Here is a 129,243-nt window from a genome sequence, read left to right as displayed (position 1 = left end):
ATTCCCAATTTGGTCATGAGGAAAATTTCTTCTGAATCCGCTGGCCACTTAAACGTAATTTGGCAAAAATATTATAGGATGATTCAGTAGCAAATTTGTTGCATGTTCTGAATTCAGCTGTGAAATTGAGGTTCATGTTGGCCCTGCTTTATAATGTTTAGTTTTTTAGTCACATTTACTTATAGTATTTATTGTCACCAGTTTGAGATATTTGGGTTTAAATATTATGTAAAGGTTTAACCTGGCTAAAGAACTGGACTAAGAATTTCATATTAGAACTGACCTTTTCTTAACTTTGAAAATGTTTTCTAGCTGTAATTTATCTCTAGATATATACCTTGGTGGTTATATAAGAAATCAATATGTAAGGACAGTTACTAACTCTCTCATATTTCTTTTGACATTTAGTGAGAAAAACAATTAGCATACAGTTATCTAGTGGTTAACTTACCAGTTACACCCATTCAATAAATTTACAAAGAAGTTTGTGAGTTTCAGCTAGGGAGGTGAGGGTGTCAATAGAATCTGTCCATACAAAATTTGTGCGAAGTATAATTGTGAAATGTATCTGAGACTGTGTTAACTTATACCATGAAACGCGAGTCCTTTGACTTTGATACTAGTCTTTGAAAGGGCATTGAAAATGTCTAAGATATATTAAAAAAGGGGGAAAAAATGAATATCACCCAGAACTCCTTGTTAAAGGTAACCAGCAATATGCTTTGTGGATAAAATTTTAAAAGTTTTTAAAAATTAGAAAAAATGAAGAAAAATTGTCTTTAAAAGTAAAAATATGCTTAAAATTTGCTGGAGATGTGTTGTATTAATCCAGTTAAACCAAAATATAGAATTGTTATTCACCATCTGATTTTGTGAACCATGGGTTTTGTATCGTTTCACACAGTAAGACTAGAGTTATGTTCCTTGGCATAATGTCAGAAATATGCATAAAAGGTGGACAGTTTGTGTTGCTTGTATGTCAAAAAAATATTTGACCTATATATAGAGTCAAGAAATGTTACAGGAACAGTATTCAGCATGTGGAGTGGGGTTTTTGTTTGGATTCCATTCAGTAAGACCTGAGTTACGGGCATTGGCTTCATTGAAATATGTTTAAAGGGCTTTTAAATTTTGTATTACGCATGTCACAATGTTTAGGAGGATGTCAACATTGTATGGCACATGTTCCTTGAAAATTCTTGATACAATAATAAAGTGTACAACAAGGCCGTAACTGCATGAAAAAAAATCAGACCCAATGTCCCAAAACTTATAACTTGCATGTCCACTTCATGTTGATGATGTATACATACCAAGTTTCACTGTAATTAAGCTTAAGGTAGTTTTGCACGTTTGATAAACTGGAAGTAACGGCGTAACATCATTTATTGTAGAAAACGTAGAATAAAGCCTCAGGATTCGGCGTACGGAAATGAAAATTATTTTATGAATTTATCGAAAGCTGTGAGTTAATTTATTACAGTGGCACAGTTGCTATATTTCTAAAGTCAAATATAATATTAAAACACATGACACTTAAAAAAATCAAAATAATGTCTTACAATTAGCGTGAAATGTCCAGTTCACTTTAATCATGCTCAGATATCGCAAAAATAAGCACATGGACCTATACATTTTATTTCACCAAATTATAGGTCATGTGTTTATTTACCACTGTGAGAAGTTTTATCAAAATCTACATTATAGAAAATTTTCTATTCGCGAAAATGTTTTAAAAGTTATGATTTTCCCATAGACTCACATTTATGAAATATTGCGAGAGGTCCAAAGTTTTCAATTCAGTCTAGCAAAAAAACAATCACACAACCCTATCTTTTATTTGCTGAATTTTCTAGGTATAGTCTGATATTTTGAAAAATCAGAGTTTAATCAAATTCTACATTGTAGAAAAAAAATCGATTCAAACGTGCAGAACTACCTTAAGAAAACTGCAAGAAGTTGAGTACAAAATGTTCTGTTGCAGTGGTTACATTTCGGAGTCCAAAAAGGGGATACACATGTAACTCCTGAAAAAAATCAAACATGAGGTCCCAAAAATATGTGCATGTCCGCATCATTTTGATTGTATTCATACTCCTGAAGGGATGTATTGTGATGCCAGTGTCCGTCTGTTTGTCCGTTAGCAACTTCTTATCTGCTGAACCCCTTTATGGATTTTGAAGAAACTTGACACAAATGTTCACCACATCAAGACCAACGTGCAGAGTGCATGTTTTGGATGGCTTGCTTCAAGGTCAAGGTCACACTTAGGGGTCAAAGGTCATATGACTTTGTTTCTTGTCCGCTCTGTAACTCATGAAGGATTTTAAAGAAACTTGGCACAAGTGTTCACCATATCCAGATGTTTCAAATGGCTCAATTCAAGGTCAAGGTCAAACTTAGGGGTCAAAGTTCATACCTTAGGATTTCAAAGAAATTTGACACAAATGTTCACCACATCGAGACAATTTGCAATGCCCATGTTCTGGATGACTTGCTTCAAGGTCAAGGTCACACTTAGGGGTCAGAGGTCATATGAATATGTTTTGTGTCTGCTCTGTAACCCTTGAAGTGCTTCAAGGATTTTAAAGAAACTTGGCACAAATGTTCACCACATCAAGACGATATACAGAGTCATGTTTCAAATGGCTCAATTCAAGGTCAAGGTCAAACTTAGGGGTCAAAGTTCAAACCTTCGGGATTATATTGCCCCGCATTGTGGTGTTCCTGTTTTATGCTATGTACATGAACAACACACATAGATACATGCATGTGTTAAATCAGGTTAAATTAGCATGTTTACAAATTGATGTGTTGTTCCATTGGCCAATATTGTAAACACATTTGAGCAATTTATTGAATCCCGAATATTAACTCTGAATTATATTACCTCTGATAATAAGGCTGCCATCCGCTTAGCTGAAAAGGGAGATCGCAGATCTATGGGTCACAGGGTTGCGAGTTCAATCGCCAGGCAGTAGAATGTTCTCTGTGACGATTTGTAAAAGACATTGTGTCTGAAATCATTTGTCCTCCACCTCTGATTCATGTGGGAAAGTTGGCAGTTACTTGCGGAGAACAAGTTTGTACTGGTACAGAATTCAGGAACACTGATTAGATTAACTGCCCGCCAGCACATAACTGAATTACTATTAATAAAATTTATCCTAAGTGCACACATTTACACAAGATACAGATAATTTATACAAATAGAAAATCTTTCTTATCATAATAAACAGATACAGAATTCAGTTTTCTTTTAGCTTTCAGAAAATTATTAATCCAGGATTTGCCCCACGTGGTTCTGGGACGATCTATGTATGAACAGAACTAGAACAACTGCCCTACCCTTGCATGTTCGTAAGAGTCGACTAATAGGGTCTTAACACTTGATTTTGCTGTAACTCTGTGATTCCAGCTTTGGTAAAATTTTGATTCCATACCTCGTGTTTTTATTTCGATGTAAATGAGATGTGAAACCAAAATTTGTATTCTTGTTTGGCGCCATATAACCTATACTGTGTTGGTGCTCCGTAAAACCCAAATAAATAAATAATCCAGGATTTATAAAATCTTTAACAGCTATGTGATATAAAACATGTACGCTAAAATATCACCAGGCTGAAATTGTTTATCAATCTTAATGATTTTAGGGGTCATTCTCTTACTGGTGGGTCATCTTTTGATGCTACATGGGTATTTATTAAGGTACATTGAGTCATCTTCAAACTCTTGGACTTTAACAACTTCCTATAAATCCCTTTACCCTTACATTGCCAAATTTCTATAATGAACTTGTTCATCTTTCAGTTTGGACAGTACCATAAACTATTAAATGGGGTGTATACCAAAATGATACTGACTGAATGGCGTACAGTGCAGATCATGATCAGACTACATGGATGTGCAGGCTGATCATGATCTGTACTGTTGGCAAAGGCAGAATCAATCGTGTCCAGCATAAGGGTTAATGAATGTCTCCAAACTAAAAATTGTCTGAAGCATTACTGAATGTATTGTTTGTAAATCTGTTCAAATGATTCCACTTGACTCACGTTATTTTGGGGAAACCAGAGCTAAAATGATATGAAATCCTTGATGGATGTTCAACAAACTTGGACAGAAGTTTATTATTATGCCCCTCTTCAACGAAGGTGTGGTGTATTGTTTTGCATATGTCGGTTTCCGGACGATAACTCAAGAATGCTTGGGCCTAGGATCATGAAAATGAATAGGGAGGTTGGCCATGACCAGCAGATGACCCCTATTGATTTTGAGGTCAGTTGCTCAAAGGTCTAGGTCACAGATACAGTAACAATTAAACGGTTTCCTGGTTATAACTCAAGAACACTTGGGCCTATGATTATGAAAGTTGATAGGGAGGTTGGCCATGACCAGCAGATGACCCCTATTGCTTTTGAGGTCAGTTGCTCAAAGGTCAAGGTGACATTGACCCGTAACAGTTAAACGGTTTCTGGATGATAACTCAAGAATGCCTGGGTCTAGGATCATGAAAGTTGATAGGGAGGTTGGTCATGACCATTAGATGACCCCTATTGATTTTAAGGTCAGTTGGTCATAGGTCAAGTGACTTGGAACAGTTGAACGGTTTCCAGATGATAACTCAAGAATGCTTGAATGTGGATAGGGAGGTTGGCCATGACCAGCAGATGAAGCCTATTGATTTTGAGGTCAGTAGGTCATAGGTCAAGGTCATTGTGTTAAACGGTTTCCAGATGATAACTGTAGAATGCTTGGACCTAGGATCATGATGTTGGTAGGGAGGATGGTCATGGCCAGCTGATTTTGAGGTCAGTCTGCCAAAGGTCAAGGACACAGTGATCCAGAACAATTACACAGTTTCTGGACTATAACTGGAGAATGCTTGGGCCTAGCATCATGAAACTTAATAAGGAGGATGGTCATGATCAACAAATGACCCCTATTGATTTTGAGGTCAGTAGGTCAAAGATCAAGATCACATTGACACAGAACAGTAGAACTTTTTTTGCCAGATAACTGGAGAATGCTTTGGTCTAAGGTCACATTTGATACAGAGTTTACTTATGACCATAGGTCAATGACCCATAATTATTGATTTTAGGTCAGTACGTCAAACATCCAGTGCAAAGTGACCAAATAATCTCTGTTCTTTTTGCAATTACTGATTGCATCAAGGGGGGCATTTCATGTTTGATGAGCTCTTGTTATTTCATCAAGTTTGTTTGAATGGTTACATGCACTTACTAAGGTTAAAATAGAAATGCATATTGAGACTTCTCATAACTTGTTTGATCAATGTTCACCAACCTTGATCAGAGGCTGTGTCAAAAAGTTAGTTGATAAACTAAGGGCATACTTAGGCTTCTTTTACTGATTTTTATCCATCCCACACTCCCCTACACTCACACACTTTAAGTAGAGGGTAATTTTATACTGTTTTTCTCAATCTCAGTTGGTCCATAATGGTAGAGAAATTAGTTATTGAGATAAACCTTTGTCTGTTTCAGTAAAGAATAGTTTTGTAACTTGTATTCAGTTTCCATTATTGTATAGATACTGATTTTGAAAAATTATCAGTCTGAGAGTGGGATGTGAATCATCAACATATTTAACAGTTAGATCAGAAAAATAGTTTTCAGTCAGAGTGAGAGAATTCTCTAATCAATACTGCCTGCTAATATTGTGTGGGAGATGGCTTTATAGAGAACTGATAATATGTTGCTAAATGTGGCAAACTTGCAACACATTAATTAACACTATTGTCATGAAGGCTTTTTAAATTGATTTGACCATTGTTGTCAGCTATTTCACCTGTCTCTTGACTGGGAGGTTTGTCTTGTTTTGAAATTGGGTAAGTAGGTAGATGTCGCACTGCCCTTGAGATTTAAACCTGTTTTTGATCAATTATTTTGAATGTGAGTCTCAAACGCTTACAAACAATAACCAAGGTTTACTTGGCTGGACTTTTTATGTGGTCAATAATTAATTTATTACTTTTGCTTATTTGTGTCATTTTTTGGCAGCAGTTACAGTCATATGTCATGGTCAGTGATCTGAAGGTTTAACATGGTTTCCTATACATAACTGTAGAAAATGTTGGTCTTATAGAATATCTGTTGTGGTCCGGAGATGGCCTCTTTTGTTTTCTCGGGTAAGTAGGCCAATTGTCAAAAAATAGTTTCATATCAATAACTTGGAACTTAAGAGTTATCCTTAGATGTTTCCTAATAACATATTAGGTGCTGTCCATCCAATGGGATTGTACCAAATTTTACTTCTGCACTCTGAATAGAACGGTTCCACTACTTGTCTTAAATGATAAATGGAATATCGTGATTAACCTTTACCCTGCTAAATTTCTATAATGAACTTGTCCATCTTTCAATTTGGACAGAACTTGAAAGGGGTGCTTACCAAAAAGATACTGACTGAACGACGAACAATGCAGGTCATTATCAGACTGCATGGATATGGACAGTATTTGACCTGTTGAAAGGGGTGCTTACCAAAAAGTTACTGACTGATGAACAGTGCAGATCTTAATCAGACTGCACAGATTTGGACAGTATTTGACCTGTTGAAAGGGGTGCTTACCAAAAAGATACTGACTGAATGACAAACAGTACAGATCATGATCAGACTGCACGGATGTGCAGGCTGATCATGATCTGCACTGGTCGCAAAGGCTGCAAAACAATTGTGTCCAGCATGATAAGGGTTAATTCTGTACATATTTTATGAATGATCCAGACAGGAATTCAAAAACACAAATGTTTGAGTTTTGCCCTTCACCTGACATGACTGGAACACCAGGCTTGATGGGTTGTACATTCAATCAGTTTCATAAATATCCTTTAAGGGGTTTAGAAGATATGGACCATAATGAAAGACCTTGACCTCAGATTGCTGATTCTGCACATTGTTTAAATCATATAAACATTCTACCCAAATTTCATAAATATCTTTCAAGGGGTTTAGAAGATACAAACTGTACACTGAATTAGATGGACTGACAAGATGAAAACTAAATCTCTCCATGTTCAGTGTGATAATTATTATGTTCACATGCACCTCACTGCTGTGCATGTCCAATATTTTCCATGTGGAAATAAACTAAAAGACTTTCTGAATGTTAGAAGTTCTTTGGCCTAGTTACTGATCTTGAGCCTGATGAAAAAGTTCCAGAAGTGAATTATTTCTGTACCAGGTAAGCAGAATGTTCTTGAATTACGAATTGACTTAAAGCCTAACAAACTGAAACAATAGGGTCTTGGCCTTGGTATCATGGAATCATCAAGATAAACGTTCTGTCACCAAGTTAAATGAAGATAGGGTCAATAATGTGGCATCGAGAGTGTTAATAAGCTTCTCCTTTGATTTTACCAGGTGACCTAGTTTTTGACCCAATATTACCCAGTTTTGAACTTGGCATAGGAATCATCAAAATAACAACAGCTCGTAGAACACGACACCCCCCCCCCCCCCCCCACACACACACCCCCTTGATGCATTCAGTGATTGCACAAGAAACAGAAATTATTAGGTCACTGTACACGAAAGTTCTACTGTACTGGGTCAGTGTGACCTTGACCTTTGACCTCAAAATCAATAGAGGTCATCTGCTGGTCATGATAAACCTCCCTAGTAAGTTTAGTGATCCTAGGCCTAAGTGTTCTCAAGTTAAAGTCTGGAAATGGTTTAACTGTTCCAGGTCACTGTGTCTTTGACCTTTGACCTTAGCTGACTGCAAAATCAATAGGGGTCATCTGCTGGTCATGACTAACCTTATCAACTTTCAGGATCCTAGGCCTAAGTGTTCTCGAGTTATCATCCGAAAACCGTTAACTGTTCCTGGTCACTGCCACCTTGACCTACTGACTTAAAAATCAATAGGGGTCATCTGCTGGTCATGGCCAAACTCCCTATTAACTTTCATGATCCTAGGCCCAAGCATTCTAGAGTTATTGTCCGGAAACCGTATCCCTGTTCCTGGTCACTGTGACCTTTGACCTATTGACCTAAAAATCAATAGGGGTCATCTGCTTGTCATGACCAATCTCCCTATCAACATTTATGATCCTTGGCCCAAGTGTTCTTGAGTTATTATCCTGAAACTGTTTAACTGTTCCAGGTATCATGAAGATAGGGTCATAAATGTGACCTCCAAGATGTTAACAAGCTTTTCCTTTGATTTGACCTGATGACCTAGTTTCTGACCCAATCAAATTTACTTAAGTTGTGTTGAAGTGTGGTCAAAATCGAATGTAAAATGTCACTTCAATCGTATTCTAAAGGTAAACAAGAGCGCCGCCAAGCGGGGCAATATACGCCCAAAGGGTTACATCACAGGATGGGAGCAAAATTTAAAGAACATGACTATTGAAGCCCAAAGGACAGGAACAACAAAAAGAAGAAATTTCAAAAAAAAAAAAAAAAATTCCACAAAATTCTTACCAGGTAAATATATGTCAAAATACATCTAAAAATTGGATGTATCATCCATGTTGTACCACAGAAAAGTGGTCTCGGTTTTTCCCTACAGCCAATAATAAAAAAGTTTTAAAATAAGCTATATACAGTAACAAACAAGAGGACCATGATGGTCCTGAATCGCTCACCTCTTCCCACATGACCCAGTTTTGAGTATGACGTTGTTTTTTCTATTATTTGACATAGTAACCTAGTTTTTGAGCTCATGTGACCCAGTTTTGAACTTGACCTAGATATTATCAAGATAAAAATTCTGACCAATTTTCATGAAGATCCATTGAAAAATATGGTCTCTAGAGAGGTCACAAGGTTTTTCTATTATTTCACCTATTGACCTAGTTTTAGAAGGTACGTGACCCTGTTTTGAACTTTACCTAGATATCATCAAGGTGAACATTCTCACTAATTTTCATGAAGATCTCATGAAAAATATGGCCTCTAGAGAGGTCACAAGGTTTTTCTATTTTTATACCTACTGGCCTAGTTTCTGACCGCATGTGACCCAGTTTCGAAAATGACCTAGATATCATCAAGGTGAACATTCAGATCAATTTTCATGAAGCTCCATTGAAAAATATGGCCTCTAGAGAGGTCAAAAGATTTAAATAATTTTAGACCTACTGACCTAGTTTTTGACCGCAGTTGACCCAGTTTCAAACTTGACCTAGATATCATCAAGATGAACATTCAGACCAACTTTCATACAGATCCCATGAAAAGTATGGCCTCTAGAGAGGTCACAAGGTTTTTTTATTATTTGACCTACTGACCTAGTTTTTTAAGGCACGTGACCCAGTTTCAAACTTGACCTAGATATCATCAAGGTGAACATTCTGACCAATTTTCATGAAGATCCATTCAAGAGTATGGCCTCTAGAGAGGTCACAACGTTTTTTCATTATTTGACCTACTGACCTACTTTTTGAAGGCATGTGACCCACTTTCCAACTTGACCTAGATATCATCAAGATGAATATTCTGACCAATATTCATACAGATCCATTCACAAGTAAGGCCTCTAGAGAGGTCACAAGGTTTTTCTATTTTTAGACCTACTGACCTAGTTTTTGACCGCACATGACCCTGTTTCGAACTTGGCCTAGATATCATCAAGATGAATATTCAGACCAACTTTCATACAGATCCCATGAAAAATATGGCCTTTAGAGAGGTCAAAAGGTTTTTCTATTATTTGACCTACTCTTTGATGGCACGTGACCCATTTTCGAATTTGACCTAGATATCATCAAGATGAACATTCAGACCAACTTTCATACAGATCCCATGAAAAATATGGCCTCTAGAGAGGTCAAAAGGTTTTTCTATTATTTGACCTACTGACCTAGTTTTTGATGGCACGTGACCTACTTTCAAACTTGACCTAGATATCATCAAGGTGAACATTCTGACCAATTTTCATGAAGATATCATGAAATATATGGCCTCTAGAGAGGTCACATGGTTTTTCTATTTTTAGACCTACTGACCTAGTTTTTGACCGGACGTGACCCAGTTTCGAACTTGACCTAGATATCATCAAGATGAACATTCAGACCAAATTTCATACAGATCCCATGAAAAATATGGCCTTTAGAGAGGTCACAAGGTTTTTCTATTATTTGACTTACTGACCTAGTTTTTAACGGCAGGTGACCCAGTTTCGAACTTGACCTAGATATCATCAAGGTGAACATTCTGACCAATTTTCATGAAGATCTTATGAAATAAATGGCCTCTAGAGAGGTCACAAGGTTTTTCTATTTTTAGACCTATTGACCTAGTTTTTGAGAGCACGTGACCCAGTTTCAAACTTGACCTAGATATCATCAAGGTGAACATTCTGACCAATTTTCATGAAGATCTTGTGAAATATATGGCCTCTAGAGAGGTCACAAGGTTTTTCTATTTTTAGACCTATTGACCTAGTTTTTGACGGCACGTGACCCAGTTTCGAACTTGACCTAGATATCATCAAAATGAACATTCTGACCAACTTTCATAAAGATCCCACAAAAAATGTGACCTCTAGAGTGGTCACAAGCAAAAGTTTACGGACGGACGGACGGACTGACGACGGACGACGGACGCTGCATGATCACAAAAGCTCACCTTGTCACTATGTGACAGGTGAGCTAAAAAGGGAAGTAATTAAAAAAAAAATATTGTAAGAGAACAAAAAGGGATCTGCCAAATGAAAACAAGAGCACTGCAGTGCATAGCAATATATACAAAGCAAAGTCATATATGACCTTTGACCCCTAAGTGTGACCTTGACCTTGAAGTTAGTCATCCAAAACAAGCGCTCTGCACGTCGTCTCAGTGTCGTGAACATTTGTGCCAAGTTTCTTTGAAATCCTTCAAGCAGTTCAAGAGTTACAGAGCGGACACTGCAAAGTCATATATGACCTTAAACTCCTACGTGTGACCTTTACCTTGAAGTTAGTCATCCGAAACAAGCGCTCTGTACATCATCTCAGTGTGGTGAACATTTGTGCCAAGTTTCTTTGAAATCCTTTAAGCAGTTCAAGAGTTACAGAGCGGACACGAAACACGCTCATATAACCTTTGACCCCTAAGTGTCACCTTGACCTTGAAATGAGACATCCAAAACATGTGCTCTGCACGTCGTTTCAGTGTGGTGAACATTTGTTCCTATTTTCTTTGAAATCCTTCAAGCAGTTCAAGGGTTACAGAACGGACACGAAACACACTCATATGACCTTTGACCCCTAAGTGTGACCTTGGCCTTGAAATGAGACATCAAAACATGCGCTCTGCATGTCGTCTCAGTGTGGTAAACATTTATGTCAAGTTTCTTTGAAATCCTTCAAGGGGTTGAAGAGCTACAGAGCGGACACGAAATTGCTAACGGACAGACGGACACCGGGACCATAACATAATACATCCTTTCGGGTGTATAAAAATAACTTATTTGGACTCTTTAAGGGGTCAGTTTGTTTGTTTGTTTGGGTTTAACGCCCTTTCTAACAGTATTTCAGTCATGTAACGGCGGGCAGTTAACCTAACAGTGGTCCGGATTCTGTACAGTTATAACTGTTCTCCGCAAGTAACTGCCAACTTCCCCACATGAATCAGAGGTGGAGGACTAATGATTTCAGACACAATGTCGTTTATCAAATAGTCACGGAGAACATACGCCCGCCGAGGATCGAACTCACGACCTGCGATCCGTAGACCAACGCTTTCCCATGAGCTAAGCGGGCGGGCCATCTTTAAGGGGTCAGTCTTGGGCTGTAACTCTGGAACCTATGATGATATGATCGGACGGATTCATCATGGAATCCCAGAGTTATTGTAGTTAAAGAGATTTTGCAAGTTTGTATCTAATCAAACCATAAATGAAGTCTCTATATGGCTGCAAAAGTCAAAATAGCAATTTTGACCCAGGGAACCATGATGGTATCTAGCCAATTTTCAAAAGAAACCAAGATATTATGCCAATACAAGTTGTGTTCAAGTTTGATTTAAAAAAACAATTGCAAAATGTGGTCTCTATTGTGTTCACAAGCCAAAATTTAATTTTGGCCTTTTAAGGGGACATAACTCTGAAATCCATGATGGTACCTTGACAAAAACAAGAGGACCATGATGGTCATGAATCGCTCACCTTCCACATGACCAGTTTGAGTATGACGTCGTTTTTTCTATTATTTGACTATGACCTTGTTTTAGAGGTCATGTGACCCAGTTTTGAACTTTGACTAGATATATCAAGATAAAATTCTGACCAATTTTCATGAAGGTCCATTGAAAAATAGGGTCTCTAGAGAGGTCACAAGGTTATTCTATTACTTGACCTATTGACCTAGTTTTCGAAGGTATGTGACCCTGTTTTGAACTTTAACTAGATATCATCAAGGTGAACATTCTCACTAATTTTCATGAAGATCTCATGAAAAAAATGGCCTCTAGAGAGGTCACAAGGTTTTTTATTTTTATACCTACTGGCCTAGTTTTTGACTGCACGTGACCCAGTTTCGAAACTGACCTAGATATCATCAAGGTGAACATTCAGATCAATTTTCATGAAGATCATTTTAAAAACATGGCCTCTAGAGAGGTCAAAAGATTTTTCTAATTTTAGACCTACTGACCTAGTTTTTGACCGCAGTTGACCCAGTTTCAAACTTGATCTAGATATCATCAAGATGAACATTCAGACCAACTTTCATACAGATCCCATAAAAAGTATGGCCTCTACAGAGGTCACAAGGTTTTTTATATTATTTGACCTACTGACCTAGTTTTTTATGGCACCTGACCCAGTTTCGAACTTGACCTAGATATCATCAAGGTGAACATTCTGACCAATCTTCATGAAGATCCATTCAAGGGTATGGCCTCTAGAGAGGTCACAAGGTTTTTCTATTTCAAGACCTACTGACCTAGTTTTTGATCGCAGTTGACCCAGTTTCAAACTTGACCTATATATCATCAAGATAAACATCCAGACCAACTTTCATACAGATCCCATGAAAAATATGGCCTCTAGAGAGGTCACAACGCTTTTTCATTATTTGACCTACTGACCTACTTTTTGATGGCACGTGACCCACTTTCGAACTTGACCTAGATATCATCAAGATGAACATTCTGACCAATTTTTATGGAGATCCATTCACAAGTATGGCCTCTAGAGAGGTCACAAGGTTTTTCTATTTTTAGACCTACTGACCTAGTTTTTGGCCGCACATGACCCTGTTTCGAACTTGACCTAGATATCATCAAGATTAACATTCAGACCAACTTTCATACAGATCTTATGAAAAATATGGCCTTTAGAGAGGTCACAAGGTTTTTCTATTATTTGACCTACTGACCTAGTTTTTGATGGCACGTGACCCACTTTCAAACTTGACCTAGATATCATCAAGATGAACATTCAGACCAATTTTCATACAGATCCCATGAAAAATATGGCCTCAAGAGAGGTCATTATGTTTTTCTATTTTTTGACCTACTGACCTAGTTTTTGAAGGCACGTGACCCAGTTTCAAACTTGACCTAGATATCATCAAGTTTAACATTCTGACCAATTTTCATGTAGATCTCATGAAATATATGGCCTCTAGAGAGGTCACAAGGTTTTTCTATTTTTAGACCTACTGACCTAGTTTTTAACCGTACATGACCCAGTTTCGAACTTGACCTAGATATCATCAAGATGAACATTCAGACCAATTTTTATGAAGATCCATTGAGAAATATGGCCTCTAGAGAGGTCACAAGGTTTTTCTATTTTTAGATCTACTGACCTAGTTTTTGACCCCACATGACCCAGTTTCGAACTTGACCTAGAAATCATCAAGGTGAACATTCTGACCAACTTTCATAAAGATCCCATGAAAAATGTGACCTCTAGAGTGGTCACAAGCAAAAGTTTACGGACGGACAGACGGACTGACGCACGGATGACGGACGCCACGCGATCACAAAAGCTCACCTTGTCACTTTGTGACAGGTGAGCTCAAAACACAAGATACTATGCCAATTCATGTGTGCAAGTTTGATTTAAATCAATTGCAAAATGTGGGCTCTATTGTGTTTACAAGAAATTGTTGACGGACGAAGTGTGATCACAAAGGCTCACCTTGTCACTGTGTGACAGGTGAGCTAAACAAGGGCCGTCAGTGCACAGTGCGCTTGACTATTCTCAGTGCTTGATAGTATAATATAAGCTATGAGTAAAACTATAACATTACAATAAGCATATTCTAAGTCGAAAAGGGGCCATAATTCAGTCAAAATGCTTGATAGAGTTGCCTCCTCCTTTTTAGCTCACCTGTCACAAAGTGACAAGTTGAGCTTTCGTGATCGCGCAGCGTCCGTCCGTAAACTTTTGCTTGTGACCACTCTAGAGGTCACATTTTTCATGGGATCTTTATGAAAGTTGGTCAGAATGTTCACCTCGATGATATCTAGGTCGAGTTCGAAACTGGGTCACGTGCGGCCAAAAACTAGGTCAGTAGGTCTAAAAATAGAAAAAACCTTCTGACCTCTCTAGAGGCCATATTTTTCAAAAAATCTTCATGAAAATTGGTCAGAATGTTCAACTTTATGATATCTAGGTCAGTTTCGAAACTGGGTCACATGCCATCAAAAACTACGTCAGTAGGTCTAAAAATAGAAAAACCTTATGACCTCTCTAGAGGCCATATTTTTCATAAAATCTTCATGGAAATTGGTCATAATGTTCACCTTGATGATATCTAGGTCAAGCTCGAAACTGGGTCACATGCCTTCAAAAACTAGGTCAGTAGGTCAAATAATAGAAAAATCTTGTGACCTCTCTAAAGGCCATATTTTTCATGGGATCTGTATGAAAATTGGTCTGAGTGTTCATCTTGATGATATCTAGGTCAAGTTCGAAACTGGGTCATGTGCGATCAAAAACTAGGTCAGTAGGTTTAACAAGAGGACCATGATGGTCCTGAATCGCTCACCTATCCCCACATGACCCAGTGTTGAACTGAGTATGACGTCATTATTTCTATTATTTGACATAGTGACCTAGTTTTTGAGCACATGTGACCTAGATATCATCAAGATAAAAAATTCTGACCAATTTTCATGAAGATCCATTGAAAAATATGGCCTCTAGAGAGGTCACAAGGTTTTTCTATTATTTGACCTAATGGCCTAGTTTTTGAAGGCACGTGACCCACTTTTAAACTTGACCTAGATATCATCAAGGTGAACATTCTCACCAATTTTCATGAAGATCTCGTGAAAAATATGGCCTCTATAGAGGTCACAAGGTTTTTCTATTTTTCGACCTACTGACCTAGTTTTTGACCGCACATGACCCAGTTACAAACCTGACCTAGATATCATCAAGCTGAACATTCTCACCAATTTTCATGAAGATCCGTTGAGAAATATGGCCTCTAGAGAGGTCACAAGGTTTTTTTCTATTTTTAAACCTACTGACCTAGTTTTTAACCCCACGTGACCCAGTTTCGAACTTGACTTAGATATCATCAAGGTGAACATTCTGACCAATAATCATGAAGATCTCATGAAAAAATATGGCCTGTAGAGAGGTCACAAGGTTTTTCTATTTTTAGATCTACTGGCCTAGTTTTTAACCCCACGTGACCCAGTTTTAAACTTGACCTAGATATCTTCAAGGTAAACACTCTGACCAATTTTCATGAAGATCCATTGAAAAATATCGCCTCTAGAGAGGTCACAAGGTTTTCCCATTTTTAGACCTACTGGCCTACTTTTTGACCGCACGTGACCAAGTTTCAAACTTGACCTAGATATCATCAAGGTGAACATTCTGACCAATTTTCATGAAGATCCATTGAGAAATATGGCCTCTAGAGAGGTCACAAGCTTTTTCTATTTTTAGGTCTACTGACCTAGTTTTTGACCCCACATGACCCAGTTTCGAACTTGACCTAGATATCATCAAGGTGAACATTCTGACCAATATTCATGAAGATCTCATGAAAAATATGGCCTCTAGAGAGGTCACAAGGTTTTTCTATTTTTAGATCTACTGACCTAGTTTTTAACCCCACGTGACCAAGTTTCGAACTTGACCTAGATATCATCAAGATGAACATTCTGACCAATTTTCATGAAGATCCATTGAGAAATATGGCCTCTAGAGAGGTCACAAGGTTTTTCTATTTTTAGACCTAATGACCTAGTTTTTGATCCTACGTGACCCAGTTTCGAACTTGACCTAGATATCATCAAGGTAAACATTCTGACCAACATTTATGAAGATTTCATGAAAAATATGGCCTCTAGAGAGGTCACAAGGTTTTTCTACTTTTAGACCTACTGACCTAGTTTTTGAACCCACGTGACCCAGTTTCGAACTTGACCTAGATATCATCAAGGTAAACATTCTGACCAATTTTCATGAAGATCTTATGAAATATATGGCCTCTAGAGAGGTCACAAGGTTTTTCTATTTTTAGACCTACTGACCTAGTTTTTGATGGCACGTGACCCAGTTTCGAACTTGACCTAGATATCATCAAAATGAACATTCTGACCAATTTTCATAAAGATCCCTTGAAAAATGTGACCTCTAGAGTGGCCACAAGCAAAAGTTTACGGACGGACGCACGGACGGACGACGGACACCACGCGATCACAAAAGCTCACCTTGTCACTTTGTGACAGGTGAGCTAAAAATAGAAAAACCTTGTGACCTCTCTTAGAGTCCATACTTGTGAATGGATCTTCATAAAAATTGGTCAGAACGTTCATCTTGATGATATCTAGGTCAAGTTCAAAAGTGGGTCACGTGTCTTCAAAAAGTAGGTCAGTAGGTCAAATAATGAAAAAACCTTGTGACCTCTCTAGAGGTCGTATTTTTTAAGGGGTTTGTATGAAAGTTAGTCTGAATGTTTATTTTGATGATATCTAGGTCAAGTTCAAAACTGGGTCAACTGCGTTCAAAAACTAGGTCAGTAGGTCTAAAAATAGAAAAACCTTGTGACCTCTCTAGAGGCCATACTTTTCATGGGATCTGTATGAAAGTTGGTCTGAATGTTCATCTTGGTGATATCTAGGTCAAGTTTGAAACTGCGTCAACTGCAGTCAAAAACTAGGTCAGTAGGTCTAAAATTTGAAAAATCTTTTGACCTCCCTAGAGGCCATATGTTTCAATGGATCTTCTCGAAAATTAGTCAAAATTTTTATCTTGATGATATCTAGGTCAAGTTCAAAACTGGGTCACATGAGTTCAAAAACTAGGTCACTTTGTCAAATAATAGAAACAAGAGGACCATGATGGTCCTGAATCGCTCACCTCTTCCCACATGATCCAGTTTTGAGTATGACGTCGTTTTTTCTATTATTTGACATAGTGACCTAGTTTTTGAGCTCATGTGACCCAGTTTTGAACTTGACCTAGATATTATAAAGATAAAAATTCTGACCAATTTTCATGAAGATCCATTGAAAAATATGGTCTCTAGAGAGGTCACAAGGTTTTTCTATTATTTGACCTACTGACCTAGTTTTTTAAGGCACGTGACCCAGTTTCAAACTTGACCTAGATATCATCAAGGTGAACATTCTGACCAATTTTCATGAAGATCCATTCAAGGGTATGGCCTCTAGAGAGGTCACAAGGTTTTTCTATTTCAAGACCTACTGACCTAGTTTTTGATTGCAGTTGACCCAGTTTCAAACTTGACCTAGATATCATCAAGATAAACATTCAGACCAACTTTCATACAGATCCCATGAAAAATATGGCCTTTAGAGAGGTCACAACATTTTTTCATTATTTGACCTACTGACCTACTTTTTGAAGGCACGTGACCCACTTTCGAACTTGACTTAGATATCATCAAGGTGAACATTCTGACCAATTTTTATGAATATCCATTCACAAGTATCGCCTCTAGAGAGGTCACAAGGTTTTTCTATTTTTAGACCTACTGACCTAGTTTTTGACCGCACATAACCCTGTTTCGAATTTGACCTAGATATCATCAAGATGAACATTCAGACCAACTTTCATGAAGATCCATTGAAAAATATGGCCTTTAGAGAGGTCACAAGGTTTTTCTATTATTTGACCTACTGACCTTGTTTTTGACGGCACATGACCCACTTTCAAATTTGACCTAGATATCATCAAGATGAACATTCAGACCAACTTTCATACAGATCCCATGGAAAATATGGCCTCTAGTTAGGTCACAAGGTTTCTCTATTATTTGACCTACTGACCTAGTTTTTGATGGCACGTGACCCACTTTCGAACTTGACTTAGATATCATCAAGGTGAACATAATGACAAATTTTCATGAAGATTTCATGAAATATATGGCCTCTAGAGAGGTCACAAGGTTTTTCTATTTTTAGACCTACTGACCTAGTTTTTGACCGCACGTGACCCAGTTTCGAACTCGACCTAGATATCATCAGGATGACCATTCAGACCAACTTTCACACAGATCCCATGAAAAATATGGCCTTAAGAGAGGTCACAAGGTTTTTCTATTATTTGACCTATTGACCTAGTTTTTGATGGCACGTGACCCAGTTTCGAACTTGACCTAGATATCATCAAGGTGAACGTTCTGACCAATTTTCATGAAGATCTTGTGAAATATATGGCCTCTAGAAAGGTCACAAGGTTTTTCTATTTTTAGACCTACTGACCTAGTTTTTGATGGCACCTGCCCCAGTTTCGAACTTGACCTAGAAATCATCAAGATGAACATTCAGACCAACTTTCATACAGATCCCATGAAAAATATGGCCTTTAGAGAGGTCACAAGGTTTTTCTATTATTTGACCTACTGACCTAGTTTTTGATGGCACGTGACCCAGTTTCGAACTTGACCTAGATATCATCAAGGTGAACGTTCTGACCAACTTTCATGAAGATCTTGTGAAATATATGGCCTCTAGAGAGGTCACAAGGTTTTTCTATTTTTAGACCTACTGACCTAGTTTTTGACCGCACGTGACCCAGTTTCGAACTTGACCTAGATATCATCAAGATGAACATTCTGACCAATTTTCATGAAGATCCATTGAAAATTATGGCCTCTAGAGAGGTCACAAGGTTTTTCTATTTTTAGACCTACTGACCTAGTTTTTGACGGCACGTGACCCAGTTTCGAACCTGACCTAGATATCATCAAGATGAACATTCTGACCAACTTTCATAAAGATCCCATGAAAAATGTGACCTCTAGAGTGGTCACAAGCAAAAGTTTACGGACGGACGGACGCACGGACGGACGGACGGACGACGGACACCGCGCGATCACAAAAGCTCACCTTGTCACTTTGTGACAGGTGAGCTAAAAACGACGTTATACTCAAAACTGGGTCATGTGGGAACAGGTGAGCGATTCAGGACCATCATGGTCCTCTTATTACAGACTGGGATCATGATGGTAAGCAGAATGCAAATTATCAAAGCAATGTCTCAATGGGCTTTGAAAATATTTGGGGTGGTACGCAAACTTTAACATTTGTGTGACGCTCACGCTCACGCCGGGGCGACTAGGATAGCTCCCCTATTCTTCGAATAGTCCAGCTAAAAATTAGACTATCTACCATCAACTACACTTGAACATAGTACAACTTGTTCACACCAATTAAGTGTAACTATTTAGTACCATTCATAAATCAACTAGGACACCTTTACTATTTAATGAAATGTTTGAAGATAGCTGTGCAAAGTTATTACCTGCAATAAAGCTTTATAGACAAAATTTCTCTACTTGAAGTCCTTTTATTCAGTTGTTTATTACAACTATGTACAGTTATATGCCGAACATTTCACAGAACATTTTTGTATATACTATTAAATGTGTAATTAAGTACGGCAGTAACGGCCTTTGGCATCCTCTTCACAATTGCAGTCAGGTTAAAGTTTTTTTAACTGGTCTTCATAATCATCAAACTTCACATAAGGATTGGGCTAGCTACATGTACCTAGCTACAAGTACTCTGTTACTAAGTTAACCAGGAAACCAATATCAGATCACACACTGTGACACGGCATAAACAAATACAGGTAACAGTTACCAATGCTCTTCACAAGTAATTTAAACAAGTCTGTAAAATATATAATATTATGCACCCAATGATGGCTTTCAAGAATTATTTTTATATCATTTTCTGTCGCAAATATGTTGCAAGCTTGGCCTTAAATCTAAATCATCCCCAAAACAGTACAAGATTTTACTGACCACAAGATATCCCTACATGAATTGAAGTCCTTGAGCTACTCTGACTTCGATTTACAGAGCCCAAAGGGTTGCCTAGGTAATCCTGTGAAATTTGATCTGTTTTTGGCCCACTCATTCTCCAGTTCCAGACTGGCAACCATTTTGTTTAGAGGTGATTCTGACCTTTGACCAAAAACAATATGTCGTCTAGTCCACATACAATCATCTATAAAGTTCGAAGACAGTTGGCCAAAGCCCCCACAAGTAATTTACAGTTTATCGTTCCTGTGACCAAAGCGAAAACCGAACAAAATCACTTTCTAAGAATGATAAGATTTATTTGACAGAAAATATTAGTTCATGCAATCATAATACACAATATTTATCAACAAAGAAAATGGCAGGATCAAAATGAGAGGGTACAATTTTAAGAACTGCCCTACACTGAAATGAAATGTTTCTTTTGTGTGGTGTCACTTTTAAATATCATCTCTCTTCAGCTAAAAACAATATTTCTTCAATGTAGATAATATTACTAAGTAGTTACATAACAGGGAGTCTATGATAAAGACTGAGTAAAATATAATGATAACACAAGAGTAATTTGTACCATTTTGCAATGTTTCTGCCAAGTTTAAAGTATAACAGGGCAGAAACTGATGAAAAACAACCATTGATAAACAATAATGATTCATTTATTACTGATACAAGGATCTGTAGCAAGTATCAGGACAATATCTGAAACTGTACTTTGTAGAAAACAGTTTCTTTGCAGAACTACCTTTATACATCATTGCCTGCTTTTAGATAGTAAAACAAAGTGTAAAATAATGAAATTTATTCAAATAGTGTGAATGTCGAGTAAATAAACAAGAAATCGTACAACTACAAAAACACTGTTTCAAAAATGCATGATTGGGTTTCTGCTGACTATACTAGCCTCGGGAGGTTGTCGGCAATGGCCCTGTCCATACAAAACATATTCTATATTTTTACATTAACAAAGCCGCTAAACTGGTAACATTAGCAGTGGTGATCAGTCCCAGTATTCTTTCTAGTAGTATTATCTTTTTTCTAATTAAAAAGGTAAAAAAAAATGTTACACTGGATCTCCAGGCTATAGTATCTTACATCCTTTAAATTTCTTCTACTTTTTTTTTATTTTTTTCGAGTAATACTGAAATAGGTCTCCATTAAATAAATTTGTTTATTCTGACTCTGGCCTACAAAATGCATGATTCATATTTAACTCAACATTTCCATTGAGGGATACAAAATTCAACATGACATTGTCATGATGCGAGCAGTTTAAAGGAGCATGTCTCAAAATTCAAGTCATTTTTTTTCAAAATTAGTAATACCTTTCAACTCAGTAAGGTGAGAGTTTCTGGGCAGTATTTATTTATAAGAACTCTTGTAAAATGTGTAGAAAAGGTTATAAGTAAATCAAACCAGAGCATTTTTTTGAAGATTTAAGCTATAATTTTGGATATGTTTCTATATGTTACAAAAATTGAAATTTTATGTACACCTGCAGGTATGCCCCTTTAAATACAATAACAAATCTAGAAGAACAACTGCTTTTTCAAAACAATAAAATACAAACAAAACTCTATGGAAAGATTTCTTTTTGAAAAAAGTAGTAAAGTATTACAAAGACATTCTTATATATTACAACAGTTTTTCATACTCTATTTCTGGCAGAAAATGATATATATTTACAACCTTTCACTCTTACTTTTTCAGGGAACGCATGACTTCATGTTTCTGGTCTTAGAATATGTTTGATTGAAAAAAAGAAGTTTTATTACGACTACAAACTGCAGACTTCATACTACTGAAGCTCACAAGACCTTAGAACATGTCTGTTTATCAATCACAAATACTTAATAACAACAAACACTTGCATTTCATTTATAGTGGAAGAAAAGAAAATGCTCAAACATGTAGCAAACAGCCTCCTAAAACATGTGGCAATAGTTCTAAATCATGCAGGAGTCAGTACGCCTTGCTGAACATGCAGCAGTCGGTACGCCTTGCTGAACATGCAGGAGTCAGCACAGCATGCTGAAACATGCAGCAGTCAGTACGCCTTGCTGAACATGCAGCAGTCGGTACGCCTTGCTGAACATGCAGGAGTCAGCACAGCATGCTGAAACATGCAGCAGTCAGTATGCCTTGCTGAACATGCAGCAGTCGGTACGCCTTGCTGAACATGCAGGAGTCAGCACAGCATGCTGAAACATGCAGCAGTCAGTACGCCTTGCTGAACACGCAACAGTCAGCATGGCATGCTGAAATACACAGCATAAACTGCAACTAGCATTCAGTGTGTAGTGAACAGAAATACAACACATAGTGGCAATAAAGATATCATTTTCTAGAAGTTACACAATTAAAATAAAATCAAAATTTTAGTGCTCTTTTTAGTATATATGTTTGAACATGTGCAAAAAACAAGTAACCTTATAATTGCTGAATATGTCCAGTCTAGAATATTGCACAAATAAATTCATCTATAGTAAAAACTGTTAACTGCTTTCACTAAACGTCAATATCCTACCACTGGCAGAAATATTGTTTATAAAATATAGGAACATCAACATACTTAAACTCTGTACAAATTTCTTCTATAATTAAGCCAACAATATTTTGTTGCATTATAAAGGATAAAGGTGACTTACACACACTCATCTGGAAAAATGCCATCCACTCAAAACTTGTTAAAAAATCAGATGTGTTTAGAAAAAGTGGCCTTTGGTAAAAGTTCCTGATGTAGGATTTTTTTTTTTCAAAATATCCCTGGGAGGGAAGTTTTGCCAGGAGACACCTTAGAAATGATATACAAAATGAACATTCAAATACAGTTTTATTGATATTTAACACTGGCTTTAACTTCTACAAGATATGCAGATGAAAATACTCAAATTGTGAAAGTGGAGCTTCCTGATTTTGAACCTCTAACTACAAAGGAATACAAGAATCTCTCACTGGTTGAAGGTGTAAAAATAATTATCTGACTTGAGGATAACTGTTTGAGGCAGTAATGAGGCCCTGCCGTGCTACCACAAAAACAGTTACCCGAAAACTGGACATTTCCATCCACACCTACAACCGGTGAGATTCTTTTTCTTCCATACCATATTCTTCAAATAACAGAAGAAAAAAATAATACAAGAGTGCCACTGTCACAAAATACGCCTGTCGGATGAAAACTGTTCGACTTAGAGAGCGGACAAGGCTAAATTTGCACGTTTTCAAGTAATTCAAGGGCAATTATCCGAGAGTGCCAGGGGCAATTTGGGTGGTTATCGAACCTGACCGAGATATTATGCCTACAAACATTGTCAGCATGTTTGGTGAAGATCGGATGAAAACTGTTCGAGACCGGACAAGGCTAAATTGGTAGTTTTTCGAGTAATTCAAAGTCCATAATCCAAGAGTGCCTGGGGCAATTTGGGTGGTTATCGAACTTGGCCAAGATGCCCATAAACATTGTCAGCATGTTTGGTGAAGATCAGATGGATACTGTTCGACTTAAGAGAGCAGACATGCTTTGGACGACCCCACCGTCCACCACGGGTGTTCACATAATACACCTCGCTCTTTATACATTCATTTATAAATTACAGCACAAGAGCCACCTTACATACCAGAGATATTCCATGACTGGAAAATATGGGAAAATCCTGTTTGGCATGCAAGAAAACCTCTTTGCATCTCTTTTGATAAGGAAATAAAAATGTGTGTCAATGTCACTGTAAGTGATTGCAGGTGTCATGTGCTTTTTACATGTTTTACAAAATCTTTGTAAAATTAATATACAAAAATCTGACATAAAGACTTCTTGAATATATAAAACATGTATGGTATCAACAAACTGACCTGAAATCTTACTTTTAACATCTGAATACAATTATGAGTAACACAGGGAGTATATGAAAATATCAGCAACTTTTGAGGGAGTAATAATTAAGGATTTTGATACATTTTGTACACACTGATTTGACTTCTGAAGATATTCTTGTCAACTGTAACTACAATTTAACTGTAAAAGTGGTCTTGATTATGACATGTCAGAATAGACATGTAAATTTATGCGTACTTATATTTTCTCAATGTTACTGAATTCATGAAACTAACAAACATTTCCATGTCACTAACTTTTCCACTTAAACAGTTACTGGTATAAATAAATTGCAGATCCTTTGGTTTACAACATGTCCACGTTAATCAATGAACAAAAAAAAATATACAAGTGACAACAATACTACATTCACCACTGAACAAACACATAACACATGCTGACTAAAGTTTATCAAAAATTAATAATGCTTAAACAAGAAAAAATTCTGTACAATGTCTTGAACATCTATGTTCAGCAGGAAATCGACAAAAACCGCTCGCTATGCAGCACAGTACATCCTGAATGTCTCTACACAGCCAAAACTGGCAAATTAGTTTTTCAAGATAGACCACAGCTACTTTACAGTTTTTCAGAACAATGATGAAACACTGAATAACTCTTCTTACTGAATTTTCTTTAAAATCTTTAGAATAAGTCGCTATTCAAAACACACACTTGCATCTAGTTCTATTTTGGTACATGTTTACAACATTCTGAACAACTTCATTACTGAGATAAAAATTCTGCATTTCATATACAATAAATGCCTCAATTGTCTGATTAACATTTCTTTCAACAAAGGAAAAACCAGCAACTAAGCTGAACAAAAAACTGTTGTAACACACTGAGTTTAAAGAACAAGTTACCACAGTTTTCCATTCAACCCTCAAAATTTACAACTGCCATCTAAAACTAATTACGCACTTTTAGCAAAACCACTCAAATCCTCTAAAAGTCAGTATTAGTATATATTTACAATTAAATCATTTTATTGACCAATAAATACATTTTATGTCAATCTGGAAAAATACTTCCTGAAAGAACAAAATTCCATAAAACGAGTCTACATGAAGATGTTTCAAGCAACACTACAACTAAACTGTTTGATCCTCCACAAGAATGTATTGAAGGCAGTGTTCAAGAGTCAAAATATAGAAATACATTTCGAAATCTGACAGAATTCTCTTTGTTTCTAATAATACACAAATTTATGCTAATTTCATGAGAAAATGAAGACAATGGAAATAAAATTTAAAACTCTGTACTAACCTTGCTGTACTATAAAGCAGGTCTGATATGTTAACCCTTATCATGCTGGACATGATTGATTCTGCCTTTGTGACCAATGTAGATCATGATCAGCCTGCACATTCATGCAGTCTGATCATGATCTGCACGGTTCGCCATTCAGTCAGTACCTTTTTGGTAATCACCCCTTTTAACAGTTAATGGGACTGTCCAAACTGAACGATGGACAAGTTCATTATAGAAATTTAGCAGGGTAAGGGTTAACAGACACTTAAGGTAGTGGATGCGAAAATGACAATTAGCAATTTTCATGCAATTACATAATCCTGTATGATAGTTCAGCATTCTTTGGACAAAACAAGTTTTTTTCTGAGAATGTCAAAATCACATACTGAGAGTACATAATTAAATCAAAAATGCTGCTAATCATTATGTGGCCTTATGTGTACAAACCAATAAACATTCTTACATATCACAATGTTTCAAATGCAAATCATAAATCTCAAAATGTCATGAAGTGGCATAAACAAGGATGGAATAGATGAAAACCAAACTATTAATTAAAATTATGATTACTTAAACAACATTTTCAAAATCTACAATTTATTTGCTCTCATTAAAAAAGTGATATTTAACATGGAACTACAGTCATGGTTGACATTTTACAAAAGTCATAGTTAGAACTTAAGCAAGAATGAGCAGTACCTTAATGTGATAAAAATACAAATATTCTCTTGCAAACAGAAAGAAATAAGTCATGTACTAAGATCAGGTAATTTTTACCATGGGTTCACCCTGCACTGCTATTCACAAAAAAATGGAGCTCACAAATCTAAAACAGAGTGACAATATAAGCCGTCATAATGGTCAAGAATACAACCAGCTATGATTCTGCAAGTTCTTAACAACATGAGTAAGGCCACTGACCATTAAATGATGCCATGATAAAACTTCATATTTTAACAAAAATATGAAAATTCAATTCCTCAGTTGACAAGAAGAAAAACATACATGTACATTCTATTTCTTACCCAAAAATTGTTTGTAGCACTGGAAGTTTTGGAATTTATATACAATTCTTAAAATTTCTATATTTAATTCTTAACAAACCTTAGCACTCAACAAATATCTATAATTATGCAACTGGATAACAATTAAAAGCAATTTGTATACTAATGATATAACTCAATAAAGTTGTATATATTATTAATGTAACAATGAATTATTTAAAATGTATCAACAGAAGGATTCCCCTCAAGTTCAATGTTGTTTTTCCTGATTTGAAAATGAGGTTATCAATTATGGGACTATGTTTGCTCCATTCATAAATCATGCAAGCTATGGCGCTATTGAACTGGGAATGATTTTGTCGTTCACATCTGCATGTTCTCATAGCTGTCACCTAATTTATCAAACCCGGAAGATTGCTATAAATAAGCTACAGAGATGTTCAACAGAAATTCAACTTAGTAATTTCACTGAGAGACTGTGGTGCAGTGGTTAGCAGGGTGGACTACAATGCTTAAGCGATGAATGCGGATGCTCGGGAGGTAAATATGAAACCTGCAATAGGCCTGGAAATAAGTAATTACATCCATTCCAGGTGGGGACTTTTGAGAATAATTCAGACACCTGAGTATTACGCACCATAAAAAGTAACTCGCAAAGAGCTGTTGACTCACGTGAGATAATTTATGCCTAATCATGTAACAGATTACTTCTAAATGCACTGTAAACTAACTGACCATAAAACAATGATTTGAGCTGCGCCATGAGAAAACCAACATAGTGGGTTTACGACCAGCATGGATCCAGACCAGCCTGCACATCTGCGCAGTCTGGTCTGGATCCATGCTGGTCGCAAACCCACTATGTTGGTTTTCTAATGGCGCGGCTCATTTATTGCCTGAAAATCAGTGAAATGCTAATAAATCTCTTTCATAATTAAAAATGCGTTCCTGCACAAAAATTAATATTCTTTATAAATTTCTACAACATTCTGCAAAGTTAAAAAGCTTTAGTTTGATGCTTTTCAACTTTAGTCACCATGCAGCAATATAAAAACTATTGAGAAAAAGAACAAAAAAAATTCTTGGGTCTAGAATATTTTAACGCAGATGGTGCACGAATTAATGTAAACACAGCTCTTTTTCAATGAAGAAAACAGGTAAAGTTAACACAATTTTGTATATTTCATCATCTCGGCGCAAAAAATGGTCAAGTGCTTCTTTATGCAATTACCCCTATTTCAGGCTGCCGTGACAACTTGCAGTATTCTGTACATGTCGTTCAGTGATAAGTGATTTAAACTACCATACTACAAGGTAATAAACCTACACATGTCTCTGTAATAAACTAACAATGGAAATGATCATGTCTGACAAAAAAGAAACACAAACAGGAAGTCTTAGACTTATTACTGAACAAAATGTTTAAGGAAGATCAAAACATAGGTTGAAAATTAAAGTATTTCATCCAATACTTTTACATAAACGCGTTCAAAACAGTACTATAGTTCGTTTAAATCTATCACACCATAAAGGCTATCAAGTTTGTTGCCAGATGATGCTTAAAATAGCACACACACACAAACACAATCTTCCATACGCTGTAAGTCTTCGAGAGAACCATGTAAGTAATACTTTGGGTCCCATAATTTTGTAAAATACGAATATATCCTACTGTGCATTTTATTAACTCACTATCTACCCTAGGTCTATACCTAGGAATGAATGGAAAAATGTCGTAACTTTTTGCATTTAGTAAACAAAGTAAGACAGTATTTTTCAATACACACGCCATATTTGTTTTTCTCCAGCAAAATGCACAATTAAGGTGATAATAAAAGAGTTACATTTTAACAAGTTTCAAGCACCAGCAAAGCAGGGAACTCTATACAACTGTAGAACAGCTAAGATTAATAACCTAGAATATAAGAAGCTCCAATTTGCGAACCCTTCTAAGAACATTGAAATATTTCTTAGTTCTATCACAGGTTCTTTATATTTTCATCTTTTCACTATCATTATCGGTTCCTTCCTTACCTGCAATAAACTTTAAAAAAAAAAAAGCAGAAATAATGGAAGTGGAAGAAATACTTGTATAAAACCTCAAATTTTGAGTATATGCAGAACAACTAAGACAAAACCTACAGTTTTACCTTTCAAGGTCTATTAGTACATTTTGTAACCATTTTTTTGAAATCTTAGTCCTAACACCTTTATCCAACAAACCCTATTTAATAGCAAAAATTGTAAGTTGAGATTTATAAAATGCAGTCATAAGACTTCTACTCAAAATGTTGTCTAGGTGTACTTAGACCCCTACTTATGACTGTTCCCTGTGCATACTACTACCGGAATCAGTAATATCCGACTACATTTCTTTCAAAGTTTGAAACTAACTTCATTCTTTTCTATACCTTCTTAAATTTATTCTCTTCACAAAGTAGGTTTTTATCAGTCTTGGGTAAAATACAAGCATTCACACCCCAAGCCAAAAAGAAAAACAACTCATTTCAATTTTTTGGAGGCTTTAAAGCTATTTTCAAGGACTACAGTCATATTCAAGGACTTTTCAAGGTCTGTGCAAACCCTGCCTGGACTGTGACAACAGCACCATCAGCTTGATATATCTTTCATACGCTTCTAACTATTTGATATGCTGTCACTCTGCCAATGATACAACCTGGGACTATCAATTATTTTTGTCATGAGAATTGGAAATTTTTCACATGAATCATATTTATTATGAACAAAATGGTATCAGGATGCAATACAGATTTAAGACTGAAGTTTCTTCATTTAATCATTATTTGGCAATCAGCACCTTCATTGTTCAGCTGAACTGTAAAATTTGTTGATTAAAGCAATGCACCTTTATTTTTTAAATGATCTTTTTATTTGGCTTTTGATATGTATTTGAAATAGTCACTGAATGAGACCATAATTGTGCAATTCGTTGAGTGGAAAAATATAATTAAAACAATATATGAAAGTTAGGCCATTCATAAAATGTTCAAAAAATTATTTATACAAGCTTTGTAACTTATGTAAGCAAACTTTGTTGTAACTACGAAAACTTCAAAGACTAGGGTGATATAATTCACTACTTTAGGATAGAATTATTTATCATAATTCTGGCAAAAACAATCGAAAAACTTTCTAGCTTACATTATTAAAAGCTAGAGTGTCTGAAAATTAAAATATCTCCAACAGTCGTATCAGTAATACAAAAGTCTAGTGAAGTATGTCAGCTTTTCACATTGCCACCAACAATGACTAATCAAGGAAGGGAATGGGTTCTAGCAAAAAAAGAAAAAAAGTCTTCATTTAATCATGAAAGTTCAACTGATGTATAAAATCCATGCGGTATTAGAAAGAGTGCATTTTTCACATTGGATGACATTATCACAAGGTTTTAGGATTTGCTATTTAGTATTACTGCTATACTGGCTTATAGAGGTCAGTCTCACTTTTCTTTCACAGAAGAGTTTCTGCTTCTGTCACAACATCCAGATGTGCTATATTTGAGCTGTCTTTGTCTACTTCCTGCTCGTCTCGTCAATTCATCGCTAGATCAACACTTATGAACTGTTTAAGACGTTCAAGATATTGCCCATAAAGTTCAACGTCATTGTGACCAGCACCCTCAACCCAAAGCGGTTCTACAGTTCGAGGGCACCTCTCATGTATAGCTAGTCCGTGAGAAAAGTCAATCACTTCATCTTCTGTTCCATGAATAACAAGCACAGGTGATGTAATCTTTTGCACTTTGTCGATGCTGAAATTAGGAAAATGATCTATAAGAATTGAAAAACTTTAGAATACTATAAAATGACATGTAGATAAATTTTTCTTAAACATAAATAATGGACAAGCGTACATGTACATGTACCACACGATAACATCCCAAAGTGTTTAATATTTTTTCAGCACTTGCCTTTCTGATTTACCTATTAAAAGTAATTTTGCTTTCCTGAAACAAATTACTTGTTTCTCAAATATACCAAAACTTTTCTTTTAATAATTTAAGTGATATAAAAATTACATGGATCTGACTTGACATCATAGTGTCCTATAACAGTAATAGATTTAGTGTGTTTAAACACAATGCTGTAATAATATATGATAATAAACTGTGAATTTGAAGTTGGAAGTTAAAATGTCACACTTTTTCAATTGCAATTGGCACAAATTTGACCATATTTTTCGCTGTCATTTTATCAGTTTAAAGTTATGGCATTTAAACTTTGCAATCAATATTTAGTCCATGGCAAAACAAGCCAAGATACTTAAGCATCCCAACAACAGGGCTTCCCCTGGGCCTTATAAAGCTGTAGCCACTTTTTGAGAGAAAGTGCCAAATTGAATCCGAATTGCTGGTATTTGGCCACATTTTATCAAAATTCTTGTAGCCACTTTCAAAAATCTGTAGCCAGTTCTTTGAATTTTGTAGCATTTAGCTACATTGGTGAATGACAGAGGAGGCCCTGCTACAAAGTTTGGTTGAAATACCACCAATAGTTTCAGAGGAGTAGTCTGGACAAACTCGACAAGACAAAATCAATATTATCTTCCCACGTACATTGTATAGGAAAACAAAATTTCTGGGCTATCTACTAGAACAAGTATGCCTTGAACAGTCAGGGGTTGCACTTGTCCAAGTAATTATTAAATAAGTTATATTTAAAACATTTTGTTGTTCAGATTACTCCCCTAACTATAAGAAATATCATTATCAAATTACTATCCAAAATTTTAGTTTTTATTGAATTACTTCATTAGAAGCAAAGTTTTTCCCTATATAACTCTATATAAATTACATAAGCCATGTGACCCCCGGGGCAGGGCCATATTTGACCCTAGTGATATAATTTGAACAATCTTGGTAGAGGACCATTAGATAATGCTACATACCAAATATCAAAGCCATATGCCCTGTGGTTTTGGACAAGAAGATTTTTTAAGTTTTTCATTTCAGTTGCCAAGGCAACCAGAGTTCTGTATGGAATACAATTCTTTGAACAATTTTTAAAGAAGACCATCCATTCAAAGGAATATCCCTGTGAAGTTTCATCACAACTGGCCTGGTGGTTTAGGAGGAGATGTTGTTTAAAGGAAAGTGTGGAGTGACGACAGAAGGTGAGTGATCACAATAGCTCACCTTGCTCAGGTGAGCTAAAAATGGGTATCCCTCGCTAGAATTTGGGGTCCTCAGGATCCCAGGACATTGTTTGGGCCTGTAAGCCAGCTAGATTCCTTCCTCACATGAAGAATCCAACACCCCAAGGGAGGTTTTGAACCCACATCAGTTATTGGAAAGCAACACAGAAGTCAGTGACCTTAACCTCTTGGCCACAGTGACAGAGGCCAAACAATCTTAAAAGTTCAATGATCAAACTTTGAATGAAAACTATATACATGTAAACTTTACAGAAAATTTCTTTCAAATAAAACAAAACAAGAGATGTCTCACGAGTCATGACAGCATGCTCTGCTATTCAAAGGCTTGTCAGTATATAGATTTTCTGTCTAAAATAGATTATGCATTGTCGCAATTCTGGTACAAGTTATGGGATGTGATGCTTTGATCTTGTTCAATCTCATCCAACATCATGATCAGTGTGAAGTTTCAACCAAGTATGTAGATACTTTTAGTAATTTCTGTGCAAAACTTTAACCTGCACTTTTCAAGTCCAACTAAATGGGTGTCCAAAGGACACGTGCTCCCACTCCTGTCACTGTAAGATGTTTGCAACACAAACTTTTAAGAACTTTATGTGCATTTTTCAGTAAGTGAAGGACTCTGGTCTAACTCTGGTCTAGCCTAGTGAAATCCCAAACATAAACCAGGTGCACAACTTCACATGCTATAAAACAACCCTCTAATATCTAATGACTCTTGTATATATTGTGATTGGGGAACAAACTTTTATTTTTTGACCAAGTCAAGGGCCATAACTCTGGTCTTGCAAAGTGAAATAAAAAAGTCTGACAGGTGCACAAATTCACATGCTGGCTAATATTCCTACATAGTTTCATGACTCTTGGTTAAATAATTTTTAGGATATGTGCAAAACAACTTCTATGCCTTTTCATGCATATTTCTGACTAAGTCAAGGGCCATAACTCTTGTCTGGCTGTGTGATATCTCTAACAAATCCCCAGTGACACAGCTTCACATGCTGAATAATATCAATTAAAATCTAATATTTCTTGTAATGTTTCATAAATTTAAGAAGTGCATATGAAATTGAAAGGCTTGTCATTGTGCTTAGTATAGTAAGAATTATAGAAAGCAGTGGCTTGATTTTTTGCCTTGCCTATGGTGCATATCACTGAGTTTTTACCTTGGGAAGGCATCAAAAAACCATGTCCTCTTTGTCTCAGGAAAGGCAACTCTCATTCCAGACATTAATGGAGAGTGCAACACAACTGCTGCTACTTCGTATCGTGATGCTAGATCTACTGTTGGCACTGTCCCTATACTTTGTCCATATAGAATGATATTTTGTGGGCTTATGCCATATCTAGTCCGTAAAGCTTGCCAAGCAGCATCTATGTCTGCATAGAGATTTTTCTCCGAAGGCTTTCCCGTACTTGTACCGTAACCTGAATAATCAAAGCTAAATATATTACAATTTATACGGCTGCCAAGTCCAATATAAAAGCTGCTCATTTGTCCGAGATCAACAGCATTCCCATGACTAAATAACATTGTGAACTTGGCATTTGGTGAACATCTAGCAAACATACACGAAATACGATTTCCCTTCGATGTTCTTGTCTGAAACACTTCTATACAGTCTAATTCTCTTTGGGTGTATTGCCATTCAGCTCTGTCTGTGAGATGAAAGCTGTACCGTGACCCTGTTTCATCCTGAACCAGAGAATATGTTGGTTCTGGTGGAAGAAATGCCAGTTTTGCTGCGATTTTCGACGGACATGGTGGGCAGCAAAATAGGCAACAAAGTTCACTAATTGAAAGCCCGTTCATTGTTATGTTGGTGGTTTTCGATTGTCAAAGATATGTAGTGGAAGATCCAACTGATTTCAATCACGAGATATCATTAGAACACTCATTATAACATGGTCATTGAACCTCTCCCAAAATCGATGAATAACTTTCCTTTCTTTTTTCCGGTGACGTCATTTTCCGGAAGTAATTTTCAGAGTATTTTAAATTCAATTTAGGCATTTATATTTTTCAAATAATATTGCTGAATATACTGAGTTTAAATTGAACACTCTCTGTAACAGTGTTGCACAATAAACATAGAAACGAATAAAAATAAAATTTCTTCGGATATTTCCGTGAAATGTTTAGATCGCGACATATAATTTTTCTGATGAACTGATTGGGTTTAAGACTACTAAATTCATCTGCTCTATTGGCTGCAGCAAAGAGCTATAAAATTAAAGTATTTTATACTTCTTAGGGCTGCAGATGACATTTAATTGCAGACGAATCATACAGAGAAATAAACGTCTGCCAAAATTGTTGATGCCTCTTCGGGGGACGGATTCATTAAGCCAGTCTGTAAAATGCCATGCTAGCAAGACATTTCGACCCCAAGACATTTCAACCCCAGAGACAATTCGACCCCAAGACATTTCAACCCCAACTCCTAAGTATCAAATTTATTCATGGTTAGCCATTGACAAAAATATGGCCGAAGATACTTTCTCCGAAGGTCTCTGTAAAAAGGACACACCAGCAGAAAATGATACTCTGTATATTATAAATTAAATATCTTTTGAAGTTCGTAAAAATACTCTGGAACTATTCATGTATATCTTCTATATGTAATATATAGCTGTTCCATACTTCTTGCTTATTATTTGTAAATGGCCAAAGGCAAATTGTTTTTGCTAATAAACTTGAAAGTATATATTTAACATATTGAGAGTAGAGTTCGTGAACTGATATAGATATCAATGGATTGGTTTTTATGTAATGTCATTACGCCATTAAATTCATATTTCGAAGAATTATGTGTTTTTATTAATACTTTGGTATGAAGGATGTTAAACATGAAATAGTATTGTAACGGGAAAAACGACTGATACTCGGTCCTGTTCCTAACGTCCGTTCGGCTACGACGGCAGACAACAATTTCCGTATACTTACTGAGGGTCGAGCGGAATTTAATAAAGGGAGAAATAAATAAGCTATATGTTTAACGAATAAATATATTTAATTACAATAGCTAAAATTTAGTAAGGTTAGTAATATTAGTTTAAATGTTAATCTGATTTAATAGATCTAATCAAATGTTCTGGTAAAGTCTGTGTGATATCCGTATTTTATCTAAACTTATATTTACATTGCTGCTGGTCGGCTCCTGTATGGTTCTCTGATCCTCCAGGGAAATGTTAATTATAATATTACGTTAGTATTGTTAACTTTATAATGATTTATTAAAGAAATTTGATGACTGTAATTTTGGGTGGTCCTGGCCGAAAATAGAAAGTGAAAAGCTGGCGTTCCGGGTGCGCATGCAGTTTTATATGTTCCGCGCCATAATACTTCGATTCCAAGGCTGAAAGCGGTAATTTAACCGTCCATCCAATCAGAATCCCGGATTCCACCGAAATGGCCATTTTCAACCAATCAGAAACTCTGCGGAATTTCTCTTTCTGTGTAACCATCCGCCACTCCAGATGAGCAAGAAATAGTCTTCCCTTGGGCTTACTATAATGTTCTTAATCTTACGCTGGGTAAAAAGGGCTGCTACCATTTATAAGTCACAATATAAACTTTAAATGATCGGCGATACAGTATGGTAGAGTTTTTACCAATAACAGGAAATATGACGACAATGTTTACAAGTGAATGTGGCGCCGACAGTCAAACAAAATGTGTCAGTTTTTCAAAGTAAATACTTGTGAGATTTCTGAATAACTGAATATTCTGCATCTTATTTAGGTAAGCAATCGATGCATTCATTCGTTTGTCATTGACATATAGTTTAGAAAGTTCAGTTATACATAAAACAGCTTTCGTTTTGGTGAAATGTCATACATTTTCACGACCCGGAAGAAGCTGCAATAATGAGGTTCTCGTATGAAACAATGAACGTCTATACGTTTTTGAATGATAAAATGTTGAATAATATACATGTATGAATGATTAGCTTATATCTTGACAAATTAGTTGTCACAAGAGTACCTCATATTACACTTCGCCCTCCTTTATTATTTAATCCTCCTGGATTAACCTCATAGGCATAAAATTGAAAATAATGCATTTATAACATATGTGAACTTGTAATAACATTTTACATGACAAATATAGATATAGCAAGACAAATATGTATTTTACTGTGAAACAGTTTAAGAAAACATTGTCTGAAGTCTTTTAATTAACGAACAAAACCGACCTAGGCACAGCTACACTTTACTACTTATATTTTCAGTTTAACACCTGAAGCATCTAATTTTTCTGTTATGTGATCAGTGTCAGCCCATCTACAGGCCCCCTCTATGCTATTTACTAAACTCCTGGACATCCTTGTGTCCTGAACTTCACCCCTGGCGACACACTTTATGTAACTATAATTATAGTATCTAATCTTTGCATCGGTCTTGTCACCAGAATCTGCCTCCTCTTGTGGTCTTCCCTCTCCTTCCAATGCCATGAAATTATACTTGTCAAGCAGTGCTCTCCTAGAGAGCAACGGAAATCCATTTCCCAGTGTCTTCTCCAGGAACATAGAAATAAATTCATGTGACATAAGTTTCTGGTCCGGGGTCATTCTATTCCAATTTTCAGGAGGCCAATTTACTTTGATCCCCATCGACTCTAAACTGAATTCTTCGACAGTTGTCCAGTCCCTCCTGGCAGGTGGGCATACAGGCATAAACCCCTTCATCAGAATGCGCTGGGCTCTAGCTTTAAGGCCATTATCAAATCCTGGCTGGGAGATAGTTGTTGAGTTGGAGCATGATGACGAGGATGATGATGTTGGCGAGGATCCTCCGCTGCTAGAAAATGATGGCACTCCAGCCTCCTCTCCTAATTCTATGTTATCGACATAGTTCTCAAACCCCTCGTCAATCTTTCTCTGTTTGCTTTTCCTTTGCTCTTCTGCATTACTTCGATCTCTTTTCTTACTATTCTCCCCCTCCTTATCGCCAGTCCTGTCCCTATTGGTATTCGTCTCTCGCTCTCTCTCCGTATGTGTATCAGTCTTTCTGTTATTATTGGTATTTTTAGCTTTGTCTTTGTCTGTATATGTATTTATCTCACTATCTCTTTCTCTACGTGTATTCTTCACTTTATCTCCATCTGTATTGGCCTCTTTGCCCGTACTGCTATCTGCCCCTTTATCTCTACTGGTATCTGTCTCTCTGCTTCTACTGCTTGCTGCTTCCTTATCTTTATGGCTTTTATTCTCTCTATCTCTTTCCTTGTGGGTATTCGTCACTCTATCTCTTTCTCTGTTGGTATTCGTCACTCTATCTTTGTCGGTGTTCATCTCCCTATCTCTGTCTCTAATTGTATCTGCATCTCTTTCTCTTTCTTTGTGGGTATCCTTCGTCAGTCTGTCTCTTTCTCTGTTGGTGTTCATCTCCCTGTGTTTTTCTTTACTGGTGTCTGTCTCTCTATCTCTCTCCGTGTTCGTCTCCCTATCTCTATCTCTACTAGTATCTGTCCCTCTGTCTCTTTCTCTATTGGTAGTCGTCACTCTGTCTCTGTTAATGTTCATCTCTCGGTCTCTATCTCTACCGGTATCTGTCCCTCGGCGCTCACTATCATTCCGCAGATCTTCATCTCTCCCCTTCTCAGTATCAAACTTCGGACTTTCATTTCTCCCATCTCTCTTTTCAGCATTATCAAAGTCTCTGCTTCTTCTATTATCATCCCTGTCATGTATCTCCACAACTCTTCGGCTATCTGCACCTGTGGATTTTTCCCTTGAAATACTCCTACTCTTACTAGGTTTAGCCTTACTGCTAGCTATTTCTACTCCAGCTTTCCATCCTGTATTCCACTTATCAGCTCTAACTTGACTATCATCAAAGCTCTCAGCCCATGTCCTAACCGCGTTTCTCGCCTCACGTGCAACATCTGAATTATAAGGCCCTATTTTGTCCACAATCCTCGCGTAATCCTTTGGATGCTTTGCAAGGTAGAATCCATTGGCCCTTGTAAATTTGTCCTTTGTGACAACTACAGATGTATGTGTGGTCCTGACATGGACCTCTAAGTCATGAATTCTTGTAAATGTCTTTTCTCTGCCTACACACCATGGGCATAAAACTGTCAACCTCCTGTGAGCAGAAGATATAAGATGCGAGTGTAGCAAAGCCTGGGTTGGAAACATTGCCTCACAAAGCTGACATTTCTCCCTGAAATATATAAATTTATGGCATACCGTAAATTAAAGGTCAGACATCAGTTATCATAGGCGTCTTAGTAAGTGTACATTGATGCCGTTATGTAAAAAAATGAATTCACGATCCGTTCTATTATCGTGTCTGCCGTTCGCGACGTTCCGGAATGAATCTAACAAAAAGTGCAATACTTGTTGAAACTTTCACTGTTTATTTATACAACTGTTTCATACACATACTTATTACGTTTATGCACATGCATGCACTTCGTGTTTTTTTCCATGAAGTTTATTTATACAACTGTTTTATACACATTTTTATTATGTATATTCACAATTCTTTTTACATAGTTTATTTATACATTATTTATTTATTTAGTCTTAAAGATACAATTGTTCTGCAATTATATAAATGTGCATGTGCTTCATAAATAAAGACAACTGCATTTTACTGCTTAGGTCTCGTTTCTTTTACCACCCAGTTGGGTATTTTATTCCCTTTATAAGGATATAGTCGATCTACATGGTAAGCCTTAGGTTTATCTCTCTGCGTCCGCTTTATCAGACAGACCAGGTCATCTATCACTTTCGTAACCAAGTATGGTCCTTTCCATTTGTTGACTAATTTTGAGCTTATACCAACTTTTCGAGATGGATCATGTAACCAGGCAAGTTGTCCGGGTTGATACAGCTTTCTTTTGCAGTTACTGTCATAATACTTTTTCTGGTAAGCAGATGCGGCATGGAGATTATCACGTGCTATCTCGTGACATTTATGCAATTTATCCTGTAAATCAATAACATAATCATCATTAGCCGAACTATGTTCATCCTCTACTGGGCGACCTATCACCGCTTGCATTGGTAGTACAACCTCACGGCCAAACACCATTTTATTTGGAGTCAGTTTAGTGCTGCTATGAATTGAAGAACGGTAGGCCATCATAACTTGCTGAAGATAGATGTCCCATTTGTCTTGGTTTGTCTTGCAGTAAGCTTTCAACATAAATATAAGTGTCCTGTTGAATCTCTCTACCAATCCATTTGCCTGCGGTCTCATCGATGTTGCATGCGTCTTTTCAATGCCCATCAGGTCGCACAGGTCTCCCATTAACTTGGATTCAAAACATCTGCCTTGGTCGGTGTATATTTGTAGAGGTGCACCAAACCTACATATAAAGTTATCTAGTAAGGCACTGGCAACCGTTTTTGCTTCCATATTTGGAATAGGGACACATTCTGTCCATTTAGTGAACCAATCTGCTATTACCAAGATGTATCTGTTGCCAGACTTTGTAACCGGAAGTGGGCCTAAAATGTCCATTGCTATCCGCTCCATTGGTTCTCCAACAATATACTGTCCTAATGGCGCCTTGTTTGACTCCCTTGATAACTTTCGGACAGTACAGTTGTCACATTCTCTAATAAACTTCTTGACGTCCTCTGCCATACCTGGCCAATAGAACGACTGTCTGATTCTGTTAAGTGTTTTATCGACCCCAAGATGACCACTAGTTGGGATATCATGATGGTATTTCAAGACCTCTGGGCGGCTTACTTTTGGCGTTACTAACTGATATTTTTGATCTCCATCATCAGTTGTAAATTTTCGGAACAGGAGACTACCTTTGATCACAAGACGATCCATTGCCTCCACAGAGTTTTCAATTCAGACGTAGCAGCTGATACCTGTACCCAATGCGGCCGCTGGTTCCCTTCCTGGAGTAACAACTTTAACATCCCTATGTTTGCATCTTTCATTTGATCTGTTGATATTTCCACTGGATCCCAGCCATTGAGAAGATACTGATTGCTGGTTAACTCTGAATCCTGATCTCTTGTACCACTTCTAGTGACAACTCGTATTTCAGTGTTGTTTTCATCCTTGCTATTTTGTCCGTCGTGATTATTATTTTCAAATTCGTCTTGGAGCTCTTGTTGACGTTTACATGCCTTGCATGGCATACGCGACAGGGCATCTGCATTCCCATGGCTTTTTCCACCCCGGTGAATAACAGTTATGTTGTATGTATTTAGTTCTTGTAGCCAGCGAGCTACTTGGCCTGTTGGTACTTTAAGTGTTCTCATCCAGCTTACTGCTGAATTATCTGTTCTAAGGACTATTTCTTGGCCATAAAGGTAACTTTGGAAGTGTTTCAGCGCTATAATTACTGCCAGTAATTCTTTTCTAGTTATACAATACGCCCGTTCATGTGAGTTCATTGATTTGCTCATGTAAGCAATTACTCTTTCAACACCATCTTGAACTTGTGAAAGCACAGCCCCAACAGCAGCGTCTGAGGCGTCCGTATCAAGAATGAATTTTGAACCAAGTTTCGGATAGGCAAGTATTGGTGCTGACGTCAAAGTTTCTTTCAGTTTTTCGAATGATTTCTGGCACTCTTCTGTCCATTTGAAACGGATGTTCTTTTCACATAGCTTATGCAATGGTCTAGCGATATCCGAAAACCCCTGCACAAACCGTCTGTAATACGAGGCTAGACCGAGGAAACTTCGCACCTGCTTACATGTAACTGGGGTTGGCCATTCACGCACAGCAAGAACTTTTGATGGGTCTGTTTCTATACCACTTTCACTAACTGTATGGCCCAAAAATTTAGCTGTCTTCTGAAAGAATGTACATTTTGACGGCTTAAGTTTTAAGTGTGCCTGTCTCAGACGCTTGAAAACATTTTCCAGACGTTCCAGACATTGGTCAACTGACTCTCCTGGTGTAATAATGTCATCCATGTATAGCAGTGATTCTATCCATTGTAAGCCTCTTAATACATCTTCCATTAGTCTTTGGAAGGTCGAAGGTGCGTTGACAAGACCGAAAGGCATAACTCGGAACTGATACAAACCATTGCTAGTTGAAAAGGCTGTTTTCTCCTTGTCCTTTTCATCGAGTTCTATTTGCCAAAATCCTGAACATAGGTCCATGCAGCTAAACCATTTCGACCCAGATAATGCATCTAGACAGTCATCAACACGCGGAATAGGGTATGCATCATGAACCGTGACGTCATTAAGACGTCGATAGTCAACGCAAAATCTTGTAGATCCATCCTTCTTTGCGACCAGTACTATAGGTGATGACCAGGGGCTGTTAGATGGCTCTATAACTCCTTTATCTAACATCCTATCAATCTCTTCTCTTTCTACATCTCTCTTCCCACAAGGCTGTCTTCTAGTTGGCTGACGGATAGGATTCGCATTCCCCGTGTTTATAGTGTGTTTAACCCTATCAGTACATCCAAGGTCTTCCGAAGAACTAGCAAAAACATCTTGGTAGTTAAGTAACAATCTTGCAAACTTTTTCTTATCTTCATCATCTAAATGAATAGTGCTCCTATCAAACATTTCCTGCAAGTGCGCTGGTAGTGTGTTGTCTGGTGTGCAAGATTTCTCAGATGTTGCTGCACACCGCTGTTCTGATTCATTACTAATCTCATATATTGCATGGCACTGACCTAATTCCTGTGTATGTTCTATTACTATTTCTTCATCTGTTAAGTTCATGACACCTAAACATGGCTGCTGCTCATGTGGATCAAAAATTCCTTTCAAAATTCTCATCTTTCCGTCGTTTTCACTGTCTGTGTTATCCACATAGGTTAGGCCCAACATTGACTCTGCGTTAAGTATCTGAACAGGTACCATTACACAACTTTTTGAAGGAATTTTTCTCGTTTCTTCAGCCAACACTCTACAAATGCTGTTTGTACTGTTGCCTGTATAACACTTTATTATATTTCCAGTCTTAGTATGTAGCTCATGACTTTCTAAATTCCATGTTCTGATGTTTCCGGCAATGAAGTCCTGGCCAAGAATCCCTTGCAATGAAATATCACAAACAATAACAGTTGTTTCTACTGTGTAATTTCCAAGAACGAGATGAACATGTAATTTTCCATAAACTTTTATTCTTGTTCCATCCACAGTCTGCATGCTTAGATCTGTATCATTTAATGGCATACTGCTGATACTTGTACATCTGTCATATGTTTCCTTTGATATAAGTGTAGAAGTAGCCCCAGTATCAAGAAGAAAGCTTATGTCGTTGTTTGCTATGTAGCCTTTTACATACAAGCCATTGTCCCATGTATTTAAACGTATGTGTTCCCCGACATGACCAATTCTTGGATCATGATTTGCAGCAGTAAGTGAAGTATTACTATGCCTAGGTCGATTTTTCTCATTGCCTGTCACCTCACGACCTAACGAGATGACAGATTGGAGTTTCCCTGATTCCGAGAAGGCTTGGTACCTTGGTTGCCCCTGTTTGGACAATTCTTGTAAAAGTGATCACTTGCTCCACATGAAAAGCATGTCCTGTCTGTGTTCCTCCTTCTGCTACTAGCACTTGACTCTATCTTGTCAAGTCTTCCCTCTATTCGTTTAATAGCACCTTTAATATCTTCAACGTCAATGTTTAGACCCTTGGAAAAATTTGATTCTTTCCCAGTTGTGCTTGATATCCCTCGAACTCTTGAGGGCCCTACAAAGTCACCTGTATTCACATGTCCTAGCACATCTTCATAGCGCTCAACTACTTCTACTGCTTCACTGATTGTCTTGCAGTCCCGGTCCATCAGTCTGCATCTCAAGTCAGCTGAAACATTCTTGCAAAAGTGTTGAAGAGCTAACATCTCCTGTGCCTCAGGATCCAAATTAGCATAAGCCTTACACGCCAGCAGGCGAAGCTCATCTCCGAATACAGCTATAGACTCATGTTTCCCCCTAGTCCTAGTTTGCATTTTCGACAACCACCTAGTCTGTTGCCGTCTGTTGCCAAACCTTTGTTCAAGCTTGGATACCAGAGCTCTGTAAGAACGCTTCTCTTGTACAGGTAAAGAGCTATAAAATAGTCTGGCTTGTTGTTTCAATGACGTAGCAAGGTACAATAATTTCTCCTTTTCGGACCACTGAGTAAGTTCTGCACAATCTTCAAAGTATGCAAAGTACTGGTCCCAATCTTCTTCTCCAGTGAAAGGGTCTGGTTTAATCTGAGGCGGGCGATTACGTCCCTGTCTGCCTTCATGTGCTCTGTAATTGTGATCACCAAGTTCCCCTCGGAAATCCTCCTCGTCTCCTGCATTGTTGTTGATGTTAAACTCAACCTCCGAGTTGGACGACTCATGGTCTTCGGCCATATTATCAACTATATAAATACAAAGATGGTAAATGAGCTTTTCTGTAAAAATGAAAGAAAAGGAGGTAAATGATGTCCGATTCTAATGGCCTGATTTCCCTGGAAATCAAATATAAAACAGGATTTTTTTTTTTTTTTTGAAATACACTATATCACTGCATTAAATTCAGTATGGTATAGTCAGCTTACTTACTTTTCTCCCAGTTCAATTACAATCAACGTAATCAATCTGCACATACACAAAAAAAAAATAACCTTTGTACGGATCCGTCCTTAAAACAACAGGAACGCTTAAAAATCATTATGTAATAACGCCCTGTATCTAGACAGAATATGTGAAAGTGACGCAGTACTCAGATGGCTTTATTTTATTCTATTGTCTTCATAAAGTTCAGCTAAAAATTTCCGTCGTGCGGATCCCAGCAATACAGCTAAACGGGCCCGTATACTACTTTTCAAATAAAAATTCCGTTGTACGGATCCGTTCCAATCGGCAGAAAAATTCGCCCTGCGGATGATTTCCGTTGTGTGTAAATCCGTACAAAATATCCGTATACGTCTGCTACGGAGTTTTACGGAACTTTCCGCACCTGCTCAACGGCCGTAATTCTATTACCCGACTACGGACAAAACTGACGTACGGATCCGTAAGTTCCGCTGCAGCCTACAATCCCGCTGTACGGTATAGCACCAAACCTTGTATCTCCAACAAAGATATTTTCCGTGCTGCGGATCCGTTGAAAGCGGCCGTAGAGCAGATATTTCCGAGTTGGTTGAAAATCCGTCTGCTGAACAGGATGGTCCGTGATGTTAAAAATATATCAACATCTGCACTTCTGACACCATTGTAACGGGAAAAACGACTGATACTCGGTCCTGTTCCTAACGTCCGTTCGGCTACGACGGCAGACGACAATTTCCGTATACTTACTGAGGGTCGAGCGGAATTTAATAAAGGGAGAAATAAATAAGCTATATGTTTAACGAATAAATATATTTAATTACAATAGCTAAAATTTAGTAAGGTTAGTAATATTAGTTTAAATGTTAATCTGATTTAATAGATCTAATCAAATGTTCTGGTAAAGTCTGTGTGATATCCGTATTTTATCTAAACTTATATTTACATTGCCGCTGGTCGGCTCCTGTATGGTTCTCTGATCCTCCAGGGAAATGTTAATTATAATATTACGTTAGTATTGTTAACTTTATAATGATTTATTAAAGAAATTTGATGACTGTAATTTTGGGTGGTCCTGGCACTAGAAAGTGAAAAGCTGACGTTCCGGGTGCGCATGCAGTTTTATATGTTCCGCGCCATAATACTTCGATTCCAAGGCTGAAAGCGGTAATTTAACCGTCCATCTAATCAGAATCCCGGATTCCACCGAAATGGCCATTTTCAACCAATCAGAAACTCTGCGGAATTTCTCTTTCTGTGTAACCATCCGCCACTCCAGATGAGCAAGAAATAGTCTTCCCTTGGGCTTACTATAATGTTCTTAATCTTACGCTGGGTAAAAAGGGCTGCTACCATTTATAAGTCACAATATAAACTATAAATGATCGGCGATACAGTATGGTAGAGTTTTTACCAATAACAGGAAATATGACGACAATGTTTACAAGTGAATGTGGCGCCGACAGTCAAACAAAATGTGTCAGTTTTTCAAAGTAAATACTTGTGAGATTTCTGAATAACTGAATATTCTGCATCTTATTTAGGTAAGCAATCGATGCATTCATTCGTTTGTCATTGACATATAGTTTAGAAAGTTCAGTTATACATAAAACAGCTTTCGTTTTGGTGAAATGTCATACATTTTCACGACCCGGAAGAAGCTGCAATAATGAGGTTCTCGTATGAAACAATGAACGTCTATACGTTTTTGAATGATAAAATGTTGAATAATATACATGTATGAATGATTAGCTTATATCTTGACAAATTAGTTGTCACAAGAGTACCTCATATTACAGTATTATTATTCATATATCTGCCTTTTCCGGACTGTCCTGTCCTAATGAAACCACTTTGATGTCGAAAGATTAAGTCTTTAACGGCCACACAATAGATAATATGAACGAGAGTTAACACGTGCCATTGATAAATTGATGAGGTGTTAAATGATTAACTATGCTATGTTTCAAACCACTTACACCTAATCCACCAGGTGTAAACATTTCTGTTGATTGTTAAATTGAATAAACCATATTTTAGATTAAATCCATAGTTACGAGTATTTAATTATGTACAAAACTAAAAAAACGACACACACAAACAAACAATATATTCTTACACCATTTTAAACATAAAAATAAATTTATCTGAGGGGTCGAAATGTCTTAGGGTTGAAATGTCTTTGGGGTCGAAATGTCCAAGGAAATTCAATTTTGGGGTCGAAGTGTCTTGGGGTTGAAATGTCTTGGGGTCGAAATGTCTAGCATCCACTAGGTTTCTGTGTGTATTTTAAGCTAATTTAAACAGTTGCTGCAATCAACCCAAGTGGGCGACTCCTTTAGAAGACTGTTAGAAATTTTAATGGAAGGATAATGCACTATACAAAAGACACTCCAATTCCAGAAGTTTGCCAAGTTTGTTCTTTAGCATGCCAAGTGTAAAGCAATCATACACGGGACTCCAAATGTTAGAAAATTTTAGTTGGAGTAGCGGGGGCTCGAACTCATGACCATTGTTTCATAGTAAAACACTATTCTCACTGGACCATTACTTGTGACTTGTTTCTATTCAGTATCTATTTTTTTTACATCTGTTTGAGCTGTGAAACTCGGGTGATCAATATATGATAAGAACATCACGAATCTCTTGTTTTGAGCCTGGTAAACTTTTCTCAACCATTAATTTTGACATCTTAGCTCGATCACTAGACATCATAACTTGTGCGCACGAATAATCTAACAATCAAGATGGTTTAGAATAAAAATGTCCAACTCATAACTTAATTATCATTTCAATTCAGTCTGATATTACGTCTCTGTGGGCGGACTGTCAAAAATGTCACTAGAGTCACAGATTGGGACTTCACACAATACTTACAAACATTTTACCAATATGCCAAATTTAAAGTCACTACATTGAATGGTGTTTAAGTTATGCTCAGGGCACGAAATATGACAGACAGACAGACAGACGCATACACCATTACACAGTACGTCTCTTTTTTTCCAAATAGCGCGCATAAAAATTAGAACATATTTTAGCGTTACAATTCAAATCGTTTTTATGGCTGTTATTGATAAGATATAAAAGCAGAACTTCCGTATTGTTGGAATTAAAATTGACTAGCCACAGTTTCGCACAATAGTTTTTTATTACTTAAATGATTCACGGTTTAAGGCACAGGCACTGGCCGCGTTTAGATATTCAATTTTAGAAATTTAGAAATGTTATTGATAAGTACTTTTTGATTTTTGTGAAAATATATTATTCCTGCTGTTACAATTAATTTAGAATACCTTGGCCAGCTTTCAAGATCTAGGCCTTTAAGGTAGTCTGAAAACCGTGCAAGATCCAGTAATACCATTTTGTTTAAGTTTATTAGGAACAACTTTATGCTAAACTTTGTCAATCGCCGTCGAAATGTCTAAACCTGCAATACATGTAGATATTTTTCATCGAATGCTTTGCAGATTTGATTGTGGACATATATTAATTGACAAAGTGTGCTATGTCCAGGTAGGAATGCAGTTTGAACTTTACATATCAAGTTATTATGAAGAATATCGGTTACTTCGTATTCATTTAACAGAAAAATTCGTTTGTCTTCATTGTAAAATTAGGAGTTTGTGCTCGAGTCATCTTCTGTCGAAACGGAAACCGAATAATTTTTCACATTTTCAGCTGTTTGGAATCCATTACATCGTATGTTTTATCTCGATTATTTAATGGGGACATTTTTTTTACTACTAAAGTGTTTTACTTAATTTCAAATATTTTTACTATCTGACAATGCAAAATATATTTGATATAGTTAAATTCAAAGATGTTACAAAAGTACATCCTTGACGTGCGTTTAAATGCTATTTGTTCTGTTTCTTAAGTGTTCACAAAGTTTAATTCAAGAGTGATACGTTTTTGCCTATCTGACGTGCACTGCGTCTACTATTTGCTTGAATTATCACTAAACGTATTGGAATACACGTATATGTTTGAACAAGATCAAACAAAATAAGTTTAAATGTTGGCATGCATCACTAACCATGTCATTATAAAGTATGAACCAGTCGAAAATTCTAGTAAGATTAGTAAGCGGATCGAAAACCATTAGGCCTATTAAAGACACTTGCACTGACCATTGTGATACTCCAGCCTTTAAGACACTACTTCTGGTTCTATTGCGGTACTCCAAAGTTTAAATTTTTAATTTTAGAAAAAGATTTATTGACAAACACTTTGATTTCTGTAAAAATTACTGACTTCAGCTGCTTGAATGGTCCGAATTTCGTGCGCCTATACTGCTAAGACAGCTTTTAAGGTAATCTAAAAAATGAAGCAACACAATTTTCGCTTAAATGGTACTACAGAATCGGTGAGAAACACGCCAAATGATCACTTATATTAGCTGGTTTCTAGAATCTGAAATTTTAATTCCTTCAGATACGGCTACTTGGTCCGTAAGACTTTTTCCAGTTACACGTGTTCGTTCGTTAATTACATAATTTATGTTGAAAAGTAATAAGTAATAACAATTCTTTAAGTTTAAATGGACAATGTAATGTTCGTTTAAATATCTCCAGCGGATGAGTTGCGTTGCAGTTTCAGTTGCCCTTTCGTTCATATAAAGTTGAGGCCTATATACCGCACATTATTAAGATTTTAATTTATCTCTGTGTACTGCGTTCCATGGATTTTGATGTATATATCTTTACAAGAGCATATTTTGTGTTTAAAAATGTTTTCCTGTGTTTGCTGTGACATGTGGCCGGGGAGTTATTTATTTACACTGGTCTTGTGATACAGGAACGAGTGAGGTATGACGCCAATAAATTTTTAATAAACTCCAAATTGGTGAGTTACCCTACTGTACATGTGTTCCTTCTTCATATGTGTTTGCGTGTATTTGTTATTTGTATGCTATTATTGCATTAGTTTGTGTTAATGTGTACATGTACATGTGCTCAGGGCTCCACCGTGTACGTGTATGCAATAACACATACCTATATTTCCTAATTGTGGAGTGCAGCTTGGGCGACAGAGTTCTTCGAATGTGGCTTTCCCTGTTGGACTTTGTCCTTTTTTCAGATCCACAATGACTAGGTGAGATTGTCTGCAAGTGTAACCACACGTTTCGAACAAAAAGGGATGATGAAACATAAATGAGAAAATACCTGGAGAGAGCCGAATTACCTTTTCGAAAAGAAAATACCGTCCACGTGTAACGCTTTAGCACGTTTTATTAATTATGTACATAAGGTGGTATTCAGTGGATAAAATAACATCAAACTTTGATATACCCTATCTTATTACGGATATATTACGATTATTCTTGTATGGACATTCTGTAGGGCAAGGATTTTCACTACATTTCCAGCTAGAAGGACCGTACTGCAGCAAGCTATTTTGTATTCAGCGTGTTCTTCTCTGACTCTGAGAATGTTTGAAGCCAGTGACTGTGATGATGCCCGATCCTTGCCAGTTAAGACGTCGTGATCCGTTCGTGGGCATGCCCAAATACGAGAAAAATGGTATTCTTTCAGATGTTAGATTTACGATACAGCTGATGTAAGGTATCCAAGCGAGGTTCGTTTCTTGATGCTATGTAAACAAAATGACATTCCACTTCCCATACCAAGCTTAAGGTACCACCCTAGGTGGCGGTCTCTTATTAGTCTAGGATATGCTGTCGCTCTATATATAATGCGTGTGCATACAAAGTCATTTGTTTGTCTACCTGGATGACTAGCGTACACATGCATTGTACCCATTGTACCAAAGGATCTGTAATTTACTTTGTGTGAGGGGTAAGGGATACTGGACCTCTGTTATTTGCTGACCTCTTTGCAGTGTGTCATTTCAATGTATATCTTGGATACACACTTGATCATTTGTGCCGGAATGACCTGTATATTTCAGATACATCTAATGAGTAACAATATCCAAGATCATATATAACACCAAGTACAAAAAGATGGACCGAAATTATGCAACGGATTCTTCTTCTTTCTTAGGTACGGAATGGTTACGTGGCGACTGCATAAAAAGCAACACAGAAATTTAATACTTTGCGTTACGACCAATATGTGTGCGCAGTCCAATGTACCTGCTTGGTTTTATAATGTATGTAGCAGGGATCAGTTGAATCTGCTATGTTTTAATGCCTTGGTTTACACATAAGCCGATACTCTCCAAGAGTATTAACATTTTAAGTATTTGTTATACATTGTTGATGAGCTGGAAATCCATATTGGCGACTCCTCTAGAAGACTGTTAGTTATTTTAGTGGAATGATAGTGCAAGATATAGAAGCTTCCCTGGTTCTTTAGTGCGTCAGCTGTAAAACAACCATACAGTGCCTCATGTCCCAGTATTAGTAATTTTCAATTGGAGGAGTGGAGCTCGAACTCACGCCCACTGGTTTTGCTGTCAGACAGTATAACCACTTGACCCCTGCGTCCAATCTTATACTAAATGCCAGTCAGTCAGTGTTTAAGTTTAACTACGGTCTATCCGCCCTTTCAGGCACATTACATTTTTCGTACACAATTATAGGTCATATGGCGAATATTTAGCATTTAGTGAAGACTCCAGGCGCCCTTCCGTGCATTATTTTATCACGGTAGAACCACCGACATTTTTCGCATGGCTTTTTCACATGAAGAATTCAACGGTCCCAGCGAGGCTCGAACCCAAACCGATGAGGAGCAAGTGATTCGAAGTCAGCGACCTTAGCAACTTGGACATGGAGGTCCATCAGGCACAGTATAGGATAAATGCTATGTAGAGTACAAACCGCCAACATGTCCATTTTCATGTTCTTGAATAATGTTTTTGCTGCCAAAAATAGACAAAGATTACCTCTATATACCAAATGCAACATGGCGATCCATATTTATAAGAAGACAGAAGTAACAAAACCTTTGTAAAAAGCTGCGAATCTATAACACTGACCATCTTTGCAAAACACTAGTTGTACTGCCTCCAGTTGTTAAGGGATCGTTTGTGTTAGACTTGAATTGCACTTTCTTTGGTGCTTCTTTAACCCTTAGCCTGCTGCAGGCGAATTTAACAGCCTTTGCAAACAGCTTGGAACCAGATCAGACGCCGATTAAATCGGCGTCTGATCAGGTTCCAAGCTGTTTGCTACTCTGACAATATTTCTTCCAATTTTGGAGCAAATTGAATGAACTTTACAATTTTAGCAGACGACATTTCCAGCAGACGACAATTTATCTAGCATGCTAAGGGTTAATAATACCGTGTCTCTAAACTGTTGATGCTTTAGGCATAGAAGATTGTATTCTTGTTTATGTCTTCTAAAATTTCATTAAAACTGTCATGTGTTGTACAAAAATCGTTTGCTGCCGAAGTGTTTAATAACATATCTAAATAAAACATGCGTCCAGTGTTGTTGTTTTGGTACCACCAAGACAGTTTCGAACCTTTACCTTGGTTTTTAAGCTACGGGATCTTTGTTTTGTCAACCCATTCTTATTTAGGTAATTTTAAAATATTTATAGAACATGTAGACGGTGTCGCCACTATTTTATCTTCGGTAGAGTTCCATGTATTGACTGCTATATGGAAAAAAAAAACAACTTTATATTTATATCTTGTACATATTATATCTCAGACAGAGACATTGCAGAATGCCACTTGTCCTTGTTTTATGCCCGTAATTGATAGAAAGAATAATATACATGTACGAGTCCTTTATTAAATGCAACGGAATGCATGACATCTTGATATGTTCTCGTTGTCCATACTATCCTAGTGACCATACGTTGTACACTTTCTATTGAAAGCTGATCTTTTTGGTCTTTTTTTTTTTTAGAAAAAAAAATACTGATACGTAGGGTTGCATGTTCGGGACATCTAACCAAATTTTTACATGATGATATACGAACTGCTCCATTATTACTCCTATTTTTTTTCCCCACTTTTTAGAGTTACAGACAAGCCCCATCTAGACGAAACAACGCTAAGGAACTAACGCAGTCCAATTTACCTAAAAAAAACAACAACAAAAAAACCCACCAACATTTATTATCGTATCACTTTTACAAAATAAGACTACTTTTAAGATTTAACAAGTTAGATATCTAACAAAACAATAATAACAAAACATGTCAATAATGTAGTTAGTTTAATTAGCTACCATACCCTATGTTGAGCATTTAGTGCCGTTCCATCCCGTTCCGTGTTGCTACATAACCTTGTTGTATTGCGGTTTCATCCCATATATTTGTTCTTTTGGAAGAGACAAGACAAGACAAACATATCCCTTAAGTCTAAGATTATATTATGACTTGTGTAAAATTTCTGGTGAAAAAAACTCACCAAACTATTTCCTTATTTTCTCAAAATATTTTTTTAAATATAGAAAGAAAACATGGATATATCATTAGATATCCCTTTCGTTTGCAGATGAACATGAACTTTTGCTACACCCCGTGCATAAAAAGTTTAAATCGATTGTCTTCAATTACATGCACGAAATACTGTGTGAACCATGACTTAGAACAAATGATATATTTTCTTTCAGTGAATGATTTGCTAGTCTAGAATAAGCGATAAATTGCGTTGAAAGTTCATGTGTAAAAATCAACACTGAACAATAAAAGGCACTGACATATTTCCCAATGACATTACATAATAGGCGTTATCAGACAGACAGGCGGAATATCATTATTTTGCAACAAAAGCTAACTAGTGAAGTGCGTCTGAATTTCTTTAAAGGTATACATGATCCAAATGTCATATTGGAAAACGTATTACTACATACTATTCATGTAAGCATAAGATTTACTTGTTTATATGTATTTACAGTACTATGCATTAGGTTTCAAATAATACACACTGAACATGTATAGCTAAACACAGTATAAATGTATACTACCACTAAAAACTGAGTTTTTTAACAAGCGTGACATTTAATTATGAGTGTAGCTCTAAATACTTTATACAATTAATCTAAGTAATTAGTAAAATTAACGCAATTGATCAGGGTTTTCTACCCTTGAAGTAAATCTCTAAAGAGAGGATATTTTACTGGAAGATGGCCATTGTAGGGATACTACACGTTTTTTTGTGTATTAACGTCTGCAGAAGCCCGCGGGATTGTTTCGGTCTCGGTCACAAACATATCCCAAGGGCTTCTGCAGGCGTTAATACACAAAACAAACATGCATTGTCGCTATTCTTGCATAAAAAAAAACATTACACGACGACTAAAAGCATTGTTTTCATATGTGATGACTTGACGATTCCGGTACATTTTTTATTTACCATTCTTGTTGTTCTTGGAAACGGTAAACATGTTTTAAATATCCATAACCGGGGCACACATAACAACAACACTACTAAAAGCGTGATTTGAAGGTTTTTGAGCATCTTATTTTTATTTTTAGTTATTACAAACGTTACATTACACATAATTTTGCATATAACTAAAAAATTTGATAAACAGGAACACAATTATTTTAAGAATAACAACCTTACATTCGAATTATTTTGAGTACGAACAAACAGAGTACGGATGAGTACGAAGCTAGTGACTAGCTTTCGAGGTTTATTATATGAATTCTGCGAACAATCAGGTAAAAACAAACCGACTGATACTAACAAAAATCATTAATATAATACCTAAAAACGGGCAATACCACAAGTTACACGCGATACTTATTTATTCACAGTTATTTACAAAAACTGAACAGACGCTTTGTAAAGGGAGTAAACTCTAAGAGAAGCTAGTGCGTACATTGATGGGGGCAGTACGTTTGGGGTTGGAAACTGATGCAGCTAAACATACTATGGATTACATTGTATCTGTAATGCTACAAGAAAAGGTTATTATGGAAGAAACAAGATGCAAATGCCAAATATCAGTCTGCGCAGAAATACATACATACGTCCCTGGCAAAGCATTTCAAAAATAAAAATCATGTATTAACAGCACGTGAATTGCCTTGTTTGCACACGATTTTTCTCCCGTTTATACATGGGCGGATCCAGTGTAAAAAGTAGTTTTTATGCAAGAATGGATATCTTTAACTTTTGGCACCACATTTCGTCACCAAAAGAAGTGCGTCTAACTTTCTGTCACTTTTGACATCACGTTTCGTCACCAAATATAGCCATCGTTGTTTTGACAAAAGTAAATTCTTCATACACAAATGAAGGTTGTAGGTCAATTGTTAGCTCTTGACTGTATAAATGTTATTCAAAATGTCATAACACAAGGCAAAACAAATGTATATCAAAAGATAAGTCTGAGATATTACTTGCGTAACTAGTGAACTGCAAATGTCATCACAGTATTAACTACGTACATACTGATGAAATGTGGATACAATGAAGTTGATTTGATGCGTTACAGCATGATGTACAACATTACAATATACTTAAATCATGTTTCTTCAAAACCAAACTATAGAAAACAGAATAAAATCATGTTCCTAATTACAGTACAGTACAACCCTCCTCACACGAACGTCGCTAGAACAACTACTAATCATAGCTTCTTCATAGGAGAGCTGAACTTTGCTCTGAGGCAGGGTTGACCGGCTCCCGGCTTATAATGGCCGTGCAGAATGAGCAGAGCTAAAACAGTTTTACTTATTGCCAGGGCCAAGACAGTTATTAGTCATCTACTCTATAAGTTGGAGTAGTTATATTAGCGAGACTGTCTACCCTACCTTAAAGTTTTGGTTTTTTTTCAGCTGAACTTTAGGAAGTGTCACACATGACGAAATAAAGTATTGCACTGTTTCGTCATTAGCCGCATACACATACAGCCATTTGTACTATGTTTAATGCGTGTATATAGTTTCATTTCCAATCATACAACAGTTGTTATATTCATGCATTATTTAAAGGCAGATTTGGACCAATCATAGTAAGCGTAACTAGGAGCAAAGTCTTTGTCCCCGCCCATATGTTCGTTGTCATCCTCATCGTCACCAACAGCAACTTTTCCAAATACACATTCTGCGTATGAAGGTGGCGCTGAAAAGAAAAGATGTAAACATAATTTATTTTGCTTTTGTTCAAGCAATTTCTTGATGATATTTCCACGAACTTTTTTATTTTCAGACCAATAAAAGTACAAGGTGATCAGTTCATACTGATAAAAAGACAAGACACTTATTGTTTCATTGTTCTTATCAAATGAAAAAAATGCACATAACAACGAATGGCAGCTCGTACCAAAGTCAAGAAAGAATTCAAACTTTATTAATTAACTGTTGTAGTCTAAAGATATTTATTAATCAACTGTTAGAGTCTAAAGATATTTATTAATCAACTGTCAGAGTCTAAAGATAATAGATAAAAGAGTGAACTTGTTAATGTATAAAGAATGGTAAAACAGCCCTTCCGTCTTGTGGTCAGTGACCGAAGTATTCGGAATATTTTTGATATCAAATGATATGACAGATTTACTGCAACACGACTGGAGAAAAAGCTCGTTGTTGTTCCACAATGTTCATTCATCTTTACGGAAAAGGAAGTAAGACAATAATTACGCATGTCGGGCGGTATGACGCCCGCCGGGGAAGGCATTCCAGGTGCCGATGGCTGTAGTGGTTGTGTAGAAGGTTGCCACTGTGGGTAGTATCTCTGAACCACTTGACGCAGCGGAATTGTTCCAATAATAACTTCAAGTGGGACCTCGAGATCAAATGCGGGTCCAGACGGATCTACCTCCAGCTGAAAACACACAAACGCATCCATTATTACTATATTTACACAGTCCAACTTTTCCCGTTGTCACAAGAAGAAAATATGCAAAACTATTTCACACGCAATGAAAGTGAAAAAAATAATTTCGGGAATGTTTGAAGGCTGTAGTGAAGACGACGGTCAAAGAAGTTTAAAAATATACAGGAAAATACAATTTCATGGTCTGTTATTATTTTTGTCAAGGCTGGTTGAATGGTTTCTAATGGATGGCAAAGAATTTTGCAAAGCTTGCACATGTAAAGTTTTACCAGTACAGACCATTTGCCAAAGTATAATGACACTGCAATTTGTTCGGCAACTTGTCCCTAGCCTCTGTTCTGACTAGAGCTATTTTATGTTTAATTTAATTCTAGGTTTAATATTGAATTATAGACGAAATGAATGGTTTTGGTTAAACATCCCCAAACAGAAGGTGTATCTTGATATCATCAGTTATGCATTCACGGTACTATAGTACACACTTTTTGGCCGGCAAGCCATTCAGTAAGTGTTTTATTACATGACATTAGAAATAAATATTTTCATATCTTTCACTCCAAGTTTTGACTTTTAGTTTTAAACTACAGACTGGACAATAGTACAAGCTATAGCCCGGCCAGTAATATAAAGAGTAATAATATAAAAAATGATAAATGCATACACTTTTTCTGAAGTTCATAACGAAAAATGTTTTACTAATCTTTGCAGTATCATACCTCATCTTTGTAATACGTCATGTTATCGTCTTGCAAGATGGTGCTCTTATAAAATTGCCGAAGAATACAGTAACAGAACTAGTGACACGAAACATTTATTACCTGTAGAATATATCTGATGTCGATAATACTACAGCCGACCAGATACGAGGGTGGAATGGCAGGAACTGTCATGGGGTCACCTGACCAAACGTCACTTCCGTGTGGCGGTATTTCGCCTCTGGAAAGCGATGCAACACAATTAAACACAGTTCTGGATTTGGTTGTAGCATGGTATGACGTCACCTGAAATTGTAAGTAACAGACATTCATTATCTGAAACAATACGCTATAGTGTCATTGTCATGCAGCGTTTCTCTTTAATTCTATGTTAGAAAAATATTCGGAGGACCCCACCGGTTAGTACGAGGGGTGTTAATAAAATACCCGGAAAAGTGCTCTAATATATTTATTTCTGGCGCTATTTTGCCAACATTTGAAAATATTATTTATAAGAACATAATTATTGAATGTGAATATTTAAACAACAGATTTCAGAACATTCACATTATTCATTTATCGTTTCTATGGCAACATCACTACTTCTAAAGCGGCCCAACGTCATTATGACGCTGTCATACATACAATTAATACCACTCATGATTACAAGTTGTTAAGTGTTTCTTGTCATTAATTGCATTTCCTACACCTTCATAGGAACACATAAATACTGCTCATATAATACTACGAGCGTATTGATGAAATGGGAAACTGAATTGTGATGCACCAATCCGTCTCAAGGAGCTCTTTAATTTTCAAAACGTGACCGAACGTTATTGTCTTATTGACGTCTGGGCCGCAAATCGTCACAGCGCAAGTCGTCAGCAACATTCTCCTGACCACTTTTAAACCTCCCGTACCACTAATAAATGTTGTTTTCTTCAGGGCATTGATTCTTATGCAACATAGCATTTGTCTTTTTTTTATTTGGTTATTCAAAACAAAAGATGTTACCTCATATCTCCGGTCAACACTAATTTTCAAGCGATGACCAACAAAATATGCCTGCCAAACATTTCAGTGATGTCACATTTATAATTTGACGTTGTAAGTGTTATGCTTACATTTAACGTTAATTTAAGAAAAGGTAGCTTGAAAAATAAATAAATAAATGGCAAGTAATGTTTTAGCAAAAGACATAAAATTGGACCAGGTAACGTCACATGACGTCGCCATGGGGACTAGCATTTTACTTATTGTCATCAGAAAATGTGTTTGTTTTAAATATCAACTAAGTATTCCCTAATCTACATATTGTAACAGTTCCATTGATGTTGTATGATTCATTAAGAAATGACAGCACTTTTCCGGGTGTTTATTGAACACCCCTAGTACGAGTAAGTTCATATCAGAGACTTATGGGCAGTTTTGAACGATTCGCCTCAATACACTAGTGGTTCATGTCATTGTAACAATATGTTCCAGTTAATGTAATGTAGTCTTGCATAAGGGAACACTTACAATGCCTAGATATACAAACTGCTGCTGTTCTAGCGATGTGGTAGGGTGTACGCATGCGCAATAGGTGTGAGGGTTCTGAGTTCGAGTCCCGATTGGCCTCATCGGACTATTCCAATGCTCATATGTTCTTTTGGTTGAAATATTATAAATATATCTAATTTTGAGAAATATAGACAGAAAAGGAGTTGCAGTATCACAGCTAGAAGTTGAGCTAAGTGCCATCGCTCACAAGTTATACTTTTACAGTCGTCGAATGCATAGTCGATTGCGTATGCAGGCTGGGCATAGGAACAATGAGACTGAGAAACATGATTTAGTAATCTACTGAGTCACCAAGAGTGTTCCTGCTTACAGACAAGGTTCAGTGTTATTTGCGAAGTTCAGCCAGGGCTTTTTTGTTATACCTTTATGGCAGTTGAAAGCTGTATATGATAACATACATGCATTAAGCATCAAAGAGAAAAGGCGAATAATATTGAGTAATCTAAAATTGCAACTTTCGTTAAAGAAGAAACTAGCCGAACATCTATGCGATAAGACTCGCAAGTTGTTGTTACAAAGACATCGTTTGACGGGAGCTTCATCTACAAGACCATTCAAGTATAATAGTTCCAGCCTATATGAGTTTAAGCTGTTAGTTTAAAACATACTAGTACTAGAAAAGTATAGTGATTTGCCCGATTCTTGAATTTATTGAGCTTACTATTTAAATCATTTAAAAGTCGTTGGGATATCAATCATTTAGGCAAGGTAGCTAGATACGAGATATATATGTCTCACCAGCTCTATGTTTTAACAAAAGACGTTCAACCTAGTTATGTGCTCGAGTTTTTTTAAGGCGAAAGAACTTCCCTGGATCATAAATTCTTATCTTGACAGACATTGATCTTGAATTCAGAACTGCAAAATTGTAATGCATTTTAAAGTGTATTTAAATAAAACCAGTATAAGGCAACTCTGTTATGAATCGAGCAAGAAAGTGCAGTATGTCATGGCCCTTTTGGCCACTCCTGACTTTGGCATTGAAAATAGGATTAAGTGCACTCTGCAATGTTGTGATAAATGCTTATACTAAGTTATCATATACTTTTGAATATATACAGTAGTTATATACGATAACAATAAATAACAACAATAAATGATAACAGTGAGCCTCCCCGTCATTGACTGTGACTCTATAGTGACAGTCCGCAAAAACGCATAAAAACTAAAATAAATAATTATGTTAATTATAATTCTCACCATTATAAGTTTCACTCTGGACGCACACATCCTCCGTGACGAGTTGTTGCTGATTTCCGCATTCAGGTATATAGTGTCACCAGGGACGTAGCCCGCTCGGTCTATGTGAAACACGGCTGATATTGGCCCTGACTTGCAACACAAACAACACAGGTTCTTTGAATTTTGGCCTTGGACCGCTGCCTACAACATAGAAATATTGAATAAATGAGTCGCGCCATGAGAAACCAACATAGTGCGTTTGCGACCAGCATGGATCCAGACCAGACTGCGCATCCGCGAAGTCTGGTCAGGATCCATGCTGTTCGCTAACGGTTTCTCTAATTGCAATAGGCTTTGAAAGCGAACAGCATGGATCCTGACCAGACTGCGCGGATGCGCAGGCTGGTCTTGATCCATGCTGGTCGCAAACGCACTATGTTGGTTTTCTCACGGTGCGGCTCAAATTCCTTTGGCAATTACCTAATAGTATAAAAATTACACACTTTTATGCCATTAAAAATATTAGAAGAAAAAAATATGCTTGGCAAAATGATTTTGAATTATTGAGAAATGTCGTTATTGTGGCATCGACTAGTGTCTGGAAAGCTTCTATATTCAAGTAAGTGCTTTTTCTGCACGATCTGTTTAACGGGCTTGCAAAATATGTCAATGATTAACGAGAAACATGTTAATTCTAAGTGGAAAAGCTAACTGAAATAAAAAGTTCGTGTGTGAACAAAAGGCAAACTATTTATTTTTTATACATTTGACATACGTTTATTTGTTTGACAAAATACCAAATGACAAGAATGTTTGTATTCAAGGTGTTAAGGTATAAAACGTTTGACACTAATGACGTTCGGAAAGATTTTTGTTCTGAATGGGACGAAAATTATGCAAACAATAATTTTGTACCAGATTCTTTTGGTAATGAGGTTAACACTGCATGTCATTCTCGTGGTTGATGCACGCAACGCGTTGACTCTACGAGAAACATATGTAGAAGGTATGTGGCATACTACCTTTAGGCGGTTCCTGGGGATCATGGACATCATCGTGATTGTAATAGAATTAGAAAGTACATTTTTATTCTAACCGATTGTGTGTACATCCGTGTTATTATATATATAATGGCTTCGACGATGAACAAAATGTTTGAGATTTTTACACATTTTATATGGAAAATAGAAGGGAAAAATGACGAAATGATGGCATTAAATATCATGTTAGGAACGAATCAAAAATAAAGATAAAATTCTATTTAAAAATACCGTGTGATGAATCAAATGTTGAACTTTGATAATATTTTTGCACCTAAGGTTTCTTATTTTTAGTAATTTTGTTATTAAGTAAAATGTGTACATGCCCTTCTTATTTCTATATAGAAAATCTGACCGCTATCGATTATTGGCCGGAGGAATATTCTTCGGTATGGTTGAAGGTAGTCAATACAGTGACAGCGACAAGTAAGCGGGTATATTCCGGATATATTTTAGTTGCCTTAAGATAGTTACACCAACCGATCACACTCGCACTAGTGGTTTTTTTTTTAATTTTCTTATTTTCTTGTTTTCATGTGGTGAGTGGGGTGTGGATGCGTTGCATTCCTGGTGTTTTTTATACAGAGGGGTGCATTTTTTCATATAGACTTATGTTGACTTATGGATAGAATGTCAGGTTCCTGTGGATATACATAAAGTAACGTGGTTCAGTGATATTTTATACTTTTATACTTAGGCGCATGTGTATAGGATTTCATTCTACCATATGCCTACATGCACATTAAATTATAAAATATATAATTTAAAGAAATTTTTGGAAAGGAATTTACATAAGCTATCAGCTTGTTTTCCAATCCATGTATTTGACATGTAAAAATTTGTTGTACATGTTATGTGTATGTTGCTTAAAAAAATTAATAAAATATTGTTTAAACTAAAGAAATCACATAGAACAAGGTAAAGAACATAGAACTATAATGTAAACGAGAATATGAGGCGTAATAAAATACTTGGAGAAAATTATATAACGGTATCACTTTCCCTACAGACAACACCTCTAACTGGTTATATATATCACAACTATAACTTGTCTGCGTATTGATAGATTGTCATGAAAGACATTTTTGTTTTACCTCAACACTTCAAGGCGCAAAACAACCTGATGATAAACAGCTTAATATTATCATCATGCCTGTTTTTTCCTGCTAAATAAATACTGTAAAGAATGACAGTGCTGAGAAAATCATGGTATTAACAAACTTTCCGTATTTCTGGCTTCTGATCAGACCAGTGCTCGCCAAGCTTGCTGCTTTTTCTTACGCTCTCCATGTATAAATCGAGGGGCGAAAGCAAAATACATGTTCATATATATATATATATATATATATATACACAGTAAATGCACACAATTTTATATAAAATCTTAGTCTACTTGATATTTAGAAAATATGGGGAATTCCTCAGACGTTAGAATTTTTTCGGAAATGGACCTCAGAAAAGTTTTCCTGGAAAAAAAAGTACAAGCTACTGACCAAAAATGAATAAATAAGGAAAAAAAGAAGATAAGAAAAAAGATGAAAAAATGATACCTTTCCCTGCTATCGCCAATTATAAACACTTTATTTTTCATCGGATGTGGATATTTTGAGTTGTAGCAAATGTAAATATATTTGGGTATGGTCAGATACTTGTATTCAGTTTTTGGAGCAAGTTTGATCATATTGTTTTTCAAATTTAGGATAATCACTATAAATTTCAGTGTTATGTATTTTTGTTTTAAATATAGATTAAACAATGGAATATTCAAACACTTTGTACACTTTTCTTTAAACTTCGACATATAAATATAGTATTTAAGTAGGTAAGATGTAAAACGTCCTTTGTTATTTTCAACATATGAGTAAAGGAATTGCCTTTCCTGTATATTACATCCTTCGTCCATTTTTTCACTTCTACTAAATAATTTTGAACATACAGACATAAGCTGAACAAATATTCTATCGTTTCTCTCTGATTTTGATAGTAGGAACATATATTATTTTCTATTTTATGATGACATATAAAAACGATCGAGTTTGTAACAAGAATATGTTGATTTATCTTAAACGGAGAATCTTTCAGCTTTATTTCTTTTAATGTCTGTAGATTTTTACAATATTTCTTAAACTCTAACTCTGTAATTCCCATTGGTTGCAGCCATTTATTTGGTACCATTATACTTTCCGTATCGGCGAATGTATCATAAAAGTACGACTACCTTTTTTTCTTCAATTAACTTTTTTTAGATAAGGATTTAAAAACATATTATTTTTATTCCAAATAATATCGTTTGCATTTTGCCTTATTATGTTTTTCCAATCAATGGGTATATTTGAAAGAATACGATGTAAATCTAAAAGGTTCCTTTTATAGTGTATTTGTTAAAGCTCTAAATGTTCGTTTTTTTCACCAAGCTAGGCCCCCTAATAGAAGTTATAAATATTCTTGCATAAAAACTACTTTTTTCACTGGATCCGCCCATGTATTAACGGGAGAAAAATCGTGTGCAAACAAGGCAATTCACGTGCTGTTAATACCCGATTTTTATTTTTGAAATGCTTTCCCAGGGCCGTATATGTAATTCTGCGCAGATTGACATCTGGTATCTGCGTCTTTTCTCTTTCATAAAAACCTCTTCTTGAAGCATTAAAGATGCAATCTAAACCATAGAATGTTTTACTGTATCAGTAACTTACGCCAAATGCGCTGCCCCCAACATTGTACGTACTCGTTTCTTCTTTTGTTTACTCTCCTTTTAGAACTCTGCGTCAATTCAGATTTTGTAGACAACCGTGAATGTTAAAGAATCGCGTGTTTACCTGTGCGATTCTTTGTTTTTAGGTATCATATTTATGATTTTGGTAAGTATCAGTCAGTATGTTTTTATCTAATTTCTCGAAGAATTTATATAAACAGCTTGGAAACTTGACACTGCGTTCCTACTCATCCGTACTCCAACTGCGTGTCCGTACTCAATATAAATCGAATGTAAAGTTATTATTCTTGAAATTATGATCGAGTCCACCAAATTGTGAAATTGTGATATGAACAGTTATTGGTAAGTTTATGTTTGTAATAATGAGAGATAAAAAAATCGCTTAAAAACCTTCAGGATGTGCTTTTGATAGTGTTTTTTATTTCCGGGCCCTGGATACGGATATTTAAAACATGTTTACCGTTTCCAAGAACAATATAACTGGAATGGTAAATAAAAATGTACCGGAATCGTCAAGTCATCACATATGAAAACAATACATTAATCGTCGTGAAATATATATTTATGCAAGAATAGCGACAATACACGTTTGTTTTGTGTATTAACGTCTGCAGAAGCCCGCGGGATATGTTTGTGACCGAGACCGAAGAGTCTCGGTCACAAACATATCCCGCGGGCTTCTGCAGAGTCTCGGTCACAAACATATCCCGCGGGCTTCTGCAGACGTTAGTCTCGGTCACAAACATATCCCGCGGGCTTCTGCAGACGTTAGTCTCGGTCACAAACATATCCCGCGGGCTTCTGCAGACGTTAATACACAAAAAACGTGTATTATCCCTACATTAATGCCTCTTTTTTATATTCTTAATCAAGAAGTTTTAAGTCCGTAATCGTTTGAAACATTTAACTGGAGTTATAGTACCTAAATAATTACAAGCAGTAAATAAAACGTAGTTATTACATACTCATTTATAAACTCCGTTAAATTACAGTGGAACCTAAAACGTCAATATTTTTCAATATTGACGTTCAAATTTCATATCGGATGCGTGACGTCATTTGTGACGTCAGTTTCATGTATTCCGTCGCGTTTAAAGGTTTTTTACGACTATATTTTCAATTGTACTCAGGCTACAGAACAAATTATATCATTTATATAATAATTATAAGTGTAGTATGTGCATGTAATAAAGAGATTATTAGATATGCATCGAGAAATATGCACTCGTTCTTTCGCGAAATGATACTGGCTCCTAAAGTCGCGCAATATTTCCGCTGCAGAACCCGTGCATATTTTTCGATACAAACCTTATAACCTATAAATATTATTATTTTAGCATTTTCCCTTACCAAATAAAATTTTTAATGTCTTTGTATTGATCTACTCAGCTGACAGGTTACCTTAAACGACGAGTACATTATTCTTTGACATTGGCCATACATTTTAGGAGGAATATCAATGTAGGAACTTCCTATCAGTACAAACGCATAATTATAATGAAAAACAGTCGGGAAAATTGTTAAAACTACTCTTCCTTGTCAATCATATATCACCTTTAAGAGTTTTTGTACGTAACTAACGCTAATATCTGCTTAATGTTTACGAAGCGTTCGCTTTCCGCTATCAGGTACTCACTGGTAATAAGAATGCAATCATGCGTTAGACTTGTGAATGCTTTTTCTTTTGTCGTACTACAAGACTGAGATGAGAAAATTCTCGTTATAGCGTCTTTTTTTATAAGTTGGTAAGTGCTTTCAATTAAGTTCTGATGATAGAATCTTAAGTTAATAGTACAACAGACACCCTTTTCTCATTGGTGTAAAATGCAACCTTAAAGACATACTTCATAAATTTAGAATTGCCTTGTTTTAGTTTTTGGGGATTTGACGTCAAACCGACACAATTATACGACATTCCAGCTTTTGGTGGTGGAAGAAGAATCTATGTTTCCCTTGGCATTATTATAGGCACGAGCAGGCAACATAGGCCTTCTATAAGCCAGATGGATGGCGACCTCACATTAAAGAATACGAGTCTTGAACCCACAGCGGTGAGCGGCAAGGTATTAAAAGTCAGCTACCTTAACCACTCGGCATTGTAGTCCCCTGAATGTTCCATAATAAGGGAACTCTCTATGAAACCTTAAGTTAAGGTCTTAAAGTTACACCACCAACACCTTTCATCTATTCATAAAAAGAGCAAAGAAACAACAATAACGGCAACAAAGTAAAAACAGAAGAAAGAAAAACAAACTAGAAATGCGTTTGAAAAAGCACACAATCCCTCGAAATTGCACGGCTGCTTATTTAGACCTAACGTACTATTAATTTACTGCTACTGACGGCTGCTGATTTACTTTTTAAATACTGCTAACTTACCGCTGCTGATTAAGCCCTAAGATACTGCTGACTTACCGCTGCTGAAGTCTGCTGATTTAGACCTAAAATACTGCTAACTTACAGCTGCTGATTTAGACCTAAAATACTGCTGACTTACTGCTGCTGACGGTTGCTGATTTAGACCTAAAATACTGCTAACTTACCGCTGCTGATCTAGACCTAAAATACTGCTGACTTACTGCTGCTGACGGCTGCTGATTTAGACCTAAAATACTGCTAACGTACCGCTGCTGGTTTAGACCTAAAAAACTGCTGACTTACCGCTGCTGATGGCTGTTGATTTAGATCTAACATACTGATGACTGTAAACATTCTTTTCGTTTTATGATCAAACTTCCACGGCTTGTCAATTTTTGCCTTCAACTGGTAACGAACATTTCCTATCCCGCTCTCATAAGATGAAGGTAGATTTAGTGGTAATGTGTATGTGAAGGGAAACGTGTGATGTCCGGGCTGTAATAACGTGGAACCAGTACCTACAAGTATTTATATACAATGTGTTCGATGAAATTTTACAAATGTAACTAAGTATTTTCAAAGATGTCTAAACGTTCATCCTTCAGGTTAAATTCGTTTTAAACAGCAAGAAATGGCTAAGCAAATAAAACATTTCCGTTTTTGTACGACAGATCAATGATAGTAAGTCTTTGGGGGAAAAAAAGTTTATAAAGTTTATCTTACTTGAAAAAAGAAATATAATGAACAAAGTTTGATCCTAGTGGGGCTTGAACCTACGCCCTCCTGAAAAATTAGTTTAAGTTATCTCATGATAGGAATTGAATACTCTTCAAAAAAGGAGTACATAATTACGGATACGTCAATTTTCATAACCATCGTATTAGGGAAGGAACATGACTAGACAATAATTTGAACAGTTTATAGCGGGGTTCGAGCCCAAAATTTCACTCATACCGACAAGAAAACCGCCCCATCTGATCAGTGTTCATACATTCATACATGATGTGTATGTGTGTGGTTGGGATTGCATATCGAAATATAGATGTTGTGTTTGTTACCTTTATATTTTATCTGATATTATGTCCCTCAATGTTTATTATCGCTTATTTACAAACATCTATAAACGGTTATGGCACGCCAATTGTACAATAATAACGTGAACCCAGGTTCACGGTCGAAAAACTAGGATACAATAGATAAACTAGGGTTTTCGAACGTAAAACCAGGTTTTTCTAATACTTACCCGTATTTTCGAGCGGAAACACGCTCGTGAACCCAGGTTTCAACTAGGTTTTTAATTGAACTTTGAATTTCGGCCGTTATTCTAAGTTCACGAGCGTGAACCTATATTTACGGGAGTAAACCAGGGTTCACGAGTGTAAACCATAGTTTACGAACGTGAACATATGTTAACGATCGAGAACTTACGCTTACGACCGTGAACATGGGTTAACGACCGTAAACATAGGTTCACGGTCGTGAACATAGGACAATGACCAAAAATCATAGTTTTGTCAAGTTTTTCGAACGTAAACCTAGGTTCACGTTCGTAAACTATGGTTTACGATCGTAAACCCAAGTTCATGGTCGTAAACATAGGTTCACGTCCGTAAACAATGGTTCTCGGCAATCAAATTATCAAATAATTACATTCTTGGTCCAAAAACTAGGATAACCGAATACTAACATAAATTTTCGGGTGAACACACAGGATAACGGGCGTAAACTATAGTTTACTCTATTGAACCCATGTTTACGCCCGATAATCTAGGTTTCTCGATTGAACTTTAACTTGGATGCACAAGTTAATCAAGATGGTTCATCACAACAATACCCTATGTTCGCCTTAGTTTGATATGGAAAACCCATAATATCTAAGATTTTGCAAACATCTTTCACGTGCAGTTTTCAATCAGTGTTGTGGTAGCCAGCCTTTCTGTACTTTCAGTACTTTGATTTATTATCATTATAATAATCATCGTTTCAGATAAATAATTAATGTATAATACTGTCGCGTATGGAACAGTTACAATTGTAGCCATAAAACGCCACATTGTACAATACTGTAGATAACCGTCTCGGTAGCCTTGTGGCAGAGCGCCCGCTCGAGCGCGGGAGGTCGTGGGTTCGCTCACTGGCCGCATCTCATCAAAGGCGTGAAAAATAGTATGCGCAGTTTCCTCGCTTTGCACTCAGCACTGAGTACAGTACTAGGACTGGTCAGCCCGGTGTCAGTATAATGTGACTGGGTGGGGAATCATGTTACGTATGTATGGAGTAATGTTGTAACGAGGCAACAGTATAAAATTGGACATTGCGCTCACTGCTACATGTAGAAACCGTCGTTTATATGAAACACTGCAATTTGGCAAAATGTAGCACGGGAACAACTGAACTGTGCACAATATATAATGATGTCAAAATAAACTTTATTGATAAAAATGTTTTACACAGAAAACGTCATATAAATTCATATCCCCAGTAAAAAGAACAAATGATTAAGAACACTGAAACTTACGACTGAAATCAGTGCTCAGTAACAGTATTTCCCTCATGAAAAAAAAAACTGTTCTCGGAAAGTTGCAAGTTTGTATCGCCATTTGCACATTCTATTTGATTTCCATTTCACTGAAAACGTGTATTCCTGATGGTACGAGATAATTTTGAAAAAAAAAGAAGATAAAAACTCACCCGGACCAAACAGTAAAAATTCAAAGTTGAAATAGCGTTCTGTGGCAGAATAATGACGCGTTTCAGTTCGTCTTGTTTTCCCCGAGCCTGTGCTGTGCTGTTCTGTCCAATGTACTCGAGCAGAACCTGTAAACTCTAGTTTCACACCTGCAAAATAAAAATGAAAATACATGTACTAATTCATGATTCCTACAGTTTTTATTGTGTTATTAGTCAAGGTTGTACCGTGTATTTATACACGTGGTCTATATAAGTTTGCACAATGTACTAATACACGTGATTTAGAAATAAGTTTGTATCAGGTACTAATACACGCGGTCTATAAGTTTGTACAATATACTATGTTATGTATATGTCATTCACCCTTTAGGCTTTACTTTATTGATGAGTTTTATATTTATTGTTTATTGACCTAGTTTTGAGACATCATGTAAATAAGTTCTAATATTCTATGGTGTTTCAGAATGTTCTACCACAATACTGATAAACAGGATGTAACAATTACTTTTAAGGTCTGGGTTGTTCTTGTTTTTCCAGAATGTTTTTTTTATTCTTAATGTTACATGAAAGTTCTGGAACCTTCCATGACACATTAAATAGGGAGCTGTCTTAGGACAGGGAAGATTCTTCAGTAATAGATCAAGAAAAAGCACTGAAAACTTTCCTGTATTTCTTAATAACAAAATATCACCAGTTTGGATATTTAATAATTGAAGGAATTACATTAACACTGTGGACTTAAAAATATCTTTGAAGAGAGGATTTACAATCTCTGGACATATTTAAATACAGTTTTGATTTGTGAATAATTTGGAATTATAACTCCTTGGATTTAAATTTGACCAGGACAGGATTTGTACTATTTTTGCACATTAGACTGGATTTTACGGCTATTTGACATTTTTAAGGTATTTGAATTGTTACTTTTATGGATAAAATTTTGTTATTGTTAATAGTTGCTGGTTTGTTTTTCTGTTACTTTTACTTATTGTAACAAGCAATTGTTACCCTTTGACAATACAAATGCATGTATAAATTCACGTGATTTGTTAGTTAAGCTTGTACCATGTATAAATACACGTGATTTGTTAGTTAAGCTTGTACTATGTATAAATACACGTGATATGTTAGTTAAGCTTGTACCATGTATAAATACACGTGATATGTTAGTTAAGCTTGCACCATGTATAAATATACGTGATATGTTAGTTAAACTTGTACCGTGTACAAATACACGTGGTCTATACAAATTTTAACCGTGTACTAATACACCTGATTTAGTTATAAGCTTATACCAGGTACTAATACACATGATCTATGTACGTTTGTACTCTGTACTAGCTAATACATGCGATCAATGTAATACCGAGTTACCAAACCCGTTAGTGACTTGTTTTCAGAACAACCATAAAATAATTATATTGTTTAGGCCGTACCAAATAAGATCTTTGCTTCAAACTCAAAGCCTCTCCATCAGTTGTTTGAAACGTGCCTACCAGGAAGGAAAAACAAATGTCTGTAAAAGGCAAAAAACTACTTATTTACAAAAAAAAGTTAACAAAGTAAATGACTGATTTTATATTTAAAAGAATTAAGAAAAAATAAGTTTCGATATAGACCACAAGTAAAAAGTTTCTGTAAAGACAACAAGTAATATGTTTCGATAAAGACAGCAAGTAATAAGTTACGATATAGACAACAAGTAATAAGTTTCGGTATAGACAACAAGTAATAACGTTTCGGTAAAGACAAGAAGTAATAACTCTCTGTATAGACAACAAGTAATAACTTTCGATATAGACAACAAGAAATACGTTTCGGTACAGACAACAAGTAATAAGTTTCTGTATAGACAACAAGTAATAACTTTCGGAACAGACAACAAGAAATACGTTTCAGTACAAACAACAAGTAATAAGTTTCTGTATAGACAACAAGTAATAACTTTCGGTATAGACAACAAGAAATACGTTTCGGTAAAGACAACAAGTAATACGTTTCTGTATAGACAACAAGTAATAACTTTCGGTAAAGACAACAAGGAATAAGTTTCTGTATAGACAACAAGTAATAACTTTCGATATAGACAACAAGTAATAAGTTTCGATAAAGACAACAAGCAATAGTTTCGGTATAGACAACAAGTAATATAGACAACAAGTAATAAGTTTCGATAAAGACAACACGTAATAACTTTCGATAAAGACAACAAGTAATAAGTTTCGGTATAGAAAACAAGTAATAAGTTTCGATAAAGACAACAAGTAATAAGTTTCGGTATAGGCAACAAGTAATAAGTTTCGATAAAGACAACAAGTAATAAGTTTCGATATAGACAACAAGTAATAAGTTTCGATAAAGACAACAAGGAATAAGTTTCGATATAGACAACAAGTAATAACTTTCGATAAAGACAACAAGTAATAAGTTTCGGTATAGACAACAAGAAATACGTTTCGGTAAAGAGAACAAGTTATAAGTTTCGGTATAGACAACAAGTAATAAGTTTCAGTATAGACAACAAGAAATACGTTTCGGTAAAGACAACAAGTAATAAGTTTCTGTATAGACAACAAGTAATAACTTTCGATATAGACAACAAGTAGTACGTTTCGATATAGACAACAAGTAATAAGTTTCGATAAAGACAACAAGTAATAAGTTTCTGTATAGACAACAAGTAATAACTTTCGATATAGACAACAAGTAGTACGTTTCGATATAGACAACAAGTAATAAGTTTCGATAAAGACAACAAGTAATAAGTTTCGATATAGACAACAAGTAATAACTTTCGGTATAGACAAAAATCGATATAGACAACAAGTAATAAGTTTCGGTATAGACAACAAGTAATAAGTTTCAATATAGACAACAAGTAATAAGTTTCAATACAGACAACAAGTAATAACTTTCGATATAGACAACAAGAAATAAGTTTCGGTATAGACAACAAGTAATAAGTTTCGGTATAGACAACAAGTAATCAGATTCGATAAATACAACAAGTAATAAGTTTCGGTATAGACAACAAGTAATAAGTTTCGGTATAGAAAACAAGTAATAAGTTTCGATAAAGACAACAAGTAATAACTTTCGATATAGACATTAAGTAATAAGTTTCGATAAAGACAACAAGTAATAAGTTTCGGTATAGACAACAAGTAATAAGTTTCGGTATAGACAACAAGTAATAAGTTTCGGTATGGACAACAAGTAATAAGTTTCGGTATAGACAACAAGTAATAAGTTTCGGTATAGACAACAAGAAATACGTTTCGGTAAAGACAAGAAGTAATAACTCTCTGTATAGACAACAAGTAATAACTTTCGGTATAGACAACAAGAAATACGTTTCGATACAGACAACAAGTAATAAGTTTCTGTATAGACAACAAGTAATAACTTTCGGTACAGACAACAAGAAATACGTTTCGGTAAAGACAACAAGTAATAAGTTTCTGTTTAGACAACAAGTAATAACTTTCGGTAAAGACAACAAGTAATAAGTTTCTGTATAGACAACAAGTAATAACTTTCGATATAGACAACAAGTAATAAGTTTCGATAAAGACAACAAGCAATAGTTTCGGTATAGACAACAAGTAATATAGACAACAAGTAATAAGTTTCGATAAAGACAACAAGTTATAACTTTCGATAAAGACAACAAGTAATAAGTTTAGGTATAGGCAACAAGTAATAAGTTTCGATAAAGACAACAAGTAATAAGTTTCGGTATAGACAACAAGTAATAAGTTTCGATATAGACAACAAGTAATAAGTTTCGATAAAGACAACAAGTAATAACTTTCGATATAGACAACAAGTAATAAGTTTCGATAAAGACAACAAGTAATAAGTTTCGGTATAGACAACAAGAAGTACGTTTCGGTAAAGACAACAAGTTATAAGTCTCGGTATAGACAACAAGTAATAAGTTTCGGTATAGACAACAAGAAATACGTTTCGGTAAAGACAACAAGTAATAAGTTTCTGTATAGACAACAAGTAATAACTTTCGATATAGACAACAAGTAGTACGTTTCGATATAGACAACAAGTAATAAGTTTCGATAAAGACAACAAGTAATAACTTTCGGTATAGACAACAATCGATATAGACAACAAGTAATAAGTTTCGGTATAGACAACAAGTAATAAGTTTCGGTATAGACAACAAGTAATAAGTTTCGATATAGACAACAAGTAATAAGTTTCAATAAAGACAACAAGTAATAAGTTTCGATATAGACAACAAAAAAAAGTTTCGGTATAGACAACAAGTAATAAGTTTCGGTATAGACAACAAGTAATAAGTTTCGATAAATACAACAAGTAATAAGTTTCGGTATAGACAACAAGTAATAAGTTTCAGTATAGACAACAAGTAATTAGTTTCGATAAAGACAACAAGTAATAACTTTCGATATAGACATTAAGTAATAAGTTTCGATAAAGACAACAAGTAATAAGTTTCGGTATAGACAACAAGTAATAAGTTTCGGTATAGACAACATGTAATAAGTTTCGGTATAGACAACAAGTAATAAGTAAGCAGACACAAAAACAAATAAGAACACTACAACAGTCGCATAGAGCATGTTTGAGACCTCATTTCTCTTTATGAATTCATTTACTAGTACACAATGACTGGCTACTGTAATATATGCCACTTTCTTTGTCATTAAAACTCAAAGTGAATTCTGTTTAAAATAAGGTCACAGCTAGATACTGTTATAAACGGGCCTCTGACAATGTTTTGGAAAAAGCTGACAATGCACATGGCAGACTTATAGACAGAATTAACACTATCAAAGTAACAAAGTGCAAGCATGCATGTACTCAAAATTAACAGTAAGAATAATTATAGTACGACCATCGTATAGATAATTTTAGTTTTAACATAAATATAACCGAAATATAGTAAAGTACCAACAGACTATAAGTCGCAGATTAAAACATTTTTTATGTTATTATAGTTCTTGTCTAGAAATAATAGCCAATATGCTAAGCTTTCGGGCAAATAAAGGATGACCATAGATAATGATATGGTTCGGAAAACAGCTTCAGTTTGGACACTCCCTGGCTTTGACCATGAAAGCTGGAATACAGACAGTGAACTTATCGTTCCTCAGTGTTGGAATAAATACTCACAATGCCAAATTAAAATACTATTGGAATGAAACTAATAAAATTATTCTATAGACTAGACGAAAGAGTGCACAATCCCAGACTATACTGAATTATCCTGGCCTAAATATTGAATGTAAGTGGATATTAGGTAATGCCATGCGCAATGATGCTATAAAAATCTCCTGGCAACATTAATTAAGATCAGAACAGGTAATAAAAGTGAGGCACAAAACAGAAGTGATATATCTAAAATCCTTTATAAACTGGAGAACTTGGCAAGGTAACCTTCTGAAATAATGTTCAGTAGATACTTCAGTTAAATACAAATTAATCACTAAGATTAAATCGCGTGCAAATAGATATAGTTTAATACAATTTGTACGTACGCTGATTAATTAATAAATTACTTTGTAGAAATGTATAAGTATCATGTTTTACAATGAAAGCTACAAACTTAAAAGTTGTTTGGAAATAGGGAATGTTGGAAGGCATTTTTACCACGCGACCGTCCAATGGATTATAGTTTCGTGAACGATCAAATTCCCCCCTCCCCTTATTGGTACACCAGACACTGTCATCACCTATAAATTGGGCTAAATTTCAGCCGTGTTATAATTTTTGCACTTGCATTTTTGAATTTCAGTAGTTAAATATTACACATTTTATTTCTGATACGAGTAAAACACTAAAATTAATACAGTTACGCTAAATCTACTTCATTTTCTAGCGTTGTTGCCCGCACCAGTTAAAATTAAACAATGAGATTATTTGAAAGTTTTTGAGTACAGTCAAGGAATTTGACAAATCACACCGACGTATACTTTCATTATATTCTTAAAGGTTGTGGCACATAATTTTTATGTCAATTTGCAATTTCTGCACTAAGGTTGACGAACGATAAAAACCGTTGACCAATAAAAATATCCGCATTAAAATTCAGCGTCAATAAACGCTCACACTGTTCCTTTTTGTACAAGTTTTCATTATCAGTTGTTCCGATCACCTGCAATATAGAATGAATCGTCCGCGTCTGTATCTTTTTTTATTTTTATAGAGAAAAATAAGCATAGAAAAAAAATATTTGAAATTTTCCTGTACAGTAGCTGGAATAGTAACCGTCCAAGAAACATGTTGGACTCACTTAGTGGCTCGTCCAGTTATATCACTGTATTTCACTGGAAAATGTTAAATTACCCAATATTATGAACGGCAACATGTGACACTCTCTTAAAAGTAATAAAAACGATACAAATAACTGACCTTCAGCTTCTAAAATCAAACGCTGAAAAAAGTTCTTCAATATTCGGGACACAGAACAGTATAGTAACCCTATAACGACTGAACGAATTATAATATCATAAGGTATCACTTAAATAATTGAGAGACGAACACAAGGTTTATATCAAGCGAAAAAGCTGAAAATATTGGCCGTATAGTTTGATGTATGAATTAGAACTGCTCAGAATACAGATATTACTTGCTAACATGCATTACATATAGCAATCTGTAAAAGCACGTATCAATAAAGGTAGTACATAACTGAATATAATCTTATTGACATATTAGAGACAAGTAGAAATGGATTTGCTACTCTCCAAAAGACTACCCTTGATATGATGACTGTTTTTCTTTATTTTGTATAAAATAAGATAAATGTAAACACTTTTTAAAATTCCTGTAACGTTGTAAAAAATAGTAGAAGTAATGTTTTGATATTTCAATACACACATATTTATCAAAAGACGATTATTATCAATGAATTATCATGTCTTTCTTAATTCTCGCGTCGTGAAATTGAAATCCAATAGACATAGTTGCGAGAATTAGTAAAACCTCGCTTTCGGACAAGATTCCGTACCCTTTAGCACAATAATATAAGCATGGTACACACCACGGGATAAGATGCTATCGTACTTTTCACAATGTTTAGAAAACTTCGCATGATATATCTACAACCAATCTAATGTTACAAACAGTATTCATTTATTATAATGTCGCTGTTTTTTCATGTTGGGTGTCGAGAAATTCAATGTGTTAGTGGTGAGTTTCGATAAACCTTAAATAAGTTAGTTTCACTATATGCTTTAGGTGATATCATTTACTTCTGAACGACATATCTTAGTTTAAAATTGGAAGGTATACGTTTCTGAGTTAATTTTACTGATTTCTGGAGCGGTACACGTCCATAGATTAAAATGGCAAGGTATATGTTATGGAGCTCAATTATGGCATGTCCATAGTTAAAAACGGCAATGTATTTGTTGCGAAGCACAATGCGACTGATTTCTTGATATACGTCCATAGTTTAACTGGCAAGGTGTATGTTTTTGAGCTCACTTTTGACTGATTTCTTGATATACCTATGTAGGACTTTTAAAACTATAAAAAAGAAGATATCACTATTGGAACAGCTTTATCTTTAGATTTTAGCTTTTCATTACTCTGTGACAACATCAAAATTACCAGTCTGTTATTGCTATGCTCTTATGCAATATTCCCTTAAATTCCTCTATAATACCGTTTTCTTAATTTGTTTCAACAGTTTCTCTTATCAATGACTCTGACGCAAAGGAAAATCACAGAAAAAATGAGAAATAATTGCCCAAGTCTATAGTGGTATTGGACGAAAAAAAAATAATCTGAAAATAGTTTGTGAGTCTACGCTAATTTTATACAGAGTGAATCGTCATTAAAATCGTAATTTTATAAAAAGTCATTTTTAAATGAAGAATAATCTATGATATATTGCTTTGTTCCGGAATGAAGTATTATATTAATATTGCATACAGCCATTTACCTAAAATAACAAAGATACGTTTAACTAAGTCAACAGCAAGAAATGTTGTTTTTTTCCGTTAAGCACATCAACAGAACCACAGATACGGCGTAACATTCTCCTGTTGACATTAAATGGTATACCACTTGCTCTGACGATCGCTCCTCATTCCGCATCTCTGTAATCAGTTAGTCAACACTTCTATGTAATCCAAAATATTTCTTTTATTTTCCTTGCACATGCTTCCATTAACGCAAACTATAATGTAAATGACAGACATTCTTCCTGGAATAAAAGTGTGTACGAAAGCATATTACCTACCTTATTGCAAAATGATAGGTAAACTCAGCATGTTCATTTGATTCTAGTACAATTTTTCAACAGTTTTTCACTTACTATAGAGTTGTAGTCAGTGTTATATTTTCATCATGGAGTCCATTCCACTTTACTGCAATGGACATCCGCATGGGGCGTGAGGGCTATTGGACATTTCATTAAATACCATGAACAGTCGCTATTATCAATTTTCTTGATTGCGTTCTGAAGGATGTTCTTATGGATTTACTAAGTAATAACAATGTTAGTTTAGACCAACTATACACTGCAATATTCGCCACTGACCTCGAGTTTAGACGATTTTATTTGAACGGGTAATAAGATGTTCGGACTGACTGTCATATTTTGAAGTTAGTAACTGAAATATAAATGAATAGCTCAGTGGGTAAATTCGGACCTATTCAAAACAAGTTCGAATACCATCGTGATGTAGGTTAAAGATAATTTCAATTTATAAAGTTGTTTTCAATCTATGCAAAGTTAAGTGCTTTGAATTATTATTTTTTCATCTTCTATCTCTTCAGTAAACATTTAGTTAATATTCAGTAACACTTAATATTACTATCGGCAGGTCTGCTGCCTAAAGTGAACTTTTGCTTGCTATATCTGTTTCGGAATAATTTTCAATGTATTTTTCACAATATGTTATGCTGATCATGACTGGACCTTGAATTTTGTCTGCTGGAATGTCTTCAGCGCGGTATTTGTTATCAACAGGGTTAATATTTATTGTTTATTGTACTTTTTTTATTACATGTTATTTGTGTCACCCTCGCATTTGCACTCTGATCCTACAACGTTGTTTCATAACAACTAACGATTTAGTTACAACTGGTTTGATGACAAGTGTTTGAATCATCTTAATAACTTGAAATTCAAAATTCCCCATTGTGTGGCTGGACTTGTGCTTACAAGAATTTTCCACAGTTAAATTTCATTTGATATGGTCTAAAGTTACGAGTTTTGTAAGTCATTTCCGTACAGCTTCTTTGTGTTTATTTTGTTGTACCATTCCTGTTTATTTTTCTATGAAAAACGCGGCCTACATACACCAGACTTATAAGATGGAATAATTTGCAATTTATCCAACTTTTCAAGTGAAAAATAAAGAATTTATACGTACATTGCAAATCAAGGCATGACAAAAAGTGGTTCTGAATAATTCAATACCTAAATAATGGTTGTAAAATACATATTCAAGTACTCATAATTACTAAACAGAAAAGTTACACATGAGTCCCCTCTAAAATGATATGAATTCAGTGGTCATTTTAAGCATTATTACTGGTCCAAGCCATGATATTGTTTAGTGTAAAAGGAGAAGACGAGAAATAAAATCCAATCAAGGATGAAAATATTACAATTTAATATACTGGTCAACGCTACCTTCGCAGTCCAACGGATGGTTCGCTTTCAACCAGGTATTATATTCGGGATTTCCCCGTGAAATATAAGGCCTAAAATAGCACAGGGGCTTTCCTAGATATAAAACCACTGTTTGGTCCCAAGTATAACTGTGCGTCGTTTTAGTTATTATAAACGAAAAATATCAACTTCCTGTTTTTACTGTTCGCCAACATAGTTTCAATTGACGTTCAATGTTCGCTGCCATAAAGTTAATGCCGCTGCAGACGATAGTAACAAAAAAGAGATTTGTCTCTGAGAAAAGTAAAATGATAAATGAAAGGGACGCTTCTGATACGAAAAAGTAACAAGATCTACTTATGACTGTTTCCTGACACTTATTAAATAAGTTAAGTTTATAAATTAAAAATTTAAAGTTCTTCTGTCTATTAAATTCTGGTTACTACCATTTAACCTGAAAGAAACTTTGATATAATAAAACAGTTGTTGACTTTTGAGCCATTTAACATGATGTGATATTCACCAGAAGAAGACAATATTGACCGAAGCGATGAAGTAATGTAAGCACCAGATACTAAATAGCTTGAAACAACTGCCTTCTTTGGGCTCTGTTTCCTCAACTAGCAAAGTCACTCCTGTTTTAGAAGAAATTTTTCATTATCATGGTATATCATACGTTACTATTCAGGTACATAAATGGGACAGAGTACATTAACTAATCGCCTCATATGTTAACACCAACAACATCACCAACGACATTTTACAAGTCTAGTAAATCGAAATTGAACAAGAGCTGTCAAAGGAGACAGCGCGCTCGACTATTTCGATGCTGAATAGTGAAACTGGGCACATCTGAGGAAACTGGAGCTGTCACTGGAGTGTTTATTGACTCCAATGGTGGATGAAGATATTGCACAATAGCCTGAGTCTGTGTCAAAAATATTAAGTAATAAGAGAGGTAAAGATAAAGTGTATAAAAATATATAAGTATAGTATAAGCAAAAAGGGGGCATAATTCATTAAATATTTGTGCAAGAGTTATGCATCTTGTGCCATATGATGTGGGTGATGATGTGGAACAACTACTTCAAGTTTGAATCAAATGCATTTCATAATAACTGAGATATAGTGAAAAATGCATCAAAATCAACCTTTAATTCTTAGTAAAAGGGGGCATAATTCATGAAAAATTGGTGCCAGACTTATGCTCCTTGTGTCATATGATGTGGGTGATGATGTTGAACAATTATTTTAAGTTTGAATCAGATCCATTCAGCAATAACAGAGATAGAGTGAAAGTGTATCAAAACTCTAACCTGAAATTCTAAGTAAAAAGGGGGAATAATTCATGAAAAATTGGTGCAAGAGTTATGCACCTTGTGTCATATGATGTGGGTGATGATGTTGAACAACTATTTTAAGTTAAATTCAAATCCAGTCAGTAATAACTAAGATAGAGTGAAAGTGCATCAAAACTCTAACTTGAAAGTCTTAGTAAAAAGGGGGAATAATTCATGAAAAATTTGTGCCAGAGTTATGCATCTTGTGTCATATGATGTGGGTGATGATGTTGAACAACTGTTTTAAGTTTGAATCAAATCCATTCAGTAATTACAGAGATAGAGTGAAAGTGCATCAAAACTTTAACCTTAAAATCTAAGTGAAAAGGGGGATAAATCATGAAATATTGGTGTCAGAGTTATGGCCCTTCTGTCAGATGATGTGGGTGATGATGAGGAATAGCTATTTCAAGTTTGAATCAAATCCATCAAGTAATTACAGAGATAAGTTGAAAAAAGAGGAAGTGTAAAAAAACTTTAACCAAGGTGGGGACGCGGAAAGACGCCGACGCCGACGCCGGGTCGAGTAGGATAGCTCTCCTTATACTTCGTATAGTCGAGCTAAAAAGTGTGCATTTCGCAATATTTCGGTGGTAAAGCATTTTTGAACGAACCTGTATATCAAATGTGTAAATTATTATTAACAAATCCAGAGAAACAAGCACTAGATAATCCGCTACTTTGGTAGTAATATTTTAATTACAAAATCTAGGTCTTTCTCACCTCGCATCTTCATGGCTTCATTAAGTTCCACAGACACGGAACCGTCTATGTGTTGTCCAGCAAAATAAACCGCCAGTTTATTGTTCAAAATAATATCAAATGCAACCAATTTACCCAATTTACCCATTGTGGAAAATTAAGAAATTAACTTCGATTATCTGCTCTGATCTACTCGAGCCTTTTATATAAAATATCCTTCATTTAGACACAAGACACTTTATAAGAAAATGTTAATATTCCATTTGAAGTGCAAGATACACTGAATATATCAAATCATAAGTCTGATCAGAGTAATATAAGTGCTTTGTGAAGCTTCAGTAAATATACCACTTGTAACTGAGCGTCTGATATAATAATCAGCACATTGCAATGCCAAAATGATAAGAAGGTGTCGTCATCGCAAAATCATTGATATTTTTTAAATTGTTCCAAACCACATCGCTGAAGTATATCTTTATGTCATGCAAATACTTTGTAATTTTTCCAATAATCATTAGTTTGTCAAGTTTGATGATAAAACAAGACACTGAATTAGAGTCATTAGCGAATTCATGACTGAAATAACGAACATATTTGTTCAATACAACTTCGTAAAGATATAACAGTTACAGCAACAAAGAAATAGTTCAAATAGGCTACATGTAACTTATCTGAAATCTGAGGTAAAGAAAAGTTTAAAGATTTCCCTTTGCCATTTTCATATAGAATACCCTTCTCATTATTTGGTAAATGAGGTTAAATTTTTTCAAGTGTCCCTTATGTATTTCTGTATAAAAACATGTAGCGGCCCAGGGCAGCAGGCTTGAGCAAGCATGGTAGAGCACCATTAGACAATGTGTAAAATATCTTACCTTTAAATCTTGTACTGTAGGAGAATTCATATTCAAAATTCTATGTGAAATACTGAACCATTCAGCAACACAAGATTTGACTCCTGGTTTCTGCTTGAACAAATATGATGGCGGACTTCTTGCCAACGTAACATGTAAACTATTTTGGGTCAACTTATTGCACCTTATGGAAAAGAATTGTTTTAAATCGACCCATTAAACGAAATAAAAATGCTTTAATTACAGGTTAAAAAGTGTTTATATAAAGATGCTTGTAGGTATTGGTGCTGCAACCGTTCCGGAAGAATAACGATTAATTACCGCGAGGAAAATGAAGCAAGCTATCTCATTTGTTACAATATATCAAAAGTAAGACGTCCCAGTTGGTGTATACTTAAACAGCAATACCTGCGAGTAAATGATTTAAACATTCCATTCAAGAAAGCCTTAAGCATGTTAAGAGAAAAGCATCAACAGCATATTCATCGATTGTTATTTAATTTCATTTAACCTGCTCTGCGTTTTTATGAATAGCAGTGTAATGGCCATTGTACCAGTCTGTACCATAATGCGGGTCTAGATCTGAAATATGCTTGCATACATTTCCTTAAATATACAGATTTTTGTCATTTGAAAATAATTTTTGGACTCGTTCCGGTCTATGTATATGCCTAACGGCCTCGAAGACTTTGACTCTTGTGTTAAAAAGATAAGGTAACTGGATAGCTCATTTTGTTGTAAGATCTAACGTCACACTACACAATCATACGTTATATGGTTACTTTCCGGCTTTTGGTGGTAGAGAAAGACCAAAATTAAATATTAAGTTCACAGTGACCTATTGAATTTATAGTTAAGTGTTTGATTACCGGTCAACGACATGTGTATCTCTTTGAAACACATTATACATGTCAATTGCATGGCAATAGTCTTTTTGTATTGTGTAAAAAACTGTTGCGACACATATGGCGACTGAAAAATCCGTTTCTTCATATTCGGTACTTCATATTATAGTATCGTTATAATGAATCACTGTTCACATGCTATTAAGAATATTTTGCTTCTGGTTTTTATACACCTTACGTTTTATACAATGCTTAATTACAGAATAAGCGATTTGCCACTTGTAATGATAAGTGTGTATACAAAATATTGTTTTATTATTATACCAGATTTATATAGCACCCTTTTCATGATAAACACTTTCAAAGGCGCTTTACATATAGCAAATGCAGCCACTGTTTTACAGGGCGCGAAATTCATCCTCTGCTAGTACAGACAGCTAGAGCGATCTGACAAGAGGGACAGAGTGAGATAAAGCCCAGAACAGATAAAGAGAAATCCATTTTAGATACAGTACAGGCTTGTCCGGCTAACTTAGCCTAGCTCTTTACGAATAGACAGTCTGGTTCTCTAACGTGCTCGGTGTATAGCACCGATACACACGAAGCCGTCTTTCCTGGAAAGAACCAAATACAGGCCTCTTACTTATTATTGTAGAATAACATTGTCTTATTATAATTTGCATGTGTTTTTCTCTATTTCCCATTTTTCTATAAACATGGTAAAACGCATATTCTAATATGACCCTTATCAAACATAACGACTGAAACTGTTACCTTACTGTTCAACAAACGTATTGTTCGTAGGTAACGTTTATTACGTCAAAGCATCATACATCATAGTGGACCACAAGAAAATGAAACAAAAAGAAAGGGAAAAAAAAGAAACACACAAAACAGGCAAACATTTGGTGAATGTCCTTATAGTATAGTAGTGCAAAGAGAAACTAGAATTCCATCACAATTATTTTATTTACGAAAAGTTCAGACGCTCAAAATACAATGAAATGATTCCAAACAATTATTAAGCCAATAAATGGACTATTCAGTGTGGTATACATTGAAGAGTTTAGAGTCGGTCATTACTCTTCGTCAAGACAAACAATAACAATAATTACAGCAAACTCATCCATAATATATCATATATATTTCTCATAACATTTGTGAAATCATTGTGCTGTCAACAGCACAGTAGTGCTAACTAAAACTGTATATTTATGCTAAATGAACAAGAACTTCTAAATTATGGACGTACGTTATGGCTTCGTCAGTAAGTTCTTTAATAACTAAGCTTTTCTCCAAGAGTAAATAAACAAACAGACCAAAGGTAATGCTATCAACATCTGCGGAACCATCATGATACACGGTTCACTGGAATAACGATCGAGATAAGAGCAAACATAAATATACCAAAGAAGTAATTATATCAACAGACACTTGGCGTACTTGTAACAAGATTAAATCAATAACGGAATGAAAGTGTATACACAATGGATAAAATGACGAGAATGCTATAATTTCTATAATATAAGTAGGAACTCGTACACAATAGCGCTTCAAATCCGCCTGGAAGCATGCCGTATTCGTTTTGCGCCGTGAAATAAACATACTGTAAAACATGGTCACGCAAACTAACGCGCATGTTTTAATAACATTTCAACAACTATATGGAGTGTTTCTACAAAATTATTGAAATCAGTTGCAGGTCGCTTTGATATCGTACTGCAAACATCCATTACCGGCATCTAATGTCTCTTTCATTAAAATATCTATGTTTAGAACAAAAAGCAATTTTATAAACCATTTGAATTTCGAGGTTTTTAATTGTTCTGTTTCTGAATTTACGACGAATTGAAATTAGCCTGTTTGATTTCGTCAGAAGGTTATTGGCTTTGAATAGATCAATCACTTAGCAAAGTGTTCTCTATAAGATAGAACTAAACCCTTCAGGATAGATTATTTGACCCTATTTAAAGAAAGGAAATCCGTCTGTCTTCCTTGAAAAATACTATAATAATGCCCTGCTGCAGGATACTGAAATTAACCATCTGTTAAATTTTCTCATCAGTTTTAATAATCTGTCAAAAAAGACAAACTATTATCTTATCCTTTCTACCTATACGTGATTTCGGAAAACATTCAGGTAAGACATTTTGACATTACAATAATTTCATATAGATAGTTTTGATTGCATGTGTTTGATGTTAAGACACAACAGTACTTTCGTTCTGACGGGTAAGTAAGGTTGAATAACTTCATATCATTTTTTTTGTTCAACTCACGAGCTGTTACCAGCCTATACTGATATTTTATATTTCAAGTAAGTTTAAATGTCGAAAATAAATGACTTCTTACACTTTAAGCAAGTTTAGAGATGAATGAATGATTTACTTTTATACTTAAAGTAGGTACTGAGCTTGAGGACATGAGGTAGATTTTTAAGTAGGTTTAGTTTGTTTTTTTGTTTGTTTTGGGTTTAACGCCGTTTTTCAACAGTATTTCAGTCATGTAACGGCGGGCAGTTAACCTAACCAGTATTCCTGGATTCTGTACCAGTACAAACCTGTTCTCCGCAAGTAACTGCCAACTTCCCCACATGAATCAGAGGTGGAGGACTAATGATTTCAGACACAATGCCGTTTATCAAATAGTCACGGAGAACATACGCCCCGCCCGAGGATCGAACTCACGACCCCGCGATCCGTAGACCGACGCTCTACCTACTGAGCTAAGCGGGCGGGCTTTTAAAGTTTTAGAGTTGGAAGACAAATCACTTTTCACTTTTAAGAAAATCTTGTGGTTGAGGACAAATGCATTTTTATTCACTAAGTAGGTCTTGAGGTGGATGGCAAAAGCCATTCTGTTCTTTAAGTAGGTTTAGAGCTGGAAGACAAATCGCTTTTCACTTTTAAGTAAATCTTGTGATCGAGGACAAATGCATTTTTATTCACTCAGTAGGTCTTGAGGTAGATGACAGATGCAATTCTGTTCTTTAAGTAGGTTTAGAGCTGGAGGGCAAACTAGGTTCCATACTTTAGCTAGGTATAATTATTGAGCATATATTTGTATATTTCTATTCTTTAAGTAAATTAACGAAATAATTCCATACTTTAAATAGGTCCAGAGGTTAAAGACATTAGACTTTCCACACTTTCAGTACTTTATGATTCTGGTATTTTGTATTGCAAAACGCACCCTTAATCTATGTGCTATTTTGTATGTGATTCCAGTCCTGGAGATACTGATTTAATCTTGTCAAAATAGTGTCTGTTCACGTAATTACTTAGATGTATACATGTATCTTCTTATCTCCGTCGTTATGCAAATGAACCGTGTAGCATGATAGTTTCGCAGATGCTGATTTAATTACTTTTGATTTGTTTATTTGTTTTTTACGCCGACAATTTTTTTCTAGGAGAAAAAATTAGTTATTAAAAGTTGATCTTTGCATATATGTAGACGATTTTCTCTCTAGTATCACTAAATTGGTGAATCTCTCATGACAACAAGGTGTTTTTCCTGTGAAATACAAACAAGCTGTTGTTAGAACTTTGCTAAAGTAAGCAGGTATTGACCTAGAGCTTTCCAGCTATCGTCCTGTGAGTAGCTTTATCATTTCTGTCAAAACTTATTGAGAAAGATGTTCTTTACAGATTACACTAACATGTAAATCAAAACAGTCTTTTGCCTAAGAACCGGTAGCATATAGAAAATATCACTCTTGTGAATCTGCGCTGCTTCGGTTGGTTAATGATATGGTTAATGATCTTCTAAGTTGTATGGAGAAACAGGAAGTCACGACTCTTATTGCAATTGACTTCAGTGCGACATTTGACACTGTCGGCTACGACATTCTTATAGATGTCCTAAAAGCACAGATTGGTGTCTGTGAAACAGCTCTTCAATAGGTAGACTCCTACTTAAGGCATCGTACTTGCAAGGTTAATATCAAGCTTTCGTCCCAAATCTGCTTCCGTAGAACCACAAGCGGTCGGAGACCTCGAACGGTGCGCAGCTATAATCAATGACTCGATGAATAGAAATAAACTGAAAATGAGCACTTGAAAAACTGAATTTATTATGTTTGGTAGCAGACCTCAATTGAACAATTGTTTTTACAAATTCGATTAACATTGCTGGTTATGAAATCAAACAATTAGATAGCTTGGTGCATTTCTTGATAAAACCTTGAACTTTAAAGATCACGTAAATCGCAAATATCGTACAGCCATGTTGAATTACCTACGAATTAAGAACATCCGAAAATATTTAACTTAAGCAGCCATAACGTATTTAAAACATGTGTGCAAAACTTGTCCTTAACAGGAGGAAATCTGACAGTTCCAAACAAGTATTTATGACTTACATTGGTTGCCGGTAAAAGCAAGGGTTGCCGGTAAAAGCAAGTTCAAATAAAATCTTAAAACACTGTTTTTAGAGACATTATGGCATTGTTTTAAATTTTTTGATAACTGTTTTAAATGTTTTAAACAGCAGGTATTAGTTTTTTTTTTAATTTTAGTGATCTTTTACATTTTATATTTTTAAGGCTTGTGTCCTGCTGTAAACTTTTATGTTGCTAGATTCAGTAATAGTTGTTGACAATTAAGCTGATTATTTGTTGAGCAATGCAAGATTACTAAGTATAGATAATTTTCTAACAAGGTCTTTGTTCCATTGTTTGCCACTTCCTTCGATCACTATCATGATAAGATCTAAAGAAGGCTGTATAAGAATAATTTGCATAATTGGAATATACTGGTTGTCAAAATATTAATCTGTCATTTCATCGGTTGAAAATCGTAAATTGAAAAGATAAGAAATGATGCAGCATTCAGACGAAAATAGACAGTTAGTTACTGGACATCCACAGAACAAGCGGTTTATACTTTGTAATTTAATTTCTTGTTAGTTCGGTTGACCGACGTTGAAAAAGTGACACTAAATGTCTTATTTGATTATATAGACTGGATAACCAGTGTTCAAAAGCTGACTATTTGCTTGTTATAAATGTTTACCTTTTGTTAATTTGAATTATTGTGGATAAAATAAAAATAGTAAAATTGGACTGTCCACGTTCGTTCTACATACATCCGACATCCCAGAATTGACGGCATCACACTTGTTAGATTTTAATGTACAACGCCATTGAATATGTCATTGTGTAGAAATAGGCATTTAATTAAATTAATCAGTTTCAGATTCAGTTTTTAGTTATTAGAATTTATTAACTGATGACTAGTGTCACCTTATCATCTTACGTGCGGGAGGTCGTGGGTTTCTCCCTGGCCGCGTCATACCAAAGACGTAAAAATGGTACCAGTAGCTTCCTCCTCGCATGGCGATAAACATTACCGGTAAGAGGATAGTGCAAGGACTTGGCAGTAATGTGACTGGGTGGGATATCGGCGTGTTATTCCAGTGAGGCAGTACTATAAATTTGGGCATTGTGCTCACTACTACAAACAGACACCGTCATTTATATGACTGACAAAAATGTTGAAAAAGGCTTTAAAGCCGAACATACATATGTGAATTCGGTAACAAAGATACATGGCAAAAGTATTTAGCCGTTAGCATGCTCCACTAATAGGGTTATAACACTAACACGTCATAAGTGTCCCGAGAAATTTGTGCATACCCTAAAGCTCACAAGTGCTTTGTATTTGCGGAAGGATCAGAATTTCTTTGAAGCCTATGTTTTATAACAAAATAATAATTCATTTCTGTTGGAGTATACCTAATATAACTGCCAGAATCTGTTTTAAACATACAGCTCAAGAAAAAAATGGTTTATGACATTTAATTGCATTGAACTAGATGTGAACCTGTTCATATATTTGCGGTATCCTAATATTTGCCTAGCGCACATTGCGTCATATTCACATATAAGAACATTGCCACTATATCAGTTAGGTTACTCCTTCATGGTAACAAAGCAGTTTACAGAATCATGTTCTAATCATAGCATTTAGAAAGCTGATGTGACGAAGCGGTAGACAAAATATCATTTTAGCCATTCACGGCAGTGGAAATTTCAGCTCAGCGAAACATGCAATAATCTAATGATGTATTTGAAATACTACAGTTGTTACATGTTCCTCTCTATGTATAGCATAGACAATTAGTTACCGTGTCTATTCGATACTAGTATACCCGAGCGAAGCGAGGTATTATTGTCAGGATACTGGTTATATGACCCAGAGAAGTGCCTACGCCTTTAGTATCTTGAACAATGGTTTGACTATGTCTTAGACTAGCTGACAAACGAATGTAGAATGCCCTTTGTTAAAACGTAGAGCTGGTGAGACCAAATATCTCATATATAGAATTTTCCTCTGGCTACCTTTCCTAAATGATTCGTGTACCAATGATTCGTAAATGATTTCTATTATGAGCTAGACACTTTCATGGATCAGGCAAATCACAAAATGTTTCAAACTATCAATCTTCAATTAAAAATGATTAGCTCAAACTCCTATAGGCTGGAGACTCTATACTTGACTGGTCTTTTTGTTGAAGTTCCCGTCAGACAATGCCTTTGAATCAACAACATACGAGTCCTATCGCATAGATGCTCGGCCTCTGTCCTCTCAAACTCTATATGATTGCCCTGACTCCTGGATGCTCAGCGCCTATATGCTATCATATGTAGCATTCAACTATAGGTATATCCCCGATGCCTTTGCTGTACTTCGCCAATAATGCTGAACCGTCTATAAGCTGGAACTCTCCTACTATCTCAGTAGATTACCAAACTCTGGGTCTCTATCTCAGCTTCCCGATGCTCAGCCTATATTTGCTATAGTCTATAGCATTCAACTACTATAAAGGTAAAACTCCTATGCGCTGGCCCTATAGCTCGAAACCTTATCGAAATTCTGCCACTCTTCTTTAGTCAAAGAACTTCCAGTCTTAATTCTTTTTAATTATTTATCCGCCCTGACAGGGTAACTGCAATAGTCTCCTTCTCAAGGTACTGGGATAAAGTATTAGTTGAATCCTCGATGTGTCTTCTTCAACCGCTGCATACCGAAATGAATTATCTGTCATCCATCTACCTATTTATACACCAGCAGACGAGCTATTTTTAGAACTTGTTTCTGATTGGTCCAAATTAAAACATAGCGTTTTACAACGAGTACTTGCTCTGTCAAATATCTGGTTCCCTTTAACTTTTGTATATGACATAATGTGCGAAGCTGGGACCCAGCCATCCATATAATGAACCCAAATCAGCCATAAATGACCCAAATTCTATTATTAACAGCAATTCAACAATGATTATAGCAATGACAACATGAAAAGGGAGTCAAGCACTACCTGTGCTTATGTGTTACGTTATCAATATATTAAATATACAAATTATTCTGACAATTATATCAAATAGATATGGTAACGAGTTTGTCTTTCCGACATAGATCATGTGAAAGAAAAACAATAAAGAAATCAAATAAGTTACATGTTACGAGAGGCTAAGAGGTCGTCGTGGTTGATCGTGGGACTCTCCGGTCGCACGAGTATGCAAGACTATAGGTATGAGAAGCATCTGCCACCGATCAGTCGTAAACAGTAGCGACTAGTCGCGTGACTGATCGTAGTTCTGCGTGATCGTACGACTAATCAGTTTTACGGCCAGCCGTCCTAACAGTCTTCCACTTGTCGCTGACTATAGGTGATCTTGTGCGGCTGCCTATGAAAAACATACGGGGTATGATAAAGACCTCTTTTAATCGCACGACTGATACGGTCGCGGGTAGTCGCAGCTCAGGTTCTGTTGGGCACTTGTCTCTCATTAATATTGATCGGTGACGATATACCGATATACATAGTCTAAGAACAGGTACTTCTATCATGCATTAGTACAAACTTGCTTAATATCTCTGCATCTTTACAGATATGCTTTATGCACTATACACTATATGCATTGCTTATTGTAGATGTATAAATTACAATTTCATTTATACGTCTCTTTCAAACGCACTGCTCAAACAGTATATACAAATTGTGTGAGATCCTTCTTCGTAATCACGGTAATGTCTTAGACGCCATCTGTAACACTTAATGACTAATACATGTACGTTCAATTCGACACTGTTCATATATAGATGTAAGTCAGTACTTAACAAAGTGGTACACTTAATCATTATTGTATATCATATAAAGAAGCATTTGCCTCGGATGTATCATTACTTGTGTTAATTGTGAGGAGCCATGATGAAACATGCAGTAGCAAGTGTGTATATATATCACGTGACGAATCTTTTGCTGTAGCTGAGTACCGACATTGAACTATAGTAAAATCTCCAGTTATCAAAGGCTCAGAGGCAGCAGCAAAAGTTATGCGATAAGAACGTCCTATTTTATATGAATTCATAGTAAATATAGCAACCAAATTACACCCATATTGAACAAAGCAATAACGGTACTTCTAAACCGAAAATGTATATAGTATCGATGTACTTATTTTATCAGATATTTGGCACATGTTTAGACAAGATTTGATACAGAATGAAAGTGTAACGAGAAAAAATACCTCGAAATAATTACAGTCTGGTCTAGATTAAACACAAGGGTTAGCAATCATATAAACTTGTCTAAGGTGAGTGGACGTACATAGTTTTCTTAAATTGTCGGAATGAATTTTAAATGTATTTCAATTGAAGTGTAAGACTAGATCAGATTTAATAAATTATATCCTTCATTCATATATTTTAAATTTTTGCACTAACAATATCATACGTTTTATATATTTACTACTGGTAATAAATCATATTATTAGAATTTACTAAGTACCTGTACTTCAAGTTAAAAGAGATAATGTACGGATGTGTTAATTCATACTACAAAATTCAACATCATTATTTAATTCCTACAACCTGTTTCCAATTCTAATATATTCTTACATTTCCTTATCTATAAGCGCACAGTTGCTTTTTCAATCAATGCATTTTATACGTCTATACTGTTCATGCTTTTGTATTTTGGTATGATATCAATATTTTTGTACATTACAGGGTATAAAATTAATTTAAGCCATATGCTTCCAAAATCATTGCAGTTATGACTTGTCAGCATTATTCTGGGGAAGGCAGCTGAACGTTTGTAAAATCACAAGCAGTTGTAATAATTTCTACTATTTTGTGAATGACACAGTAAGGCGAGTTGAGAATTCAGATGAAACGGCGACAAACTCTTATACGGTATTGTTCTTTCTATCTATTCAAATAAAACTAACTTGTATTACAACAAGTTGATGTAAATATAATGTTAGTGGATTTGTTTTTAAATAGCAATTCATATTTATATTGATTGATCATACCTCTCATTTTCATGGAATCGTTTAAATCCACTGTCACAAATCCTTCTACATTTTGACCTGCATAGTAGACAGCTGTCGGAGAGCTCAGTGTTATTGCAAACATATTTAACTTCCCCATCTTCCCAATCAAGTTAAAATCACTTCTATCACGATATAAAATTTTGCTAATTTATTTTTTTTTAATCCATTATTTCCCTGTTAATACTTCATTCACACCAATCCCATTCCGTTATGTCATTGATAAATATGCAAACCAACCAATGCAAATGCATTAATTCTGTATTATTTATTAATATGAGGAAAGGTTTCAGATTTCAAAATAAAGCATATTACCACTTCCGCACCGTACACATGTATGTTTACAATATTTATTTTAACTGACCTAATATTTCTACATAACCCACTTATAACTACGGGTGAACAGATCGAATCGATTCGAGTACTCTCTACCTTGTTTAAAATACTGACATATCCAGGTGTCGTCATTGATCTGTTTACAAGCTACTAAAGTGTAACAGCATTAAACATGTTATTTTACACTCATTATATGTGCCAGGTATGCCACAAGGTAAATGTTATTAATTACTGATAAATTCTCACTTAATGATCATGTAAGGTCTTTTATTACTTCATCACAATTTACTTTATATTTTCGGCCTTTTTACTCTCCATCAATCATTTATTCTTCATTATATATGTTACGCGCATATAGCCAATCTGCGCATTTGGTAAATCGCGCAGCGCAAATAACCAATTTGTTATCTGCGCAACGATTTGTAAATCGGGCAACCTTATATATTTCTTATATGCGCAGGGTAACTGTCTTGCGCGTTTGGTAAATGAGTCTTCTCTTTTAACATATGGATGATATCTCCCGATAAAACTGAATATCATTGGAGGGTTAGACTTGTAGGCCTACATAAAACTGTTTAATTTTAAAACTGACGATGATCAGGCACGCGTAAAAGTGTGAACTGACTGTGCTTAATTTGTAAAGAACAAGAAAAACATTTTGTTTTAAAGTAAATGAGCGTATTTATGCGGTAATTTTAATGAGATGCTCACGTCCCTGGTAGTTTATGGACTAAAAATTTTTGTTGACGACGGTATTAAGAGTCATTTGTCATAGGTGTTAAAAACTTTAAAATGATACAAAATATCCAAAGTATATTTAATAACACAAGTTTTTTTTTCATTTATTTTTTTTTTTAACTTTTAAACGCCGTAGCCTGTGCGGGATGTCGATCCAGCGCTAATATCAAATCCTGAAATGACACCGATATTTCAAATATGTATTGATCATTTCTTACAGATCGTATTGATATTTTTTAATGTTTTGTACTACAAAAGAGTAATTTTCGCCAGAACGTGAACGAAATTTAGTTGCTGCGCAAGATGTGTGCTGAGCTAATAGAAAATCTGGAAATTACTCTGATAATATGAATAACTGCCATAATCCATGCTAACTTTTACATTGTTTAACAATTACAGACTGATACTGCAAATCTCGGTTTTAAAAATGTGTCATAAATTTATTTCAACATCAGTAAAATAATGGGAGTCGGTCACCAGGTTTCAATATCTGCAGTATGATACATTATGCAATAAAACTCAAACATGCGTGAAGGTGTGATTTCCTTCGGATAGCCACATCGTCCTCTCTATTCTTTTTATAACTGAAGTATTTTTACTTCATTCGATCACACGCAGTCATTTTATACCGGATATAGAACATAAAGGAGACTTACATAAAAGACTGAATTGCCACACTCTTACCACAATTCACCATATCGCTTTTTTTCATCATATTGAAAAAGCGCAATTCTTTTTTACCAACGAGAGCATATCTCTTGACATGGCCAAGATTAAAAATAAAACAAAAATAAACAGAATTAAAAGACGATTCTTACAGATCTTTTATACTTATATCATTTTTTAATGTTTTATAGTGAAACAGATAGAATAACTAATAAGTTTCGTCAAATTGTGAACGAAATTTTACATTTTATAGGTGCGCAAGATGTGTGTCCTGCATTAATAGAACTCTGAAAATTACTCCAATAACTTGAATATCTTTTATAAACCATTTTAACTTTTACTTCGTTTTTCGATAACAATCTAAAAATGTAGCTTTTGAAAATCTGAATATAATGTTTCATCCGTAGCCTGCGCGGGATGTTGTTCCTGCGCTAATAGCAAATTCTGAACTGACGCCGATATTTCAAACATATTTCAATTCTAAAAGATACTATTTATGTAACTTCATAAAAAATGTTTTCGGAGTAGAAAAAAAATAGAAAGAAGCGTGATTTCCGTCATAACGAGAACGAAATATTACATTTGTTATCTGCGCAAGATGTGATTGCCCTGCGCTAATAAAAAGTCTGGAAATAATCCTGATAACTTGGATATCTTTCATAAACCATGCTAACTTTATCATTGTTTTGTGATTACAGGCTGTAATTATAGCTTTTGCCAAATGAATATTTTGTTACATCTGTATCTTGCGCGGGATGTCGGCCCTGTGCTGATAAAAACATCTGGAAATGATCCTGATTACTTGAATATCTTTCATAAACCATGCTAAATTTAACTTTGTTTTATGGTTACAGCTAAAGTTGTAGCTTTTGCAAAGACAAATGTAATTTTAATTCTGTAACCCGCGCGGGATGTCAGTTCTGCACTAATAACAAATCCTGAATTCAAATATATTTAATTTGTAAAACATATCATTTATATACCTTTTAAACATGTAGTAGAAATAGATAGAAACAAGAGTGATTTCCGTCTTAACGAGAACGAAAAATTATATGTTTTATCTGTGCAAGACGTATGTCCTGCGCTAAAAGAAAGTTTTAACATTACTCCGATAATTTCATACGCTATGTCAACTTTAATTTTGTTATTACAATTACAGACTAAAATTGTAGCTAGAATATAAAGTTACTTCTACATAATTCGCGGGATGACGGTCCTGCACTAATCGCAATTCCCGAAATGTCAACAATATACCAAATATATGTCATTTCTTACAATACTAATTGATATTATTTTTTTATGCTTTTATAATGCAAAATAAATAGAATAACGAGTAAATTCCATCAAAACATGCACGAAAGTTTACATTTTGTAGCTGCGCATAATGTGTGTCCTGCTCTAATAAAAAAATCTGAAAATTACTCTGTTTACTAGAATATCTTTCATAAACCATGTAAATTTTACCATTGTTTTACGGGCTGAAAGTCTAGCTTTTGCCAAAATGAATATCTTGTTACATCTGTAACCGGCGCGGGATATCGGTCCTGCGCTTACTGCAAATCCTGAAATGATGCCGAAATTTCAAATATATAATTTATTTACAGTATTCATTTGAAAGTTACATAAATAGTATGTTTTATGAATGAAATATATTTGAAATACAGTGTAATTTCAAACTTTGCTATTAGCGCAGAACCGACCTCCCACGCAAGTTACAGGTGTAATATTATAGATCCATTTAGACTTGTAAAAAACTATAGTTTTAGTCTGTAATCGTAAATCAAAGTAAAAGTTAATATGATTTATAAAAGATATTCAAGTTATCAGAGTAATTTCCAGATTTATCATTAGCGCAGACACACATCTTGCGCAGGTAAGAAATGTAACATTTCGTTCTCGTTATGACAGAAATCACTCTTTTTCTATTCATTTTTTTTACAGTATTCATTGTAAAGTTACATAAATATTTTGTTTTATGAATGAAATACATTTGAAATACAATGTAATTTCAAACTTTGCTATTAGCGCAGGACCGACCTCCCACGCAAGTTACAGATGTAACATTATAGATCCATTTAGATTTGTAAAAAAAACTATAGTTTTTCACCGTAATCGTAAATCAAAGTAAAAGTTAATATGATTTATAAAAGATATTCAAGTTATCAGAGTAATTTCCAGATTTATTATAAGCGCAGACACACATCTTGCGCAGATACAAAAATGTAATATTTCGTTCTCGATATGACAGAAATCACTCTTTTTCTAATCATTCTTTTACAGTATTCATTTGAAAGTTACATAAATAGTATGTTTTATGAATGAAATATATTTGAAATACAGTGTAATTTCAAACTTTGCTATTAGCGCAGGACCGACCTCCCACGCAAGTTACAGGTGTAACATTATAGATCCATTTAGATTTGTAAAAAAGGTATAGTTTTAGTCTGTAATCGTAAATCAAAGTAAAAGTTAACATGATTTATAAAAGATATTCAAGTTATCAGAGTAATTTCCAGATTTATTATTAGCGCAGACACACATCTTGCGCAGATAAAAAATGTAATTTATTTCGTTCTCGTTATGACAGAAATCATTCTTTTTTTCTATTCATTTTTTACAGTATTCATTTGAAAGTTACATAAATAGTATGTTTTATGAATGAAATATATTTGAAATACAGTGTAATTTCAAACTTTGCTATTAGCGCAGGACCGACCTCCCACGCAAGTTACAGGTGTAACATTATAGGTCCATTTAAATTTGTAAAAAACACTATAGTTTTAGTCTGTAATCGTAAAACTATTTAAAAGTTAATACGATTTATAAAAGATATTCAAGTTATCAGAGTAATTTCCAGATTTTCATTTAGCGCAGGGCACCGAACACATATCTTGTGCCGCTACAAAATATAAAATTTCGTTTACGTTTTGATGAAAATTAGACCTACTCATTATTCAATCGATTTTATACTATAAAATAATAATAATAATATAGATAAGATCTGTAAGAATTTTCTTTTAATTCTGTGACTTTTTTATTTCATCTTTTATCTTAGGTATGTTGAGAGATATGCTCCCGTTGGTAAAAAGAATATTATTGTGAAATTTCAAGATATTTCAATATAATAAAAACGATATTTTGCTAAGTGTGTGCCCCGGTGAAGTAGAAGATTATAAAAATAGCCTAAAACATACCAGAGGACGACGTGTGCAAGCTGGAGGAAATCACATCTTCACGCATGTTTGGGTTTTATTGCATCTTGTATAAGATCGGAGGTATTAAAACCTGGTGACCGACTGCCGTGAATTTACTGATGTAGAAACAAATTTATGACACATAATTTAAGTACCAAGATATTCAGCATTTGACATCTATATTTATTAATAAATTGACCAACTGCATGATTTATCAAATACGAAATGCAAATTTCTGATATATAAAGTTACATTTGTTATTTGCGCTGCGCATTTGGTAAATCGCACAGGTAAATCGTTGCGCATATAACCAACGTACAAAAATTTGTTATATGCGCTGCGCGTTTGGTAAATAGCGCAGATTGGTTATTTGCGCTCAACATATACACTACACTAAATTGTTTGGAACAAATAAAAACTTCTTTCTAGAGAGGTAAGAAAAAAGTACGTTTAGCCTTCTAACATTTCTTTGAGTCTCCACAGTGTTTCACAATGAATGATACACATGTATGGTATTAAAATATACGGATCAGTATAGCTCTTCTTTCACTTTTGAAAATCTCTCGTTTATTTTCAATGTTAACGTTTACAAAAATAAATGCGATGAAAACAGGTTAGTATTTATCTCCAATATAAGTCAATAATACTTTCATTCAAAAGAATCGGAGGTTGTTTGAATATAACTGATAAAGTTCAGAGGTTCACTGAAATTTTGACGTAATCACTGTGTTTCGTGAAACTCTCAATCTTAAAAAAATTACTTAGTGAATTATCTTGTATCCAACACTTTTTCTTAAATTACCATTAACTCGATTTTTCTTTAGAAATAATAGCTTCGAAACATTCTTCAGTTCAAATGTGATTAACAGGTCATTGGGGTATCCTCTGAGATCTGACTCCTAACAACATGCCGTTACTGGTTACACACTCATTGAACAAAGCTCTAAAATACAGACAAATGACTTCTGCCTCAGCTAAGTCAAACTCAAACAAGAATATAAATTGTTGCTTCTAATCATTAACCACAGAATGTATCATGTTTTACACTGGGCGTTTACTGAACACAAGTTATGTTGTGGTAACATAAATATAGTTAAAGAATTTAAAATGTGTCTAGAAAAATAATACATCACGAATAAACTGTAATTTTCAATGTTGTTGCATATATTTATAAAAAAATAAAGATGATAGTGTAAGGCATTCCGCAAAACATGGCATTTATTGTAGGAAATAGTACAGCTGGAATCATGTATTTACAAAATAGTTTGCAAACGTGCAAAAAACGTTATTATATACGTCAGTTACTGAGCAGTAATTCCTCTATGATGCCTACTTAGCAGCGATAAGCATGACGAGGATGAAAAGGAATATCTGACAGATATATATCCTCAGTGAATCTAATTGATTAACATGCTTCCGTAATTTACAATCTAAAGCCAAATTTTGCAAAACGAGCTCTCTCTAAATACGAACCTGTACATTTGCGTGATTATACATGGAACTGTTTACAATTGCATAAATGTGACACAATATCCAATTTGTACTTTATTCTTATTTTTTTTCAACATGACATACAGTATTGTTGACTCTGCTAAAAGGCATTTTAGAAATGTCAAAACAGTTACAAAAAACCTCTATCTCTATTTTCACATTGCACACGATTGTTAACACCTGTGAAAACTGAAGGCAGTGACCTTGACTGTCCCGAATGGACAAGAGTCACAACTCTGTCTTAAAGAATTACAAAATAATCTCTTTGTTGTCAATTCTTAACATTATTTGTCAAAACAACCAGTCAACGTATTTTCAGCTTTTGAACTTACTAAAACATGACACAATAACAGATACTGAGATAAAACGTGAAAACATTATTTATATAAGTCTTAGTGGGAGTATAACTCATTTTTATTTACAGCTCTTTTTTCAAAACAATGTATAATATTTGAAATTCAAAAAGATTTTTATTCACTTTTAAAGCTGTTAAATTTATTTCGTAAGTTTATACATCTTTTTCAAGTGCGCATGTGTACGAAGTTCATGTTATTGTATAGCGCCTGTCACTGCAGTCGTAAGCAGTTTGGTTCGAAATGGGGCGAGTACGAAAGTGCGAGTAGTCAGAGTAAGGTTGTCCCCCTTGTTGAATTTTGCGCGAACATTCCTGACACATGTGTGCAGATCTTTCGAAGCTTGCGAAAGGGTTTCTTTCTTACATGACATGCGTGCGGAGGCCTAAAAGAGGTATTTTATACGTTAGCTTATAATTTACTTGCGGGGTCTCGTCGTGTTTTGAGGGAAATTGCTGTTATTCATTGTTAAAGTTTCATAGTATCAATTTCGGACAGAATTGCATTTTTCGGATACAAACTAATTTCTTTTCATGACGATGGTGCTGCGTTATTTTGCTAAATAGTTGATTGTAAACTTGTTTAAGGGTTTTTTATGCAAGTTCTGTTAGTAAGTAAGATATATTCACAGATGTCAGGTATGAACTTGTTTGTAATACCTTTGTTGTACTGCATATTTCAGTTCGACGTAGACAATTGCGATTAAAAGTCTTCAGTAAAACTCTTGGTCGTTGTCATTGAGGAAGAAGCACTTACAGCGCCAGTTAACAAGCAACAATGGTAACGGTGCAAATCAATGTTTATTTTCCTTCTCAAGAGAAGGAACACTTATGGTTGACATTTCACACTTAACTGAGCAGGTAAGGGATACAAGGCATCCGATTACCAGATGGGCGCCACCATCTTTGACTCATGCATATTCATATCAAATAGCCTCTATGCCAATGTGTGTTCACGCGTCTTTAAATCAATCTATTGTGAAATGCAAGTTATTAAAAGCAGACCGACAACGGAAATAATTCGTATAAAGAATAAACCCGTGCATGAAATGAACTAGTCCTTTCACAAGAAAACATTTCTCAACCAAACTCTTAATTGAAGATGGTCAATATTCCAACAATTGTATACTATTATAAATATGAAATGTGCACTAGCGGTAAATATACTGCCAGGTTTACAAATACTGGTATGTAGTTTATAGTCATGGATTGTTTATGTAACATAATCCTCCAAGTACTTTGAAGGTTTACGACATCTTTGTGGCCTAGACTGGGGAATTTCATCAAGACCTTCATCAGAATGCGCATTGTCCATAGGAAGGCTTTTATCAATTTCGCCGATTAACATTTGGGGTTAAGAAGGCCTACGAAAGACATTGTCATTCATTAACGGTGTAGTTAATGTCTGAGGTACTGGAACCATTTCAGAAACGTATGCATTTGATTCAATGTCCTCATTGTCACTCCCGATTTCAAAATCTTGCAAATCGGAGTAAGAATTAGAATGAATCTCAGTCTAAACGCGGTAACATTCAAATCGTTTTATTCTATACGCTGTAGCACGTAATTGATTTCCAGTGAACTTTTTATAAAGCACCATTCACCATCCATAGAAACAACAAGGTATCTTTCCTTCGCACGATATTTCTGCTTATCTCAATACAAATATACTAAATCTTCTACACTGACCTGGTCTGAATTGTGTGTAACATTAAGACATTTAGATTTCTCACTGTATTCATGATTCTTCTCGCGTAAATTATGTTGATTCAAAACGACGTCATGATCTATTAATGGGATCTGTTTACTGGTGAACCGATCTCTATGAGTCCATAGTTCACGCGCCGACAAGTCCTGATCGCGGATACGTAAAGTAAGTCGCGAAACACAAATCGAGAGATCTAAACTAGACTCGACCCCCTTTTGGTTCAAAACGCAATAGTTCAGTTTCTAGTTCTGCAATGTTTTTTTTCAGCAACAGGGTACTTGTTGTGATTCTTAACCCGTCCGATCTTAAGTGAAATGCTATAAACTGTTCAAGAAGTTTGTTATCCTTGAACGAAGTGAAGCCTGGTGCAGGATCTACACGGACGATCGCGTTTGGGCCATCTAATGGATGCATTCCAACCATAAGGACGACTACGTTATCGCGTAAAGTGTCACGTTTTTCATCTGCAATAATAAAAGCTGACGTATAAGATGTGACTGTTTCACGAACGACAAGTGCAAGTTGGCGGTTTTCGCTTTAAGACATCTGCCGCGGAGTTGATACTGACACGCTCAGGTGGTTCCTCAGAGGATTGTTTCACAAGACTCTCCGGAAATTGCTTAAATGAAGCACGTGTATGACAACTCTCACATACTCAGTCAATTACTTTTGAGATATCCAATGCATAAATCTGACGTTTAAGAACTAATTGTAACTGATGTTTGGTGAGATGACCAACTTTTAAATGCATAGCGGTGACCAAGCCATCCAATATACTGTGCAGTACGATAATTAAGTCAGGTGGAGGTTACAATAGATCACTGCGTCTTACAATGAATGAATCGTCATTTGCGATGGAAACAACACTGAGATACCTATTTACGTCGTTCTCTATAGTCTGTTTCTTTGACGGACGCGTGCCTTGCTTTAAATGAGCCATAGTGTATCGTAAATCAGGACACTCTATCTGGAGGTCTTCCCAGGATCATCTGGATGTGAAGGGTAAACGACTATTATTTTCAATAATGTGTTGAATGCTAACTGATCTGACTACCGAATCCTCAAGACGACTAATAAATGAACACACTAAATATAAGAATAAACCTATTTAAAAATCACATGGAACAAATGTAGTACTTTTATTTTGTTACGTATTTGTCAAGGCATATCTTATCATAGTGCAGAAATAGAAATGATTTAGGAAAACACGACATTCGTTATCGTTAATACTACATACGAAATCATTGAAAGCCTATTTGTCGTTACATAATTGTAAGCAAACGTGCTTTACATAATAGAGAAGAAAATAAATATAAAGGTACTTTTATTATTATTATTATTGTTACTATCTGTATTCAGGAAATAGCTTATCATAAAATGCCTAACCGGAAGCAAATATAAGAATTTTCGACAATGAATGTGTTTCTAGATAGTTACATTAGCCTGTTTCCGATTTGATGCCAACCACAATGTTCACAATCTTCAGTTTTAATAAAATTGTTTTAATTCTTTTACTTACTTGATCACATTTTCAAACATTTAATGAACCTAATCCATTCCTAGAAGTGGCAATTGAGATACCAGCTTACATAAAAAACCCTAACCAAATCGGGACGCCGTGTAATGAAGTATTTCGACCCCCATTGAATAACGACCCCCCGGTCATTATTCTATAGAAAATGTGGCTCCTTTCCTGTAAAATATTGACTCCCCTTATAAAAAACTGACTCCCTTTGAAAACTCTATAGAATAACGACCCCCGGTCATTATTCTATAGAAAAACTGACCCCTCCAAGTAAAATACTGACTCCCTAAAGATGACTCCCTTCGAATCTCATAGAATAACGACCCCGATTATTATTCTATAGAAAAAGTGACTCCTTCCATGTTAAATACTCACTGCCGAAATTACTACATTCGAACTCTCATACAATATCGATTCCCGGACATTATTCTATTTAAAAATGTTACTCTTTCCGTGTAAAACACCGGCTCCTAAAAATACTTTCGACGATAATATCTATTAATCTATTAAAAAGTGACCCCCACCAAACCTAACGGACAATTTTACTAGATCTACAACTCTAATACCGTCCATTGCCAATAGTTAACATTTTGATTGTACTACTACTACTGGTGCCGCTACTTCTATTGCTATTACTACATGTACTTCTTCTTCTACTACTACAACTACTACTACTGATACTACTATACTTGCTTCCACTAATTTGTATTGTACATCTACCTCTTCTTCTCCTGCTGCTGTTGTTGCTGTCACTTATTTCTCTGCTGCTGCTGCTACTGCTGCTGCTGCTGCTGCTACTGCAACTGCCACTACCACTGCCACTGCTACTACTACTACTACTACTTTTTATTGTTGCCGCTACCGTACTTTACTGCCACTGCTAAGTATTGCAACTTCTATTAATACTAAGTTCTATGCTAGCAGATTCTTGTGCAGTTTTCTTCTGCAGAATTACTTCATACCGAAGTTTGCAGGGATTATTGACACTGGTGTGTTTTGTGAACGTATTGTGAATTGTTATTTTCCTGAAAAAAATGTATACACCAAGATACAGCGTCTAGAATCCCATTTCCCGTTGCGGAATGCTCTGATTTCTGTGTCAAGTAATGGTATCTGGGGCTAATGGTCAAACGGAAGGACGGACGGACAAGGGCAAATCTATATGCACCCCTCCCCCGAGTGGTGGCATAAAATGCAGCAATTATGCCTTAGATACATGAGTTATCACTAAATTTGACCAAATGACCGGGGTCGTTTTTTTTATGGGAGTCAATATTCTTCGTGAGGTTCAGTTTACTTCACGTGGGGGAGTCATAGTACTATGATCTGGAGGTCATAATACTATGACCGGGGGGGGGGGGTCACTTTTTCTATAGAATAATGACCGGGGGTTCATTATTCTATGGGGGTCGAAATACTTCATTACACCGGCGCCAACGAATGGGCGAGTCCAACAGTACTATCTATTATACAAATAATCGAGGTAAAATGTTTGATGAAAACTGTTCGACTCTTCTACATAATATATCAACTTATTTCATATCTATAGCTGGCTTATTCATTTTAAGACACGACCCTGCAAACAGACCCTTGTGCACTATATCAATAGATGACCTTGAAATATCCGAATTCCTGTCTCAAGTATTATTTTTGTAATAACGCGAACTTCGTAAAATATCTGTTGAATATAACAAATAGACATGCGTACACTTTCAGGACTGAAATTTGGCCAAATCATTTTAAAAGGTTACAGTTGATTGTGTGCGTATGACGATACCGAATTAATTACCAAAGTTCCATTAAAGAACCATAAAACGACATTGTACTATTATTAGTTCTCTAATTACATATTATTTAAAAAAAATATAAACTTAAATCGTTTGCCAGCACCTTAAGTATATGATACAAGTAATGATCTTTTAATGATTTTCACAGCATATCCAATAGCCCAGAAAGCAGTACTTGTTTCGTTACATTGGAGTAGCGAAGCAGGAACCAATAACTGAGAAACATGGATGACGATACATACAGGTGATTAGAGCGTACTATCCTTCAGAAAACCTACAAATTGTTTTAAGAGTTATGAGAAATCTATTAAACCGCACAAAAATAGCATATTGAATAGTTTAATTTGATGACAAACTTGGCCATGCTTACCTCGCATCTTCATGACGTCATTTAATTCCAATGACACATAGCCTTCTATAATTTGTCCAGTAAAATAAACAGCTAGTTCATTGTTCAATATAATATCAAATGCAATTAATTTTCCCATATTTAAAGAAATAAAACACCACTTATTTTGTCTAATACTATAAGTCCTGTAAATTAGATAAGTTACACAATTTTCAGTAATATCGTACAATATAATTGACAATGTATTATAATATTGTGCTGTTTATTATGCATGCTGGACGATGTACTATGTACAAGTTTTTAATAAAATTATGTCCTGTTCTGTTCTATAATGTCTCAGGATAAATTACTACATAGACGTAAAATGCTTCAGTACCATGACATCAGCTAGGCTGTAACATTTTAAAGGGAGTATCCATTTTCAGTATGTATTACATAAAAGTAAAAATAATATTTAATCCTTTTATCCGCTGAATTCGCAAATTAATTAAATATATATACAACTTGTATATCCGCGTCTGACTTAGCTATTAACAAAACCTATGCCAAAACGATAAAACCACCGCATAATCATTAACATTTTCAAATCTCGCCATTGTGATATGAAATATATTAAAATTTCCGGTATATTTCCCGGCTTTTGGTAGTTGATATAAGTGCATGACTAAACTCATAAACTTTTTCATCATCAGAATTGTGTGTAAAGAATATCAAGATGTGAAATCGCTAACAAATGAAACATGGTTAAATTATTTACCCATTAGCATGCTCAACTAACAGGGTTATAACACTAGCACATCATAAGTATCCCGAGAAACTTGTGCATACCCTAGAGCTAATAAGTGCTTTGTATTTGCGGAAGGATCAAAATTTCTTTGAAACCTATGTTTTGTAACAAAATAATAATTCATTTCTGTTGCAGTATACCTAAATATAACTGCCAGAAATTGTTTTAAACATACAACTCAAGAAAAAAATGGTTTATGACATTTAATTGCATTGAACCAGATGTGAACCTGATCATATATTTGCGGTATCCTGATATTTGCCTAGCGCACATTGCGTCATATTCACATATAAGAATATTGCCACTATATCAGTTAGGTTCCTCCTTCATGGTAACAAAGCAGTTACAGAATCATGTTCTAATCATAGCACTTAGAAAGCTGATGTGACGAAGCCGTAGACAAAATATCATTTTAGCCATTCACGGCAATGAAAATTTCAGCTCAGCGAAACATGCGATGTATCTGAAATACTGCAGTTGTTACATATTCCTCTCTATGTATAGGACAGACAATTATATAGTTCGATATAATTCGATACTAGTATACCCGGGCGAAGCGAGGTATTATATTAAATAGATATGGTAACGAGTTTGTCTTTCCGACATAGATCATGTGAAAGAAAAAATTTAAAGAAATCAAATAAGTTACAACATGTTACGAGAGGCTAAGAGGTCATGGTTGATCATGGGACTCTCCGGTCGTACGACTATGCAAGCAGCCACTGCCACCGGTCAGTCGTAAACAGTAACGACTAGTCGAGTGACTGATCGTAGTTCTGCGTGATCGTACGACAAATCAGTTTTACGGCCAGCCGTCCTACCAGTCTTCCACTTGTCGCTGACTACAGGTGATCTTTTGCGGCTGCCTATGAAAAACACATGGGGTATGACAAAGACCTCTTTTGTTTGCACGACTGATACGGTCGCGGGAAGTCGCAGCTCAGGTTCTGCTGGGCACTTGTCTCTCATTATACTGATCGGTGACGATATATAGTCTAAGAACATGCACTTCTATCATGCTTTAGTACAAACTTGTTGGCCATCTCTGCATCTTTACAGATATGATTTATGCACGATACACAGTACGCATTGCTTATTGTAAATGTATATATTGCAGTTTTATTTATACGTTTCTTTCAAACGCACTGCTTAAAACAGTATATACAAATTGTGTGAGCTCCTTCTTCGTAATCACGGTAATGTCTTAGACGCCATCTGCGGCACTTAAGGCGCCTTGCATATAGCAAACGCAACCACACAGGGCGCGAAATTCATCCTCTACTAGTACAGACACAGAGTGATCTGACCAGAGGGACAGAGTGAGATAAAGCCCCCAGAACAGGTAGAGAGAAAACATTTTAGATACAGGCCTGCCCTATTATAAAACAATTGTTGCCTTTTAAGTTCGGTCGATATGTGGATTTATCAACCTTATAAAAGCGATATCAACCTCGGGCTGCGCCCTCGGTCGATATCGCTTTATCAGGTCGATAAATCTACATATCGACCTCACCAAAATGCAACAATTGTATGTTATTAGAATTAACTAAGTACCCGTACTCCAAGTTAAAAGAGACGATGTACAGATGTGTTAATTCATACTACAAAATATCAACATCATTATTTAATTCCAACAACCTGTTTCCAATTCTAATATATTCTTTACGTTTCCTTATCTAAGCGCACAGTTGCTTTTTCAATCAATGTATTTTATCCGTCTTTACTGTTTATGCTTTTGTAATTTGGTATGATATCAATATTTTTGTACATTATAGAGTACAAAATTAGGTTAAGCCATATGCTTCCAAAATCATTGTAGTTATGACTAGTCAGCATTATTCCGGGGAAGGCAGCTTAACGTTTGTAAAATCACAAGTAGTTGTAACAATTTCTACTATTTTTATATCAAATTTCTATACCCACAATGTCTGAATGACACAGTAAGGCGAGTTGAGAATTCAGATGAAACGGCGACAAACTCTTATACGGTATTGTTCCTTCTATTCAAATAAAGCTAACTTGTATTACAACAAATTGATGTAAATATAATATTAGTTGATTTGTTTATAAATAGCAATATATTGTCCGTAAGCATTGACCTGGCACTCATGAATATTCCGTATGTTTCCGTAAATTAATCTTCGGTGTCCGAACCTTAATAACGATATAACTATAATTGAAAAGTCTAATATATTTAACCATGTTTAATGTGCAGATATAGTCGTGCGGACAAAGCGTTTTGCCACTTACCTCAGGGTTGTGTGTTCGAGTCCTCTATCTGACCAGTTTGTTTTTGTTTTTTATTTTATCTGTAAAATTAACAGACGGAAAAATTGTCACACTTATCATGATTTATCAATGAAATACTCTACTATTATAAAACCGTTCTACAAAATGTCGTTTAAAACCTTCAGGACTGGATAAGTATTCATTCATTCAACGGACAATTCAAAGAACTGTTGTTAACGACACAAACTGAAATGTTTCATAAAATAATGTAAAATAGATGCAAATACAAATACAAACACACGGAATTATATGAAAAAAAAAAAATGGTTAGAAATGAAATGAATTCGAATCCCTGCACATGCCCTGGTAATGTCGTTCTATGTCGGAGAGCTTACCACTACACCATTGTAACATTGGTTATCTATGTCGATTATTTTGATAAATATAGATATTTTCAGGACACAAATATTGCGTAAAATAACAAAAACGCCCGAAAATATTGGCGAAGATTAATGTGTGCCAGGTCAATACTTACGGACAATATATTTATATTGATTGAACATACCTCTCATTTTCATGGAATCGTTTAAATCCACTGTCACAAATCCTTCTACATTTTGACCTGCATCGTAGACAGCTGTCGGAGAGTTCAGTGTTATTGCAAACATATTTAACTTCCCCATCTTCTCACTCAAGATATAAATCACTTTTATCACGATATAATTTTGCTAATTTATATTATTTAAAATCCATTATTTCCCTGTTCATTCACACTAATCCCATTTCATCATGTCAGTGATAAATATGCCAACCATCCAATGCAAATTCATGCATTAGTTCTGTATTATTTATAGATACGCCGAAAGGTTTTACCATAGACCGTACTGATTTCAAAATAAAACATATATTACCACTTCCGCATCGTACACATGTATGTTTACAATATTTATTTAACTGACCTAATATTTCTACATAACACACTTATAACTACGGGTGAACAGATCGAGTTGAATCGCATACTCTCTACCTTGTTTAAAAAACTTTCATATTCAGGTATCGTCATTGATCTGTTTACAAGCCCCTAATGTGTAACAGCATTAAACATCTTATTCTACACTCATTATATCATGTATATGTGCCAGGTATGCCACAAGGTAAATGTTATTAATTACTGATAAATTCTCACTTAATGATCATGTAAGGTCTTTTATTACTTCATCACAATTTACTTTATAATTTCGGCTTTTTACTCTCCATCAATCATTTATTCTTTATAATATACACTACACAAAATTGTTTGGAACAAATAAGTAATTCTTTCTAGAGAGGTAAGAAAAAGTACAATTTGCCTTCTAACATTTCTTCGAGTCTCTACAGTGTTTCACAATGCTTCAAGCCTTGTGTTGAAAGGACTGATACCCATGTATGGTATTAAAATATACAGTTCAATATAGCTCTTCTTTCACTTTTGAAAATTTCTCGTTTGTTTTCAATGTTTACGTTTACAGAAATAAATGCGATGAAAACAGGTAAATATTTATCTCAAATATAAGTCAATAATACTTACATTCAAAAGAATCGAAGGTTGTCTGAGAATATAATTGATAAAGTTCAGAAGTTCAATGAAATTTTGACGTAATCACTGTGTTTCGTGAAACTCTCAATCTTTAAAAAAAATACTTAGTGAATTATCTTGTATCCAACACTTTTTCTTAAATTACTATTGACTCGATTTTCCTTTAGAAACAATACAGCCTCCAAACATTCTTCAGTTCAAATTTGATTAAAAGGTAATTGGGGTATCCCCGGAGATCTGACTCCTAACAACATGACGTTACTGGTTACGCTCATTGAACAAAGCTCTAAAATACAGACAAATGACTTCTGCCTCAGCTTAGTCAAACTCAAACAAGAATATAAATTGTTGCTTCTAATCATTAACCTTTGAATGTATCATGTTTTGCACTGGGCATTTACTGAGCACAAGTTATGTCTTAGTAACGTATATATATATACATTGTAGTTAAAGAATTAAAAACTTGTCTAGAAACATAATATATGAAAATAAACTGTAATTTTCAATGTTGTTACATATATTTATAAAAATAAAGATAATAGTGTAAGGCATACCGCAAAACATGGCATTTATTGTAGGAAATAGTACATCTGGAGTCATGTATTTACAAAATTGTTTGTAAACGTGCAAAAACTATTATTCTATACGTCAGTTACTGAGCAGTAATTTCTCTATGATGCCTACTTTGCAGCGATAAGCATGAAGAGGATGAAAAGAATATCCAACTGATATGCGCCCTCAATGAATCTAAATGATTAACATGCTTCCGTAATTTACAATCTAAAGCCAAAGTTTGCAAAACGAGCTCTCTCTAAGTACGAATCTGTATTAAAGTAATCGCACATCAGGAAACTGTTTACAATTGCATAAATGTGACAAAATATCCAATTTGTACTTAAATTTATTTTTCAACATGACAGACAATATTGTTGGCTCTGTTAAAAGGCATTTAGAAATGTCAAAATAGTTACTAAAAACCTCTATCTTCATTTTCACATTTCACACGATTTATAACACCTGTGAAAACTGAAAGCAGTAACCTTGACTATCCTGAATAGACAAGTCACAACTCTGTCTTAAAGAATTACAAAATAATCTCTGTGTTCTCAATTCTTAACATTTTTATTTCTCGAAACAACCAATCAACGTGATTTCAGCTATTGAATTTACTAAAACATGACACTGAGATAAAACGTGAAAACTTGATTTATATAAGCCTAAGTGGTAGTATAACACATTTCTATTGACAGCCCTTTTTGCAAAACGATGCATGTATAATATTTGAAATTCAAAAAGATTTTTTATTCACTTTAAAGCTCTTAAATTTATTTTGTAAGTTTAACATCTTTCCGAAATGCACATGTATACAAAGTCCATGTTATTGTATAGCGCCAGTTAACAAGAAGCAACGGTAATGATGCAAATCAACGCTGATTTTCTTTCTCAAGAGAAGGAACACTTATGGTTGACATTTCACACTTGACTGAGCAGGTAAGGGATACAAGGTAACTGTCAAAAGGCATCTGATTACCAGAAGGGCGCCACCATCTATGACTCATGCATATTCATATCAAATAGCCTCTATGCCAATTTGTGTTCAGGCGTCTTCAAATCAATCTATTGTGAAATGCAAGTTATCAACGAAAATAGTTCGTACGGAGAATTGACCCGTGCATTAAATGATTTGATATTAATGTAAACCAGAGATTTATATACTTAATATGCCTGATCTAAAAATAGACTCCCGCCAAATAATCCATACTGAAATAATTGCTGGTCACGTGATGTTTGTTATCTTCAGATTTTGCAAAGACACTTATTAAAACAGTTAAGCATCCATCTAAAAAGTATAGATACGGTAGTTCAGAACATGAAGTAATATTTCAAGCAGATAAAAGGAAAATACATGTGCCGCAAAGAAATTAAACAAAACTAAATGAATATAAAGGTACTATTATTACTACTACTACCACCACTACTACTATTATTATTATTATTATTATTATTATCTGTATTCAGGAAGAAGTTTACCATGAAATGCCTAACCGGGAGCAAGTGTAAGAATTTTTCGACCGTGAATATTTATGACAAACTGAGTATGTTTCTAGACACTAACATTAACCTGTTAACTACAATTCTATCTTCTGTTTTGATTAAATGGTTTTAATTATTTTACTTACTTGATCACATTTTCAAACATTTAATGAACCTAATCCATTCCCAGAAGTAGCAACTGAGATACCAGGTTACATACAAAAACTTAACGAAATCAGGATGCCGGCGCTGACGAATGGGTGAGTCATATAGATCTATTATTCGAATAATTGAGGTAAAATGTTTGATGAAAACTGTTGGACTCTTCTATATCATATATCAATTTATTTCATATCTATAGCTGGCTTATCCACTGTCCGACACAACCCTGCAAACCGACCCTGGAGCACTACGAATTACATGTATATTAACAGATGACTTTAAACTATCCGAATTCCTAAAGCGTTATTCGGGTCTCCATTATTATTTTGTAATAGCTTGAATATTGAATATAACACAGACTTGTGTGCACTTTCACGTTTGAATATGGACCAATCTATTTTAAAAGGTTACAGTTGATTGTGTGTGTATGACGATACCAAATCAATTACCAAATCATAAACGCCGTTGTACTATTATTAGTTCTCTAATTACATATTTTTTAAAAATAAAAATATAAACTTAAATCGTTTGGCAGCACCTTAAACATATGATACAAGTATGATCTTCTAATGATCATCACACCACATCCAATGGCCCAAAAAGCAATACTTGTTTCGTTATATTAGAGTAGCGTAGCAGGTAACGTGGATGGCGATACATACAGGTGATTAGAGCGTACTATCCTTCAGAAAACATACAAATCGTTTTAACAGTTATGAGAAACCTTTCTAACCACACACTTATAGCGAGTTGAAATACATTAACTAAGCTATAATTCTGATGACAAACTTAGCCATGCTTACCTCGCATCTTCATGACGTCATTTAATTCCAATGACACATAGCCTTCTATAGTTTGTCCAGTAAAATAAACAGCCAGTTCATTGTTCAATATAATATCAAATACGATTAATTTTCCCATAGTTAAAGAAATAAAACACCACTTCTTTTGTCTAATACTATGAATCTGTAAATTAGATAAGTTACACAATTTTCAGTAATATCGTACAATATAATGTCTCAGGATAAATTACTACATAGACGTAAAAGGCTTCAGTACCATAACATCAGCTAGGCTGTAACATTTTACAGGGAGTATCCATTTTCAGTATGTATTACATAAAAGTAATAAAAATAATATTTAAACCTTTTATCCACTGAATTCACCAATTAATTAAACAGATATACAACTTGTATATCAGCGTCTGATACAGCTATTAACAAAACCTATGCCAAAATGATAAAACCACCGCATAATCATAAACATTTCCAAATCTCGTCACTGTGGTATGACATATATTAAAATTTCCGGTATATTTCCTGGCATTTAGTAGTTTATATCAGAGCATGACTAATTTCTGGAACATTTTCAGCATTAGAATTATGTGTAAAGAATATTAAGATATGAAATCGCTCACAAAAGAAATATGGCTAAATTATATGCCCGTTAGCATGCTGCACTAATAGGGTTATAACATTAACACATCATAATTATCCCGAGAAATTTGTGCATACCCTAAAGCTCACAAGCGCTTTGTATTTGCGGAAGGATCAAAATTCCTTTGAAGCCTATGTTTTGTAACAAAATGATAAGTCATTTCTGTTGGAATATACCTGAATATACCTGCCAGAAACTGTTTTAAACATACAACTCAAGAAAAAATAAATGGTTTATGACATTTAATTGCATTCAACCAGATGTGAACTTGTTCACATATTTAAGGTATCCTGATATTTGCCTAGCGAACATTGCGTCATATTCACATGTACGATCATTTCCTCTCTATCAAATAGGTTACACCTTCATGGTACCAAAACAGTTACAGAACCATGTTATAACAAAAGCATTGGGAATGCTGATAAAACGAAGCGGTTGTGGCTGTAGACAATACATTATTTTAGCCATTCACGGCAATGGAAATTTCAGCTCACTGAAAACATGCAAGTGGCTGAAGTCCAAGACACTTAGACAAAAAAAAAACGTTCAACACGTCTAGAGACACTACGACTGGACGTTGCAAAGTCATGGCTGACCGTGGGACTCTCCAGCCGCACGACTATGCACGACTATCCGCACGAGCAGTCTCTGCCACTTGCATGACAATTCGTAAACAGTAGCGACTTGTCATATGACTGATTGTAGTTTTGGGTGATCGTACGACAAATCAGTCTTGCGACCAGCCGTCATATCAGTTTGCTACTTGTCGCAGACTAGTAAGGTACAGGTGATCGTGTATGACTGCCTAGGCTGACATCCCAGAAAACAACCGACGGCGGGACCAAGACTGCTTAAGATTGCACGCGGTTAGTCGCAGCTCAGGTGAGAATGGAGCATAATCAGCTGGGCAAGTGTCTCTCAATAAGATATACATAATCTAACAATATGCAGTTCTTTTATGCTTTGGTACAAATTTGATTATCTCTGCATTACAGATAATGCTTTATGCATTATACACTGTATGCATTGCTTACTGTAAATGTATATATTTCAATTTTGTTCTTTCAAACACACTGATCAAAACAATATAAACCAATATTGTAAGATCCTTCTTCGTAATGTCTTAGACATCATCTGCGGCACTTAATTGCTAATTTATTCGATACGACACTTAGTCTATAAGATTGTTCATACTGTTCATATGTTGATGTAAGTCAGTACTTAACAAAGTGGTACACTTAAAACATTATTTTATGTCATATAAAGAAGCATTTGCCTCGGGTGTATCATTACTTGTGTTAATTGCGAGGAACCATAATGAAACAGATGATACATCTTTTGCGATAGCAAGTGTTTTATTATATATATCGCGTGACGAATATTTTGCTGTAGCTGAGTACCGACATTGAACTATATTTTTCAGTGTTGTTCCTCCAACTCGATGATTTTGCAGCTACAAAATATCATACCACATGTGCTCAAACCATACAAAAACTTAAAGACACATCGATATCTCCAAAAGTCGAGAAAGGATTTCGGTTAAATGAAAAAATATTTCACAAAAAGAGATAAGATTTTGTTTTAACGAAAACTAATATTGCGTTATAACAAACAAACTAATTGTACAGACGAAATAAGATTTGGGTAAAACGGGATTATATTTCGTAGTTTTAACGATGTTACATGAGGGGCTCCAACATTACTGTAAAGTATCTGATGAAAACACAAAGTCATGTATAACTATGAGCATAGACTGAGACTGAAATAAACAGAAACATCTCCAGTTATTCAAAGGTTCAGGGACAGCAGCAAAAGCGTCCTATATCAAATGAATTCATAGTACATATAGCAACCTAATTACGCCCATATTTTGCAAAACAATCACGGTATTCTCGGTACTTCTAAAACGAAAAGAATGAGATCTAGTATGCATATTGTATTGATGTACTTACATCATAAAACATTTGGCACAGACAAGATTTAATCAAGATATGAAAGAACGAAAGTGTAAAGAGAAAAAAATACTTCGAAAGAATCACAGTCTGGGGCAATTTGACAGTACATCGATATTTCTTTCTACGGTGTTAAAAGATTTAATTCTACAACTTGATGTTTTATACTACCAACAATGTATTGTTCCTAGTTTAAACACAAGTTTTAGCAGTCATACAAACTTGTCTAAATTGAGTAGACGTATATGGTTTTCTTAAACTGTCGGAATGAATTCAAATATGAATTTCAATTCAAGAGCGGGACAAGATTAGATTTCATAAATGATGACCTTTATTAATAGGTTTTGTGTTTTTGTCTAACAAGAATATTTGTGAATGTTTATTACTGGTAATAAATCATATCTAATTTAGCATAATTTAAATTTACTATGTATATCTGTACATCAAGTAAAAAGAGATAATGTATGAAAGTATTAATATGCATACGGATGTACGAGCGAATTTTTTCTAACGTTAAGAATTTTTTCATACCCTGTGAGCTTGAAGAACATTAGTTTCTAAGACAAACAAGAGCAGAAAAAGCATAGGTCACCGAACTCGTTTTAATTTTATAGGGTATTTTCTTCACCCACTGTTTACGCATTTCTGAAATTTTGTAAAATTGAAAAAATGTTGGTACTTTATAAAACATATGATATCCTACTTAATCTTATAGGGATTTCGGGTCTTACATGTTAATATGAATATATGGTGATGTCAGTATTATATAAGCATAAGTGTCACTAACAAGTCTGTTTAATGTTTACATGTTGACATAATTACCCCGCCCACTTTATTTTCAATGGAAAAATCGTATTTAGATCTACAAAAAAAAATTCTGACGTTAAGATTTTCAAAATATTTTGCAGCATTATTGACACACAAAAATGCTTCAAAATGGAAAGAAAAAAAGTTGGGTTCACCGTGCATCTAAGAGATTTATTAAGAAAAAACTGTTAAAAAGTGGTGAATTTTGATATATTTTGTTCTTTTTGTTTTAATTTATATTTTCTAGATAATATAAAGTGCTATGCTGAAAACTTTTATTTTATTTATAGCTTAACATTATATGTATCAGTCAGAAAAATATCAAAACCAAACCTGATATACTTTAATAGATATTTGAAATTACCTACCTCTACCCCATTGTAAATCTTATGTCAATTTTAGGCAAATGCCAGCCAAAAATAAGGGTGAAAATTTTTTTTCGCAAAAAGCATAATATATTTGGTTAAATGGTACATTATTAGCCATATTTTAATTATTTAGCATTAATTTTTGGCAAAACTTTTGTTAGAAAGCAATATTCGAAGAAACATTTTTCAAAATGGCGGATATCCTGAAAAAAACGCTCGTACATCCTTTTATCCGTCTATACATTTTATGTTTTTTGTCTTTAGTTTGATATGGTATATTAGTACATAATTAATATTTTTGTACATTATAGAGTATAAATTTAATTTAAGACATATGTTTTCAAATCTTAAAAGTATTTACTTTTATTACATTTCAGTAATTTTATGTCCGTGTCATTGAACTGTCTGCTGTTTGTACAGGATTATACACATTCTCTGTGACAGTAATTTTAAACCTGATCCCTATACCCACCGAACGTTTTGTTTGTTGCCTCTAATCCCTCACTGATCAGTGCAACCTTTGTTTGTAGTGACTATTCATATTATTCGAAATATTTATTTATAGGTATCCCTCGATGAGATGGACACTAGACTCGAAGGGTTGGCAAATCATGCAGCGCCCGTAATATAAGGATCTTTCGCGCTTCTCGATCTGTTGTCGTTAGGATTTGGAAAAGGGAAGCTGAACGTTTGTAAAACTACAAGAAGTTGTAAAAGATTCTGCTATTTTAATATCAACTTTTTATACCCAGAATGTTTGCATAGAAGAGAATTCAGATGAGCTCTATCATTAGGACATAACAAACGGTCTTGTTCCTGCTATTTATATAAAGCTAACTTGGGTTACAACAAATTGTTGTAAATATATTGTTAGTGTAAATGTCTTTAAACAGCAATACATTTTCTACATGGATTGAACATACCTCTCATTTTCATTGAATCGTTTAAATCCACTGTCACAAATCCTTCTACATTTTGACCTGCATAGTAGACAGCTGTCGGAGAGTTCAGTGTTATTGCAAACATATTTAACTTCCCCATCTTCTCACTCAAGTTATAAATCACTTTTATCACGATATAATTTTGCTAGTTTATATTATTTCCCTCTTAATACTTTATTCACACTAATCCCATTTCGATAGATATGCCAACGATCCAGTGTCGATCATTATATTATTTATGAATATGCGGAAAGGCTTCACTACAGGCCGTACTGATTTCAAAATACTAGTAACACATGTATCACTTCCGCATCATATACATGCATGTTTACAATATTTACACTGGATTAAATTTCTAAACTGACCTAAATATTACTACACAACCCACTTATAATTACGGGTAAACAGATCGAGACGATACGTATACACCGGGTGTCGCCATTGATCCGTTTACAAGCGACTGAAGTGTAATAGCATTAAACGTGTTATTTTACACTCATTATGAAATGTGCAATATATGTGCCAGGTATGCCACAAGGTAAATATGATTAATTACTTATAATTTCTCACTTAATGATCATGTAAGGTCTTTTATTACTTCATCTCAATTTACTTTATAATTTCGGCTTTTTACCCTCCGTCAGTCATTTATTCTTCATTATATACACTAAACAAAATTGTTTGGAACAAGTAAGGAATTCTTTCTAGAGAGGTAAGAAAATGTACATTTTGCCTTGTAACATTTCTTTGAGTGTCCAAAGTGTTTCACAAAGTCATTTCATGCCTGTCTGAATAGGAATGGTAAACAGGTATCGTATTTGAAATACATGGATCAGTATAGCTCTTCTTGCACTTCTGAACACCTCTCGTTTATTTTCAATGTTAACGTTTACAAGAATAAATGTGATGAAAACAGGTAAATATTAATCTCCAATATAAATCAATAATACTTACATTCAAAAGAATCGGAGTGATTTGCTGAAGTTTACTGGACAATAATTGATAAAGTTCAGAAGTTCACTGACGTAATCACAATTTTACTTAGTGAATTATCGTGTATCCCACACAATTTCTCAAATTACCATTAACTCGATTTTCATTTAGAAACAAGATAGCTTCAAAATAGTCTTCAATTATCGAAATGAGTCAAAATGTATGTTAACAATAATGGGGGTATCCGCGATAATCTGACTTCACAACAACATGTCGTCGCTGGTTAAACACTCATTGAACGAAGCTCTAAAATACAGACAAATGACTTCTTTCTTATCTTTCCACATATGATGAAATATATTGAACTTAGTTAAGTCGAACACAAACAAGAATGTAAATTGTTGCCCCCAATCACTAACCAAAGAATATATCAAGTTTTGCACAGGGCATTTACTGAAGACAAGTTATATCGTGATAACATATAAAGAGTTAAAGAATTTAAAAAAGTGTCTACAAAAAAAAAATAGCCTGATAATGATACAAGAATAAATTGTAATTTTCAATGATGTTGTATACATATGAGCCGCGCCATGGGAAAACCAACATAGTGGGTTTGCGACCAGCATAGATCCAGACCAGCCTGCGCATCCGCGCAGTCTGGTCAGGATCCATGCTGTTCGCTTTTGAAGCCTACTGGAATTTGAGAACTTGTTAGCGAACAGCATGGATCCTGACCAGACTGCGCGGATGCGCAGGCTGGTCTGGATCCATGCTTGTCGCAAACCCACTATGTTGGTTTTCTCATGGCACGACTCAAATATCAAGATGAAGATAATGGTATGAAGCATACTGCAAAACATGACATTTATTGCAGTAAATAGTACATCTGGAGTCATGTATTTACAAAATTGTTTGCAAACATGCAAACACCATTATTCTATACGTCAGTTTCTCTATGATGCCTACTTTGCAGCGATAAGCATGATGAGGATGAAAATGAATATCTGACAGATATGTGCCCTCAATGAATCTAATTGATTAACATGCCTCCGTAATTTATAATTCAAAGTTTGCAAAACAAGCTCTCTCTAAATACGAAGCTGTATTAAAGTAATTACACATTGATGTAATTTGTTCCATTATACGTGGAACTGTTTACAATTGCGTACATGTATCATAATATCCCATTTGTACTTTATTCTTATTCTTTCAATATGGCAGAAAATATTGTTGACTTCACAAAAAAGGCATTTTAGAAATGCCAAGACAGTTACTAAAAGCTTCAGTGACCATACCTCTATCTCCATTTTCACATTTCACACGATTGATGACACCTGTGAAAACTGAAGGCAGTGACTTTGACTATCCTGAATGGAATTAAGCCCCACGTGGTTCTGGGACGATCTGTGTATGAAAAGAATTGGAACCACTGCCTTACCCTTGCATGATCGTAAGAGGCGACTAATTGGGTCTTAACACTTGGTTTTACTGTAACTCTGTAATTCCAGCAGGTATGCAAATTTTGATTCCATACCTCATGTTTTTATTTCGATATAAATGAGATCTGAAACCAAAATTTGCAGTCCTGTTGGCGCCATATAACCTATACTGTGTTGGTGCGCCGTAAAACCCAAATAAATAAATGAATGGAATTCAATCATTCTTGATAAATAGATATTACACAGGTACAGGAGACACAACTCTGTCTTAAAGAATTACAAAATTTTTATTCTTTGTGTTCTGAATTATTCACATTATTGTCAGCTACTGAACAACAATAATAGATACTGAGATAAAACGTGAAACATTATTTACATAAGACTTAGTGGGAGTATAACTCATTTTTATTGACAGGTCTATTTTTCAAAACAATGTGTAATATTTGAAATTCGAAGACTTTTTCACGTTTAAAGATATATTAAACTTTTTTAAGTTTACATCTTTTTGAAATGCACATGTGTATACAAAGTTCATGTTATTGTATAGCACTGTGCATCGTATAAAATAATTACGGAACATATTTTTACAATATCTACTTTTCCAGCTGTATTTACCTTTGCATTTTAATAAAATGAAAACATAGAAAACAGATACGTTTCATGACGAAATGTTGTTATACATAATGTTTTAGATTATCCCAAATCTGTAACTGCAAGACACGATCCTGTCGTGCTTATTGATAAATTAGACAAACATATTCCTATTCCTAGAATGTAATACTGGTATCTATTTACAAGGGCGAACAATAACGTGATTTGTTTCTAAAATCTGTTGCGAATATAATGCACATAGCATTCATTGAATGTTAAGTAAGAAAATAAGTAAAAGGAATGCTAATTGTATTGACAGATTTAATGTACATGTTTGATGATACCAAATCAATTACAAGTCATAATAATTCACATATTTTCGTACTGAGTGGTTTCAGCATAAAAATATTATTCAATTATGACTTAATTCAGAATGGGATTTATTTTTGTTGGGTTTAACGCCGCACCGTCACAATTATAGGTCATATGGCGACTTTTAATTTAGAATGGTTCATTGTGCTTTACGGTTTCTGCATTGTATATAAGTAACACAGTAGGTACCAATATTTGACTGACATGTGTGTACATTTTAAACTTCTAATGACGATTCAGATACTCAATTTAAATAATATTTTCCACTAAACTTTATAAACAAGGTGCAGAAAAAACACGTATGTTAGTTAATTAGATATGAAATGTAACCGTTTTAACCAATTTATAAATCATATAAAGGATTAAAGCAGGGATCATTTTGATGGCGACCAAAGTCATACTTACCTCGCATCTTCATGACGTCATTTAATTCCAGTGACACGTAACCTTCTATATTTTGTCCAGCAAAATAAACAGCTGGTTTATTGTTTAATATAATATCAAATGCTATCAATTTGCCCATTTTGAAAAAAAAAAAAAAAAAAAAAAAAAACACCAATAATTTTATTCAACACTTAACGTTCTATTAATAAGATAAATTAAATTATGATAAGATAAATTAAATTATCAACACTACAGTCATATGATATAATGTAACCCTATGATCCAATCGCGACAAAATTATATATAGAAGTTCCATTATTATCACAAAAACCAAGTTTTTTCAACAGTTTTACAAGAAAATTGTATATAAAACATACATTTTCAGAATCCCTTGATGTCTGCACGAATCGGCATAAAAATTTAAGTATATACTTAAACCTTATCACATCGAATTCTCCAACCGGCTTTAATAAGAAAAAAAAAAAACCCAAATGTTTTAATAAATTAACAAATTGTATGTCGGCTTCTGAAACAGCAATTAACACGTGCAAACATAATTATAGCATCGTAAAATCCTAAATATTTCCAAATCTTGTCATTGTAATATTACAGGTTTGTTTCCCGGCTTTCAGATTTCAGCATTTGAATGTTGTGTTTATCATTTTTATACGATCTCTATACGCTTACAACAATAACAACTTCTTTAACATGTTCCGCTTAGACATTTATAGCGCTAACACATCATCAGTATTCCAAACAATTTCAGGTTGCAATCTGTTTTGTAGCAAAATAATAAAACTAAGTCAAGTCTGAGTATACTGATAAGCAGCACTTGCCAGAAAATGATTAAGAATGCAACGGGAAAAAATAAATCAGTTATGACATTTTATTGCATTGAACCACCTGTGTATCTATCTATATATTTGCGATATCCTGACATTTGCTTAACCAACATTTCTCCATGTTCAAAGGCATGAACGAGTACTGGCTCACTATCAGCTGCATTACACATTTTAAGAACAAGGCAATAATCAGTGACACCGATTCTAGTGCATTACCAACCTTTAAACGGGTGGACGGATAGCTCAATGGTTTGCACACTGGCCTTCCAGTCCTGAGGTCGGGGGTTCGATCCCCGGTAGCTACTCGGGAATTTTCAGAAACGCTTTTCAGTGTTTCCCACCCAACTAGAGGTGTACTGGTCAGGAACCCAGGCAATCCTTGCGTGTATCAGTGCTATACACTGGGCACGTTAAAGAACCAGGCTGTCTATTCGAAACGAGCTAGGCTAAGTTAGCCGGACAAGCCTGTATCTGATTTCTGATCTCTCTGTCGTGGGGGCTTTGTCTCATTCTGTCCCTCTGGTCAGATCGCTCTGTGTCTGTACTAGTAGAGGATGAATTATGCGCCCTGTGTGGCTGCATTTGAACTATGTAAAGCGCCTTTGAACGTGAAATTGATCATGAAAAGTGCACTATATAAATCTGGTATAATAAATAAATAAATAAATAAACGTTAACATTGCCAGTTCTGGTATAAAATTTCAGATAAATCCAATGAATGAATACTTCCCGTAAAACAAAATTACTTTACGTCACCACCGAAATTTCACTCCTGGATAGATGTAAATTTGTTGTGGGGTGTGTGTGTTGGGGGAAGGGGGGGGGGGGGGGGGGGGGAGGAGTCAGTTCTTCAAGTCAGTGTATCTAAATTTTATATGAAAAAAATTCATATCGTATATGATATTATGAAGAATTTGCCTGGTGAGGTTTAGCGATTCCTGTCTTGTAATTCCAAATGTGAAAATATAATATGAGGTATCGAATGTTTAGTGATATTACTATATACATTTTTACAACCCTAGTCCTCCAAATTGAAAAGTCTCCTAGATAATTGAGTCATTTGATATTGTTCGTATAAAAGTGCACGTGTTGCATAGTAACACTCAGATTCAGTCTTTATTGTTCAGTTGTGAGTAAATAACAAATTACATTCATTTCGCAAAACCATGATCCATTATTCCGATGATAAAATTACTTCAACAGACATTTGGCAAATATATTGAGAAGATTAAATATGAAATTGTTATCCGAATGAAAAGATTTCGAAATAAACTCTGCTACAGCTTGTCTATTACTTTTGACGGTGATTCGTTTAGTGATGTAGTTTGTATTTACATAACCAAAGAGTTCAGCACTGTATCTTACAAACCTGGCGACAGAAGAATAAATGTGTAAGTTCCTTATACCGGGTGCAATTTGTATAATAAATATCAGAACATTAATCGTAAAAAGATATAGCTGAAACAGATTACGCTGAGTAGATTCACGAGTTTAGCATGTACACCGTCAAATATAAATGTACATGTGCTCTTTTAAAGCGTATATCCGTATCAACCAATCGGTGTTCTTGTTTCACTCCGTTTTATTATACATACTTGCAAACAACTGTTTGCAGCGAATCGAACATGTCATGAAAATTCATAAGCCGAATACGTCATCAATTTTCCTCGAAGATTATATATACCGAGAAGCTGCTGATGACAAAACATGGCAGTGCAAACGGCATGAGAATTTCTTGGCACTCACTGGTCTGCTGCCTTTATATCTTTATATGAGCCGTGTCATGAGAAAACCAACATAGTGGGTTTGCGACCAGCATGGATCCAGACCAGCCTGCGCATCCGCGCAGTCTGGTCAGGCTCCTTACTGATCGCTTTTAAAACCTTTTGGAACTGGAGAAACTGTTAGCGAACAGGCTGGTCTGGATCCATGCTGGTCGCAAACCCACTATGTTGGTTTTCCCATGGCACGGCTCATACCATGTGCGTTTTATCGATTATACGATCCTCCTTTGTAACACATTTGTTAAAGTAACACTTGAAAACAGTTTTTGAAGTTTCTGTTAATTAAAGTGGCATTATGCGCATCTTACTGCACATACTGTGTTTTTGCTGAATGTTTTATAAAAGCAATTTTCGGTTGCTGTGCATTTAAATGTGTTAAATTAACGATAGTGACGCATAAGTATTTGAAGTTGATGCTTTAGAAATAAATAAATCCGACTAATGAAATAATAGTTCCTTTCTTCAATCTTCTACGCAGTGATCTCCCTTACCTAGGAAGAGATTTCTGAAGTTGAAGGGAAGCAACTCCTGCGTGCAGTTTGACTTTTCTTAAAAAGACTGCCCAAGTCAAAATAAGAAAAGTCATATTTGGAAAGTTATTATTTCATACAGGAAAAGTTTGGTACATTGGGTTAAAATCTATAATTTCCTCCACCCTTTTTACACACACATCTATTTAAGCTGGACTTGAAAAATGCTCATAATTCCACTTTAACATTATGTTGAATTTATTTTTTTTTTCAATTTAGTAAACATACCTCTCATTTTCATGGAATCGTTTAAATCCACAGTCACAAATCCTTCTACATTTTGACCCGCATAGTAGACAGCTGTCGGCGAGTTAAGTGTTATGGCCAACATATTTAACTTCCCCATCTTTTTTATTCTCGAAGAGAAAAAGTCCTTGTTTAAGTCAATGCAGTTATCCCCTTCTTGCGTTGAGGTGACGATATGTTCAATATTTTCTTCAATATTTTGATTTTTAAATTCTCTATGTCACAGTCTAGTCGATGTTATTTTAAATCGCTTATATCACAGTTAATACATTATTTAGACAGTGTATGTCAACTTGTATTATTTATAAACACACGGATAGGTTTCACCATACAACATGCTGGTTTCAAAATACTACAGTTCGTTTTCGTAAACATCATGTTTGTAAACATTAAAGAGTGCGTTTTGTAACCTTAACTCAGGGTTCCATATTTTAATGTGTCTTTTAATGTGTCTTGTATAAAAAAAAACGTGAGCTCAAGCTAAAACAAAATATAATCAAAAAGTAGAAAGGTCATTTTGCAAGTAGAGAAAATTTGGTTTGAAAAACGTGTATAAACACGTATGACCTAGTATTCGAACTGTACTATTAATAAACTTTGATAATGTGGCAGAGGAGACCAATAAGTCCAGGGGCGTTCAAAGATAATCCTTAATAGATCTATTGTGATTTACCTGTATTGAAAAATAAACAGTGTCGACTGTATTGAGGTCAACTGCCACAACTGGATTGTTCGAACCATTTCTCCTTATACTACATGGATTGTTCGAACCATTTTTACATATACTACATGGACTGTTCGAACCATTTTTACACATACTACGTGGATTGTTCGAACCATTTCTCCTTATACTACATGGATTGTTCGAACCATTTTTACATATACTACATGGACTGTTCGAACCATTTTTACATATACTACATTGATTGTTCGAACCGTTTTACATATACTACATGGATTATCCGAACCTTTTTACATATACTACATGGATTGTTCGAATCATCTTACATATACTACATATAGATTTTTGAAACCATCTATACTCATCCTACATAGATTGTTCGAATCACTTTTACTCATACTACATAGATTGTTCAAATAATTTTTTCTTATACTACGTGGATTGTTCAAAACAAGCAAAAAGTGTTGCTGCATTAGAAAACATTTTTTTTCCGACACGATGGGATATGAGTGTTAATATGCATGTCTACGTAGAATGGTAAATAAACTTTTGCATACTTAGCAGTTGTTTGAAATATGCACTACTCTCACGTTTTCACAGCCGGTTGTACTTTAAGTTTTATAAAGGGGAATCTAGGTAATTTGGTTTTACGACAATATCATAGTAACGAAAAAAGTCATATCTAACTTTAAGTTTATGTTACAAAAATGGAAAAAATGATTTTATCATTAGTATACAGTTGCTGTATGTAGAGGATTAAATTAAATTATTGTGCACCATCTATAAACACAAACATTTATAACATTCCGAGTTATTTAAAAAAAAATATGTGAAATTCATTTGCGAAGCGATAACAAAATATTACATACATGCAATACAAGTCTCTTTCAAATTTTAGTACAGAAGAACTTCATCAACGTGACTAATATTAAAATGAGTTTATAATCTATTTGTTCAGAAAAGTGACACAATGTCTTACAGTATACAAGAAAAAAATGATTGAATCTAAGTGTGCGAATAATTATCGTTTAAAGCAGAAGCAACGTGCACTTTTTAGGTCAAATAACATGTAACAATACTGACATCAATCTTCTGGTGTAGACGCATTTATGAAATATTCATAGTCGAGCTTTGAAAACAACTTTAGAAAGAAGGACATATCCCAAGGAATAGCTACGACCCAACAACTTAGCCTCTCCGAAACGAAAACCAACTTATATGTGGTTGTGAAATAACAGACATTTATATTAACCCTTACCCTGCTAAATTTCTATAATGACCTTGTCCATCTTTCAGTTTGGACAGTACCATTAACTATTAAAAGGGATGCATACCAAAAAGATACTGCCTGAGTGGCGAACAGTACAGGTCTGGATGTGCAGGCTGATCATGATCTACACTGGTCGCAAAAGCAGAATCAATCGTGTCAAGCATGATAAAGGTTTTAATTAAAGTGATGCGGCAACTATGGCAATAAAAAAAGGAACACATGTGTGTACCATCTTGGTACTGTGGTTGAAACAATGGGGAGATTAAACCGGTTTACTGTGCGCACCAGACCTCGCGTTTAACCTGCATCGACCATCGCCGTTGCATTGTTCCTAAGTGACAGGACAGTCAAGTAAATTACTAACACACAGAACTGTACCAGAAGGTCAGATATGTATACTGTTATCATTGCTTTAGTTGAATATTTTAAATAAATATCTGAGGAATCATACTAACGCATGTCTTGCGGCAGAAGGTATCGCAAACAGAGAACAGAGAACATTGCAAACAAGAATATTATTATTTCGGCAAGCACTCAATGCAAAACTAAACATGTTCTGTTGAACATTCTTCATTCAACGACACTATAATTAATTAGTCAGTACTTTACGCAATGGAAAATATTCCTCTTGTTTACCGTGTAAACATTTCTATGAGAATAGCATGTGATAATAAAATGTGTATGGCAGGAAACTTTTAGTTTTTGATAGGAAGTTTTATATTCCAGCTATTTATAAAGATGAACATGCATACATTTCAGTATTTGACGTTAAGGTGAATCACACAAAATAATTCTTTTTACAATAACACATTTTTTTCTATTTAAATTGTCTCAACACCATTTTACGCATTGTATGTATGTTTTACTGTTCATTTCATTTCCCCATAAATAAGACAACATAATTATATTGTTAATTATGTACTCAAGACAATTCCAAATGTTTTGTAACATTGTTCATAGTCGACATAGCATAAACATCATCAGGAAATAATGCGTTTTTTGAGAACATTATAATATGGTTATTAAAATATTAGCTTCCTCTGGAATGCTGTATTCTGCTGCAGTGGATTTTCCAGGTCGGGGTGACAGGAGGCGAGAGACATCGAGTGCGATCCTGTCTGGTTATATCCAAGAGAGCCAAATACAACATTCCAGATCTAGCTACTTTTATAATGACCCTTTTATTATATACCTCCATCTTTGTTTTGGACCGAATCAAGGTTTATCGAGGTTAAAAACAGAACTGAGTGAGGTTTTGTATGCGCTTTTATAGAACTTTTATAGAACTGTGTGTGTTCATGAATATTAATTGATTAAAGTATGCATGTAACATGCACAATATAGGATTTACAGTACAATATCGAATTTATTTTCTGCATGTTCGTATTTACTTGGAAATACAAATCGCAATTGTATTTTTTGTCGATTTTATATAGGTATATAATGTAAAAGCGTCTATATACATCAGTAACAAAGAACTACAAATATTTTGAATAAGACAAAGAAAACGTAAGTGTTAATATTACAATTATAAAGAACAAACACATGTTAAGCAGTTTGTCAATTAGAGCCTTTAAAGGATTACAAATATCAAGTCGGCTGCTAGCGCTGTCGCTTTATGTAGAAACTCTTGAAAAACTAATTTTGCAAGACCTAGATGATGGAATACTTCGTTAATCATGTGATATCAATTATAAATACAGATACCACGTGAATCGCACTGAAAGACGGTTTAAATCACCATTTGTGATATTTCTTTGTCTTCTGTAATAAAACGCATTTGCCTCATATTTTCATGAAAGGTCGGGTACATTACTTCGGAAGGATTTAGAAAGAAAGATACCTTATAATCAGATAGAGAATTATAATCAACTTCTGGTAAAAACTGCTATTGCGTGACCATCAATATATTGAGTTAGGAAGTCCTTGAATGTTACATCACCGATTTTACTTATTGTGAAAATGTTTCCTCTTCAGGTTAACCTTCTCATTTCTTTCTTTTTTAAATAAAATGCTGTAATAGTGTTAGTAGTAGGTATAATAAATGTCATGAACAAAAATATTTATACGATCATACATCTCTGCATAAAATAAAATATTATTTTTCTTTAAAGCGTCAGGTTCTTCTTCAGACAACATCAGTAGGATTGCATCAGGGATCTAACAGTTACTGAAAGTGAAAGTTCTACATATCAGCAAAAAAAGGCACAGAAACATCAAAGGTAAGATATAAGAGTTCCCCGTGAGAAATTTGACTATAAACAACATGTTTTGAGAGACAATTAATATTTCAGGAGGTAATCATAATTTATTTATTGCATTTAAATATAAACCTATGATTTCAAACGATACAATATGTTCAATGTTTTGCATTTTCGAATTTTTATGTAATATTACCCTGTCACAAGTTATAGTTATGTAGTACCTTTATTAAAGAATATTAATGAAGTAATAAGGCTAACAGAAAACTATTTTAGCTTTCTATTGCAAGATGTTGGGTCTAGAGTCACGCCGACCACAATTTAGGTCATATGGCAGCTTTTGCAGCTTTTGGTGGTGAAGGAGGAACCAAGGTTCCTCTGCATGTATTATTTCAGGTACGGTAGAGCAACTGGGTAGAACAACCAACCATCCACAAGCCAGCTCTATGGCTTCTTTACACCCATATAGAGGTTTCGAGCCTACATTGGTGGAAGCCAAACCATCGGTGCATGTCGAAAAAGGGACACATATGCACATATGTAGCTTATGTAAATGTCCTCTGACAAGATATTATACGCTTGGTACCTGGTACATAGGCGTCACAGATATTCACACAAAAGGAAGTACCCTAATACGCCAGAATAAAACTGCTGAATGAAAATACCTTCATGATCATTTTATTTTGTATTGCAAACTGATTTTGCACTGTTGCATCATACTTAAGTAAACTGTCATTGCACATTGAACCTGCGCAGTAGAGACCCTTTCAAACTGACGCTACACTGTTTATCATATTAGTGATGATGCGATTGCAAAGTGACAATGTACTGTAGCATCATATCTACATTAATGACCTTTATAAACAGGACATGCTGTGCTGCTTTCTTGCAATCAGATGCATCATGTTACATCACACCCTAGAAATTTATAAAGTATTGTTGTATCAATTTATGTAAGATGCCATTGCAAGTTCATCCTGCATTACATGATTATTGCATAATACCTTTCTAATAGAGCTTTGCAAACTGGACCCGCACTGTTTCATTATAACTGCAGTGTGAACAAGCATTGCAAAAACCCGCATTGTTTCATCATATCTGTGTAAACGTATACAAGCCTCTCGACTCTCGCAAACAAAACCTGTACTGTTTCATTATATCTATATAAGCGATCTTTATAAACTGAACCTACGCTGTTCCATCATTTTTCTGTTAGCCAGCCTCGAAAAGTGAACGTGAAATAATTCATTATTTATCAACGTAAAAAACCCTGTACTGTTTGATCATATCTATAAAAACCACCCTTTCAAACTGAAATTACACTGTTTCATTATGTCAATGCAAGCGACTCATGTACACCTGCAATGTTTCATTGTACGTAAACGACGCTTGCAAACTGAATCTGAACCTCATGTCGTATCAAGTATATGATTTAACCTATCAAGTATTTGGTCTGTTAATTTCGCCCAAAACGGATTATGCCGGTCGCGTGAGCGGCAACATTAAATCTTATGGGTTTTTAATAAACTAACGCTCTGGCCTCGCGGCGGCAAGTAAAAACACTTCTTATCTGTTACGATTTTCTATAGGCCTAACAACCAAAAAATTCCAAATGTTTATTCATATTCATATCGCGAAAATATACCATATATGATCTCGCAAGACCGGTGTAAATCGGCGTACACCGGATAGACCTGGGCAGAACCTGGAAACCAAAGGAATGCCCAGCCGGTTGTTACTGGTAACTGGATTTCTAGAGCATTTGCAGCGCAGTGCAACGCACAATCAAGACCTGAGGTATTTAGGTGTTGCAAAGTACACACCTAATGCTGCTGTGGTAGGAGAAATGGCCTATGATCCTCCTGTTGGAAAGCCGCTTCTGTCTTCTGGATACGCATTTTTAACATTGCTTCATCGAGTGTAAATAAGAGAGTGGCACTTTGGGTCGCTTACCATGCAGGAAGTTCATGTAAAACTGTTTTTCTTAGTTAAACAAACATTCATTCTTTTAATGTAATTTGGCAGATATTTCTATTGTTAATCGTGTATCTAGACAAATTATTGTATAGTATGCTACTAGCTGGATTATGAAGAATTATACAGCTGACTGGAAGAAAAACAGTCTGTAGATATTAGAGTGCTAGATGAAAGGGATGTAATGACGTAAGTACTTTGTGCACTTTTAAAACAGATTTTTGTGTTGAGAACATTTGCAAATTTAATTTCCCTCCATCTGATAGAGCAGCATTTAGTAAATTTTGGTGCTGGGTTGATCCTTTTAGAATTGAAACAGACAGATATGAAAATTACCCCATTCAAGATCACAAATGTCCGTTTTGTAATTCAGAAGAAAATGGAAGTCATGGCTGTGTTAAAAGATTGTTCTGTTTATGATCACTTACGTACTAGTCTGCTATGCAAAACTGTCTCTCTTGATCAGAATTTTCTAAATATGTCAGATTTTTATAGGTTGAAATTCGTTTCATTCATGAAAGTTTGTGCCAAAACCTGTCACAATACTTTATGCAGAAGAACATTTTACCTTTTTTAACTAAATCCCGGAAAGTAGTTGCTAATCAATCACCTACGTCTTGCCTGCGGTGAGAATTACCGTCTTTTTGGTCGTTTTCACAATATTTCTCAAGTGCGCGTTAGCATTTTTCCAATTCTCTATCTTAGCATTAAATATATTAATTATAGCTTTAAAGAGTCTAACAGCTACTTATAGATAAAATATTTGTTGTACTCATAACATAGTCTCTTGAATGGCAATGTATTTCGGTTCACTGATTTTATTGTATTTGTAAATACGATGTTTGTAATACATTGATGATTACAACATAGTATATTTGCAATACAAAGCGATGCTTACCTCTCATTTTCATGACGTCATTTAATTCCAGTGACACACAACCGTCTATATTTTGTCCAGGAAAATAAACTGCTAGCTTGTTGTTCAAAATGATATCAAATAAAATTATTCTACCCATTTTGAAAATAACTGCAATTTAAGAAATCTACTCTGGTCTTCTCGAGGCCTATATATCAATGTTCCATATTTTTGCTTCTACATTTATAGTAAGCAAGAAATGCTTAAATTCCCTAAGAAATACTCCATTTTATGTATACATAAATGTTGAAAAAAATCAAATTATTTAAAACAGACGAAAATAATGTAGGTACTTCTTATAAACCTCATATCATCAAGAGTATTTGATAAACATACCACGTGCAACTGAACGTCTGATATAGTAATTAACATTAGCCGATGCCAAAATGATTACAAAGTATCTTTCTTCATTGTAGAATCATTAATATTGTCTTAAGTCGTTCCAAATCCTAACTAATATTTCTAAAGATCTTTTGTCTGAGAATCTCTTTAATAGTTGAAACTGGTGCGTGGAAAAGCTTCATAACAGTTCAGTATTTAGTTTATAAAATTATTAATATTTTAGGAATGATAGTTATTGGTCATTAAAATATGTGCTTCTTATTTCAAAGTTGTCACAAAATAATTTTAAAATCCGACCTTAAATTGGGTTAAAACCGAATTGTATAAAACTATGTCATAACATTCACAGAAACAAGAAGATTATATTAAGCCAGATTCGTTAAGAGGTTATGGCACTGGCACACAAATAATTATTTTCAATCATTTCCAAAGCTTGCAAATGCTTTCGTCAATCTCTTGTTTCCGGAAGCAGCATGCTTAATTACTGAGCATACCATCACATTTGTTAAGAATATAATGGAAGTAAGCAGTCGCAGTTGGAGAATACTTAAATTGCAATACCTGCAACTTATCAGCTTGCAAGTAAGTGGTTTTAACATAAGCACTATAATAAAACAGCTAATGGAGAATCAG

The 129,243-nt window shown here is 35.1% G+C and overlaps 2 protein-coding genes across 8 annotated transcripts; both read right to left on the bottom strand.

The window, feature by feature from the left end:
- Positions 1-20,499: 20,499 nt before the first annotated feature.
- LOC123566591 (alpha/beta hydrolase domain-containing protein 17B-like) lies at positions 20,500-33,601 on the bottom strand. The gene is made up of 2 exons (XM_045360845.2): positions 32,690-33,601; positions 20,500-30,120 (listed from the first exon to the last, which is right to left on the bottom strand). Exons 1-2 carry the CDS (start codon positions 33,334-33,336, stop codon positions 29,901-29,903), a joined length of 867 nt encoding a protein of 288 aa, XP_045216780.1. The 5' UTR covers positions 33,337-33,601; the 3' UTR covers positions 20,500-29,900.
- A 17,440-nt stretch (positions 33,602-51,041) lies between these two features.
- Positions 51,042-128,551, bottom strand: LOC123566592 (arrestin domain-containing protein 3-like). Of its 7 annotated transcripts, none has more exons than XM_045360851.2 (7): positions 128,251-128,551; positions 66,978-67,124; positions 64,590-64,804; positions 58,191-58,373; positions 55,551-55,733; positions 54,537-54,720; positions 51,042-54,018 (listed from the first exon to the last, which is right to left on the bottom strand). In XM_045360851.2, exons 1-7 carry the CDS (start codon positions 128,366-128,368, stop codon positions 53,879-53,881), a joined length of 1,170 nt encoding a protein of 389 aa, XP_045216786.1. In that variant the 5' UTR covers positions 128,369-128,551; the 3' UTR covers positions 51,042-53,878. The 7 variants fall into 7 exon arrangements, with proteins under 7 accessions (XP_045216786.1, XP_045216784.2, XP_045216787.1 ...); XM_045360849.2 differs by lacking the exon at positions 128,251-128,551 and adding an exon at positions 121,208-121,525; XM_045360852.2 differs by lacking the exon at positions 128,251-128,551 and adding an exon at positions 117,845-117,977.
- Positions 128,552-129,243: the final 692 nt, after the last annotated feature.

Source organism: Mercenaria mercenaria, chromosome 8 (genome assembly GCF_021730395.1).
Source record: "Mercenaria mercenaria strain notata chromosome 8, MADL_Memer_1, whole genome shotgun sequence".
Taxonomy (NCBI): Eukaryota; Metazoa; Mollusca; class Bivalvia; order Venerida; family Veneridae; genus Mercenaria; species Mercenaria mercenaria.
The sequence above is the reverse complement of the archived record's forward strand: the minus strand, read 5'-3'. Positions and strand labels throughout refer to the sequence as shown.

What these genes read in the sequence shown, in the direction of transcription:
- LOC123566591 (XM_045360845.2), bottom strand. Translation starts at nt 33,336, where the DNA reads ATGAACGGGCTTTCAATTAGTGAACTTTGTTGCCTATTTTGCTGCCCA. An exon ending in TTTTTTGATGCCTTCCCAAG is followed by an intron (nt 30,121 to 32,689) that starts GTAAAAACTCAG and finishes TCCTAATTTCAG; the next exon opens with CATCGACAAAGTGCAAAAGA.
- LOC123566592 (XM_045360847.2), bottom strand. Translation starts at nt 78,780, where the DNA reads ATGGGTAAATTGGGTAAATTGGTTGCATTTGATATTATTTTGAACAAT. An exon ending in ACATCAGATATATTCTACAG is followed by an intron (nt 54,721 to 55,550) that starts GTAATAAATGTT and finishes GTGTGTTTTCAG; the next exon opens with CTGGAGGTAGATCCGTCTGG. An exon ending in CGTCATACCGCCCGACATGC is followed by an intron (nt 54,019 to 54,536) that starts GTAATTATTGTC and finishes TTTTCTTTTCAG; the next exon opens with CGCCACCTTCATACGCAGAA.